We start from the raw sequence: 144,179 nt of genomic DNA, 5'->3' as shown, positions 1-144,179 counted from the left end.
AGCTTCAGATCAATCAGAGCGTTTTGCTCAAACATGTACAATATTGATTCTTAACTGTAAACATATTTAATTCTTCTAAGTCAAGGAATTGAGCCAGATACAGAACATATCTGCCTGTCTCCGAAGCAACAGGCTGTCATGCATAAAATCCCTTGTTCCATGAAGCCCTGCAAGCAGATTTTCTGTAGATTATAGCCTGTCTTACCTAGACTTTAAACTGTGAAGCTCATGGAGGTGTAGGACAGATCATTATAGATTTTCAGAAAGATAAATGAAGTACACAGGAAGAAGAGATTTTTCTAACATCACAGAGTTGCTGCATGGCAAGAAACCAAAATTTTCTGCATTGCAGCCAAGTGCCCTGCTTTGAAACCGTACTACTTAACAAGAACAGGATCTCCTTTGTTTAGACAGTTCCAGTCTTTCATCAAGTCATTTATATCCATCACAAGGCTCCTGTGGCTTTCAAGCCTTCACGGCTACTGTAAGGCCTCCCCTTGCCTATAAAATGCTCCCAGAAAAGAACTCATTTTTTTACATATATATTTAGAAAAGAAATGCAAAATGGAACCAAGAGAATTCCCTAAAGCGTTATGAGGATCACAGATGCACTTTTCTCTCCAACACATTGTGTAAACTCACACCTTTTATTTCTTGAGTATCCTTGCCCCAAACAGCCTCAAGAAAATATGTGGAAAGCATGCTAAATCCACTCTTGACATAGTTTTGCAGTCCACTGGAAGTGCACCAGGGATGACTACAACACTGGCCTTTAGTGCAATACAGTGCTTGAACTGCATTCATCCTGATAAACTTCCAATTAAATTCTAATGAATACTGGTAGAAAGTGTGTGTTTGGTTGTGGGTGTTGTTTCTCTTGTTGTTTTTTTGTTTTGTTTTTTTAATAAAAGCATTTAAAATATTCATTATCACCCATACCACCACACTATTTTCACGGAAAGAAAGAAGAAACTTCTTTGATATTTCCTATGGGCAACTATCCACAAGGCTGAACTGTCATTTAACCTAAAGTAAATTTGTACAATTAAAAATGCTGTTTCAAACAAGACATACTATGGAAAGCAACAAGCACATAGCAGTGGATTTAACTGGAATGCGGTCAAATCCAATTAAGTTATTGATGTCAGGTATCAATTAAATTATTTTTTTCTTATTCTGGAAGTTACAGGGTAGGTGAAACTTCCCCCATGGGAGACAGCATCACTTATTTGTTTTGCCATAGCAGTGTCTTGTCTCTCTGTTAGAAATCTCAACAGTTTATCCCTACAGCTGTAAAAATTCCAGGTAAAATAAGGATTGGAAAGCTGAAAGGATGACTCATCTACCTTTTTATTTTCAAAACGGAGGAAAGAGGTGGCAGAGGAGTGGGGAGGGGGAAGGGGGGGTTGGGGAGAAATGAAAAAAAACAAACCCAAACTAACATAATCAAACAAATCAACATCAATTGGCTCTCTGTGAAGCACACAGGAGAGCAACACCTTTCATCCTAGAGAACAGTCATTCACAAGGGGAGGGGGTGGGTGGTGTGGAAATTTGCAGAGATCAGTCGCTTTTGTTGCAGAAAGCCTTTGACTACAAATAGGTTCCCCAGGACCCTGATTTTAGGACACAATCTTATCCAGGCTCAGCTCTTAGTGAGACAGCTGATGTTGCCTATGTTGCAGTGCCAGGAGATTGAAATGCAGCGTGTACAGCAGGATTCGCTTAAGGAGAAACAAGGAACAGGAACAGTCCTGTACAGTTTGTGCCTTCCACTTTCTTCAGTTTGCCTCATTGTTGTTGCAAAGAAACACCAGTTTAGCTTGGAAAAATTCCTGAACAGAATAAAAATCTTTCAAATGGCAACTAGGGCGTTCTTCACACTGTCCTCACACAGGCTGGGATAACCAAATCCTGTTTAAAACTGTTGTCTGGAAATGCTAAAAAAAACACCCACAACAAAACACCCATAAAAAACACCCACCAAACAAACAAAAAAACCCAAAATGTGCAAGTTAACTCAGCATGTCTGACAGATGGCAATGGGGCTAACCCAGCTACCTGAAGGGGTATCAACACAGAGAGGAAGGTTTCCTTCCCTCTTCTTCTGCATAACTTCAATCCACCAATTCAAGCAGTTCCTTTTGCACAGCGGACAAATATGGGAACACGCAGGCAGTGAGCAAGTCTGCTCAGGACACAGACATCCATTAGAAGATCACAAGTCTGTGTCCAGCCAGGTGCTAAGCTGTTATTCCCATACCTGCTGCTTATTTTGTTCATAAGAACATGGAGGGCAGGTCACTCACCAAGAAAAGCTCCAGTTCTGGTCTTCAAGCACCAGTGAGGCTGATGGGATGGAGACCCTGCCTCCCACAGGCATCGTCCCCACTTCTTTTACAAATCTGCAAGTGATGCCAACCACAGCTTTATAGTTAGCACTCCTCAGATTGGTACAAGAGATGTGAAAAATTTTTGTCCTATTATTATTTGTTTCGTTTTTAAAACCATGTGTGCTCTGATGTAAAATACATATCCACTCCTAGCAGCTAGATCTGAAATCCCGGTCAAGCTCCCTTCCAACCCAGAATCTTAGATGCCATGCACCTAGAAATGTTATCAGGACAAGGGCAAACAGGGAGAGATCACTTCATCCTGATGGCAGGATCCTCAGTTGCAAAATCCTCCATCCTATTCAGCCAGAGCCCAGGTCAGGATGAGGCCATTGGTGCTGTTTGTGCTCATATTGAACATTCTGCATGCCTGTCCACAACCTGTGTGGCCATAATCTGTTGGGAACACTTCTTCAGCCTTGCTGCTGCTTGGACCTAGGCATGACATTTTCCTGTAGCACTTTCCAGAGCTTACAAGGTCAGTTTACCAAGACAAATACCTTCAAACACCTGTTCTTTCCTGTTATTCACTGCTCTGTCCTCCCTGAGAAGAAGTCTTACAACGTGCTTCCCCACTCCTTTGTACCTGCTTTGCTTACCAAGGGCAGAGTAGGACTCTCAGAAGGAGGGTCTACCTTCATCATCTCCCTCTGTCCCCACACAAGTGATTTATTTTTGAGAAAGCTAAGTTGTGAGTCTTGGAATTTTGCTAGGAAGTATAATTGTATGTTGAGTTTAACACTATATTTTCATAGTTTTATCAAACATCTCAGAGGCAAGGTTTACAGAAAGCAAGAGATTCTAATCACAGTCTCTACAGAGCACAGAAAGTTGTACCAGTCCTTACTCAGTGCAAGAAACCAAAACTATGATTAGTTACATCACAGGAAAACAAGTTGTAATTTAACTGTTCATTCATTAAATCACACTTATAATTAGTTACATGAAAAAAATTTGTAGCACTTAAATAAAGCACTACAAGAAAGACTTGAAAATCCTTTTTCTTCCTTTAGAAATGTATAATGACTCTGTCAAACTCTACAAAAATAGAATTGTGCTATTTACTAGTTGAAAGCAGAGTACAATTAAAAAGTCAGAGAGAATAAATCTTAAATGGAAATTATGTTGTACATGAATGCTTCTGGACCACTCTTCATTTATCACTCAGGTCTTTTCTCTCCAGTGGCCTCATCTATTGGAATATCTCATTAGGCTTCAGCTATTCCCATAAGGGGAACTTAAAGGAGCCATGAGACACCTCCAATCCCTCACTTATAACTGTACAGATAATTATTTAGAAAAAAAAAAGCATTTGTACAAGCAATTGATTCTTCTGGAAACCTGAGGTACTGCATCAAGAGGCTCTTTCCTTGGTTTATAATTTAGAATCTAACACTTTTTAGGCAAAGCCACACCCTTATGTCAACTTCAAAGGAAAAGAAACTTCCTGGACAAAACAGATTTCCAGAGTGATGACCCCTTAAAGGGATCATCTTCCTTAAAACTAAAAAGGATCACCTTCCTTAAAACTAAAATAAAACAAAACCAAACAAACAAAACAAAACAAAGACCACACCACAAAAAACACATCCTCCATTAAAAAAATAACCTATCCACAAATCCAAAAAAATCCCACAAAAAAACCCCAAAACAAACCAAACAAATAAAATCCAGTCCTACTAAACAATCCATACACTGTCCCCCCACTTCCTGGGTACATCAAACTCAGTTGGAGGACCCGGAAAAACACAGTTGACTTGTTCTTTTTAAAACTACAAGACTGAATGACTAACAGTGGAGACTTTTTCAGGAGTAAGTTTGAGGTCTTAGAGCTACCCTTTTATTTTGTCCATTGTTTCTGCGATTCATTTTCCCAAGACATCTTTTAGGAAGACTTTTGTAGGAGGAATGTGGAAAAATAACATCCTGGTAAAGCTCCCTCAGTCGCATTAGTGCAGCTGTCCACAGCTGAATATCCTAGTACAGTTCTCAGATTCCCTACCAAACCACTGTGTGAGGAAATGAAGACCACTCTCAGGTCTCTCCAAACCTTATTGTGAAGTCTACTCATTTTCTGGTAGGCTTGGATCTCAGTAGAGGTTTAGTGACCTGAGCCAGAGCAAAATCTGAGAGAAGCAGCATTTTTCAGTAGAATTAATTGTCTCTAGTAGCAATTTTTTAATATCTGTAGGGAGCAGTGGCCTGAGAACCTTAACCTCCCCCTGCCTGCCACTACCACCTTTAAATTATAGCTAGCAAAAGGCAGATAAAAATCACCCTAGTTATAGATATTATAAGAGTAATTATGAGTCAGTCACAATTCTTTCAATGCCTAACTCCAGAGTTTTTTTCAGATTTAAACATATTCTGTGTCACCTTCAGAGAGGAAGCCACATCTGATATGGTAGAAAATAGCAACATTCCGAATTGGAAGAAAAATATTTGGAAAAAAGTCTATCATACTGCTAATTTTGTAGCTGTTCATCCACATCCCACTTCACTTAGTAACTAAAACTAGCTAGACCATTCTCAGCCACTAGAAAAGCATGGTTTAAGCTAGGAACATAAGTAATTCCAATACAGAAGGAATTTAGTTTGAGCACATGAAATTTCACCAATCCTTTCCTTTACCCCCACGAGGACATTACTGAGTTAATATTTTGCAAAAGTGATAGATTTAAAGGTTACCTCTCTTTTTATGGATATGTGAAGCACACACATAATGTCACACAAAATCCTGAGCAAATGGATGTTTAAAGCCATTATAATGAAAGAAAATAAAAATAAATGTCAGCCAACAGAAAATATCTATTTTGCCTTTTAGGTGCACTTGATGCTTTGCTTCACCCTCTGCACGAATTCTGAACAAGCCATCAAAAGGCAAGGATTATTTTCTTTAATCACCAGATCTTTCCTGTTGGCAGCAGTTCCAATCTACAGGATTTTAGAGAATTTCTTTTATGTAGGCATGGATTTACTGAGTAATGTGATAGATCTGGCCCTTTCCCTCACCTCTATTCATTGGTCCTGCTTAGTGCTGTTCATGGACGTTTCTGTGTCACAGTCAAACTACAGCAATCCCCTCACCTGCCTCATTTCATTGAAAATCAAAGGTCATGCACCTTTCATAGAATAACCACTGGGGGATAACTGAGGGAAACAGAGCCTTACCTTTATATACTTAACAGTTAAATCCATCCTGGACATTAGAAGTGATAACTTAACCGATTGCCACAGAGCTCTCACATTTATCCTTACAACATGTTTGACCTCTGCTATTTGTTTAAGACCTGAGCTGCAAGAACTCCTAAATGTATTGAATCTGCCTCAGTGTCATTTAGATATGAATCACCTCCTCAATGTCTCCCCAATTCCTTATGCCCTCTTAAAAAAAAAAAAAAGGCAAAATAAAACTTCAAAAGAAAATAAAAGCTTTCTACTAAATGTTAAGGTTGTTAAGGTTGTTTAGAGAGTGGTTTTGGAAAGGTAGCTGATGTTCTAATACTTCACTGACCATGAGAAGACATTTTCCAGTTTCTATGAAAGTTTCTAGTTCAGATTAGTACCACATTTCTGATATTGTAAAACATAATTTAGGTTTACAGTTAACTTTAGTTCAGGAAAAAGGAGAATGGCAGCTTGGTTAAACTGGGCACTTTTTACAAGGAACAGAAGAAAATATAATCAACAGGCAGAGATTTGCCTTTAAGTGAGGGGGGTTTTGTTTTGGAGTTTAATTTTGGAAAAGTGACATAGGTCAATTTTCCAGGAAGCTTCATATTAGGCCTGTCATCTGCTGCATCCTGCCTGCCAATTGTTCCTCCTGCCTTCCAGAACAGCTGCTCTCAAGCAGCAGCTCCCATTTGGTCCATTGGTTGTTACTGTCACCTGTCATTTTGTCATAGCAGTAGGTGGAACTGGTATGGGCTGTGTTTTCTCTTACTGCAGGACTAGCTCAGAAGAGGTGTGGAAAGAGAGACAGTGACTGGTGCTGCATCTGCTCTTGCTATCATCTGGTAGCCACAACAGCTTTATAGGGGACAGACCCAGCACAGCCTTCCTTAAGGCTGTGAAATGAAGCACAGCCTTCCTTAAGGCAATGGGTTGTCTTCTTCAGCCATGTCAAGATTACCACTGCCTGGAGAAGACAAGCATTCAAGTGTTTTCATGCTGCTACGAACACTGGTGTCAGCAATTTATTTCCACGGAATATGGTTTATAAAAATACTGAATGAGTCAACAGTTTCAGTAAGCACACAGCTTTTCTTTTTCCACAAAGTTATTTTTTGCTCATTCTCTGAAATGGAAAAGTGTTGTATCTACTATTGCTTCAATATATCTGAAAGTTTTTGCACCTTCTTGCATAAGTGCAACTGTATCAATTAGATCTCCAATTTGCCAGCAAAAAACATTAATTTTCATTGTTATTTGATAAAAGTCAAAAGAAAACTGCAGGAAGGTAGTCTGTGACCATCTCCCAAAGACTGACAAACTCCAGAGACTGATAGTCCTGTTGAATCTGCAAGGACTGCTCCCTGCCCACCCCACCCCACCTCCAAAAAAAAAAAAGCCAGAAGGATACCTGTGTGCCTACTGGGTCTGAGGACTCTGAAACCTGGCAGCCTTTGGGCATCAGAGTTGACCCAGCAAGGGTACTATGAAACAAGGTGTGAGTGAGCTACATGAGTAGGCTTTACTTGAACAGTTAACTACTAATTATCGTCTAAGAAACAAATGCATTCTTAGTAATGGTAGTGTTCTGTGACTTGCACGCACGCACGCACACACACAGAGGAAAAAGAAGTTCACAGTGCGCACAGTTAATAAGATGTTGATACCTTTAAGGAGAAAATTTGATCAGATATTTGCCACTGATGCTATTATAAACACATTTGTAGACATATTTACCCAGAGACCTCTATTTCAGTTTAGCATATGTATTTAGTCTTCAAAAATAGTCTCTTTATGATTATTGCTAACAAACTGTATCCTAAAACCTCACTGCTTTCAAGTCCATTTCACTGTCCATTTCAAAAGCATACAGTGCTAGCTTTTGTCATTTTCTCCCTGCCTCCTTTAAGCCAGCAATGACTTTAGGCTTCCACCAAAAAAAATACCTACTAAAATTTAAAAAAAAAAAAAAGGGAAAAAATCCTAATTGAATTCTCTGAGTTTGAAAAATATCCATGTAACTGGATGCTTCCACATCTACTGTTACTTTTATATGCATTGACATCATCCTAATTTGTTTCCTACCTGCTGTCAGCACCTACATTACTTTAATAAGATTCACATTGCATCCAAGCTCCATGTCGTACATAAATGTAAGAGAAGACCGACTCACTTAGCACTTCCAATCTAACTCAATGGAAAATACAACAGGCAACCTGCTCTCCATAGCACCGTGCTGATTGGCATTAGCTGTGCTAACATTGCTGTGTGATTGCATCCCATATCAGTCTCAATAATCTCGTCTAGTGTCGGTGTCCAGGCAACCAGCCCAGCTACCGAGCTTATTTTCTCTATTTTGTTTAAGCGCTGATGAGACTTTAGTTTTTCTTCCCGCTTTCTACAATTTCTCCAACATTAAAAGACTTTTATGTAAGAGAAAAACAGAGCCAATATTAATTTTTTTAGCAGTTCTTAGTAGAATTTCTCTGTGAACACTCAGAAAAGTTTTAATAACAGTGACTCAAAGGTTTCCACATCTCTGACAAGATCTCAGTTTGATATACATTAATATGCACCTACCCTCACTCCTGAACAGTAGAAATATGAATATTACAAATACAACAAACTGGTAAACATGGTTGTGGTAGCTTGTTGTTTTACTATCTGCAGCTGTTCTTCCCATACTTTGCTCCCTGCAGTTCCTGTCCTCACAGCAGGAATTTTAAAAAACACAAAAGCAAACAAACTAACAAAAAGCCCACACCAACCAAAAAAAAATAAAAAAGCCCAGAAGCAGCACCCAGAGCACAGCTGTCACAGTTGACAGCATATTGCCTTAGTCACAGACCCGTGGTCAACATCCATTTACACTGAAGTGCAACAGTGGAGTCACAGGTTCCTCCTCTTTCACTGGAGAGGGCATGGGAATTGCTCAAGGAACACATTTAAATACTATAGCTGCTTATTTTACCAGATATTTTCAAGTGGTCTAAGTAGAGAAATAGTGCTTTGAATCTACTCCCTGCTAGAGGTGGTCAAAGAGTTTTTTGTTCCCCTTTTGCTTCCTGGCAGTTGTTATGGAAGTTGTTCTTTTTGTTCTCTTTTGTTCTTTTAGGTTTGTTTTACAGGAAACGTTGTCAGTGAAACATTTTTTTATCTCTTATAAAATTTGAAGTCTATTTTGACTTCAATGCAGCATCAAAATACTAAGAAAGAGTATAGGGTTTTGTGAGGCTTTTTGGTCCTATATTGGCTTAAGCAATTTAAACAGGAAAGTTAAAAATCCAAACTCTTACAAGAACCCAAATAACTTCATTAACACCCAACAAGCTACTTGTATAAACATTAGTTAGGGTGGGGAAGAGTATACTGAACTCATTTTGTATCTGTCTCCTCATTAAAAACAGCAATTACAAACAGATGTGCATTACTTTAGTTTAACAAGGGGCTGTTCAAGGAAGCAAAACCTATCACATGAAGAAATATAATGGCAGCACACTGAACCCCAAAAAAAGCAACTGGAATTATTCAAAGCCTTACTGAAATACTTACTGCTGATATACTCAAAGAGAAGAGGTACTTATGAAGGCAGAAATTTTGTTTTCTTACTCAAATCATTCAATACAAGTAAGAGATTGTGTAGTGCTATCAGAGATCTCATTTTGCATGCAGAATGCCATATTAACAGGTGAACTGTGTATTAAAAACCCAAACACCATTCTTCTGCCTTAGAAAAGAGCATCACTAACAAATGTGAATCACTTGCACACAATGTTAGTTTCGGCTGCATTTTCTTTTGTATAAAATTTGTGTCAGGCTGCTGAAAGCCCTGGCAAAGATTACATTTGTTTCTGCTTGTAAAAGTTATTTCTCAGTAACAGATAACACTTCATGAAAGAGAGAAAAACTAATATAAGTTAGAGACAGACCATCACAGTCTCAGTCTAATATTTTGTGATTTCTAGTGCCTGTATTCTCTTGGATGAGCAGTTGACTTTGTAGTGTTAGTTTTCCAGTGGGGCCTGGAAAACTTAGAGATGATCTTAGAGGTCTTTTCCAGCCGAAATGATTCCATGTCTACTTCTGTCCTTAGGATGCTGAACAAAGCACAAGACTTTTCAGAAACAGCTTTGAAATTATATACCTGCTCACCTTCATCCTTACAGCACATTCACAATCTTCAAAGCAAGGATGGGTACCAGTCCACATCACTGACAAGAAAAGGAACAGCTGGCAGATTGTGGCCATCACTTTACTTCCTCCAATATGCTGCAAGCTCTTCAAGGAAGCTCCCTGTTTCAATAGTTCTCTGTTAAGTTCCTAAAGCAATTTGTGTGCCATATAACTAAACAAAAAAATACTTTTGGAGCAGACAGCCTTTCTAATATTTGTTTAAAGCACTTAAATTTGTCTGTAGAAGTGCCTAAGCAAAACAGATATTAGAAAAAAAATGCAAAATGCTACTCAAAATACTTTTAACACTGCAGTACATTATTTGTTTCCCTTTCCTTTCCCCAAGAGTGAAGATTTAAATGGGTTTTGGCTAACATATTCTTGTACTTCAAATTATATACCATGGTATATGAATCATAAGGATAATTTAGTGGCTTAAATGTTGATCAAAGTAATATTCGACTGATTTTTGACCTTTGTTTTTAGGACTTATATTGTCAGTATTCCTCTTTTACTACAGAAAGATGAACAGTCCAGCAACTTGCACTCTGAGCTGTAGTTCAGAAGATTCCAGAATGAACTCCCCAGGTTGTCATCCATTATTCAATGTGACCTTACACAGGTCCCTAGGGGAATGAAGGCCTAGGAAGATTTAGGAGACAGCACCTCTGACTCCAGACTACAAGGACAGGATAAATACCTCAAGGAATGTTAAAGGTTCAGTTAGTATTTTAGTGACCATTGAAATATCCAAGATGTATGTAATGAAAAAAAGCACACCTCACAGTCCTGCTTAAGCAGTGCATTAATCAACAATACTGCTTCCCATATGTATAACCTCTTCTATTTTAGAGGAGCAATGGCTTTTGCTATCTTTTTATTCAGTAAACTTTGGTAAGTCTTATCAGAGCTAATTTTCTAAAAGACATAAGTCTCTAAGCACACTAAAGTGCTAGGGAAAAATTATGTAGTCACAGTGTTCTCTTCACAGCATCTTCATGCAGGAAATGTTTTTGAAACATAGAAGTCAGCTCCTAGGCATTGAATTGAGTACAAAGACACAGTCCAGAGGTCTAGGAGCCATTGTGCATAACTAACATCTGTAGAACCTGAAGGGAGGATACAGACAATATTCCTTGATGGGCAAGGTGCAGCAGCCTTGCCCTTAGAGCAGATTACTTTGCATGAAGCAATGCCTGCCTGTCTTTCCTGTGCACCTATGTGCAATGAAAGGGGAGTAAGCACTTTCATTCTATTCTCTTCTGCCTCATGGCACACAAAGGAAGAACTGTCAAATCACAAGTTTTACTGAAGCAGTATGACACCACATCCTCTGAAGCATTAGGAAAAAAACCCCAAACAAAACATAGTAATAGAAAAAAAAAAAAAAAAAAAGGAACAGGATTCAACAAAAAATTACAAAAAAAAAAGTTTTCTAATATTTTTCTTCTGAGTGAAAAAAAAGCTAAAAACAGAATGTGTAGCTACAGTAGTTCATTTTAGGAAGCTTGTTATAAGAACAGGTACAACATTTCAGATAGACTCTGAAATTGAGAACCAATCACATTCTTTCCTCCCCCCATCCTTTACAGGAAGGAGGTACAAAAAATAAATCCTTTATAGGTTTTTTTATTTAGAGAAGTCAATACTATTTTTTTCCTTTAGAGAGATGGAAAAATATTCCATACATGTTGATTTAAAAGATAAGGCAGTTAGTGGCATTAGCCAAAACATTTATCCTTGGTGAGAAATATTGAGTGCTATAGGACAAAATTAAAATAATTAAGGAACATTGCAGCTGGATTTCTGCAACCTCATATACAGAATGCTCTGCATTCACTTTATTCATGTGTTTACTGATTTCTCATCATTACTAGCTAAAAAGATTCTGAGCACCTTCTCTTCATTGTACATTTATTCATAACAGGTTCACTGTTTTCCTGATGTGGATGTTTTCAGCAGTTTATAAAAGCCAAGGTGGCCATTCAGGTCAAGAATTTTAGTCCATTTTTTAAGCTGAATAAGCAGTGCTCAAATCTCCTAAACATATGGGGAACAGACACTGAGCTTGTAGGTACTAAATAATGAGTTGTCATGAATCCTCCATCTCCAAGGATAGCACTTAAACTCATAAACAGCCATCGTTCCATACAGCTGAACTGCTCATCCACTGAGGACAGTAGTACTGTCTCGCTTTGCACCAAATCAAGCCATAATCACTATTTGCACCACATCTTATCATGCTTTAGATTTCAGCCAGATTTAAAGATTAGCCTTGCTTTCATCTTATTGGCAACTTCCTTAAATCCTTTAGCTTAAGACAGTTTACAACCTGTTCGTAACCAGCATCACTGCAGGCACGACCAAATTCTTGACGTGGGCAGCACTGTAGTGCAGAGGATCTGTGACCCAGAGGTTCTCACACACCTGAGGTAGGTCTCTGATAGATTACTACCAGCACTGGTTTTGCATATCAGAAACGACAGGGCCAAAAACTTCTAATTTGTTATTTGGCTCTGTCTTCCACCAACCTACACCAGTCATTCCTAAAGAGGAAATCCAAGGCAGGGGGATGCTGAAACTACACTGCATTACCTGTACTGCACTTCACTGGCAAGTTACTCCTACTGCCCAGTACTACTGGAAAGGTATCCTGCTTCACTTTGAACTGTAATCAGATACCTTTCAGGTACATACAGTAGGAATATCTACACAGGTAATTAAAGTATACTGGAAATCCATATAACCTTTGAGATCTGTATATAGTAACTGTTTTGGATGAGATGGTTGTTCTTTGCGTGGTTCTGAACATGCTATAGTAATTCACATCCACGAAAATATAAAGAGAAGACTCTATGAAATCGAGATGGCAGCATTTTGTAGTGCCATTGAGGGTGTGAGGTTGAAGAGATTAGGTGGCTGGGAGTTTCAGAAACACTGACAGTAAACAAACACATATTCTGAGGAGAATGGACAGAAATAAGTTTTGGTAAATTCTGTTTTGGTACTTTTTAAGGCAACTTCATGGGTCCCAGTGGGAAACAAGAAAAAAAGAAACACACATACCTGACCCTGAGGGCCTTTACTCCACTTGTATATCCTAATTTTAAGGATTATTTGCTGAATTGTGGGTCCCTTCCAACTCAGAATATTCTACGATTCTATGTGGGAATTTGAAAAATTTCATGGCAGATTTTATAAAAACATCACTAATTAGTCCTAGGAAATATACTATCTATATAGCATATTATACTGACCCTTTCAACTACTTCTTTAAGGCCATAAGAACTAGAAAGGATTTTGTTTAAAGAAAAAAACATCAGAAGTAAAATTCTCATTTTTCTCTCTGACTGTGGTTTGAACAAAAGCAAACAAACCACAGAGATACCACAAGAATTAACAACAATAAAAAGATCATCACATACCTCTTTTCATTCCTCCTCAGCATGAAACATCGCAACATTAGCTGGAATCCCCCCACAAAAAGGCAAAATCACCAGACCAAGGGAAAGAAGAAGCCTAGTTCTGCCCTCAAAGGTCAGTTCTCCACCTTTTTTGCCACAAACAATACCAGGAGAACAACACCTGAATAAAATCCCAACCTAAATGAGGAAAACCAAGGAGGGTGGAGAGAGTGAATCTTTTTTTCTTGTTTTCATCTTCTAATCTGAGTGTTATTTACAGTTCATACAAGCAGCTGTGACTCTTCCCAGGTTTAGGGGAAGAGTCTAAACCACCATCTCAGTGCAATTAAAGCACACATACCTGGCAGAAATAATAAAACAGATTGCAGGGAAATATGGGGGGTTTAGTGAAGAGTCAGTAAGATCAAGGTAAAGCAGCAGAAGTATGTGATAATTTCTGTTAATCAGGTTGATAGTTTTTAAAAAAGACTAGACCAAGTTTAAAAGGGACAAACTGCCAAAATACGCTAAACAAGCAGTTTTACTTTTCTTTGAGAGTTCTCATCCAGCAAAGCTGGCCCAACGCTGGTCCACTGCATCTGTTGATGCTGCTTGCTGTGTCTGGGTAGTTAAAACCTGAAGGAAGTGACATGCAGAGATCTCAACAGCAGATGTTGCTTAAAAGCATTTCAATGGAGGTGAAACAAACAGCAAAAAAAATCCAGCAGTTTTCACTGGGTTTCTGAGGTTTTCTTAATTTTTTTTTCCTTTGTTAAATTAACCACAAATTGTTTTGAAAAATAATAATTTTATCCCTCATTTTTTCAGGGGCACAGATGTCTGGCTTATTCACTTTTATTGTCTGTCAAATCACATACAAAATATACATTAAAGTATTAGACAAAGCAGACACATTTTTCACAAAGTAAGATCAATGAGGATCTCATATGCTCTATAGTTTGACCACCCCCAAGATGGAGAATCATCAGTCACTCCAGCAGCCTCTACACAAGCATGAGCTCAACTACTTAATTACTTCATTATTTCAATAACCAGTTTAAGCACAAAATTTTAACATATTTTATTCAATTTCATCATTGTGTTTTGTCCAAAAGCCACAGTAAGCAGTGGAAGAGAGGCTTTAGAATACTTTCAGAGGATGATATAAAGGACTCTGATGCAAGATATACTCAAGAAGAAGGAAAGTCTTTAGTCAGACAGTAAGTTTGTGGTTTCAGGAGAGAAAGCAAAGTCAAAGTACCAGAGTATTTGAAAGGGAAGATTTGTAAAGAGAAGCCTTCATCATGTAACTGTAGTAGGAGCTTTGGGATAGATGTCAGGAATTAAGAGTTTACAGAAAAAGGGAAGAACTAAAATTCAGCATTAATCTGGAGTTCTAAGACTACAGTCCGAGGTAAAAGCCTTGGCAGCAAAAACTCAACAGCCAAAATTGGTTAAAGGCATCATTTTGCTAGTTCCAAGAAAATAATTTCCACTTAACCTAATCAGTTACACTTAGGAAAGCATATGAAATAATTTTGAACAACCCTAAGAAAAGAGTGGGTAAGTAAATAGCCCCTAACTAAACAACTTCACTTCCTCATACAAGCCCATTCATTGAACAAAGGACGAAACACGGCTCAAGGGACTTGCACAATGGTCTGACCATGAACCATTTGTCCACAGACTAATAGGCAGTGTCAGCCTGTCAGCAACTTCTGTGTCACTATCGTCATTTTCTGCAGCACTGCCGGTGGCAAAAGCTCCAGCTAACATGGAGACTTCTTTGCAAGGGCTGCAATGTTTTGCTGTTGGATGGCACTGGAGAGGATATGCTGCTGCAAGCAAATCATGATTCTTATTCAACCCTAAGGGTAGATTCAAACTGAGTGAAAATTCTCTTAGAGTTGTATTTGCTCTTTCAGCTGAAATTTTAGAATTTTTACCAACCTTAGAGAAAATGTTAAGAAAATTAAAATATCAGGCAATCTGACAACATCAGGACTAGGACTTGTTTTTCCCCTATATTAATCAGAAATAATAACATGCAAGTGGAGAATTGAGATGCTGGCTAAATTTCTCTGTTATTAGGCAAAAGTGTCATGAAAAATTCACTTCTTTAAAAGCAGAAGTTAAATTCAGGATCCCTGTAACAAAGTTAGAGTATGAATCACTGGAAGATTATGAATAAAGTAATATCAAGACATACTGCTTACTTGTAATGTCTCCTGCCTGTGAGTGGCCGTATTTCTAGTTACTCTGTGAGGAACTTTAATGACCTTTACTTTTCAAAAATACTGATAGCCTATCCTTTGAAATACCAGACCACTTAAAAGTCATTCAAGTGGTCCTGGAAAAAAAAGAATTGAAAGCAGGTTAAATCTCCAGTACTTAAAAATAATTTTTTTAAAACTCCTGTTAAACTCAGGTTGTTTTCCTTCCCCTATCTCTATGACCTTACAGAAAGATGTCTTTTGTCTTAGAGTTTTGGTCTTCATTTGAAATAGAATTGTGTGAGATGAGGATTTGAGAGAAAAAAAATTGTATACTCTCAGGTTTTTCTTAATACAGGAACAATTTCATTGATTTTTGACTCAATTTGTTTTGGTTTCATTTTGCTTTCCTCAGAGAAAGACTGATAGGTTTTAATATAGTTCAATCTCAAGAGCTGGAAATGTGACATTCCTCAGCTCTGTTCCCCTGCTCTGCAACAGTTCCTGAGGTTCAGTATTTAGAGTGAATCTATTACTGGGTGAATTGGAGCATACTTTAAAATGAAGTTTAACATTGAGAGGATATGAGAATCAAATAGAAAACGCATTGCCAATGTTTCAGTAACAGAGTGAGTAATTCACTACAGAAAACACCATACTTAAACATTACACAGCCAAATGCTTAATTCAAAACGTTTGCTAGCAGTGACATCAGTAATAAAATATGAACAGACATTTAAAACATTTTAAAGTAATTTTTCCATCCTTTTAGACCAAAAGTACTTTACATTATCATTGCTTAACAAATAAGGACAACAAGAAAAGGAAAAAAACCACCACAATATTCTGACCTTTTGTTTGATCAAAACCCATATATTAACACTGAAGACAAAAATAATTCTCTAATGCATGCACTCACTAATGAATCTTTTTGCATACTTATTAGGTTATTGTAAATTGTTATTGCAATACTGCCATAAAATATGCAGTGGTTTTTGAGGAATATTGTTAGTATATTAAAATTTTCCTATTTTAATTATCACTGACCATGCTACATATGTCAAAACAGAAACTTAGAATTAAAGGGATAATAACTCTTCATATATAATGTCTCTTTTATAGATATTAAAGTATATATCTGTTTTATATAACTTACATTGTTGTTTGCATCAATGATAAAATGTTATATTTCTTGAAGATCTTCGAGCTATGAAAATGTTTGCTGTAGACAGCAGCTATGATAACCCTAACAGACAAAAATATTCTGAGCATTTATGTGTTGGTTTAATACTTATTGAACTTGACTGAAAATCTTCTACCTGCTTAAATCTGCATGTTGAAATCCAGTCATACAAATATTACAAAAAACCATAATTAATGACACAGATGTATAGCAGGGGAGAAAGTATGATAAGGTATTTATTTACACATCACAATAGTCCAGAATGATTGAATTCCACTTCTCTCAGAGAAGGGTAGAGGGACCACAGTGAACACTCAATATTAGATATCCCCAAATAAATGCGTCCCTCCAAGCTTAGAGTTCAACGCAGAGGAAGAGGCATCGACAGAAGTGCAAAGCATCAGCTGACGTTCTGGCTTTGGAAAAGACGGCATTAAGCAATCCCATCCCTCGGACAGCAGGTACGGCTCCCTGCAGGAGCGGCACCCTCGGCCGCGGCTCTGGAAATCCTAGAGCGGCCCCTGCCGTCGGCTTCTTGCCGCCCGCGCTGCCCGCGCACAATTGATCCTAAACTTCTAAATTTTATCTCACCGTCAAGGGTTTCTTTCCGGTCCTTTGACCGCCACCTAATAAATAAATAAATACCTTTAAATCGCGTGAGTCATTAAGAGCAAATGCTGAGCCAAAAGCGTAGTACGAAAAAAAAGGCTTTGGTTTAAAAAAAAAATAAAAAAAAAAAAAATTAGTAAATCAAACTCACAAATAAATTAATTTTAAGGAAAAGTACTCTCTTCCACGTGGTAATATAATGCACATAGACACGAAAGGCGCAAATAAGCCTAAGGACTGAGGAAGATAAATGAAGTGCTGAGTCTGGAAACATCATAGAAATATAGAATGGTTTGGGTTGGAAGGGATCTTGAAGATCATCTAGTTCCAACCCACGTGCAATGAACATAGAAATGGTCATGAACACCTTCTACTAGACCAAGTTGCTCAAAACCCCATCCAGTCTGGTCTTGATCACTTCTGGGGATGGGGCATCCACCCCTTCTCTGGGCAACCTGTCCCAGTGCCTCACCACTCTCACCATAAAGAATTTCTTCACCGTATCTAATCTAAACCTGCTCTCTTTCAGTTTAAAACTATTGCCCCTTGTCCTTTCATTCCATGCGCTTGTAAAAAGTCCCTCTCCCGCTCTCCTGTAGGTCCCCTTTAGGTACTGGAAGGCTGCTCTGATGTCTCTCTGGAGCTTTCTCTTCTCCATGCTGAACAGATCCAAAAATTCTCCTCGCGTGCCTAACTTAAAGAGGTTCTAAATCTTCCCTTAATCTTTGAGTAGTGAGAAAAATATTTGAGAAACTGAACTGCCACATTAGTGTGCATCTTTCTTTCTGCTTAAGGTGAAGAAACTTAAGAAAAGCTGGTGCTTCAATAAATTGCCTACAGTAGAAAGACGCAGAGATTTTGTGCTTAGTAACACCAACAATCCTATTTCAGAAATATATATCTCAATCATCATATTTATATTTAAAATTACATATATTCGTAAATGACGGATAAAACAATTTTACATGGTTTTATCATGACACACAATTTCAGAATATCATTACTAACTTGGAATCCTGGAATTAAGGTTGTGAATGACATCTAGAAGTTCAAACAAATGGGTTGGTTGTCAGAAATGCAAAGCGGTTTGCAGCTCTCAGTTCTGACAGGAAAATGGATTTGATGCAATACAACACATCCTCCCACTTGTATGAAACACTACAAAATATTTAGACAAGCATATTTTTTACATCACCCTACCAGCAGTCATTCAATAAAGTGTTAATTATTGATATTTCTACAGTTTCCAAGGAAATTAAATAGAATAATAAAATAGTGTACTTCTATTGAATGATTAACAACTTAGGGAAGAACAGTGATTTATTATATTTCTGTAGTCATTCAAAATAAAGAATCAGCAGTATAAATTGGTCTAGATTAGAGTGAGTGATATATATAAGACATATTGTGAGTCCTGTCAGAGTTTCTTCAATCTAACAAGACAAAGAGTAATGCTGAAATAAGGAGAAAGTCATCACTTTATTGCTTTTACTTGCCTTTTTTTAACTAAGTAGGAGACCAACAGAAAGAATCCCCCTCTACAGAAAATTCTTATGTGGTTTAATAAGGGGTATAAAGAAAAACACATTCTGAAGAAATTTCTTTGCTCCTACTCGTTTTGCTCCTTCACTCATTTCCTTCATCTTTCTCTACAAAATAATAATTTACTTACCAGGGAATGGTTCCTCCCACACTTCTTGGGATAATAAAACACTGTCTGAATGTCTTCTGCACCTCCTGTGTTAGAAATGAACACTTTCTATTTGAAAAGGACTATGCAGAAAATCTGGACTTTTTCAGTATAAGAGCTGCTGAGTAGCTAAAGTTATCAGTTAAACTTACTTCACTGTTATACATGTAATAACCCATCCACAGCCTCTAGACACTTCTAAACTCTGCTGTTTCACTACAGGAACTTATAAATGAACTTACAGTCCTAAGAAGGTTAGCTAGATATGAAACAAATACAATATATGGAATAACCACCCTGTATAAGAGCCTTTCCATAAAAGGTGCTGCATATTTCACAGTTTGGGGAGCCAGTGACACATTGTACTGGCACACTGCTGTCGTACAATCCAATACACAACTTTCCTCTCAATGTTTCAAAACATCTTTTAATAGTGCAGAATAACTTCCACTCTCTATATAGACAAGTACAATACATTTTTCTCACAAACACTTTGCTATACATCAAGAAAGAGTCAGTGCCTTTTTAGCCATTTCCCTTTAGGGAATTCCAGCTTTCTTCCAGGTAGCCTCTTTGGCAGAAATGGATGGAGTTGACTGAAAAGTCTCTTTGGACTTTTGTTCTTCTTATCAAAGAAAAACAAAGTCTTTTTGATGCAAGTTCTTCTTCTCTTCAAAAATAAAAATTGTGTCTTTTCCTATATTACTAATTTTTAACTTCCCCACTTTCTCTTATTTTTTTCTTATTGTGTTTATTCTACTTTCTTCAGTAGAATAAAGAAAAAACAAGACACTGTTTCCCTAACTCCTTTCTTTTTGTTTTTGCACTTAAAAAGGAAATAATCCACAGAAGCTGTGTAACAACATATAAAACATTAGTTTCCTTTCCTTTTATTCCAGTCCTTTCCCCCACCAGTTCTCTTACTTGTTAACCAGAGGGAGAATTTGACATGACATTTGACATCTTTCAAGCCCCAGTATCAACAAATCTTCAATTCATGCAAAGCTCTTTCCAGGATAGCATTCTGCTTCCCTAATTCTTCAGTGAAGAAGCAGTGGAAAGAGAAACAATCACCACTCATCTGAACCATGCCTACTTTTATGAACAAATGTTTGTTATGCAGAATTTTATTCAATAATCTCTCAGTTCTTTTTGTTCTCAAGTAATAAGTCAAATAATCGTGACACTGGAACATTGTTAGCACATCTCTGACCACCTGCAAACACTATTAGGCTGTGTGTTCCTACTGTGTCAATCTTGCTGGCCCTAAGTAAATTGTCTGAACAGAAAAGCTGACAAACACAATAAATGGTGGGAAATGATGCAAAAAATGAGTCAGTAACAAAGTACTAGCATTTTCTGTGACAACATACTCAGGCTACTGCTATTGTTTCCAGCAATAAAAAATAGCAAAACAACAACAAAACCAACCCAACCAAACAAGTTTTAAGAAACAACAGCTATTATTCAAGCGATAAATACTTGTCAGGATACCTAAGCTTTTAGTCCCAATCTTATCCCTCTGTTACTAGCATTGGGTTTCACGTCAAAGCAACCCAAGAGTTGAACTGTGTACTCTCTTATGCAAGGATGTATTAAATATTGATGAAGATTTAATAAGGGTTTACTGGTGGTTTAACAAGGCTTGACTGGCTCATGTAACCACCCATGTGATTAGATTAGAAGAGAAAACCAGGTCCAAGGCAGACAATTATGTACCTGCACATACACAGAGAGAGTTGCCTACTGTCTTCAATAGATGGCTGCACAGCTACAAATGCATTTAACACTTGTCCAAAATAAAATGGTAGTAATATAAGTCTTTGTTTCCCTGCCTGTAGAATAAGGACAAAAGCAGACTTGGGGAAAAAAAAAAAAAAAAAAAAAGAAAGAAAAGAAAACCAAAACTAACTCTACAACTCCATGCATCATGTTACTATTTTAACTGTAATTTAACCCAGTTCAAATGAGGTAATTGATCACTAGCTTGGTTTTTTTCCTCAGATTTTTTTGCACTGCTTTTCCATTGTAAAGAGGGTGCAAATAAGGACTTCAAAATAGATTCATACTGAGATCAGAAGTCTGGAATCCACTCACATTTGGCTTTCAGCAGGACTATACTTTGAGGGAATCATTGTATGAGTGATGTTTTGTTACCTATACAAATCCACTAAAACAAGACAACCAATAAATATAGAGGTAGCATTAGTTTACGTTCCCACTGCATCCAAACAACAGAAACAACACTGGCAGATAGCATTAGCTTTGGCCCCAGGTAAAGAGACCTGGCATTTAAGAAAACGAACAGACTGATTCTGATCTTTATTTCACAGGGTTAGCATGAGCTTTAATTTTGGCCTATTACAGATGTAAGGGATAGCTAGAGCCCTTTGTTGAATTTATGCAAAGAAAGGATTACATCTCAGTATAATAAATATCTCTCACTATCAGCTTAAAATTTGCCTTGTTACATCTTAGGCTTCATCATCCATCCAACACCTCCAAAGTTTTTTGTGAAAGAAAACACGTAGACTGTCCAGCTGTATAAACTGAACCAAGCAACCAAATTCTGTTCTCACAGGAATATGAAAACTGGAATCAAATCCACTTGACTCAGTGTATTTATAAAAGCAAAGCAGGTCATGGGGGACTAGGTCTGCTTTAAGCATACAACCATGTATTCCATGGTTGCTGCACTCAGCAGTGCCTTTCCGACTCAGTATAATTGTGCAGCTTTGCACACTTTTGAAACTACCCTGACTCTACATTTGAAATACAGCAGTCATTCCTAATACTGCTATTGAGGGAAATAAACTGATAGCACAGAGAAAGCTCCTGTCTGCCACTTTTACTGTATCTCAGAAAATGTACTGCAGGATCAGAAAAACCTCAGAGAAAAGTAACATGCCAAAAGAATACTTTGGAATAATTCCTTTGCAGGCAATAGCTAAGCAAGCAGTCCCTGGCTGAGACTTAGGAAGGAATGTCTGTATCACTGACAGTGTTCAGAAATTGATTTTTTGTTGTTTCTTTAAATAGACTGATTATCTTGCATCATATTAAGTCCTCAGAAAGAAGGTTTAAATGAAGCAAGGGAGCTATTTTTCTGTTGGATGTATCACTAAAGCTATGGAACTCCTTAACAAAAGATGTCGCAGAGGCTAGAGTGTCACGAAGTTTCAAGGGCACACTGCGGAAGTTCATTAAGATCACTGATGGAAGAAAAATACATGCTTTTCAGAAAGGTCCTTCCTTCTTTTCAACCACTTGAAGTTCAAGTGGTTGAAGCACTGGAAGATTGCCCGGAAGAAACATCAAAACTTTTGCCCCGAAGGGCTAAAACATGTTTTCTCCATAAACATGTTTTTGACCACTGTCAGATGGCACACTGGGCTAGACAGAACCTTTGCGCTGCCCTGTATAGATACTCTTTAAATTCTTATGTTCTATTGATTGCTCACAAGCAATGTAAGATGCAGACTATTACTAGAGGAAGAGAGACTTCACAAAAGCCCCATGAATAAAATCACTCAGTGGTACTCTGGCCCTCTCTTTTGTTCAGATTAGGTCTTGATTTTGCCATTTTCATTTAAATGTAGGCACTGGAATTAGTGGGCTTTGAAACATGCAGAATACATCAAATGTTTACTCTTTAGGTGTTAACAGAATTTAACATGTCATCTCCTAGGCTATAATCTCAGAACACAGCTGCACATGTACCTGGTTCCCCAGAAATATAAATTTCCACACTTGGAAGAAGGAACGTGGATCCAGGAGGCACAGGCCTCAGAGAGGCTGCACACATCTGGCAGAAATCAGCAAGCTCCTGTCTTGGCAAGTCAGAGCACAGTGAGACTGTTTTAACTACCTTTCCCCTAGCAGATTAATCCTGGTCAAAGATGCCAAAATCTTTTCTACAGTTTTGCATTATCTGTGTTGTCATCTTCAAAATTAATGTCGTATTAAAGAGTAGTAAAGAAATATAGATGCAATTGGAATACTTCACCATTCAGCACTTAGTGTTTCTCTGGCATACCTAAACCTGTACCCACCTGCTAGGAGAGCGCTCTGGACACAGAGTGAAGCCACACAGGCTGAAGCCATGAAGGCAGATGGTGCCCCGTGATAGACTGTCAAATGTAAATAACTAGTGCCCCAATGAAATACATCCTAATGGCAAACATCAACTAATTAGGCTGTATTAGTCATTCCAAAAACAGCTTACCAGCTCGTATCTGTTGGCAAAACAAAGACTTAAGTCATCTTTCTGGAAACTTTTCCACAGTACCTCCTTTTCCATTTAAACATCCATTTGACATACTCTTCTTAGCATAAAAGGTTATTAACATTCTATTTTAGTACCCAAATAATTATATACAGTTGTTTAAAAACAAACCAACCAAACAAACAAAACTGGCCACTCACTTCTAAGAATGAGTTCCAGGATCAGGAAATTTCCTTGATAAGTTAGATCACTGAAAACCAGTAATTCTTGATATTCAGGAAAAAAAAAAAAAAAGCACTGAATCTTTTTAAGACAAATATACTAAAGTAATCTAGCAATTATATCAAGGTGAGGCCTACACTTATTTGTACATACACTTCTATGGAAGACAGTGGGCTGAATCTGAATCTTCCAGCATCTCAAACAGAAATCATTGCACAGGTGAATTTTTCCATTAGAGAACTGTAATAATAATAGAATTATCGAGGCCAACATCAGCTTCACTTAGCACAAGTCACTGCCAAATAAGTCATATTAGCTGTACACTCATATTCACATTCTAATACATGAAAATATGTGCTAATAGTCTCATTCTAAATATTAAAAGGTAGAAACAAAAGGATTGGGAAACTCCAGAGAAGTAACTGTTGCTGTCACAGTGATTAAATCTTTCAGGGGTCTCCTATGAATGCTGTGATGAAAAACAAGCACCTACAAGCAGAATTTACAGCTCTGCTCCATAATTAGTCATTTAAAGCTTCAGAGAGGTAATGACTGAAAGTTAGTTCATTTCAAACCCAAACCTGAAAGGAAATCTTTAGTCTCTGGTTAGAAATACAGTGCCAAAAACTAAACCTTGATTTATCAGTTTTCCTTATTGATTTATTATTTAGAAGACTGCCCAAGAACAACGTTAATAGCATTTCATTGACATAGGAAAAGATTCTACTGAAAGTAAAGGAATGCAAGTGGGTACCTACACTAGATTCAAAAAACAAGTTACACAGAATTTCAAGCTGCTGAACAAACACAATACATCTCACATATATACATATATATACACATACAGACACACACAAATCTGGTAATTTTTTTTTTAAATTTATTTTTTCCCTAAAGTAAACTTAATTCTTTCATACAAAATTTTCTATTGAAGGAGAAAAATATATTTCTTTTTTAAAAGTAATTCTGTCTAATGCTTTTGGAAGTGTGCTACAACAAAGGCAAAGAATTCTTCCCTCCCACACTATATGAGCGGAAGAGAAGGTTTAGAGAATTTCACTGGAAGTAGTAAAATCCTGACATAATAAATTCAATAGAAATTAGCCATACATTTATCTTTCTGTCATGAGTCCACCTGGGACAGTCACAGTCTGCTTCTTGCATGCTTCCAACCACACACAGAGAGTTCCAGAAGGATGGGAAGACAAGGCTACAGCAGCACAGAAAAACATTCATTCGCAGCAGGAAAGAAGCTGCATTCATCAAGCAGCATTTCCACCACCTGCTCCCTGGAGACACCAGAAAGCAAATTTTATCTATTTGATGTAAGAGAGATACTATTAATGCCACAGTAATAAAGTACAAAAGGGTCTAGCTTGCAGATTTCACATGACAAGCTAGTAAATTACAAGCTCCTAGAACACTGGCAAAAAAAGGAATCTTAACAATCATGTGAGGAAAAGGTCACAATGAAATTTTAAGCTGGCATTACATGTGCATTTCTAGTATTTAAGGTATCAGAACCTTTACTTTCTTTGTAGAACTCAGTAACTTGACTGGCAGTGTTCTCCAAAACTTACTAAGGTATTTAAAGCACCAATAGGTGACAAAATTATATCCTTCCTGAAATCCTGAAATATGATAAGATTACATTGGGTAAGGATCTTTCTTGTAAATTAATTTGAAAGTCTAGAAGTAACATTTCTCTGTCAATAATGAATGATTTCCATTTCTTTTATACCAAGTTTAGTACTGTAGGTGAAGAGTGAACATTCCAATACACGGTTGCAGATTTTAGCACATACACCTCTAAATATCTATTCTTTTTTCTTGCTTATGAAAGCTGATTAGTACTAATAGCCATAGCTTGCATAAATGATGTGAGCCCTCTGCCACACTACTGGGCATTTATTTTTGCACTTCTTAACTCATTGGTTTTTATGAAGTCTCTTTCACAACAACACTTTAGATCCCACACCCATGGTTATGTAGTTTCTTTACTATTTCACTGTAAAGCCCTTTCTCACATGAATTTTTAAACATGTCAAGTATTTTGCCACAACCCGATCTTTGTTGTCAAGAATTATGGAATATTAGAAGTAAGGCAAAATGTCATTCTATGATAATAATCTTTAAGAGGTCTTGAATATCTGAAACATTTATCTTTAATACTTTCCAAAGTGTCTTGTTTATAAGAGAAAAAATTAATTTAAAAATGTAAATTGGAATATAACGTAAATATTCAATTTACAAACACACTGTATCCTCTTTTATTACTAGGGATATCAGTTCCTACTAACATGATAATCTATATACACATGGTGAACCCACTATTCAGAAAGACAATACACAGAAAATTCCACTCCAATAAACACACATTATTGAAAATATTTATTGTATTCAGCATCAGAATTATGTCAATTTAAATAAATGCAATGCCCAGAGACTAGAATCAGCAATGGGTTTCTGTGTGTGATTCATGTTATTATGTGCAGTATATTCCACATATTTTCTTTACAATCACAAAGTTCTTTTATCTCATGTTTCGTACACACTTGCTTCCATATTTCTTCTAACTTTTCACCTGAAACGTCCATGCCAATGTTGTGGAGCATTTGTGCAATCTACAAAAATAATACAAAATAACACAATTCATGTAGTTCTGGTCAACATTTTGTTAAACCATATTGAGTCTGACTTTTACATATATTAGTAATCTATTTGCCAAAAAATATTTTCCCACTCTTAAATAAAAACTACAGATCACATTCTGCTTCCTTAACCAAAGAAGTTCCTATTTAAGTAAATCCAAATCTTATCGTGATGAAAACTACACAAAATTGTCTGTAATTATTAAAGTAATGTTGGTGCACTACTTCAACATTGGAAAAAAAATCACACACAGAAGACTCAGGGGAAAGTAAATGTTTTTTTAAAAGCTCTAAGTCAAGTTCAGTTTATCCACTGTTTTTGCGGTTTGCAGTTATCAACACAAATCAGGTTATATATCATCTGCATTTCACAGCAAGATCATCAGCTGGTATAGATAAGCAGGTGAAGTGATTAAAATAAAATGGTTCACATTAACTTTCGGCCTTCCTATAATTTTACATCAAAGTAATTCAGCAAATTGTGGGGTTTTGCATATTTTCTCACTTGAATGCTTCCTGCTGCATGCCTCATTACACTGACCTGTTGACTCATTAGAGAAAGGTAACTTTAGAAGAATACTGACATGACTTATGTGCTTCTGTTAGTATTAGCAAACATTTGGCTTCTTCAACTGTATCATAAACGTGTGTATGCATGTGTGTTATTTTTATGCATGCTTTGATAAAGTAAGACCTTTAGTGAAGTCAAATCAACTTTGTTGATCATCTTTCTCTAAAGCTGTCTTTTGTGTAAAAACAAGCCTGATCCCCAGTACAGCAAACCTTCAGCTTCATCTTAGCCAGCAAATCTATGAGTTTATGCCATCCAAAACTGCAGGAGGAAAACAGGGACTGAATTTTGTTTCTTTAAGCAGAGGTGTCATTTCAGTTAAATCAATAATAGTAACCATGAGTAAAACAAATCAGATTTGATCCAATGTCTTCAATGAGCTAGGGACATTTAAAAGCAATATTCCATCACAGGAACACTGCAGGGACAATAAAGGACTACATGCTCCCATAATTTGGCTTCACCATATTTAAAAACAGCTCTGTCCTGACTCACCAACCCCATAAAATGATCACTGACCAAACCATGGACTGTCATGTGTGTAGAGAGGGTTAAAGTGACCCTCATCTATTATTAACATGATCGTGACAAATATAAATTACACACTGTTACTCAATTGCATAACTTATATTCTCTTCAGCAGACTGGATTACAGCGAAAAAAATAGCAAGCCCAAGAACTATTTTGTTCTTTTGTAACATGATGAGTCACCTCAGGAAACTGTTTTATAGCCAGAATTCACATTCATTTCTAAAGGTCTATACAAAACCTGGTAGTATTAAATTACTCTGGGCTTTCATCTAATAATAATATCATATGATCATAAAATAACTTCATTAACTATGATATTTTGAAAACATTAATTATACATATAAAAATAATAATAATAAAAAGCCAAAACAGTCCATTTCATAAACATGAGGTGATTTAACAGACTCAGAGGTGGTTCTCCACTGAATTCTGTATAGTCAGTATAGTCTACAATAGAGTATGACATCTCAGGACATTTATAGCTTCAAAGAAGAGCTCTATCTAGTGCTTGAAAGATGTAATTGGCCTCTCAATCAAGCATGAATTCTATTTACTGTTAGCTATATGCTCTATGCATCTATTTCCTCTTTCAGAGCTGGATTATAAAATGGTTCATGTACACAACATTCTGACAAGGTGTTTAATGGATATGCATAGGATGTGACACCATACCTTTCACGCCCAGCCACTAACTAGCAACATTTTTTTCTATAAAATACATATTCAAGTCCCAGATCCGCTTTCAAGCATGACTGAATATTTAATATAATGAGTAGTAGAGAGGGAGAGGTTGCCAAGGCTTCTTTTCTCATTTTAGATTGGAATTTCACATTTCATTGCAATTGTCTCATAAATTTTGCTTCAGCTAATGAAGTTATCTCTAATATTTTTTCACTATAAGTAGCATACAAATGTAAAAGCAAAAGAGTAAACAATACTGAAGAAGAAGAAGCAAATTTGTTTTAGTATTTATGTGAGAGAACTTCTGGTCTGTGAGAAAACAGAGAGGTAGCAGCCTGCAGAGATATCAAAAAGAAAAGTCCCTACAGTCTAATGTCCTATCTTCCTCTTCAGAAATACGAGACAGCACAGCATTGCTGTGTGACTCCCAATGTCCTCTATCACTGTACAAGCCCTTTGAAGAACTGAGCCTATGACTGTGACTCGGCAGAGCACCTAAAAGGTATATTCAAGTGGTTTCCCAAATTCGCCATTAGCAAAACCTGCCGAGTTTGTTTGAGGAGAGACACTTTGGGTAAAATTTTACACTGAACACCTCTCTGTAATAGAAATTAGTTTTATGCACCTGTAAAAATTTTCATTTGGGGTTTTTTAAGACATCTCCTGGAATATAGAATAACTTTGGTTGGAAGAGACCTCTGGAGATCATCCATACAACAACATAATTATAGAAGGGCAAACTTTGCCATTAAACCTCTTGTTGCTTGAGACCCTGCTCAGAAATTGAATTTTGGGTCTCAATAAAATTAATATCTAGTATCTTTACGAATAATTCAGAATGTGAAGAGTACATATTTTTCAGATCGTTAAATGAATATAAAGAAAGATGGTAATCTTGCAACAATTAATTTTACAACCTATTTCTTTGATAACATGACCTTCCACTCCCACATGGCTAGAGGAACAATTATCTTGGAAGAATACACCGAAGAAATTATTATACCTCTGCCTTTGGTCTCTTTTTTAAAAGCTCTCTTTCATGCACTCCGTTTTGACCGAAGACAGAAGGGAACAATAATGCAAAACTACTGCCCTGGTCACCATAATTAGTTGTGTCACTGAGGCGGCGAATTCGAGGAGCAGGAATATCTGAACGAATAGTTGGAATACCACACATTGGATAACCTGCAGAAATCAAACAACAGGCAGCATGGAAAAGCCTGTACACAAAGACAATGCCAGGGAGGATAAAATATTTTGTATAAAATAAGAAGAAATGTGATGCTTCATCTCACACAGGTTCAGTAACAAGTCCTGTAATTTTTCCCTTGTATCTTTTTTCACATTTTTAGAAATCTTGGCTTCAGCTACATCATGAAGCATGAAAACAGGGAATCCTGCAGTAATATTCTATTGCTTATCTAGTATTTCTTGCTGAAAGTATCTGAGGTGTTTCCAAGAAGTTATGGTTCTCCTAGAATTACTAGCATAATTTCTCAAAGACATCTAGATTAACTTTCATGTTTTGAATGGATTAACCATTCCAACTTCCAAGCCACAACCTTAAACAAACTTAGTTTAAAAGTATTGCTATAGGTTCTACTAAGGTACAGTAGTGAATTAATTTTTCTAAACTTTGCTCCTGATTTTGCCTTAAAGAATGCCCAGAAGTGAGAAGCATAGCCCAGTGTACTTACAGGACAGTGGGAGACCACCTACTACAGCATTATACTGAGAAGACGTTGTTTGATAACTTGAAAATACGCGTTCTGTTGGTTTTGTAGGCGGTTTTGGTGTCTTTTCTGAGCTTTCTGGTTCTTTTAACATGAGATCTTCCTGCTTTGCCTGTGGTTTGTCTTTTCTCTGTGTGTCTTTAGGAACAAGACAGGCACATAATTTTTTCCCTATAAAAAAAAGTTATGGTACAGTCAGGATATACTATCAACACATTATAGACTAAGAGGTAAAAAACATTGCTTGAAGAACTATAAAGTAGGTAATGTAATTAATCTGCATTTCTGCTAATGATTCTAAGAGATGTTTTACTTTCTCCTGATCTACAGTATTAAGGAAACTTCCCAGTGACAATCTCAACATGCAACAAAGAACTTCAGGGTTCTGAAATGCATCTGTACCTGAGGCTCTGCTGGTAGTAAGCAAGGTAAATGCTCTCTTTAAATCCTACCCTTCTGAAGGAGCACCTAGTTTACAACACAATGTCCCTTCAGCAGCTGCTCCTAAGAAAATCATCCCCCCAAGTTCCCAGTATTAAGGCATCTACCTTTTGCAATTATTTTTTCTTCAAACTCTTTAACAGCTGTTTTGTTTTTCCAGTTCAGAAAGCTTGCAAACTCCAGATAATTAATCAGACCATCTTTATCCAAATCACAACAGTCAAATAAGGAATCCAGGAGCTCATCATCTAGATTCAGATTAACCTGAAAACAGGACTTTCGTAGGTTGTCCTTGTCTATCATTCCATCACCATTCTATTATAAATAAAATAAAACAGTTGTTAAATTCTATGATTCTGTAACTGCCATTATAAAGTGACTCCGCCAAAAGGAACACATACATGTGTTCATACAGATATCTATACACAAATAGCACCAGACACATCATTTCAAGAACAGTACCACTGCTCAGAACAAAAATAAATGCTAAGTAATTTAGAAATTAGAAATCTGAATATAAAAGTGTCATAAAGTAATTTTCAATTTAATACAGTGATTTGAGAGTAAAAGTGTGATAGAGTATTATGACAACGTAACAATCTAATCATAATGTTGGGGAAAAATAAGATGCCTTTGAAAGTAAGACATCAATCATTCTGTATACACTGCAATTAATGTTACATATGAAATGTCAATCCTATTTTTTCCAGAGAGAAAGAAAAATAGATATGAAATTCTGATGGCTGGCAACTCAGTCAAAAAGTACATCTTCGAAGAAAATATGAACATAATCCCTTCAAACTCCTTTCCCTTTAGGGAAAAATGCAAAATTTTGATGTGCAAACATGCTCACATGTTCCTTGCTCACTCTAACGTGGATTGTTCAAATACTATTGTGAAATGCTCCAAAAACTATTGTGTTTAATTCAATAGCATATCACAGTCTATTAAACACGCAATAACTATGAAGTCGTCTTTGTATTCTTCACCTATATTTACCTCATTATGCTTATGTTTCTTCATGGCTGTATCTCCATAGCACAGGAGCACTAAGGTCACACATTCCTTTACATTTATACTTTTTCAGAGCACTAACCTTATCATAATGTCTGAATGCTTTTAGCAACACATCAAAATTCTCATAGTTAGCTTTCTTCAAGGCCTGCCGAACTGCAATCAAGACAGCTTTTTCTCTGTCCTTACCACGGAGGAACTCACATGGAACATGGACATGAAGAAGATCATAAACTCCTACAAAATATGAACAGTTCCTAAATTAGTTGTGCATATACTGAAAACAGACATGAAAAAAAAATGCTTAAGTTTTTAAGGAAAAAGAGAACTTCAGTTTCAAGAGGCTGATTTTCAGCACTGCTGAACATCTGATACAGCCATTTCATTACAAGATCAATGGTCCGTATAATGATTTCTCTACTCACATAGTTAATATCAAAAATTTTGAAACATCATAATGTAACTTCATGAATCTATCCACTGCTTCCAAAAGCTTCTGACAGCAGTAGGAATTACTCAAAGTCCAGATAATTGAGAAAAAAAAGAACATATATTATTAAACTACCACTTCCAGTCTGTCGTGTTCCAGATACTTACAAGACCCAATGCAAGATTTCAGATAATTATATATCACTGGTTTCTAGAAAGAAAATGTACTATTTTTATGTTACTGTTCCCATTTTCTATGTATCCTAACTTAATTAATATTTTTAAACACTTTGGCACACTGAGTTACAATCTTCATCCAAAGGCCCAGGACACCGAGGTCACTCTCTAGAGTGCAAGAAGTTCATTCAGAGTCCAGTTACAAACATGAGTAGCTCACATAATCACCTTCTCACAGTAATGTATGTACATTTTTTTCTACTTGTTAATAGTGAATTCTTTTGTTCAGTTCCTTCTGCTCTCATAGGACATCATACCTACACATTTAAAATATTTAACTTTATTCCACTACATAGTAATAAATGTATAAAAGCTTATGCACTCTTTGAACAAGCTTTCTCTAGCCTTAACTAATTTAATAACTTTGAGCCACTTAGATTTTTTGCTTCCTAATTATTGACTGTATTCCCTAGTTATTAAACACAATGTTAAAACAACACAAACCCCAAAACTGACTATTGGAGTTGACAAGCTTTCAAAATTTTGTCACAATGAAAATTCATAGTTTTTTATTTTTACTCTGCTTTCCATCTCCCTGCAACCTTCAGAAACTTATTATTCTTATTTATTGCATATTATTTTCATTCTTTTTAGAGAAGTGCTGGAAAAATCATTGAGAAGGAAGACACATCACTGATTTAAATAGTCATTTTCATTTGTCACAGTTTCCTGCCATTTCCCATTTTGTTACCTTCACATACAAAGGCTTTAAAAAAGAAACTCAACATAAGTCAAAAACTAAAGTTTTTTTTATTCATGACATTTATTTTTTCCCCACTAGCAGCTTCAATTCTCAAATTCTCCCTCCAAAAATTTACTGTCCATAAATTTTTGTACCTTGTCTCTAAGATAGATAGAAAAACCATATACTACACAACCAAAAGCAATTACTTCAGCATAGCTCATCAGTAAGGTAAGATTTTATTCTGCCCTTGAACTTACCATATTCATCTGGAGGGACTACCAATCCAAACGTATGGCCTGGAGGAACATTCATAGTTTCTGCCATGCTGTCAATAAGGATATTTCTTTGTTAACTGTCAAACAGTTTATTAATAGCCAAAATAAAACCTCTACTACTATTAAAAAAGTTATGTTATACAATTAGGGATAGCTCACATAAATACATGTGATACGCCTAAATTTTTTTTATCAGTACTTTGTTTCAAAGTTACCATTCCAGAATAGCATCCCTTTATAAAGCTAATTAGAACATTTGCTGTTTGTAATATAACACAGCCAAGTGTAACCACCAACCTTTTGAACATTTATGTGCATTAAAGGGAAAAATATTCTATGTTGGTTTTTTTTCCTAAGACACTGACAGAAAAGTCCTTATAACGTAGCCAAATAATAGGAACGTTTAGGACAAGATCTCCAACTGAAATGTCTCTGAATAAACTACTTTTGGCTAAAGCGGAAAAACTGAATCACATCTCTGCTTTTTCACATGCAATTTTATGTTTACCAAAACCAGCAACTAAATCAATATACATCTGGGAAACTTAGTCTACTATTATTTACCAGAAGTTGAAGATATTGTTGGTGACTTAAAGAAATGCTTATTTTTTAATTTGAAAAAGATGCAATGTTAATTTTATGTTTAATAATTAAATAATTAAAACTGATACATTCATCAAAAGTCTCCATCAAAATTGAAAAGATAATCAGTGCTGTTCCAGCTCTTCCAGATCGCCTCTGGTTTATGAAGCATTCTAATGAATTCAACTGAGATTGATAGGTACTGCTGGATAATAACAAAAATAGTTCCACATCCTTTTCCAAGGAAGTAATAAAGTGAGATTATAGGTGATGTAACAAAGATTACCAGAAATAGTGTCAGAGTAAGCAAAACGGTCAAATAACAGAACATTAGATGAGACATTTCAATTCTTTCAAACCTTTCTAACTTCAAAAGATGGGGCAGGGGAGAATGTCTTACAGTGCTTGTAATTTGTTTAGTATAAATTTGTTCTTGGAAGATATCTTTGCTTACTTACGGATCAAGGGCTTTTCCAAGCTGAGGCTGAAATTTTTCCTTGAAATCATCAGTTCGTTTCAATACAAGGTTAGCTGCTCTCTTCCTACAAATTATGAAAATAAGTCTTACACATATTTGTTTAAAAATATTCAAGAATTATTCAATAATATTTTAAAATATTATTATATGTTTAAAGGGAACAGCAACTCCTCTGTAATACAAACACAGACTCAGTAATTGAAAAATTTTCCTAATTAAAATCAAAGGACTTTACATAATGCTTGCGACATGCCAAGTGCTATTACACTATGGGAGAAGTGATTTGGATCAACAGTTCTGAAATCACACCTTGCATTTTCTGTTGAGTTCAACACAGCTAAGTATGGGACTGTGAGATGCCCAATTTCTTCAAATACAAAGACTCACTCTTCTTAAAACTTCACACAAGTAGTTAACTCATTGCAACTTACGATTCCAGATCAAAGACCCAATTTAAGGTCTTGGCTGTATTTCGCCCATCTTCAAAGTGAGGGGTTTCCATTCCATATACAAACGACTTGTTGAAGTGTGAGTTATACTTCCTATTGACTGTTTCCCCTGCAGAAGTAGTAAGCATGTCAACCTATATAAAACACCTCAGGAAGAAAAATATACCAAGCACCTTCACTCTTCAGACAAAACAGTGAAGAAACAAAAGCAAATAAATAATAAACCTGTTCAATTAAAGATAATTTATGTTTATGTTTATGTTTATTGAGTAGTTAGGAATAATCTCCTTGTCAAAAGTGAAGATAAAAGGCAAAATAAAAATCAGAAACTACTTCAGTGGTAGAATAGTTGGATATTCTTTTAGGTCTGATTAAAGACAATCCCAACCGAATAAATGAAACCAGGTAGCCTAAGTGGGAAGGGTCATGCAAACAAATCACTTTATGATGTGTGTACCTAAGCAGAGATGTGTTCTATTTGACTTACTGTTTGTTTTTTAAAAATGCAGAAATGGAAAAAATGTTTTTGAAGTTCCACACTTTCAGATATACTCTTGCTACATCTTTTTGTCACCAAAAAACTGTCATTCTGTTTCTTAAAGGTTTTTTCAATCACTTTTAGAAAAGAATGGCGGTTAGAATTTTCAAAAATATAATTCACTGAATGCTTCTAATAAGGGCTTAATCTGGCTGTATGGCAGTATATAATTTTTATGTTATTGTTGGGGCACATAGTTGACTTATTTTTTATCCTGTCTTTCTATTTCTGGCTTGGCCTCTTCATGATCTTGTGGATGGAAGTTACAAAGGAGATAGAAACAGGTAATGAATAACTCAACCAAAACACCCAAAAAAGGCACGGGAGAGGGAAAATAAAATTACAAGTTTGGCCAATTTATACCAATACTACTTGTAGCAGAATTTCTCAGTGAGACAATGGTACTATAATTTCACCTCTACATAACTGTCTCCACATAAAATTTACATTATTACAACTGAAAGATCTGTATTGCAGTTTGTTACATGTTTGGCCTGCACCCACAAAACTCTGGCTACTAGCACATGCAGCAACTTAATTATAATAGTAATCTTACAGAGCAGCAATTTAAGTCTTTCAGCCTAAGTGGAAATGATGGAACTGGGAAAAATAGAAGTGACTGCAGAAGTAATAGATGTACTGCATTTTAGAGTCCTATTTGTCTCTCTCTTCCTCTGCAGACCTGTGAAATAAAGGGTAACCATCCCTGAACAGATCACGTCACACAAGTACAGTCTCCAGAGGCTGAAGCACAGGCACAGTCCACTGGAAGGGCAGAGACAGAGGCTGTGAGACAGACTCAGAGGCAGGATCCTGTAGGCTGCATTCCAGAGCAACACCCAGCAGCCTGAAATTTTTGTAATTAGAGCTCGATGCTGTGCTCCTCATTAGAAAGTCTGGCTGATTTGAAATTCTGTTTGGATCCTGACAAAAGAGGCGAACTAAAGGTGAAAGTACTGGAATGGGTTGGGCCCACAGTCTGTGACTTTAGCACCAAGATTGCTTTCAGTGGCATAGACAGTGCCAAACTCAGTAGGCAACCACGGCATCTGTAAGTTTCTAGTTAATAGGAAATATTCTGCTTTTCAAACAGCACCTAAAAGAAATCAGGCTTCCAACTCCTTCATTAAGCTCTTACACCACTTAAAACACCCACCATGGACTGATCTACAGTTCTAGATCATGTTCTCTCACACACATATTTTTTCACATAATTACTTTTAAAAACAATTTCTATTGTATTAGTACAGTGGAAAATTAATAGTTTACACCTCAAAACCAGCATACAGTATGTGTTGAACACACGTAGAGGAATTTTTTATAGAATTTCTTATTAGTCTCTGAACTTACCCACATCATAAGCCTCATGTGACACAACATACAAATCATGCCCTTCTCTGGCTTCTTTATTCACTTCCTCAAAGGTTTTTGGTGGATTCACAAGCAATCCAGCTGGTATATCTGGAAAAGAAAGCATGGTTGGGGGAAATAAGGGGAGTGAGTGGGTGTTTTGTTTGGTTAGCTCTCAATTTTAAACAGTATCTTGTTACAGAAGTTGCTATAACTGTGAAAGAATGATAGTTCTTACCACATTTCTAGGCAATCTATTGTCAATCTAGAGTTAATCTAACAACAAAATGACATAGGACCAGGGAGGGAATAAAAAAAATCACAGAAACCAAGATGGACATAAGTTTTGCAAGAGAGCTTCATGGGCAACACATATGTATGATTTCCTTCAGTCCATGAAGGGAAGATGCACAGGTCAAGGAAGTTTCTTTCATTAGACCTATTAAAATTGTTGGGAAAAAGAAAGTAAGTTGACAGCTACCTAAACAGTTCTCCAGGGAAATCTATACATAGGGATCAGGAACAGAGCCCAAGGCCCCACCAGTTACCATATGTTCTTGGTTGCTTGTTTCTTCACTATAACTGCAAAACACATTTTTAGGCCTTTCAATAACTGTTATAACAATTTTTCTGTTAAAATGGAATTGTTGGAAGCACAGAGCATGTGCTGGATACTAAATTGCAGATTATCTTGTATTTACAAGAAATATGTTTTAATGGTAAATTTTCCTACCTTTGATGGTTTTTATTCCAAATGTAGTATTAATTATATCCAAGCCCTGAGGTAACATGGGAGATTGATCATGTGTTCTACCCAAACGTTCTTCACGACTACTATAGTAGATTGCTTCTTTCATGTCTTCTATCTTTTCTTGAAAAACAGTTTTAGGAATTGGACTTATCAATGAAGCTACCTAAAGACATCACAAACAACACAAGAGGCAGGAAAAACAGCAAAATTAGATCATTTACACATCAATATGACTACCCACATACATACACAAGAACAAAAGTTTGCTCATAAGTGTTCTAATGAGATCTTATATGGTTACACTGATATAATTTTATCCGCCAAGTTGCAAATCAAAACTGTAGCTTGAGAGAAGGTCACTAATGATCAGTGCTATGCTAAACCTTCAGCTAAACAAAATACCTACTGTGAGATAGAACTTTTTTTTTAATGCTAGTTTTCCAACTTGTTAATTTATGCATTTTCTGACTGAAACCTTTCTTTTCTTAGCACATGTTAGAAACTAGAGTCAAACTATAGTATGACCAAAACTTAAGTGATTTGCTTTTTCAGGCTACCCATCAAAGTAATGGGGACTCTAGAAAAGGTTTCTGATGAGACTCTCATTGAATGTTACATAAAGAAATATTGAAAAAATTAGTAGCAAATACAATTGATCCAAACCCACACTTAGCAAACTCACTAGGGTTACAATTCTTCCTCCAATTAATATACAATTAATAATGCAAAGCCTTCAACATACAGTACAGGCTAAACAAATCAATCCATTCATCATAAAACTTATGAGGGACAGCAAAACTTGATTGTCTTTCATTTTGGATATGCCTAATAAATGTCCTACTCAACACCCTCTAATGTCAGGCCCTACTTCCTTCATAAAAGTGCATTTTTACTAACACAACTGTAATTTTTAGATATGTGAACACTAACTATGTGATAAAATCACCAATGATTTCTTCAGTTGTTTGATTACAGATTACAAAAATAATCCTGAAGAATATACACAAAACAGTCTGACATGCCCAAACCATCACTTTTTAGCTATCAAAATCAGTTTCAACCCAAAGGTAAGAAAAAATACATAATAGTTACACCAAACTATCAGCACATTCTCAGCACTTTTCTTGCTAAGAGCTCAAGTGCTTTTGTCTCTGTAATCCATAAGAAGAAAGCAGCAAAATTTGTGGATAGAAGACTCTTCATTACCTTAATCGTAATACGAAATTAATAATTCAGTAGTCACTATGAAAGTTAAGTCTTTTATCAGAGATGATAAAAGTCACCAGATTTCAAGTGTTTTCCAACTTCAATGATGCTAAATAAATCCTGATTTGACCCCAGAATTCAGATAATTCACAACAGTTGTGAAATACTGCACTATAAATCATGCAGCTATGTACTCTTATCCCTGACTATGAAGAAATAAGTTGCTGTTATTAAGAACACTCTTAAGTGGTTCATTAAACAAAAGTAATAAAGTCACATTCTTACATTGGATGAGGAACGTGACTTTATGCCATGTGTCAAGTGAGTTGCAATGTCGGGATCATTCGCTGTGCCGTAGAATATTACTTTAGCACCAGGAGCTGGATCTGTTGTATTTCGAAACTTTCGAACAGTAGTCGGAGTAATGGGCTATATATAAGGCAAAGCAAAAACAATTTTACTCCAGGTATTCGCAAAACATTAATGAAAAGAAAATGTACTGCAGACATTTCAGTGTGATTCCACAGAGGTAAAAACAAAATATGAGGATGCTTTAGGGATTTAACACATGCATATGCTCCTGCAGATACTGATATTGTGAGTCTAAGGTCAACATAACCCAGCCTAAATTTTATCAAACCAGCGTTGCTAAGTTTCAACTCTTGCCATCTTTAATTTGGGTAACTGCTACTTCGCATGTTCTTTATGAAAAATAGGTGTTACACTTATCAATTGCAGAAACCTTTAACCAAATTCACAACAATTTCACCATGAATGAAACAATTTTGAAAGTCAGTTAAACCAGAGTCTGGGGTTGTTTTTTTTTAATTATCACTTAAAGGGAGAACTGTATTTATGGGATCCGTTTCTGTCTCAGTACCCTCTGACTCTTCAGGGGCATGGGAAAGGGCCAGTGGGAATCACAGTTCTGAGGGGCATCCTTGTAAAGAAGAAGGACCTCCATCAGAAGTCATAATAATTCCAACAATAATTACTACAATTGTGTTACCAGAGGAAAAAACTGTCTAAAACAATTCTATTCAGTCCTAGTAAAGTATACATGGTGACTTCTGTAAAATAGCTGGAGTGAAAAAGATCTGCCAAAAGTGTTTTCAATCCTGTCAGCTATTCTTTATGATCCCACATGACAAAAACTAACACTAAGAACAAAAAATAGTAGTTTCTAAAGAGAAGGGATGTAGAAAAAATCATCAAGGCTTCACTGATTTTTTTTTTTTCAGGGCTTGTCTCAAAGCACATTCGCTTATGGGAAATCATTACAAAAGTTTCTCAAGGCGCATTTGCAAAACCAACTCACCCTGGGCAACACCTCGGTGAGGCAACCCGCAACCGTGCCATCAGCAGGACGCAACTTTGCAGCCTAAACAATGCAATTAAAAAAAAAAAAAAGGCATAACCAAACTCACTGTAATAATGCACACAACTAGCGTGTGCCACACCCTTTTTTGGGGGGAGAGAGGCGGCTCGCAGGAAGATGCGCCTGCCCGTCCCACACGCCGCCCCTCTTCCAGCCCCTTCTGGGCGAGACCCGGCAGAGAAGGGCGGGCGGCTCCGCGGCTGCGGTGGGACCCCTGCGGCGAAGGTACTCACGTCCGGCTGCTCGGGCGTCCCGTCGGGGCCCGTCCCCTCGAGGTGCGGCCCGTCGGGGCAGGGTGGCGGCTGCTCCTCCATGGCGGCCGCTCACCCGGCCCGCTCGGCAACGGAGGCAGCCACGGGAGCGCTCGTGCGAGGCGGGCGGCGCGGCCGCCCCTCACAGCGCTCCGCCATCGCACCCCGCGCCCACCGCCCTCCTCCCTCACAGCGCTCCGCCATCGCACCCCGCGCCCACCGCCCTCCGTCTTCCCCCTCACAGCGCTCCGCCATCGCCCTCGCACCCAGCAAACACCGCACTCCTCCCTCACAGCCCTCCGCCATCGCCCTCAGAACCCACACCATCCCCCCGTGCGTGTCCCACTCCTCGGAGAAAGTCAGGAAATAAACTGCGCTTAGGCTATTTTGTAACTGCCATGAAACAAACAAACAAACAAACAAACAAAACAAACTTAATCCGCAACCACAGAGGTAACACATTTCTTAGACCAGTTATTAAGTCCTTGAAAATCTCCCGGGTTTCAGACAGGTGGGTTGAGTCTTCTTCGGGTTGAAATGAGGTCTTACACGGTCAAAAGTCAGATCAAACTTTAAATCTTTATTACTGTAATAAAAACTACAGCCCCTTTCAAAAATGTTGTCAGCTGTATAAACATATTAATAAAATATTGTATGCTGAGATTGTTCCTCTAGAGGAAACTGCAACTCCCATCCACACAGCACAGAGGTGTGTGACAGCATTACCCATGTATCAGGACATGTGAGTGCTCTTACTGTTTGTCTTAAATGAGTTAACACCTCGTATATCTAAACCACTGTGTTTGCCTTTTAGAAACAGATGTGGGTTATTTCGGAAAAGCAGCATCGGTAAGACTGAACAAGTTTCACTGCTGTTTAACAGACCTTCAGCTCCCACAATGACTTTTATTCTCAGATGACATTTAGCAAACTCTCCCCTTCCTCCCAGCAAAACATCAAAATTTAATCACATCCTGCTCCATTCTCTATAGTCCTACGATGGCAAAACCAATTTTAGATAAATATACAGACCTTAATCGTAATTAATCAACAAACATTACCAGCTGTTACCATTTTAGTCTCTGATCTAATGTTTGTTTGATAAGGATTTTAAATGAAGGATGCTAAATTAAAACTAAATTCTCAAGACCCTTACCTACAAATGGAAGATGAGAGACTCGGGAAGCAATTGCTCCCTGACGACCAGCTCCCCAGGCAGCAGGGGTGCCTGACAACCTGCTCCGGCTGTTGAAGTCATTGACAGTACACATCAGTGCTATGATCAGCTAACTTCCAGCAGGTGTGAACCTAGCTTAGTCTTCTCTGGCAAGAAGCATCATGTTAGCATCAACTGTGATCTAGCTGTGGCCATGTTGCTGACCTTTTTCAAAAGTAGATGTGTTTTTCTGCTGTAGATATGGCTGTATGATGCTCCTAATATAGAACATCTATGACCACTTGAGAACTAAAGAAGCTCTTTTAAATTCTTAATGTGTTCAGTTAATTTCTTATTGCAATCACATTTGTTGTTACTTAGAGTGGTAATGATTGGTTATGCCTTGCTTTGTGATCCATTCATCTATAAGGTGCAATTTCTATCTAGTAAAAGCTAAATAGTGATTTGAACCAAACTTCAGGTATTAGAAATTTGGGAGGAATTTGATCTCATTGAGAGAAGTAACTGGGTAAGGATAAAGCTGTCAGAAAAAGAGGAAACTATACAGAGGAAGAGCAAAGTACAGTAACGCACAAATTAGACAGTAACAATAGGGCACTTGAATTTTTTCCTTGTGTTTGCTGTATTTCTAGATGTCTCTCTATCTGTGCTCAAGATATTACCATTTTTTTGTACATTCTGTAACTTGCTGATTTATTTTTACATTGTTTTTTCCCCGGTAGGTGGCCACACTTGCTAATTGAAGGAGTCCACTCAGCCCCGATGGAGCAGGTTGTGGCAAAGGAATTAAAATAGGACCTGGCCATGTAAAAAGAATGTCTGTTGCCTGAAACAAGTAAAGCAGAAGTCCTCAGCCTTCTCTTTTTGCCTCTGTGTGGTTGTTTTCTCTTCAGCAGAAATAGAGATCCCTATAAATCAATTTGAAACCTACTACCAATACACATTCTTTCCTATAATTCTTCTCATTTTAGGAATCAATGTCATATTCATTCCTTCTTATATTGAAAGTTATTTCATCCACAGGATGAAATAATATTCATAGGGTGGGAAGGATCTGTAAAGTTTAAAGATAAGCTGAAGAATTAAAAAAAACCAGTCGAACTCAATTTTAGGGAAAAAGATCAAAACTCTTTTTATTTCAGCATGAGTTTGTCATCTCCTATGTTAAAAAAGTAGGATCTCTAGAGAAATCTGTTTGGAAAAAGTTGAACAAAATTTTCCATTCTACAGCAGCACTTTTTTCCTCAACAGTACTTGACATTTCACTATTTGCTGACATCCAATTCCCACAGTCTAATGCCTTTTTCTGTCTTGTTTAGGCTAAAACTGAGGAATGGAAACTCCCTAAAACCCTGCATTTTACTTTCTTTATGAAGCACAAATACCCCGTGTTCTGCAACACAGTTCTCACTCTGACTATGGTGCTGGCACAGACGGCAGTCTAGGCACTAAATTTGTAAATTCCTTAAGGTCTCTGAAGGTCAGAGAACTCCATGTAAAACAGTGCAAATTTTGTGAAACACCTGAAGGACATCAGCTATGCTGATGCACTCTGCTGTTGTTATCGCCTGGTTACTTTCATGGTTTTAATTCAACTCATTTACAGATAGTAAATCCCTCCTTTCTATGCACTGCACACATTTCATAAGCTATGGTGTGATAAAACTAATGTAGGTACAGAGAAGATGTACACAAGCAGTGATAGAAGACAGAAAAAAAGGATATTATAGCAGATGGACACATTAAAAAAATGGGAAGTTCAAACACACTAAAGAGATTCTGCACATCATCTAAGGTCAACTTCCATTTATAATTACACATCTAGCACCGGATTGAAACACAAAAAGGCCAAGCAAAGAACTCTGCAGACAAATGCTAAAATAGGTGGAAATCCATCTGGTGAAACCATGACCCACTAAGATAAATTCGTTAATATCATTCATCACAGTTTCACTTTTGGTATTTGCCATATGACCCATAATGCCAAGACTGTTGTGGTCAGGGAGTAAGTCAGTCAGTATGAACCTCCTGCATGTAACGCAGACTTCCTAGCAGCACACCAGTATTGTAGCTCTGCCTATATAGCTAACAGACAAAAAGCATATGAGATTTCCATTCATGCTAGCAGTTTCAGCAAAATGGCCTAGTGCAGCACTTCTGAAGTCTGCTCAAAGCATTTTGAAAAATTCTCTACTCTCTAAGAAAGTAATATGTTATTCCTTTTACATCCTTTTTGTTAGTGCAATTATATCACATGAACAGAATTCCTGCATCAAAAATTTGACTCAGCCTTGAACTTCAGAACTGACAATCTGAAAGATTATTCCAATTCTAGAAAGCGTTTATCTATTTATATTAGAAGCATAGAACGTGATCCCTACATATGGAATGTTATGGTTCTTGTTTCCTGAACATTATGGGCATCATGTTCTGTATTTTCTCTCATTCTTGTTGTGTAAACTGAATGTGGCATTTCATGTTGCACCTAACTAAAGCCTACTGGTAAACAGGAGGTTCTTGGCCCATTGTCTTCTCTGAACTCCTTTACTCTCATGTGCACCAGATCTAGAGAGCCTGAAGCCACAGCAGACATGGTTCAATTTGATGTGTTCAGACCACAAAATTATGTCTTCTGGTGAATAATTTTTGCATGATATCATTGGTTGATCCAACTCACTCTGCAGCTATACAGTATCACAACTTACTCTAGAGGTTTTAGCTTGCAGCTGGAAACAGAAATGGACTTGGATCATACTTCCATCAGCAGGTCTTCACTTGAGACTATATGAAACATCAAATGTCATGTATGACACGAGCATTTAATCTCTGAACTGAATTTAGTTCAAGTTATTCTATTAATGACTTGATATTTAAATTTTTAATATTTTAATTTTTTTTCACTGAAACCATTTTTTTCATCTGAAACAGGGTCAGGACTTTCCCTTTCTCCCCCAGAAGGTATGCTGGACAGATGGTCAAGAAACCTGGGAGTGGAATACAGCCAGGACAGCTGACCCAAATTCATGAAAAAGATATTCCATATCACATAGCATCATGCTCAGCAATAGAAATTGGAGGTAGAAGAAGATGTCTTCCAAGTTGGCTGCTGCTTGGAGACTGGTTGGACATCGGTCTGTTTATGGGAGGTAGTCAGCAATTTCTTTTGTATTGTCTTTTCCCTCCCTCTTTCCTTCATCTATTAAACTGTCGTTATCTTGACCCACAAGTTGTCTTGCTTTTGTTCCTCCTCTTCTGTTCTCTGTCCTACTGCAGGGAGGTGAGTGAGTGAGCAAGCAGCTGCCAGGTTGGCTGGATGCTGGCTGGTGCCTGAACGTATGGTCATAACGTATATGGTAAAAACCATCTGTTTATCAGGATTCTGATGTTTTGCTCACCAAATTCTGCAGTCCAGTTGAGCAGACTGAAGCCAGTCAGAGGGTTATGACAAGTAAGTGGTACATCAGGGCAGGATTACCTGATTTAATGGACAACTCTTACAAACATTTAGCAGACTCACAGCTCAGAAAACTTGCACACTTTCAAACATGTTTCTTTGGAAGTAGGCTGGCATTCTACACCGCTGGTGAACACAAGGACATTTTTACTTTGTTGAAGTCACATATTTGTTTTACAAAAAGCATTTATGTAAGTGATTAAATTCAACTAAGTAAAATAGAGTGAGGAAATTATTGCTCTGAGACCAAACTGGTACCAAAGGAAAAGTATATGGAAAAGAAGAACTGTCGAAGATGAAAAGAAAAAGAAAAATCTGTTTTTACTCCATTCATTTCAGTATGTTAAAGTATTGATACTGTTCATACTAGAGAAGGTGAAAAAAAAAAGAGACAAAAAAATTTGCTATAATATTTTACAAGCAGAAAAATATTTCTAAAGCAGTACTAAAGAATGGAGATTATTTAAAAAAAAAAAAAAGCTGTGATGTGATTAATTTAGCCCTTCTCCTTGGTAATCAGGATATTTCTAAAGTACCACCCACAACAGGAGGAGATAAACCTGCATTGGCAAGAGAACTGACTGGACAACTACAATAAAGTCATATTTTATGAATGAATGGCATAATGGAGCCTCACTTCCAGCACAACACTGACCATAGGCCTTCCATAACATAATTTTTGCTTCATTTAAATATATGTGGTTGAGCTAAAACTTGTTTTGAGAATACAGCAACACCAACTCTCAATTCAGTATCTGTCGTGATGGAGTATCTAAACAATCTTAATTAAATTGTACCAATTACTAAATACCATTATAGATAAACTTATTAAACATCTTAGCAGGGTTTTTTTTAATTTCCTTCAAAGTATTAGACCTTGTAAAATCTGCTATAGTGTGGAAACACTTTATCATTACTGTTCTGTTTCCTATACAGTCCACTTATAGTTTGTGACCAACTGATTCTTCACTCTCACAAGGTCATTCTTCACACTATGAAGCAACCAAGACATTGTTCATATCCATCTATGAAGCAATCAAGACTTTTCTGTGTTAGCAACCTGTCCTCTCAAGTTTTTAGCACTCTGCCAGTAATGAGTCAGCTTCTAAGGCTTTATCAGTGCCTGTTCAATGTTTTAAAAAGTCAGGTAAATTCCCAATTGCAGTTCAGATTTTCCTGTGTAGTTCCTCATTTGAACTGATTTGGAAAAGCTCTGGAGGAGTTCAGTGGCCTCCTCAGGCGGCACTGCCCGCGCAGTCCCCATAGGATTGGCATGGAATCACAGAATGGCCTGGGTGGGAAGGAAACTTGAAGATCATCCTGTCCCAATCCCCCTGCCATGGACAGGGACACCTCCCACTAGGTTGCTCAGAGCCCCATCCAGCCTGGCCTTGAACACTTCAGGGACTGCAGTATCCACCTCTTTGGGCAACCTGTTCCAGTGCCTCGCCACCCTCTCAGTAAATGGAAGGCGATGGGAAGATGCGCGGGTCGCTCCCAGAGAGCGACCTCTGGGTGCTGATGTAGGCAGGAGAAACGGTACGTCCCTGCGAAGGAGGGCAGGCTGGGCGCGGCCGGGCCGGGGCGCTGCGGGGAAGGCGGGGGGAGCGGGAACAAAGGGAGGAGGGAAAGGCGGGGGGAGCGGGAACAAAGGGAGGAGGGGAAGGCGGGGAAGGACGGCCAGCCGCGTGACGGCGCGGGCGGGCCGGAAGGGCGGGGCGCGTGGGGGCCGTGACGTGGCGGCGGCGGCGGAAGTGCGTGTGCGCGGGTGCGAGCGTGTTTGGGCCGGGGCGGCGGCGGCGGAAGTGGCGGCGGGGCCGGGACTGGGACCGGGACCGGGACAGCTCGGCCGCGCCCCCGCCCCTCGCCCCCAGACGGACCCGCCTCCCCTCTCCCCTCCTCCGCACACCCTGCCCGCCAGCCCCCACGGACAGTGCTGCGCCGCCGTCCCGGCTCCTCCGCCCCGGCCAGGTGAGGAGGCGGCGGCGGCGCGGGGGGCCCCGGCGGCGGGAGAGGGGCGGGGGGCGCCCGGTGTGCGGGAGCGCTCCCCGGGCCCTGCGGGGGCGCCGTGCCGCGGGGCGGGCGGCCGGGGGGGCGGCCCGGTGTGCGGCGAGGAGAGGCGGGTCGCTCCCTTCCCGGCTCAAAATGGCGCCCCCGGTTTTCCCACTTCCCCTTATTCCTGTGCCTGGAAGGAGCCGCGGGGGAGGGGAGGCGGCGGCAGGGGGCTACAGGGGCTAGGCCCGGGGGACCGGAGATCCTGCCCGGCGTGCGGGCGCTCCTGCGGGGAGGTGTCGGTGTCCGGGGCCGGCCGTGAGGGTTGTTGCCCTCGAGTTGCTTGTGAGGTACGAAAGGGGAGGTTGGGTGATGTGCCCCGCGCTTTCCCTTTCACTTGCGGCTGGAGGTGAATTAGATGGGAAGTAAAAATACTCCCGACAGCGCGTCGGTATCGGGGGAATCACGACAGGCCTTGGTGTACTGATACGTTTTATAGTACACTCAGTTGGAACTGGATGTAAAGCCAGAGTATGGTGGAGAAACAAACCCGTGCCTTTTTATCTTTTAGAGGAGAGCTAAACGGTTTAAGAGCTATCAAAATGTTCCAAACAATAGGGCCGTAAATAGCTGTTCTTTCAGCATTTTTTATTTTTTTTCCATATCTTATGCCTCTTTCAGAGCTTGGGGATAGACAAGAGAGGCTGAACAGCTAATTAAGTAGCTGAAATTAATCAGCTTCTTCCATGTAATGTTCAGGCCAAGTAAGAAGTGTGACATTTGTGTTTTCTTTTCTGGTTTCATAGTGACTTTTCAGAGTTATGGTCAGGCTAGATTGCATATATGTATTGTTCTTCTGTAAGAAATATCAGGAGAAAGGCAGATGTTGGCTGAAGTGAGGTGGCTAGAGACAATGGTATTGGTAGTCATCATTGTTACTTACATTTCCTGTATGATAAACCAGTTTATCTGAAAGCAGTTTGCACCACTCATCATTCAGATGAGCTTATGAACTTCCTATTACATTTAATGGGAAGGCTATGACTTTTTGCAGCAATTGTGTTGATTCACTTGTTTAACTTACTGTCTCATTATGTTTCAGTATAAACTGGCTTGCATGTGGCACGTGTTTTGCCAGTTGTCCATATCACTGTCCTGAACCCTGCAGTAAGGTGCCACCCTAGTTCTGCTGGACCTGGAAAGGAAAAACATAAAACTCGGTTAGTAGGAGTGTCTAATGATCAGGCTTTTTGGTTACTGCTCTTTAAAAATATTCAGGGTAGTCCAGTATAAAGAAACTTAAAGTAGACAGATAATGGTTGCAAACTCAGCATTGTATGATCTCTGTCTGTTACAGAAGTGTGAAAAAGTTTATTAGAAATTGATACAACAGCAAGTGTGTTCATGCTAAGAAACACTGTTGTTTGCTATGAAATATAAAAGTGGTGAGATGTTCCAGTTTTAAATTTAACGTGGATTTTTTTGTTGTGGCCTTTGTATTTGATAATGCACTTAATCATATTAATTGTAGGAACAGTACTTGTCTCTTAATCTCTTCAGTAGACTGGCTTTTGTCAGCAGTGTCACTTTGATACTTTTGTGCTAGTTGTGTTGTAGTTGAAAATAGGCACTGATCTGAAAGCTTCCATGACTGAATTATGGCATCAAATTGTGAATTTGTAGGTATTGGCTAGGGCTATTGCTATTTTGCACACAGATTCAAACATAATAAGATTTGTATGTGATCTGTTAAAATACTTAGGACTCTTCTCTTTCATAAATAAAACTCAGACTCTCCAGCAGCATACAGATTTCACTTCCAGAGTGATAAGAATACCAGCATCTGGTGAATTAGTTGGTAGGATTAGCAGGGGTACTTTGCTAATAACATGCTCCAAGCTTTGTGTTCTGGCATTTCAGCATGGAGCTGCTGTGCCTTGGGGATATTCAGGAGGGGTGAAAGTTCCTACTTATCAGAGGGACCTGTGTATCCGTAGTGCCCAAGACTGCAAAATGGGCTTTTTAATATATGGTGGAGTTTTTATGTTAAATGCTATAAAAGTAAGAAAATCTCCCTCGTTTCTGTTCATGTGAAGCTATCCATCTCAGAAATTTTTAGAGTATTTTCTTCAGCAGATTTTGATAATTTTTGTTGCATAACTCCCATATGTATCAGTTCTGGTTCCAGTCAAACAGTTATGTACTTCCTTTTGTGTAGGTGAATGAAAATCTCTTAGCAAGGTTTTCTTTCTTCACGTGTTTCAAATGTATTGATTACAAAGTGTGCATAATGTGCAAAATTTTGGGCGGGCGGGGGGGAAGGCATTATAGTGGGTCTTTGCCAGGAAATTTTCATCAGAGTTAAGGGTAAAAAATAGGTATGGCAGACGAGCCCTTGAGTAAGTGTTCAGAATTGTCTTGAAAGTGATCTGTCAAAAAATACTTGAATTTTCAGTGTATCTGTAGGATACTGACTGTAGTATTCACCTCTAGTTCTCAAGCCTTGTATTCTACTGATAAATTAAGAAACGTGAGAATGAAAATGACCTGAGGTTTGGAGTTTGCATGGGGTTGGTAGCATTGAAATCTACTTCTAAATCCTTGTGAGGCACTATGCTGAGCTCACAGATGTGAGAAAGAACAGGCAAAAAACATTCTGTGGTGGCAGTGTCAAACTGCAGTACTTCTTCAGTTTAAGGAAATGCGTCCCTTGCCTTTTGTGTATGTATGCTGCCATGTTGTGAACTTCAACTAAAGAGTTTCAACATCATCTGAAACATCAAAAGATGATTCTTTCAATATACACTTACAGAAGGTCTTAGTGACTTTTTTAATATATCAAAATCATCTGGATGTGCTCCATCAGGTTTTCAGTCTTGCATTTATTTTATCCTTAGCTGTTAAAAAGTGGGTGGCATGACTGTAGTAGGTTTTATTATTAATTTATTAGAAATATTGATGTGACTATCAAAGGAATGAGGTTTGCAGTATGTTTCTTAGATTTTGGTATCAGCCTTGCAGCTGGTTATTTTTGTACTTGATATGTGAGTGTCTAGAATGATTTTGGGGGAGGGATGCTGTAAGGGTGTAAACTTTGAAGGTCTCTGATAGCTACAGCTTCTGTAGCTTGGGCATCTGTGAAAACTGAAGTAGACAATTTTCTTGACAATCCCTTCCAGCTTTGTGTTCGGAAGGAGTTTTGCAAGGGGTAGTAATTACTGTTTCGTAAGTGATATACATCTGAATAACTAGAAGCTTTAAATGGCCAGTTGACACAGGTAAATAGTATGTGAGTTGAATCAGTCTTGCCTGTTCTTCCGTTGTACCTCCTTTTGCTCTCAGTGTAGGGACCATCAAGCAAAAAAGCAGTCACAGCGAGTAACCAGTGTGGTGGGTTGATTTCCTCACTGTGTGTCATCCAGAAGTCACTTGCTCCCAAGAGTACTAAGTTGCACAGTCATTGGATGTCATCCTTATGTCTTTATGAATGCTGCAGAGTCTAGAAAAACACGGGATGTGTTAAGATTTAAGGGTTTTAAATTATTTCATAGTTGTCCAAACACACTGGAATGCTACAGCAAACAGATTTTTTTTTTCATTTTAAACCAGAAATAATTGTCTTCATTCATTTTCCAAAAGAAAAGATAAACAAATGGCTAATAGTATTCTGAACTATCTGTATTTTGGCTATGCCTTACTTTCTCTATTGTAGTATAATTAGGGAGAGATTAACTGTTGTCACTGATCAATTTTTATCCAAATTGCTCCACAACTTCTGATCTATATTTCAGCACTGTGGAGGTAGCAGAGTCTTGCTGGAGAACCAGCACACAAGCAGTGCATGAATTGTTGTCTTATGGTGTAAGGATGAAAGGCCTAGTATTTTTAAAATAACTGAATCCATTCCTGTATTCTGAAATATTGCACCAAAATTAATTTAATGAGTAATAGTCTGAGTATGGAATTAATATGGTATTTAATGGTGGTGCGATATGCAAAGGGTTTTTTGCTTCATAGTAACTTTCTTTTACCGTGGTACACTTTGATGTGTTTGTAAGAATGTATCTATAAAATGTGATACTTACTAGACTTTTATACAACTAAAATTTAAAAAATATATGTATCTTTTGATTTAAGGAAGACGTAATAGTCAAATAGGACACAAAATCAGGACAGAATACGGAATTGTAATATCCTACCTGAAACAAGCTTAATTATTTTAAGAGATATGAGAAAATAAGCAATGTGAGCAAACAGGAGTGTCTTTAGGATATTAACAATGCTTTTTTAAGAACTGTGTTCAAGTTCTGTGTACACTGAGAAATAGAATACCTGTTTTTCAACTGGAATGTAATTCAGTAAGTAATGCTTAGATTTTTGTTTTCATTTATTCCATGAAAATTAGCTTTGTGAGGGAATATCTTAGAGGATGGAGTTCTGCTAGAGTGCTGAAGCACTTTACAGGAAATAAGGTTCTTCAGGACTTGGGTTGAGTTTACAAAAGGAGGGAGAGTCAGGAAGGAGAATGAAGGCTTAGTGTCTGAGCTCAGCATGTGGCAAACTGGAATGCTCAAGTGCCTGATCTATGTGCCAAAGGGTTTGAAATAGGAAGATGGCTAAAGACTACTGCTTGGTTTAAAATGTAGTTGCTTTACCACTAGGAATAAAGAAAAAGAAGTAATTTGAAAGTGTTATGCTTGCTTACCTTTTTGCAACTAAGTATTGAAGCCATTTCCTGCATTAGGAGAATGCAATCTAAACTGACTTTCTTGCATCCTGGATACTAGACAGGCTGTATCCCCACAAAGTGTGCACAATTCAAGTAAATAATCAGCTGGAGTAGGACGAAGTTATAGGCTGGTTTTGCCATGGCTTTTGTTTCATATCTGCTGTTAAGTGTGTAAAAGCATAAATATTGGGCTCAGAAGTGATACCAGCAGAGTCTAAAGGCTTCCACAGCTGTCCATATGAATAAATATTGGGGGTGAGGTCTTTTTAAGAAGTTGAAAAGGAGACAGACTAAGGAATACAGTGTTCATAGTTTTTCTTAACAAAGATCTTTGTTGTGAATATTGATCTATTAGGACATGTTAGTACTGGAAATAGAAATCTGTCATCATAATTCTCTGGTGGCTTTTACAAAGTGATCTGGAATTTTTACTGGTCAAGAAAAATCTGGTTTTCTTCATAGGGAGGGCTTTACTGTTGCTTCTCAGTACAGTTGCTAATTAGAGAATGTATCAGTGGTTTGTATGTGAAGATCTGTAAGGAAACTGGATTTGATAAAAGTGAGTTGACAACTCACACTTAAAGAGAACTTACTGTGGTGTTTGGGCTTTCCAAATTTGCTCAGTTTTTTAGCATCGTTTATTAGTGACAACTTTGGAATATTGGTTAGCAGTGGCATTATTATGGAAAAGCTATTACTTCTTGTCATTTGATATTTTACCGATAATTTCAAAGTCTGAATATGTTGTATTACACTTAAATCTTGATATCCTAAGAAATAAGAGACCAAAGTCTCGCAAGAAGTAGCATAATTGAATTTCATTGTCCTAATTTGAAGCTGTAATGGGAAGACTAGATATTGAAGAAGAGAACTGGTTCATTTGTCATAAATTCTGGCTATAGTTGACAACTTAGCAGCGATGGTAGCTATACTCTGGACTGTTCACTTTGGTAAATATTAGATCAAGTTATATGTAGTACATGTTTCATTAGTGAATGAAATTTTTCTTACTTGGTTTGTAAATCTAATACCACCCACTGTCTTTTCACAAATAGGTTGTTACTGGCAGAAGAACCACTGAGGTCTGAATCCTGGAACTTGCTTTCATAAGCTGTTGAAATAAAGGACTTCTTTCTAATTTGGACATGGCTAATCGAGGAGCAACAAGACCCAATGGGCCAAATGCTGGAAATAAAATTTGCCAGTTCAAACTAGTACTTTTAGGAGAGTCTGCAGTTGGCAAATCAAGTTTGGTGCTTCGATTTGTAAAAGGACAGTTTCATGAGTTTCAAGAAAGTACGATCGGAGGTGAGAAAATTATCCTGTTGTTTTGAACTGAGCTTATGTACTGTCCTTGCCCTTGACAGCCTTTAATATAATGGCACTTCTACAGTGGGTCATTGACAGCAAGGATTAAATCTGAGCCCTGTGTCTGTAACTTCCTAAGCTAAGCGTAGTTGGCACTAGGCTGTAGCAAACATCCATGTCAAGTGGAGGAAGTAAATGTGTTCTTGAACTGTGTAGTTTTGAAATCCAGGCTCCATGTTAGGTTTTGTTTGTGAGTGGATGTGTGGCTGTTTTAATTGTGGTGTGTGCTTAATGCATGAAATGACTGCTTAAGAGTTAAGAGCTTAGTTCCTATTAAGAAAAAAAAAATGTGCTGCAAACAGAAGCTTGTGTTTGTCATATGTGCATCCTGGCTTTGCTTTTGATTTGGGTGAACTTGCTACATTTCTGGATATACCTTTCTTTCTTAGTAATCACAGAATTTAATGTGCTGTTTTTACATTTTGTCAATGTAAAACAAATCAGGTGCTGGTTACTAGACTTAAAAAACCTGTTTAACTGTGAACAAACAGATTTTATGCCACTCTTCCCCTTGACAGATTTCTTATGTTATATTGTATTTTGAAGTTGTTTGTGCTTTGAGCTGTATTCCTCCTTGGATAAATTTAAACTTATTCTAAAACTACCAAACAGCATAAAGACTTAAAAAAATATGGATTTTTATGGATTGATAGATGTTCTCCAGTAGTTGCTGCTTGCACGGGTCAGTCTGTTCCATTGTAATATTTATGGGAAGCCCTTTCAGTGGTCTGTATGTGTCTTCACACACCAATAGTTGTTGAAAAGTAAAAACGCTACAAAGCTTACAAAAATAAATACAAGCTGAGTTTCATTGCATTCTTCTTTTGAGCTATTTCTAGCTGTTACATGTATTTATTTTGTGTATCTCTGAGCATACATGGAGAACCACATATTTTCTCCTTTAGCAATCTTACTAATGCAAACTTGGCTTTGTGCATTTTATAATGGCTTTAGAGTAGGTGTTACTGTAAAAAGTTTCTGTATTCTCTCATACAACTGTGCAGTAACACAGAGAGCATTCTCAAAGATCTATAGTGAATTAACTTTCCAATATCAATGAGATTTTCTGCTTTTAAAAAAACAGTTAAATTTAAGTGAAATTTGTTGTTCCATTTCAGTGATCTCCAATTCATTTAACCTCCTTTTAGTTTTTTCTTGTTCTAGTGTTTCTGTTTGGGATAACCCAAAATGTGTTACACTGTTTAAAATCTATACAAAAGTCAAACAAGAGCCTAAGTTTAAGTTCAGATATATAGCATTTAGTGTTATCTGTATTAACTTGGGCCTCTTCTGTATAAAATAGAAAAAACAAAATGCCATATAATACAGCTGAGAGATATTAAATGCAGCACTGTTGGGATTTGGAAAAAGTTTTCTGTAGCGAAAGCTAACTGTGTAGCTTGTAGTTGCCCAAGGCGTAATTTTCTTTGTATACAGAAGGACCTTTTAACAAAGAGGGGCTTATGTGCATTGTGAATCTGAATAAAAACATCTGAAAGGGAGTGAAGTTAAAGGCAGACATGTTGGATGGTGGTGGTGTGGTTTTGCCACTTCAGACTAGTGTAGCAATGCCTGTTAGTTGCTTAAGACAAAAGTATGGCTGTTAAGGATCATAGCCTTTCAGATAATTAACACAGTTGATTAATTGTCAATTTACTATGGCCTTGCAAGATACAGGAAGGATACCTGTTCCACAAAAATTAGCAGGTGTTTTAAGGTGGTCGAAGTGTTTCTTTTGACAAAAATGAGGATGTCATAGAATAAACATCTTGTTTTAATTCTCTTCCCAAGTATGTACCTTCATTTATGGAGTTTAAGTACATTTTTCTGTTGAGTCAATAATGTCTGTAAGAACTTCAAAATCCACTTGCTTAACATCTTATCTCTGCCTTGGACAAATATAATATTGAGCTGCTTCTGAGGAGGAAGCCCTTAGTTTAGTGTAGGATGTTTTTTTCACTCTGTTGTGGTTCTGGGCTGCTTAAGGAGATGCCAAGTGGAGCCTGTTTTACTGATACTTAGATATTTAGCATTTAAAGAGTTTTATGAGGATTTAACATTGGAACATCAAAGCCTTTACCTTCTCCTGCCTGCCTGCTCATCTGTGATGGATGGTAATACCCTTGAAGCAGGAGCACCTGACCACTTAAGGAGTCAGATTCTTGTCATGGCTTAACCCCAGCCAGCAGCTAAGTTGCAGCTGCTGGCTCTCAGCTGAAATAGGGACACTTTTGTGTGCTAGTTACAATGTCCTTTACAAAGAAAGATTGGCTTGCTTTTGGCTTCTGTAATAAGTTGAAGGTTGCAGCAGTTTTTGAATGATTCATAGGCTATGATGTCTCGAAGTATGTAGGACAGGATAACATCCCAGGTATGCAGGCTGGGCAGTGTCCCTTTAGACCTTTGATTTAAATTGTCCACAATCTGTCAGTATGCCCAGTGATGAGAGTCCCCACTTCAGCCAAGCAGTGGGCTTTCCTTAGTTTTGTAAGACTAGTTTCTGTATTGTGTGGGTATTTGGCCTCCATGTACCTTAATCTTAATGGAAAAACTTTACTAGGAGTAACTGAAGACTTACTTACCCTTTTATATAACTGGAAGAACATTATTTATGGAATGCATTTGGCTGTAGTGGCAATGGATGCAAGCTGCCCTGAAACTGCAGGCTGTCGAAATTATGCAGAAATTAACTCTTGCAAGTGATTAACTCATTAATCACTTGCAGAGTCATGCTGCTTTAATAACAAGAACTTTTGAGAAGTGCTTCTTTTTTCCATGCCTATTAGCTAAGGTGAAGTTGTCAGGAACTGAATATCAAAGCTTTAAGATACTATTCAAGTGATTTAAATGTGTAGAACTGAAAATATCTGAACTGTGGGATTATAGCATGATGGGATACTGTTACTGCTACTCTATAATACAGTGTGTTGAAGCAGGATGAAATGTATCTAGAAGGTAAGAATAATAAGAAGGCTTATGGTTACTCAGATTCACTATTACAGAAAAAAAGGGAATCCTTTCCAATTCTTCCTTTCTTATGTCTTTAACTTGAGGAAAGTCTGGTTGTTTAATTGACTGTTCTGTGCTGATCAGTTACAGTCTGTCAGCTAATGCTTGCATTAAACCTGCTATATTACAATAGTAGGCTGGAATTGTTTAAGGAAATCATATTTGCATCTCTGTGAGCATAATTTTGTATGAATATAGAGATATAAGCAGACTTCTGGTTTCAGCACCTCTGTCTTTTTTGTAGCTGCTTTTCTAACCCAGACCGTATGTCTGGATGATACAACGGTAAAATTTGAAATTTGGGATACAGCTGGGCAAGAGCGGTACCACAGTTTAGCACCCATGTACTACAGAGGAGCACAAGCAGCTATAGTGGTATACGACATTACAAATGAGGTAAGTACTATGATAGGCAGGCACAAGGGGCATTTGGAAGTTAGTCTTGTGTTGACCTTTCCTTAGTTTTTCTCACTGACCTGTGTGAATCAATTCATGCTTTCATAGAATCACAGAATGGTTTGGGTTGGAAGAAACCTTTAAAAGTCCCTGCCATGAGCAGGGATATCTTCTGCTGGACCAGGTTGCTCATTTCATATTGGACTATGTAATGTTACTTCATGTCTATAAACTATTTTCTTGTCAAAAGACCATTTCTAGAGGGTTTTCTTCTTTTTTATAAAGAATGAGAAAGAAAGTAAATTCTGTTGTAAAAATGTTTCAAACCCACCTTTAAATCAGTTCACCAAGTGTGAGCTGTTACTCTCACCACATTGCTGGTGGCAGTTTTATTTCTGATAGTGAAAGACATCTTAATATTGTATTATTGCAGATTACAGGTAAAGATTGGAAAGGTGGCACAAGCCATTGAGACTACAACTTAAGGTTATTTAATTTCTTTTTATTTGAATTTAGATAAGCTTCACTTGTTTTTAATAAAATAAGACTTAAAAACCAAAACTCTCAAAAACCCCAGAAATTCTGTACCATAATGAATAGTGCTCAGTAATTACGAAGTAATTTTGAGACCCTTTCAATATAGCTGACCATACAGTTGATTCCTCTAGAGAAATTGAAATTCCCATTTTATCTCCTAACTACTTCTCTTTCCTTACTCTGTCTACATAAAGATCTTCCTATCTTTACTTGATTTTTTTCAGCATTATCCCGACTAAGCACAGTTGAGAACTAAGGTAGGAATGTTTGTTTTAAAAGCTCAGTTGGAGATTTGGAGTGTGCCTTTGGACTAAGGTAGCAGCCTTGCATTTGGCCTTTTGTACTTGAAGTGTAGATAACAGATGGGGATAATAGGTGAGTACAAAAGGATGATAAAACTCAGTTGCATCATTTTGCAATCATTAACAGGAGTCCTTTGCCAGAGCGAAAAATTGGGTCAAAGAACTTCAGCGACAAGCAAGTCCTAACATTGTAATAGCTTTAGCAGGAAACAAAGCTGATCTAGCTAACAAAAGAGCTGTGGATTTCCAGGTATGTACGTACCTTCTATTCATAGAAATATCATTTTGTTTGAATAGATAGTAAATAAATCTAGGAGGAGCTTACATGCATAGCATAGCTAGTTGTTATGGAGGTCATGCTGTTAAATATAAACATCAGCTGAGACTAATTAAATTATACATTCTACTGAAAAACTGACTTCTGTACAAGTGATATGTAGCAATAGACTTTTTTGAATAATTAGGTTTGACTTGGAGGAATAACTAATTTATTTGAGTATCTTTAAGGCTAATTAATTATCTATTCTTTGATGTGACCTCTGTCTTCTACTGGAAATTACCAGTAACTAGAGTTTCAATTGGTGAGATGGCAGTACCTCAGTGCAAACTATTCTGACTTCTCAGCCAGAGAATTTTGATTATTATATGATACAAAGCTGATTGATTTGCCTAACTTCCTTAGGCTGTACTGTTGAAGCAGTATTCAAATTTTAATTGTGCTTTTCATGGCATTTTTTTCAGTTTAGTGATTATATCTGTGTTCTCACTGCTGTATTCTATCTTTTAGAAAGTTTAGCCAGGTCATCAGAAAGTAGCTTCCAAAATGAATAAAAAATTTACTTCTGGTAGTTCTGGTCTATTCATGATTGACTGAGTATGAATTAAGATAGTATTTATTAGTTGTTAATTCTGTTACGGTTTTTAATCTGTATTTGGTGTCACTGTGTGATATATTGCTGTGTATAGTAGTGAATCCTTTTGCAACTAGAGTAGAATTATGAAGGTTAGCAGTGAAATCAACTAGAAAACAACTCACTTTTCTAGTTTTATACTTCCATGTCAGTTGTGACATAAAGCTATGTGACAGAAGATCTTTATATTTTATGAAAAGTTGTGGTCTTTAACAAAAACTTGATACGTGATGAAGTATGAGGTTTTGCATGTAATCAAGTTTAACTACCAAAGTAGACCTACCTTTACATTTTTTGAACAATTAGAATCTTAATATTTTTCAAATTTTAGGGTTTTTGCTAATGTGGATTTTTGGGCTTCTTGCAGGCTTGACAGTCCTTTCTCATTGCAAATCACAGATTTCTAGGTATTTGTTAATGTGTTATTTCAGGTATAGTTACATCTTAGCAGATGTCACTTAATTATAGAATGCTGTAGGTTATTTTTTTCCATCATAGGTCTCTTGGAGTTTGGCTCTTTTGTAGATTTCTTACTGAATGCAAAGGCAGTTACATAATCATAGGAAGATGGGGATTCTCAGCTGAATAGAGTAATAGGAAGTGGCAAAAATAGTAAAGTTCTTTTGAGCAGTGTATGAGATGAAAATTCATGCTGAAAAGGGAGATAACATGGCAAAATACTTAATACTGCTTATTTGTTACAATTGTGAATTTCTATCAGGATAATGAAATTGTTCTGATCCATCTACCCCAGTGCTTGAAAGATTTGGGATAGATAGTTGCAAACTGCCTTCTTTCCAGATAATAATGGGCTTGCTGACATTTGATGGCACTTTCTGGAGCTCATTTGTTCTTGCTATCACAGCTAGTGTTCTGGATTGGGTTGTCCCTTTCATAAATATTTTAATTTAATTTTGCCTGATATGTTTCTATCTGGATATTTTTGTGATTAGTAAGAATTTTTAAGATTGCATTTCTAATTGTTTAGCTGCTTGATGGAATCGTAACTTCTCCATAGCTAATGAATAACACTGTCACATGAGTGTTTCAACAAAGTGTCTTTCTTTCAAAATGGTATAGAAATTGTTCCTTAGTAGCAGTAAAAGTACAATGTCTATTAATTATGTGATTTTTAATTTTTTTCATGGAGTAATTTTTTTTTATTTTAACTTGCAGGAAGCACAGGCTTATGCAGATGACAACAGTTTATTGTTCATGGAGACATCTGCCAAAACATCTATGAACGTAAATGAAATATTCATGGCAATTGGTGAGTTTATGAACAAACTAAGAACTAAAAGAGAATTTTTTTCATGAGATTCAGACCATTGCAGTGTTCCTAACACTGAGGTCTTTTTGTGTAACCTGAATTATTTCTGGCACTGAAGTTTTTCTGGGACCTTTTATTTGTTTAATTTTGTTTAGGTAGCTGTCTGAGATCCAAAAGTTGTGCCAAAGATGGCAATGTGTGCTTAAATTCGCTGTCCAAATAATAAGTAAAGGACGCTGCATGTGAAAAGTAAATTTACTAAAAATTTTTAGACCTAACATAATCTTAGGGATTTCTGTAAAGTTGCTAACATGTAATAGTAAGTATAAATTAAGAAATTTTGTGTATTCCATTGGTATAACCAAAGTTGTATTTAATTGTTGATAAACTCTTGAAAGGGGAGGAAAAAGAAAGAATACATTTTAGGCCAGTCACTAACTCACTAGCTTATTAAATAATAACCTTAATAACAGTAGGAGCTCTGCTGCTCAGTAATAATAATGTATAGCATCAAATAACCTCATTAAATCTGTTTTGTATGTTGCACCACGGTGACCTCTCCAACACGTTTCTTGTGGAAAAAATCATTGCTGTTAAAATTAAATGTTTCTAAAGAGCTCTTACCCTCTGCTTTTCAAGTCAGAAAAGCAGAAGATAATTTGTGATGCGCTTCAAACTTCCAGTAGATGCGAATTAAATTATCACTATAGCAACACTTTATAACAAGTACTTCCTTCATATTAACTATAAATACTTGGGGAGGGGGGACAGACACAAATGCATAACTATATGACAGGAAAGTATATTTTTCTCATAATTGTTCAAGATAGGCCTGCATTTTGTGATACAGAAATGCTCAATTGCACCGTTCTGGTGAAATTTCAGAATTAACGTGTTTAATGATGCAGTTTGCATCCTGTTTATAAAAAAAAAAAAGAATCACTAAATATGTTGGGGTTTGGTGTTTTTTGTTTTTTTTTTTTGTGATTTGATGTTTCAACAATAGTTCTTACATCTCCATATTTTAATGAAGTATATAAAGTAAATTTGAGGAAAACAATGCCTAACTAATAACTGGGTATTTTGTCTGCGCTGTTGGTTGCCCATGTGAATATTCTTTTGCATCAGTGGGGTGAAATTCAGCTTTGTCAGTGCATCAGAACAAGATCTGTGCAACAGTGGACTCTGAAAGGAAATCTCGGAGTCTATAAGTATTACATGGAATTTGGAAGAGCCAGCAGAACATGGTGCAGTTCTTGGGACCACGTGTAAATATGATCTTCAAAACTGGGAGAAAATAGAAAAATGAGAACCCTGACAGAACTGTGGCATGTGTGCTACAGCTGCTTGTAAATTGACTGCTTTAGAGTTCATTTAAGAACTGTCAGTTAAGGAAAATGCTAATTGAGTTTCTAGATACAGTTCTAGAATCCAAAATTAGAGTGCTCTGAAGGCATTTTTCTACTGGTGCTTTGTCCCTCTGTGCTGTCTCAGAAGCTTAGTACCATGTGAATTCTTGGGTTTTGTCGCAGAACTGTAGGACAGCACAAGTTGGAAGGGACCCCAGAAGATCCGTCTGCTCCACCCTTTTGTGGGAAAGGAAGCCTAGATTACTTAGCGCCCTGAGATTATCTAGTACCACAGCACACTGTTGATGTGTGCTCTGCTGTTTTTCTGGCTGCATTTTGTTCCTTTCAGGAAAAGCTGTTATTTAAAAAGCTGACTGAAGTAATTGCTTTGGAGTTAAAGCACACGGCCAAACTGTAGAACAGGGGTGGTTGCTGGGTCCCAGTTCATGTGCAAGAAAGGCCCATGGAAGTCCTTTTATGGACTTATATGGTTAAAATAAGCAATTTTCTGATGGAAGAAATCTAGGAGAAGCTACTGCTCAGAAAGGCAACAGTTATCGCCCTTATTTTTCATGTCAGGACTGAGGAGGTACCTTAGAGCTACAAAGGCAACAAAGAAATTTATCTGTCAATTGATTCGTAAGAGCTGGAGAGAAGAGACAGCTTGAAATAAATAAGAGAGGCTTGATCTGGTGCTGAGGGCCATTTTATATGTTGTATGCAAATACTTACTCTGGCTGGATATGTGGGAACTAGTTTGACCCATTTCTGTCTGTGTTTTGTGCCTTTTCAGTGTTTCTGTCTCTTCTCACTAACATCCTGATCTTAAAGCCTGTTCCATAGTGGGTGTATTCCCACAAGAGCTGTCATTTGCTGGCATAGCACACCTGTGCAGATACATTTTACTGCTCAAGTTACTAATGCATTTGATGCTTGGAAATCATAGATAAGGGCGTTAATCATTAAGAAGTTAAGTGTCTTAACTTCTTTCATTACTAAGGCACTGAATCAAATCCAATTATACAGTGAGTATACTGATATGCTTATAGAGTAATAATGTGTTGACTTTGTGTACTCAGGTGATTTAATCTTAGTAAAATCTATTTTAACTCTTATTTCCTGTTCATCTTACAGCAAAAAAATTGCCCAAGAATGAACCACAGAATGCAGGAGCCAGCTCTGCCAGAGGAAGAGGAGTAGACCTTACTGAACCCACACAACCACCCAAGAGTCAATGTTGTAGTAACTAAAAGATCAATTGCTTTAAACTGTTCTGAATATTCTTCTGCTTCCTAACTGTTAATAACCATGGAATTGGAGTGCTTAACCTGGTCCAGTACAGCTTCCCAGCAGCGAAGAGACTTATGATAATAGTCAAGTTCATGATACAGAGTTTTCTTTTGAGGTAAAATTTTAACATGCATGTATCCACCACTGGCTATAATGTTTCAGCAGTAGAGGAGAGATGGAAGCTGAATAAACTTCCTTCAGTTGAAAGATTTTCAAAATCAGTTGTTATTATTAGGGGTATAGAAGAACTGCTCTCTGTGGACCTAATTGGCCAGTTCCTGTAGCCTCAATACTGATTACTGTTATAATAAATAGAATTGGGTCTTTTCATAATTCTCAATTGTGCTTTAAAACCTTTTTAGAAACAGGGTCTAAAAATTACTTAAACTTATCTGAAGTATTGATGCAACCAGTTGTTTCTGCAGGTATCCACTATTTAGTTATACATTCCATAGTTTGATAATTTAATTACAAATAATACTTGCATTAACAATTTTAAGAATCCTATGCTTGCCAGACAGTGGAGTTTTAGTTGGTACACTGTATGTAAATTATATCAACCCAGTTAGTTATCTTAATGAATTAGTGATGAATCAAGTTTAACTTAATTTCTAATCTTTTCAGAGGGTACAGACCAGTAAATTCAATTCAACGACTTAGGATATGGGTTTTTTTCCCTCTACAAACTGTAAGAGCTCTTCAAGTAAAACCACAACAAACTCGGTGTCTGTGACTTTTCTTGTTTCTGATCATTGCTGGCCATTACAGTTTGTTTTTCCCCTAAGGAAAAAAATAGTGCACTAACGATTATGTACATCCAACTTGATTTTAAATTTGGATATTAATGTACTGTAAATAGGTACTCTGCATTGTAGTCTACATTTGTTTAATACTTTCTGTAATATTTAAGAGTTGCTTAAAGGTATACAGAATGTACAGTTACTTAAAGCTAACTTTTTTCCTCTCTAATCAAAGGGGGTTCTGAGTTCTTCCTTTATGGCTAGAACAGTAATAAATGATGCTCCTGTATCTGTAACATAAGTACTGCTGTCTGTCAGTAATGAACTTTGCAACTTTGTTTTCCAAAGTACATTTTATTTTGATCAGTCCAGTATATTGCACTAATTCTTTTAGTTATTTTCATTATATGAAATCTACAAGGTGTGTCAGAAGAGATGAATTAGTCTATTTAAATGTTGAACTGATAGAAACTTACTTGTGCAGATTTAAAATTTGCAGTAATCTGGGTTTAGCAAGGAAAATGACAGTTCACCAGTGTTTAGTTTTATATTGAGGTGCTCAGGTTTGAATAAAGTGGTTTAAAAAAAATTTTGATTACTGTTTCTTACTGAGAGTTTGAGATGGTTTTATTGCATTTGTACAGTTCCAGACAAGATGTCTGATTTACTGAATGGGTCCGCATTTAAGGTGGTTACAAGTAAATTCGTGACACAGCTAAATATACATCTGTCCTGTATATGCTCTGTCACTTCAGCTGTCCTATGGTAAATTTTGAGGTAATTGGGTATTTTATCATGTCCATATAGAAATACAATCAAAACAGTAATACTATCTCTTGAACCTGAAGCTAATGCAGTCTTTGCTAGTTGTTCCCTAATGTAGCTTGTTACATTGTTGTAGTGCCTCAGAGCTGACTGTGTGTCTTCCTGCAGCTGGTGATTTGCAATTGGATGGGTACACTTGTGTCTCTTTCAAATTGGCGGTGGTTTAGACCCACTGGCTATACAGACTTTAGCAGGTCTTGACCAGCATCACTTGCCGTTTGTCACAAAATGCATTGGAGCCCATTTTTTTGCTAGCTGTGGACTTGAGTCACAATTAGCTGGCATGTTTTTCTCTCTTTTGGGTTCTGCTTCATGACTTCAGACCCTCTTGCCAATACATTCTGTTGCAGATGTTTAGGGCTATGAGTCGGACCTGTTGCACAGAAGGCAACAGTTTCTTCTTGCTCTGAAGCCTGTCACAGTGGACAGGCTCAGTTCTTCAGAACCACCTTGTGTGCTAGAATCTTGGAGATTATTAATAGCATTTAAGTCATTTGTGTTGTCTTCAGTGAGGGACATTGAATATTGACACTTAGATGGAGAAGTCCTGTTTCGTTGAACACCATTCATGCATTCTCAAATGAGTAGATGTTGTTAGAGTTGGTGCCAGTACTTCATTGTAATCCAAAACCCCTTTAGAAGCCAGAATAAGAATCTGATATGGACAGATACAAGTTACAGGTATAACAGATGTCCTTTTTATTGCATCTCTGTGATGTCCAAGAGCTCTTGTAATTCTCAGGTACCCCTCTACTAATCCATCTGGTGTATTAGTGCTGGTGTTTCCACCGTTCTGAAGTGTTTTCTCTCATGAGTGCTGTGCTCTTTTGAGAGGCAGTGACTCTTTCCATTTTCATATAAGACTGCATATACATCATCTAAAACAAATATTTTTAATATAGCCTATACATATACGTCATCTAAAACTGAAATATTTTTAATATAGCCTATAGTTGGGTTTACTTAAGATGCTGCTGTTACAGTAACAGTCTCTTGTTAAGGACTGGGAAAAAAACTGAGATCATAGTTGAATAATCTACTTCCACAGGCAACAGTATGTCCATCAGTGAATTTGTTTCTATTTTACAGCAAAGTTTTCTGTGTTTTTTTCCATTCCATTATTAGAACACTGTTTCAGAATCTTATTTTCCTGACTGCAGATAAACTTTTATGAGGAGTCTTAAGCGATATTTTATTCAGCTTAAAGTGCAGTCTGATAAAAAAGTTGCACCTTGACTGGTTTTTAAGCAAGAGGGTGTATTTTTTTCAAACATTTTGCTTTTGCTCCTATGAGAATGTGTGCTTTCAAAATATTATGGCCAGATGAACTCATCAAGAAGCTTCAGGTTCAGACTGTTTCTAGCAGCATATAATTTTTAGTACTGAAAAATTAATTGGACATGGTGTAGAATTTAGTTTACTAACATGATTCCTTACATCTCTTCTTTGGTTAAAGCACCCAAGGGACTAAGAGTTCTTAGAGTCATCATGGGAAGTTGAGGACTAACTTCTTTCCTTTAGCAGGCATAGGTATTTTACGTTTCCCTCAACACTCCTGAAATCCAAGAGTTGAAAGTGTTAGGAATTGCAACACTGCAGGGGGCTGGTCTTGTCAGACTTGAACGAAGAGCATAAAGGAAAGAGCTCCAAACTAAAGTGCTGTATTATTTGAGATGCTCTATGGCTGCCCTGGGAGACTATTTTTTGTGTCAGAGGAGGTCATTGGTCTGCTCCCGTGTGTTGGCATAAGGCCAAAAGTGATGTCTTACAGAAGGAACTTGAGTGAGATATGTGGTATCTTTCTAGACATGAAGGTGGCTGCAGTGTGTTCATTTATATTGTACTTTTAATATTTGCCTAGACTAGGGGCACAGACCTCTGAAAAGTGTGTATAAGTAGGCATTGCTTATACAGTAGTAGTGTTTCTTGGGCAGTATTGGCAGTCTAGCATAGGAGACAGCTAAGTGTAGTCTGTACGAAGGCAGATTTCTCTTGAAGGTGATTCAGAATATCAAACTGAAGGACACACCTTTAATTAATTATACAGTGTAGATACCTTGTGTGCTCTATGAATGTTTTCTTGTGCTTGCTCTCCTTCCTTTGATTTCTGTGGAGAGCTCGAAGAATGTGTAAAATATCCTTTGAACCCTTGGAGTAAGACCACCAGCTGTAAGCCTAACAAAGGGCATAATATAACCTATGTGGAACAATTTGACTGCAAGGAGTAAAATCCAGTTGCTTTTGGGTACAAGTCTCTTGTCAGCAAACCAGAGACAGCAAAAGAATCGACAAAACCTAACTGGCCTATCAGTGTGGGACTAAATGAAGACAGGGCTGGCCAATGTCACCCTCTCCTGCTCTGTGTATCTGACCATCCTCTTCAGTCGCTTACCTGGAGCTGAAGGAACATGTCTGTACTTATTTAAGAACACACTCCTGGGGGAGAAATGAAGGTTGATGTTGTGCGAATCTTTTTCTTTGGTGTGATACATTTGGTGGAAAATTAAGTGTATTAAATTAAATAAATGTGGTTCAAAAATGTGGATTTTAATCATAAAAGGTTTCAAGTATCTCTGATCAACTTCAAGCCTTAACTCATTAGCAGATCTTGAGTTTATGGGTTTTTTAACAGCAGCCAGCAATTCTCAGGGAGGGATGGATGGAAGCAGGTAGCAAAACCAAGAAGAAATCTGGTAGAGAATTTATCCAACCCAAGTTGTTATCTTCATCAATCTCTTTGGAATATAAAGTGGTTTTCTTTCACAACAAGGTGGAAACAAATGCAGCTGAAAACAACCTTCCAACCTTTATGTGAACTAATTCTGTATTCTGTTTAAGGGCTATGACTGTGTCTCCTGAAAAAGTAGTGGAGCTAGGGCTAAACTACCAGTTTTGATACCTGTAACGGTGAAGTTCACATAGTTGCAAAAAGCTTGTTGGAGGTAAAGTTGCATGCTCGAGTTGGTTTACAGTGTTTCTCAGACTGCCAGAGGAATGCAATTACTGTTAAGCAAAAGTATCTTTTAAGATATATATATATATGGAATTAGTTTTTCCAGATGTGAAATATGATAATTTTTTTTGCCTCCTAAAAACAGCGAAGCCTTTCAAATCACTCTCCCTTTTCTTACTGATCTCTGACCCTCTTGATTAATTTCAGTCAACTTTCATATGCAGAAATAGGAGGAAGTAGTTTTACAAAGAGGAAACAGTGCCTCTGTTGATGTTAGTTGCAATATCCACTCACTCCTTACTAATGCCAGGCAGAGTGATAGAAACCTAGTACAGAGCTGGGCAAGTGCTTCAAGCACAGACTGGAAGACACTACAGAATGTAACTGTAGGCACAAATCCATTTGAAACTATTCACCCACCTGCTTTTTTACATAATTCTGCATGTGCACTCCTTTGTGGGAAAGCAGGCATCTTGCCTGTAAACTTACAGCTGTCTCATGACCACAACAGGATATAATTGGTAACAAAAATCACCAGGTGGGAAAGATACAGTGACCAGAGTTGCTAGTGTGCAAGAGCTTTGCCTAGTGTTCGCTGCAGCAGGGGTGGGTGGAGAAGCATTAGGGATGTATCAGTGTTCCTGGTTGTAATTAATAACTGATTTCCTATACTAAAGGAAGGCAAAGCAATGTCCTACTTCCCAAGGAAGCATGTCTGAATAGATCTTCCATAACAACAACAGTGAAAGCCAACCAATGCCTGTTTCAGAAACTAATAATTCAGAAGATTCCCACAAAATATGTTTTCAGTTTGCTTGTAGCAAAATGTGGTGGCACTTAGTCCAATGAAACAAATTAATAAAAAGAATATCTTAGGCATGTTTCATTGAAACAAGGAATTTATCAGATCTAAAGCAGAAGATTTGTGAATGACTGCCATAAAGTGATGACAACTTAAACCCCATGATATATAAAAAAAGCCTGTGCTATTCTTACAGAGGTCACTTGTGTAATGTGGAATGTTTCCTAACTCTTTTACATCAGTAAATTGATTTTACTGTTTTAATTCAAATATCATGCTTAGGCAACTTACCTAATAGGCTGAATACTATTGTCTGATAGCAGTATCAGTTGCAAGGGAATTTATCACGTCTGCTTAACATTGTCAGGCTAAAGGAATTGCTGCTTTTTATCTGCGGACACTGACTGCCAAGAAACATCTAGGTTAACTGTTGCTTTTTTTTATTGCATGAAGGGAAAAAAATTCCGGTTTGTTATGTATATACCTATAATAGTAAAGTACAATGGTCCAGCAATACCTTTGGCCGTCCTGCCTAATGTGTTATTTTCAGAATGTTTTCTCTCTTCTACCTCAGTACCATCTGTCTCTTTGCTGGGAACGCTTTCCACCAAACAGGTAACCACTAAACAGCCACTCCAGTGAGCTTTGGAAACCTCATTTCTTACCAGCTGTAAAAATCTCTGCATTCACCTAAAGGACTTGGCATACGCTTTGTGAATCCATTTGTAAGGACTAATCTTCTTGGTCTTGTCATTGCCTGGTTTGTCAGAATATCTTCTCTTTTTTTTCCCCATAATCTGCCTTGATTATTATGGGGGGACAAAAAAATCTAGAATTTGCACTTTGTCCTTCTTATTTTTGTAGGAGGAATCTATTTGAGAACGCTGGTCAAGAAATAAAAGTGGAAGCTCTGCTGCAACTGTTTCTGCAGCTGTCGCACTGTGACAGCCATCACGAATTTCCAGAAAACATGTATCTGACCTATTTCCATAGTTGTCTAGTGCAATAAACCTATCTTTGTGTTTCCTTGCCACGTGGGATTTTTATCTTTACAAATTAATAGGGCTTTTATCAAAGAATTATTTACTTTCTTTAAAGGACCGGTATTGTTGATATTGGCAAGATCACAATATTAAGTGGGAGTGGAATTCAAATGAATAATCAATCTTCTGCTTATCTGTGTCAGAAAATTTAGGAATCTAGAATTTAGGTACTGCAAGGACTTCATAGGGTCTAATCAGCACAAGCCTCTCCGCCCATTCTCCAGGCTGAAGCTCGTATGTTCTTCCTGTCCCTGTGCACCTCTGTTTTTTAAATTTAAGCTCTTTGCTCCAGCTCTTTCCGCTTCCTCATCAGCTCAGTCTCCTTCACCTCACTCTACATCTTTGATGCTGTCTCACCACTCCTAGGTCTGGCACCTGGCACTACAACCCCAGGAGTCAGAGCTGCAAGAGTAACTCCTAGTGAGGTGCTTCCTGATAGAGCCCAACTGGTGCAGAGGGGACTGCCCAAATTCAGCACCTGCATGCTGTCTCTACTTGGCATGGGCAAACTGTTGCTGCTTTTTAAATATTTTGTCTTGTTCTGATTTGGGTAAATTGATAAGAGTGACAAAAGAGGCACTGCTGATGCCATTTCAGCCAAATTGCCAATCTGTAGTTTAAACCCTGACAATCTTGGACATTCTCTAGAAAATAATCAGGATTTTGGTTTCATATGTGCAGAACAACATATTTTCCAAATCATATTCTCAGCAACAGCTAAACCATATTATCTAGGATTTTTTCAAATTATTCTGCTTCAGGCTTGGAATATTTTAATACGAGCTACTTCTTGCATAATATGCTCTCTCTAAATCAGCATGTGACATACATGTACAGACACCATAACAACACAAAATCCTGACACCATGTGAGTAGCTCAGCTTGCCAGCCTATATATCATCTATCTACTAAGTATGAAAACATAGTCTTTATATTCAAGTTGATTTTTTAGTATTTAGTGTTTATGTGTGTATGGATGAGAAATATCAGACAAAAATGCAGAGGTTTTTGTATTCTCTCTTCTGAGATTTCTGTTTCAGTTAATCTTTGTTAACTGATGTTAATCCATCACCAGGGCAAATAACAGTAGTTTAGCAGCAGAAATATCTCACAGCCACATTACAAGACCAGCCTTTGGTAATTTCATCCTACTTTAATCTCATCCAGTTACTGGGGTTCTCTCTTTACACTTGACACAGTCACACCTGAATAACTATTTTGCAGCTGTTGTCTCTTCCAGGATTTCAGCTAGGAAGTACAGTTTCCTCTGTCTCACTAGTTCTGTTCATTGCCTGTGTATTATAAGCATTTCTGTGGTTTGTGTTTCAACATGTGCACTCTTTCCTGTGATGACAGTTGTCTGATAAAATGTGGAACTCAAAGCCCCAGCCTCCTCCAACACCAGTTAATCCTAATACATCTTAAAGAATCAAGTGCCTCTGATCAGCGGAGGTAGATCAGTTATAACATTTAAAAAGAAAATATTTTCTGTGGAGGGTGAACAGTATTAGCAGAGCGACTTAAAACCCCCTATGACTGCAGTATACTCTATCCTTGCAGAGGTGGTTTGCTGGTGGCTACGGCTCTCGATCTGCTGTAGGACCACTTTATGGGAAAGTCCATCTCTCTACAAGAGGTGAGCATCAGCCTCCTCTAAAAGTGCTGCACCATTTCAGCAGGACAAAATAAGGAAGGACATGCTTAAACCAGCAGCAGAAGATAGGCTTGTGCAGATCTCTTTTTCCTTTATTCTGCATAGACTGAATTTGAGACTGGGAGACAGCAAAAGCCTTTTCACTGCTGTCATTATGATGATCCATTCAGGCCTGAGAAAAATTAGGACAAATATACAGAGAAAGTCTGGTAAGCTGTTTTTTTGTCAGTCTTTTAAATATGATTCCATTTTACATTTAGTGTATATAAAACCCTCTTGGATTAGAGAGAGGAAATTGAAAACTATCTTTTCAGCAAAATGATACTTTGACCTCAGTAAACTTAATTCTTAACACTCCCATACATTTTATAGATGTTTATATCTCCGTAAATGCTGTAAGTGCTAACAAATCACAAATTTCAAAGCACCAAAACAGTCTCAGTTAATTACAATGTGTAAATAACCAGGATAATATGCATAATAATTCACATAGCAAGATACGCTACAACTCTTCAGTTGTAATAAATCTGCTTATAATTATTAAAAGGGCAGCCCTGATACTTTTTTATAGTATGCATAAATTGCTTATGTTAATAGCTAAAAACCTTGTAAAAATAGAGTAAAAAATGAAACATTTCCTTTGTTGATCTTTTATGAAGTAAAAAGATTAGCCTGTGTTTCATTCTCTCCTTGCATTTCCCTCATCAGGAACAGATATAGACTCAGAGGTTTTTTGCTGTCAGGTTAAAGGATAACAGTGAGTTACTGAAAGCAGAATACACAAAGCTAAAGCATTCCAGCCTCAATGAAAGATAAAAATCAGCTTTCTAGCTCACTGCAGTTTCCCTGTGCCTATTTATGGAGCCAGAAACACTTTAATGTTCTCAGGTGAAAATAGAAGCAGATAAAAAGAAATTATATGTAGAAGAATGGGGAGCAAACCACAGTTTGAGACTGCACATATTTTCAAGGGCAAAAAGTCATATTTACTGTTTGTGTCATAACAAAGAGCCTCTTGGTCAGTACTTAATCCTGCTACTCGGAAAGGAAGGCTGCTCCTCTGTCATACATTGGCTTGTCTATGACGGGCAAAATGGAAGCAGAGCACAAGGCAGAGGATACCATTGTCCCAGTAAATCTCGTATTTCTGGAAAACCTTTCTAGCTATGACACTTGGAGCTGCTTGCTGTTAATATGGTAAGGCAAGATTATTTTCTGTTTCTGCAGTTTGGCACTACAATCTCATTTTGTAATTAGTGAAGATGGGAGATGTCCCTGAGCTTTGAGGATCCAGGATCTGATTTGTATCCAAACAGAAGAGTCCCAGATGCAGTTATCTCTCTCTGACACATGTCATTCCCATCTCCACCTAGACAGTGCTTCTTCCTCACTTACCTTTGGTGTCATCAGAACTTAACTTGCCCAATCTCTAGTCCTGAGCTCCTTCCTCTGTGAGTTTTGTGGGTTTTATTATTTGCTACATATTTGTCGTCTTAGAAAATGGTGACTATTATTGATGCTGAAACCAGCACTGGAAAGATGCCTGCCTATCTGCCTGTGGGTGACAGGAAAAGGCAGAGAAGGGCTGTGTGATGTAAAATGGAGGTCACAGTCTCCCTGAGTTTCTAATCACAATATTATCAACTAGTATGTATAAACAGGTCTCACTGCTGCGCATCCCTGCTGAACGAGCACCAGCTTCTTTGTCTGTCTTTTCCTTCTTCCCTGCTTTACTTCTTGCTCATGCCTCAGCCAGCACTTCCTTCTCAGTGCTGTTTTCCCTGTGTGCCTGTGATGCCAGGATATGGCTTCATTGCCTCCAGGTGTTCAGCCCAATTCCTCTCCTCCTGAGTGACCTCCCTTCCTTCTGCCCTGTCACACAGTTTGGTTGTGCTGTGCATGCCCGGCAGCACAGTCAGAGCCAGCCTCTGCTGTGTGGGTGCTGCCTTAGCAGGTCCCAGCTTTACATGGTCATCTTTGGCCAAAGCAGCAAAGGGCAAATATCTTATGTGAAAACCCTTATGTAGCCTTTCTTAAACTCATATAAGACCTCCCAAAAACTTCACCTGAAAAGATGAACTCACTGGCTAACTCAGCTGCCATGCCCTATACCTTTCACCACTTTTAGAAGAGCTGGCCCTCTTGTTCTCTAAAACCATCTGCAGAGGGAATGATGCAGAAGGGACAAGACATCTTCTCCCAGGTGAGTCAACTTAGATATGCACAGTGTAGCCTACTTACTGCATCCCCAGAAGCAATGATGCAGTTTCAAGGAAGTCTAGTTATGAAAGGTGTGGGAAGAGATAAAGACTAACCTGGTGAGTCACGGGAGCATGCTGGGGGCAGAGCCTGCATTCAGGACTTGGGAACACTCCTGCCTCTAGACCTGATGATAGGTAAGAAAGAAGGAAGTGATTATTACTTAAAATAATTATGGAATAAATTAAGATAATTAGTCTCCTTATTTATCTTCCTAAGTGTTGTCCAAAACTATAATCTTGGGAATCCAGGTCCACTGGTTTTGTGTCATCCTATAAAATAAGGGTCCCCATCATTAGGTCTTCTTGGACGAGAGTTATAATTTGTGACACTGTCTGCTTGGGCAGAGATGCAGCTCCTCAGCTGGGAGGAAGCATCAAACTGGGAAATGGGAGTAGCAAAACAATTGCAAACCTATTTCTGTTTACACTCCAGATATGTAGCAGCTCTTCCTGGTAGATGGGTTAGTCTTGGTGGGGCAAAGGTAACAGTTTGCAGCCCACCAAGTGCCTGGGTGAGGCAGAGAGGCAGTGAAGCATTGAGTGGGGATGACAAGCCTGATAGCCTTGGCATGGGAGGGGAGGTATATGAGGTTTTGGAGATCCTCAAAGAGAAAGCTGTGGCAGAAAGTGGAACATGGGTGAAGACAACGCAACTGTGCCTTCTGCATTCCCGGTGACATCCTGCCTCCCTCACCTCACAAGCCCACATCTGGGGTTGCTGCCATATTCCTGGGGTTCCTCTGGTTTTTTTCAGCTGTACACAGCACTATTACAGTTGATGTAAATGGAGGTTTTCAACTGTTTAATTTCTTCTGCTTGGCCAAGTGGTTAGCTGTGGTGCTTGAGGTTGTGTTCCTAGTTCCTAGGGTTTCCAGGTGCCCTCCCACACTGATATGGGGAAGGCCCATGACTGGGTTTGCACAGTCAGATGTTCTTAGGCCACTGTTAACTTCGTCTTACAGAAATAATAGGAATTTTCTATGTAGAGTTTTATTATCTAAATTGGTGTCATATTAAGGGTGCTGGCTGGCAGCTACTCAGGTGCAGGTAGCAGAAAGGAGGTCTCTTCCCTCTCATCTCTGCCTGCAGAGCCTGTGCCAGTCTCCCAGTGGTCTGTCAGACTTCCAGCAGCAAATGACCTGCCCTACACAGGGACGGGGTAGTTTGCAAAACTGTCAAAAGAGGGGCAGTCAAAGTATGCCAAGTGGGGTCCCAGAGAATTGTGGGGATCTCTACCACAAACAAAGGAGCAGGAAGAACAGAAAAATACGTTAGAGAAAGGAATCAACAAAAGAATTGGGGGGAGTCAGAAGAAAGAGAAGGTAAGGAAAAAATAGATAGTATATCCCATGTTTGTATGAAGCAATCCAGAGCTGTCAGTACCATAAAATAACACAGCCTATGTAGTGACTGGCGATGACTAAATAACTTTAACAAACAGCTGCTGAACTTGACTCACACAGTTCATATTGTGTAAAAGCACAAGTGATTGTCCTGTGTCGCATGATTCAAGCCTTCAGTTTTCTCACTTGGTTTGTGTTAAACTAAAACTCTGACTGCAGTCAAGAAGAGCATCTTCTGCATAAGAAGCATATAAAAACTGCTAAATGCTCCATTACTAACAAGAAGTTTGTGTGACTGAAACAGCCATGAGTGCTGCAATGACATTTTTTCTATTTATTTTTCTGCATCTTTTTCTTTTAAAAACTGGGTAATTGGGGTGTGAAGTTTCCTCTAACAGACAAAAGCCTAATGGGAAGGTCTGCCATCTGCATTATTAAAGTCACACCTTAGCGCCACGGGAAGCGGATGAGATGCTGGAGACAGCATAGTGAACAAAACTTTTGCACTGCTAATACTACCAGTGATTCATAAAATATCAATAGCAGTCCTGAACGCGTGGTGGCCAAGACAGAGGCCATTTCACCCATAAGGAATGCGCTAATGAAAGGACGGACACACTAGGATTTTATATTCACAGAAAGTCCATGGAGGAGCAAGAGCTACACTTTTCATATTTGCATTGAATGGCAAGAGTAAAAACATGTGGGAGCACTGGAAGAAAGACCCATCTTGAATAAAAAGAGGGAGACAAGGCTGGGTTGGGCACGCCAGACCTGACCAGGCTGAGAGGCAGGGATGAGGGGTAGAGGTGAGCTCCCAGAGCTCGGCTGCAGGCTGAGTGGTCCCTGTCAGAGAGGTAGCATTCAGCATTAGGCTGCTATTAGTTGAGTCACTTTTTTACTTATGTGAGCAAGATAGGCCCCAAAAGCCCTAAATGACAACTAGGTAATAACCAGGAGTCTGACACACCCTAAACTGCCTTTTAATTTCTCGTTTGTGACTCCAGAATGCAGCCACCTCCTTTGCTGGAATAATGATAACGCACATGCTCTTGCATTTAAGCCTGTCAGGTGTTCACAGGGAATTCGTGCAGGAGCAACAAACATGAGATGCTCCTCTGACCTCCTGGGAGCAAGGGCTCTGAGCAGGCACCTCCTCAGGGCTATCAGCAGCCTGAGAGAGACCTGAAACCCACAGGAGCTGGCACTCGTGTCTCACCCAGCTCCTGGCTTACTTAATTTGATGCAGATGACTTGTCTTCCTGAAGTCACCTGGCTACCCACCTGAGTTTGTGGGCTGAGCAATGCAGGCAGGCCGCAGGCAGCCACGGTCACCCCTCCCACCAGTACTTCCTAATGCGGGTTTCGGAGTCAGCTCGACTTGTGCAAACCCACTGATATGCCCCAAAGGACAGAAACTGAAAAAGATGGCAAGGGCTTTTCAGACAATGATCTGAGTTTTAATCTATTTTAATATCTTCATAGTGCATGTTAAATGATAAAAACTGAGCAACAAAGGGATTGTGTGGTGCTCAGATTTATGCATACATTATAATTAGAAAACCAGTGTATGCTCTACTGGTGAATTCAGCCAACAGAAAAAACCAGCTTGGATATATGCAACCAACAATGACACCTATCCATTCATATGTCAAAGCATTTTTTTTGTTTCTTTGTTTGGTTTGGGTTGTTTGTTTGTTTTTCATTGTTGTTGTTTTTCCTACTGTAGTGCAACCTGTTGTGACCTAATTGCATTCATTGGAGCCACCAGTCAACACAACCCAAGTTATAGTCCCACATTTCCATACAGCAAATGGTATTTTCACTCCTTGTTCTTGCCAAAATTGTGAATGTAACATTTTATCTTTCACTGGAGCAGTTTAAGACAAAGTCAAGTTTTTTTCTTTTTGGTTTTGAAAGTACATTTCCACAAAGTTAGAAGGTGAGCAATGATTTAAATCAGGTTTAAAGTTTAAAAAAAAAAAAAAAAAAGACTTACCTATTTGCAGCTAAAGAGTGATTTCTTTCTAAGCAGTTCCTAGCAGGCAGCAGTTCTGCATGTGTAGTGACATTAGTGTTTATAAATGTTACTATAGTAACTGTATTTGTAGTCACAGGCTGGTAGACTTACTGTTCTGGTTATCTGGTAAGCAGCAAGGTATAATGGAAAAAAAAGAGGCACGGTATTGTAAGACAGCCAAGCTCTTGGGCATTCAAGAAGAAACTGCAAGAAAAGTGGTTTTTGCCTTTATACCAACCAGTGCCTTACTGTATGAATTACAGCAGTGTTTTTCCCATTAGACCCTCATAAACACACCATGAAATGTAAAGAAACATTCAGGTATTTAAACCAAAGTCAGTATCTGCTTCCTAACAACTTTCATATTTAATTTTACTTTAATGGCAGCAATAAGTTGTCAGGCTTTTAAGGACTCTGCAGAATGAATGAGGTGAAAGAATAAGGTCATTCACCTGTGCAGCTTCAGACATAAATGCCTGCCAAGTTGCCTTAATGAACATCAGTGGAGTTACCAGTGTGAAAACAGTAAAGGTATTTTCAGCATCAAAACTTATAATTTATTATTTGCAAGTGTGCGAACTTAATGCTGGGTTAAATATAATTAATTAACTGGTTAAAGGAGAACCTGATAATCTTGGGTGGAAAAACAAACAAACAAAAAAACCGTCCAGGGAGATTTAAAGGCTACAGCAGCTCCCAGAAAAACTAGGAGTGTATGTTCAGGGGTGGGTATTAAGAGGTCCATCAGAGCCAGCGTGTTGCTACAGATGCGCTCTTTGCTCGTAACATTTGCTGCCGAGGAGGAGTCGTGGGAAAGCTGAAAGCGAAACTAAGCAGAACAGTTTCATTTTCAACTCCGAAAGTAGAAACCTAACCGGCATAAAAAATGCAAAGATCTTCTTAAGTAGCTGCTACCATACAGAGGCTATTTGTCATTTTAAAACACGATTCGGACACTTAAAAAAAATACAAAGATAATTCTTAAATTGTAGAGAAACTGTTTTGTTTGTTTTTTAAATCACGTTTAATTTGCTGTCAAGCTTGAGGCAGTTACTGCCAAGGGCAGCGGCTCCTCCACTTTAACCAGTCCGTCTTAAAGCGGCAGGGATGGCAGCAGCCATCTTACGGGTCGCTGTCACAGCTGCTGGGAAGCCCAAAGCCAGCCCCGACCTCTGCCGCGGGCTCCCCGGGATACCCCGGCTCCAAGAAGCCCGCGGTGGAGGCCGGCGAGCAGTTCCCGACTCCGACCCCCATCAACAACACTGCCGATTTTAAAACCTCAGCACAATAAAAATATAAATAAGTAAATAAAGAAAAACAACAGACTCCCCATCCCCCGCTTCATGAAATGTTATAACACTTCATTCCATTGTTTTCCATTGCTTTCCTTTCATTGTTTAATGAATGTGCAAACTCGCCGTATAACCCTATGCTGGAAAATATCCCCAGGAGCTGAGAAGAGGAAGAAGGAACGAGACCTCAGGGAAAGGGTTTTGTCACACCATAGCCCCCCTTCTCCTCCGGCCCCCCCCCCGCCCTTTAAATGCTACTGATAACTTTGTTCAAGTTTGGAGTCATCTTTGCTTGCCCCATTCAAGGTGGCAAGGGCCTGTGCCTGGGAGAGCTCTCTCTACGCTGGGATTCCCTTCCAAACTCATGCTACTTCTTTAGGTTTACACATCAAAGAGCCGTAGATTCCACGCAAACGCCCAGCCTCAATCCCAACCTTTTAAACCGCGGTGCAGTTCTACAGAATTGCCATTTGTGGTTTCTCACAGCTCAACCACGTTTTTACATACGTGCAACGGAGCAGAACTGCCTCAAACACAATGCACTTGGCTCCCGTATATGAAGTCTCTATGGCAGGATCATTTGCGTAATTTTACCTTTGAATTAAAAGGCAATCACTTTAAGGCATAAGCTGACCTGCTGTCAACACTTGTTTCCGGATACAAAGAAGAAGAATATTAAAAAAACAAATCAAGCCTCAGAACCACGACACGAAGAGCTGAGCAGAGAGTTTTTGAATTATCCGGTATTTCAAACGGACCCATATTTACGTATTGAATTAAAAATCATCAGGGGAGGGGGAAAAAAAAAAAAAAAAAGGAAAAAAGAACTCTTTAAAGGCGGCCTCAAAGTGCACAATGTGGAAACGCAGTGGTTAAGTCAAACAAAGTAGCGGCACTCCGAGGAGCCACGGAGGCTGCGGCAGCAGCACATCGGGGCTCACCGGGGCTCGGGACCGCCCGACACCGCGGGCGATGCCGCCTCTTTCTGGGGCAACTTTGCGCGCAGCCTCCCGGAGGGCCGGGATGGCTCCGTAGCGGCTCCCGCACCCAGCGGGTGCCGCCGCCGCCGCCGCCCTTCCCGTGGGGGCGCCGCCCGCCCCGCGCAGCCCCCGCGCAGCCCCCGCGCAGGGAGGCGGGCGCGCCCTTGCGGTGCGCAGCGGCGGGAGGCGAGCGCCGGCCTCCCGCCACCGCCGCCGGCGGGGCAGGAGCCGCCCGCGGAGCGCGGGTCCCTCCTCCCGCCCCCCCGGGGAGCAGCCGGCGGCGGCGAAGGGGAGGGTCTAAGGCCGGTCGCCCCGCACCGCGCCGGCTGGCCGGACGGGCGGCTGCCGCCGCGCCGCGGGCATGGCGGAGCCTGGCGGCGCCGGGGCCGGGGCGGCGGGCGGGCTGCAGCAGGGCTCCCCGGCCGCCTCGGCGGTGACCGCCGGGGGGCCGGTCCGCGGCGCCGCCGAGAGCCCCGGGGGGCCCGGCTCGGCGCGCACGGCGGGGAAAAAGGCGCAGCTGCGCGCCGCGCCGCGGGCCAAGAAGCTGGAGAAGCTGGGCGTCTACTCCGCCTGCAAGGTACCCGGCCGGGCGGCCACGGGCGCCCACCCGCCCACGGAGGGTGGGGATTGACGGGCGAGGAAGGAGGGAGGCGGCGGGGAAGGGCCGTGCCCCGCCGTGCCGGGCGCGGGAGGCGGCCCGGCTGCCGCCCGGCGCTACCCGCGGAAGTGGCAGCTCCGGCGATGCCGGCGGATCATTTTCCCACCGGAGCTTTCCGGCCGGCGGTCGCAAAAACAAACCACACGCGCACCCGACACGGGACCGTGCGGGCAGTGCCGCCTCCCTGCTGCCCGTCCCCGGCGCCCGCCGGTCTGTCCGTCCGTCCGTCCGTCCGTCCTTCCGAGGGAGGCGGTGGCGGGCGGGGCAGCTGCCGGTGCCGGCGATAAGCGCTGGGTTAATTAACAGGGCTGCCGCAGCACACCTCGCGTAAACACCTCGACGGGGAGCGGGGACATACCCGGGGGGGCCGGCCCCGGGCGGGGGCTGCTCCGGCCCCGCATCGCGGAGCTGTTGACCCCGCAGGAGCCACTGCCCCGATCCGGGGCTGGCATCATCGGCACCGCTCTGGCAGAGGAGCCGAGGGGCGCGGCCTCCGCACTTGGGAAAGTTGTGTCCCCGGCGGTCACGTAGCACCGGACCGGTGCCCGGTGTGTTGGTGCCCGGGCGGAGAGGGGGCTCCCCCGGCCACCCTCACCCTGCCCTGGCGGGGCTCTCTTCGCCGTTGTCTGCCCGGCACTCGCATTCAGGAGAGCTGTCCTGGATTTCCCTCCACAAGCACTTTCTGTCCACCTGCGATTTTCTTGGTGGGAGAAACAGGACTCGCCTGTTTATTGCAGGGCGAGGTGAGAGCTGTCTCTCCCACCTTCGGAGCTCAGTGACCGCGGGCATTGTCGCCTGTGCGCACATGCGGGGAGCAGGGAGGACCAGCGTGCTCAGAGCACGGGGCTGCACTGCTGCTGTCGGGGCAATTCGTGGATGCACAGCAGGGCTGACATGTTGAGATTGGCAGTGCTGATGTCAAATCCTCTAGTAATGCTCTCAGAGTTGAAGAATAGCTGTTTGTGAGAAATGTGCATCTTATTTTCTCTGTTCTCTAACGCGGGCAGATGTTAAGTGAAAGGCCAAACTAAAGGCTAACATACAAGAGAAAACATCATTGTATGGCTCTGTAGTCCTGTGGTGGTGTGAGGAGCTGTAACTCTATGCTGAAGGCATGCCACAATGCTGTCATAGGAGGGCAAATTACACACATTGCAATTTCTTAGCTGTTTCCAAATGTGCTGGCACCTGCACTTCAGCTTTGGCACATAGATGGGACATTGCAAGATTACACTGGTGTCAGTAAGGTTAAAGAGCAGTTTGTGTACTTGAACCTTGTGGCCCTCACTGCAGGCTCGGTCCCATGAATTGAGGCTTTCCTAGTGCTGAGTGCCCTTTGCACCTCTGTATTTTAATATTACCAAGGCTTGCTGTCAAACGTAACTGGTTGTGGAGTAGGTAAGTTTTTCATGGGCTGCTAGGGAAGTGAGTGTGTGCTTGAGTTGCTTTTTTTCTTCCTTGATTGGTGCTTTTTTTCTTCCTCCAGATGATGTTTTTGAGGATAAAAGCCTTCTCCTGTGGTGCTTTGCCCCACAGAAGTAGCTGTGCTATAAAGAAGTGCAGGCAGCCTCGTCTCCTCCCAAACCCTTTGCTTTTTTGGGGACTCACTGGTCTCACATGTGTGCTGTCACAGAACCTTGTTGTCAGGGTAACATACCATGTCAGATGGGAGGAGGGCACGCTGTGGCCTGCTGTCAGCCCCTCTTTTCCTCTCGCAGGACTCTGGTGCTGGGGTGCAGATTGGGGACCACTTGTACTGTCAGTCTTCTGCTGGGGTGTCCTTGCTGGTCTTCATCCATGACAAGTCTTAGATGCACGTCTGGTTGGCATTCCAGTGATGAATGGAACAGGACCCATGGCTGGGAGCACCCCAGGGCTTTTTCTTCGTGCCAGGATGTAGGTGCAGCTCCAGCACTAAACACTGTTTTGTATTAAGATTAGAATGCAAAGCCTATCTTTGCTATTTGACTTTTCTTCAGTAATTCGGTGGCAGGCACCTTGCTTTCAGGTCTCATAACAGAAACAAGTAGGTAGATGGGAAGCTCCTTGTAAACTAATCACGCAGTTTCCTCTGTAGGATAAAGGGTGAAGGATGGAGCAGGATGGAAGAAGGTTTTACTCTTCTTCCTGAAGACCTGGCAGGTGCTCCAGAATGACACTTCTTGGCTTGTAACATTAGTGGTTTGCCAGAAACTGTAGCAGTGCAGGTGTAACTTTGAACTTTTTCTTACTTTGAGTTGCAACTTCCATTTAATTTACCTGTCTATGTGTGAATGCAGAAGAGTGAGAGAAGGCAAAGGCTTATGCCATCTCCACGGGGGACATCTGTGGTCATTCAAGTAGTGACCATATGTGGATCTTGTACAAGCTGGAGTGCTAAAATATGTAATGGCATCCTTAGCTTCAGTAACCTTCTCCCACATAAATTTCGTTGCAAGATTCAGGACGCAGAATTTATTAGGAACTTAACCTCAGAGAAGTTGAGAGTAACAGAGTCAGGGAGCATCTGTTCACTAGGGATGAAGGTGGAGAGGTCAGAGACCATGCAGAGGGTGAGTCTCACTGGAGGTAGCAGAAATACCAAGCAGAAGAGAGTGAAAAGCACTTCTCTGGAGCAGGATGCTTGGTCTCCAAGTGAGGGACCTCCTTCTTCAAGAGGGATCCTTCTTCAAGCTACTCCTTTTCTTCATGGGAAACATGGACAAAGCCTGCTGGGAAAGATATGTCCAGCATGCATGTATCCTGAGCAAAACAAAACTGAAGTTTAGAGAGGTGTTACCAAAGCTAGACAAATGCGGGGTTTGCTTCATTTTCTTGATGAAAGAACTGCAGAGGAGAGTTGTAGCTTTTGGGCTGCTCCACTTGACTTGTTCCCCTGTGAGAGAAGGTCTGGGTGGAAGTGACAGGACAGATTTTTTTGAGTAGAAAGAAACCTTCTTAAAAGGCCCAAGTTTGAAGGAGGAGGGTGACATTCTAAACGAGATATTAGAAGCTGGCATGGTTTTCATGACTTTTGGAGGTGCACAGTAGCACTGTGTGCTGTGAGGGGGTTTGTATTTGGCACTTGCAATATCTGTGCGTGTATGAATGGCTGCATACATCGTTTTGGTTTTGTTCAGTGTGAAATTTAGCATTAGGCATGCGAGCTTGCAGCACTTTATATAAAAGCAGCACTGTGTGACTTACACACATTTAATGAAGATGTAGAAAGAAAACTCCTCTGCAGGTTTTTTCCCTATTGCTTTACAGTATGTGAAAATACAACTCTCTCTCCAGTCTCCCTGGGAGTTTTTCTTATAAACAAGGTGAAATATGTACTATTTTAGTACACTAAGTTTTCTGTAAAATTGTTTGTTTCTCATTGTATGCATCTCACAGTAATGCTTAGGTGTTTATAAATATAATTAGAACCCAGTAGCCTAAGGCATTTGCACAAATAACAGGTAATAATACCTCCATTAAGAAAGACTTTGTGCTTTAGATAAGCAAAGTAGACAGAGTGAGAAGGGTTGTGATGAGATGACATGGCCAAAGACCTGCAGCAGGTGAGCAACAGATCTGAGTAAACTCTGGGTCCCAGGCTCCAGACCATCTGCTGACCCTTGCTAGAAGCTCTGCTTCCCACTTACCATCCTTGAGTGACCTCTATAGAATTTTCCCACACATAAGAGTTCATAAGGTAAACTTGTACCACCTTTTATTGAGGAAAGTGTTTTTTCCTGATTTTTACAGGGTAGATTAAGATGAGACTTGACTGTGTTACTTCTGGGCTCTGTACAGAGCTCCTTGAAGCTGAGCTTGAAAGGTACTAAGGTTATTTTCTGCAGAAGTGCATAGGAGACATACGAGACATCTAAAGCTTTCTTGTGATCATTTTTGTAGTGGGGCGAATCTGTTTTACAGGGTCTTACAGGCCAAATTAAAACATCTTCCATTAAATTAAATAGGAAGTCTACCATTAAGTTTACAAGGTAGAAACGGGATGCCTATTATTAATAAAGGCTTTATACGGTAGCCTAATTTTCTTCTGTAAGTGAAACTGGAAAATACATGGAGTGAAATAATTAGATTGATCAGTAAATGAAGAACATGTCCTTAGAGCTGCCCATTGAACTGATTATTTTGTATTGTTAAAGATAAATGGGTCAGCTAATTTCCTGATATGTAAAAGTGGCTCTCCAAGCAGTGTCTAGCTGTCTGGTTGCTGGGTACTGAACACTTGAGAAGGAAAAAAATGTATTTTAAATTCATCAATGTATTTGTTATCATTTGTGTGGAGTTCTTTGAAATCATCCATTTGAGCTTGTTGCTTGCAGGAAAAAGCTTAAAGGGTATTTTACATGGCTTTTGTGTTGGGAGGATGAGTATTTTTTCTAGAGTAATTATACTTACTGGAAATAAAAAAGATATGTAATGTTGTGTGTGTATAATGTATTGAGTCTGCTTAGCATTTCAGTTACCAAGCAGGGCAACCTGTATGATTTTGAGTTGGAAAGAAAAGTCCAGTACAACGGCTATTTGAAACTCAGTTTTACAACTGTTGAGTATTTTACTTTATAATTAAGTTAGCTTGAAGTTTCCATGTTCTTAGGCTCATTTCACTGTCTGAAAAGGGGAGGAATGTTTAAGTTCCTAAGTTAATGTAACATTCTTCATTTATTCATTATTATTTGGACACCTGGAATCCACTTAAAAGGGGCTGAGATGTGCAATGTTGTAATGTTCATGTGTTTCCTTCCTAAATAAAAATACTAGCAAGTGTAAAATATGCTGTATTTTTTCACATTCCATTTTTATTCAATATTTATCAATATATTCAGTATTCTAAAGGAAATGGTAACTTTAGTTTGCCCAGTCTTGTAGTTTTCCTGCCCAGGGCTACTGGACAGTTTGATTTCCCACAGTGTAACACTCAACTGAATATGGAAGGAGTTAAAAAAAAACCACACACAACAAAACACGATTGAAATTATATTTCATTTATATTTCAGTTATATTACATTTGCAGTGCAAAATGTACATAATTGCTGCACGTTTGTTTGTTTTTATAGTTGTTGTTTTTGTGGGTTTTTTTTTGAGGGGGAGTGCAGGCAACAGTTGTGTAGTTGTTGTGTTTTATTATATTGCACTCATCCAATTTTATTAAAAACCACCAATGAAGGTGCAGTGTTCATGATCCCTGGGCCTACAAAGATGACAGTCATTACGCTGCAGCCCTTCGTAAGGCAGAAGTCCCCAGCTTTCTCCAGTGGATTTATCAAAGCTCTGCAAGTGTCCCAGAAGAAAAGGCTTCAAGGACTAGATATGCTAGTTCAAGTGCTTTTTTCCTTCTTCCCCTCAAAACTGTTTTGATCTTAAATTTAGTTTTCGAGGAGGTGAAGTCATACTTTATTTTCTAATGAAAAGCAGATGAGTGACATTAAAAAAAAAAAAGGCAATAAAGGAAAAAGCTGAAGATAGTCAAAGCAAGGACTGAATAAACAAAATACTGTGGAAGATTTAAAAGAACTCAGCAGTTTAAGCCATCGAGGACTGCACATTGCATATTCACTGCAAAATACTTGCACTGTCAACATCTTCACTGAAAGCTAAGTTTTAAAGAGGACCTTTTTGGGTTCTGTTTCCCCTTGGTTAACAGCACATTTATGCTGATTCCATGCTTTATAGAGAGATTAACAAAAAAACCCACCGTAGTGGTTGTTTGAGAAAGGTCTCTGAAATAATTTGAACAATACAAATTAACAGCTGCTGCAAAAAGATCTGGCGAGGAAATACCAACGAGGGCAGAAAAAAATTGCCGTTGAACACGCTGTTTTTATTCTTCTGTGGGTGGGTTGATATTTATTTTTGGCAGTTTAACTGAGCTGTTATCACAATTCATGTATCTGTTTGCAGCTTTGCTGCTAATTATTGTGTGACACTAAAGTTTGTGTAGTTACTTGCTGTTTATAGTCTTTTGCCTTGATAGTAAACATTGTTTGGTGAGCTTCTGTGAAATACTACCTCCACTCAGAGAAAAAAATTCTCAAAAAGCTTGTGCCTTGTTTGAGGACATGTTTCATTGTGGTATGATTTAAGACAATTAATAATAAGCATTGTATTATGTCACTAATTTAGAGTGTTGAACATTTGTCTGGACAGCTGCATGGGAAGGATCAAATCTTACTTCTCTAAAATAATATTCAATCATTTTTTGTTTGACAGCTCCTTCACAGTTGTATCTTGCATTTTCTTTGGCAATAATCTCATTTTCAGACTTTTTTTTTGTTTTTCAACAGTTTCTCTATCGTTGTTTTAAATGCAAAAACTTTCATGGCAATGTTGCCTTTCCCACAAAACAAATCTGTATTGTTTATTTGGCCTCAGTTTTGTCCAGCTTGAGGCGCCAATTGAAAGTGGTGTTTCAAGTCATCTCACAGATGTCCAAAGTTCTTGCACCAGGGCAATCTGTGGTACACAGGTATCACTCAATCACTGATCTCTCTAGTCATTAAATTTTAAGAGGTCATGTAGGGCTGGATGACAAACAAAAGTAAAACTGACTCAATGCCTGTGAAACTGTAAGAGATGGTTTCTCCTCTAAAATAACACTGGACTGCTTTCAGTTCTCTGCCAATCATATTACTCATAGAAAACATGAGAGAAAAAGAACATAAACTTCACCCAAGTCTTTTCAGATTGCATTTTATGAGACTTAAAAAAAATTGTTTTAATCTTCCCCTCATTTCGTTCTGAAACCTCTCTGATTTAACATTATAAATACATGGGATGGCAGGTGGTCTGCACACATATAGTGAGTTTGGAGAGCCAAGAGGTTCAGGCAATGCAGATTGTCTTTTATTTCAAGGGAAATATATGGAAGTGGTTTTGCTGGGCACTTGCAGGTGAATTTCTGAGTCATCCTGGTGGCTCTGGCTGCTGAAAATGCCACTCATGGCCCTTGTTACCTGCCAGACTGCCCTTGGTGCAGGCATAAGCCATGGCACCCAGGGCCAAGAGCCCAGCTGGATAAATGCTTAAGTGTTAGAGATGGTAAAAATATCATGTGGTGCTCAGTGAACTGCAGGCAGCAGTTTTCTTGGTGCTCAGGTTGCTGAATATTAAAATTAGTTTAGAAGAACAATTTACCAACTATCTACAAAGCTGTCAGTGTTAGGAGCTGTCAAGCTGTGATCCTTTCTGCTTCTCCTGGGTGCTTCTTCCTTAGGTAGGATGGGATTTGGAAACTTAAAAGGAAAATGAAATAGGTTCCTGAAATAGATTGCATTAAATCTATGCAGAATCGGTTTTGAAAAATGACACGAGTGCTGGATATATTAACATCACAATTTTTCCTACTAAGATTGTTTCAACCATAAATATTATGCAGCACTTGGCATACTTTCCTCACTGAGGTCTGTGGCAGTGCAATTTCCTGAGTATCTTTTTACAACCCAGTGCACAGATATCTCTGAACAGTAGAAAAGCAACTTTCCTTCCAATTAGGCCTTCAAATAGGAGTATGAATGATGTTAGAAGTACTTTACCATCAAAATAACTAAGATCTTTTGGATATGCAGAGGAAATTCCCTCTTCTAAAGCTGCTCTTTAGAAACTGGAGTCAGAGCTCTGAACTTCTGAGTCATTTGAGACATGATTAGCAAAGTCACAACCTCTCCCTTCATGGTCTTCCCTTTTAGCTGCAGTCTATTGCTGGTGTTTCACGCTCAGCGAGTGTAAACAAACTTTTCAGGGAAAGCAGCAGGTTGCAGTGGTAGTGCCTTTGACATCTTTCCCCTTCGTGGCCAAGCCTTGCCTTAGACAGCATTCTTCAGTAGTGCAGTTATTGTTTGGTTATTTCAGCACTGGTTAACCCTTGCTTGGGTTGTCATGGGCTTCATTTCAGTTGCATGATTCCTTGTTGCCGGTGTAGTTGATGAGGCAGTGATAAATGTGTTTCCTGTTAGGTAACTTGTTTGTGTTTAAATCGTCAAAACTGTCTCAGTGGCAGGATCTGGACATGTGGATATACCAGTAAATGTTTGAAAACTTCTTTCATTTGAGTGAGGGCTTTCTGTAAAGGAATTAGTCAGGGTTTGTGTGTGTATTTTGCTTACCATAACTGTATTAATGTCTCTGTTTGGGGTACTATTCTGTTTCTGACTATTTCTAGAAAAGAAAGGCTAGTAGTGTGGTCGATAAAAATGCAAACCCAGGCAAAACAACAGCAAAACACCCCAAGTCCCCCTCCCCTCAACATCAATCCCTTCCCCACCCCCCCAAAAAAAGTGACTTGTAACTAAAAAAAAACAAACCAGCAGCTTGTATTTCTTTTTATGGCTTTTGAAATAACACGGTATCATCAATTTGTTGATCGATACCCCTTTTGCTTTGATTTCAGGCCGAGGAATCCTGTAAATGCAATGGCTGGAAGAACCCCAACCCGCCTCCCACACCTCCCCGGGCCGAGCTGCAGCAGGCGGCTGTCAGCCTGGCTGAGCCCTGCCGCAGCTGCAGCCACACGCTGGGTAAGCCTCTCCCTTTCTCCCGCAGTCCGTGCACACCCCAGAATCTCTGCTTTTGGGAGATGAAAGTCGAGATGCCGTGCCAAGACCTAGGAACGGGGATTGCGGTCAGATGTAAATGTCAGTAACTTAGATTAAAATATGTTTGATATTTCAAAAGCATGTTTAATATGGAAATATCAAAAAAAATTAGTTTTGAATAAATTCAACTATGGTATAACTTCTAACAACACAGACGTTCAAAGCTGTTAAAATGCAAGAGCACTGTTAAGCTACCCATAGCAGTTTTAATGCTTTGTGTTACATATGCTTTAACCTCACATAGATTAACCTCAGCTGCCTTAGATACCACATGAATGACTCTGGTAAGCTGTATTAGGTGCTTTTTTTAATAATTAAGTATAAAATATTCTTGAAAGCAGATACTCCTATGTAGTAAAAGAACTGTGCCTTTTCTGTGTCACAGAAAATAATACCTAGGTTGTATATCTAAGCATTGTCTAAGTTCTGTGCTGACAGCTCGCATATCTTGGAAACAACTGCTCAAAATCCACTGTTAAATGCTCTTGTGGTTTAGGGGATTTTGTTTTTCAGATTTAGACTAAATAACAATTTATTACTCACATAGCCTGAAAAATAGTAGTGAATCGCTGTAGCATTATTTCAAGAATTTGTATACTTATCCAAATTAAAAGCTGATGACTTTTTCTGTATGTGTTGCAGTCATAGAATAGTTTGAGTTTGGGGGGATGTTTTAATGTTCCAGCCCTCCTGCACTAAGCAGGTGCACCTTCTACTACATCAGGTTGCTCAGAGCCCCGTCTGACCTGAACTTGAATTCCAGCGAAGGGGCATCCACTACCTCTTTGGGTATCCTGTTCCAATTTTCTACCACAGTCATTGTACAACACCTTCTTTCTTATATATAATCTAAACCTAGTCTCTTTCAGTTTAAAGCCATCGTCCCTTGTCCTATGTGTCCTTGTAAGAAGTCCCTCTCTGTCTCTCTTGAAGGCCCCTATAGGTGCTAGAGGGCTGCTTAGGGATGTCCCTGGAACCTTCTCTTCTCCATACTCCCAACTCTTAAGAGAGGTGCTCCAGCCCTCTGATCACCTTTGTCGCTCTCCTCTACTAGACTTGTTCCAACTGGTACATGCCCTTTTTAGCAAATATAGAATAAAAATTGAGCTAAAAGAAAATTCAGAACTAACTGAAAAGGAACAGTTGCTATTTAACTTTTGTTGCTGTCCAAAACTTAGGACAGTGAAATAAGAAAAAGGAAATGTAAAACCTTCACAATAGATCATTTATTTTTTTTAGTTTTGAAAAATAATATTGTGGGTTTTATGGAATACTTTCTTGATTTTATTGGGATTTATTTCCATTTCTTCTCTATTCTTTTTATGCTCTCATTACATGCAGTTTATTTATAGGCTTTTGAGCAGTTGTTTCCTTTCTTGATACTCCCAAGCTCTGGGTTTGCTTTGCAGGAGATTAAGAAATGCATGGTATCACAGAAAATTTAGTCACTTTAGCCAAGTCAGTTCCGACTTTCCATCACATGCCTTCTCCGTGCTGCTTCTGTTTATGCAGTTGGGGTGGCTTGTGTTACCCATCCCTTTAATTCCTGGCCTTTGAAGAAAGAGCTTATTCTTTTTTTTTTTTTTTTTTTTTTTCCTAATTTTCTTTTAAACTAGCAAGATGTACCTATCAGTTTTCTGTTCTTCAGCTGAATTTGTGGATGTTATGTATTTGTGTAAAAAACCTGGCTTTTCTAAAGGCTGATGCTGGTTTTGGTCTTCACTCCTTAGCTAGGGAATAAGGGAAAACCAGTAGTGTAAAACCAGTAAAAGTACTTTATGGAAGAAACTTTATTATTATTTACTACTCTTTTTAGAAAAGTTAAGGTTTCTTGTCTTTCTGACCACAGCTAATGAGGAAGATGTTTCATTTGAAATAATAGAAATGAGGTGCTGTGTGCTTACTCATACTACTGGCAAAACCATGTCTTTCGGTGGTGTTTTCCAAGATAATTTTCCTATTCATCTCCTCTAAATGAGTGTGTTCCTGCTGAACACCTTTAAAACCAAATTTACCACAAGGTGTGCAGGCTTCAGATTATCTGTCCTGAATTTTCTCCTCCTTGGAAAGCCTTTGAAATAGCGATGTAGAAATTTCTGTACATGTTAAAGCTGATGTATCTGATGTAAAATGTAGGATGTTCTTTTTTTTTTTTCCTTTTTAAGATTAATTATTTTCTTTCAAAGGTAATCCTAGATACTTGTCTTGCTTGAGATGTTTCTTTTTGGGAGTGTGGTTTGATCTTCAAGCCAGTGCAGGTTTTGGTGCATAAATCTATTTAATGGTGTGTATTAATTTACAGTCTACTTACCTACAACTTGTATTCATCTATTTGGTGCTCAGCCCCATGGCTTGGCTCAAAATGGTTGTTTTGATGAATATTTCTTTTATTTGGGTGATATATTGTGTCGCTGTGAAGTGATGACTGAATTGGGTGCTGGGAGAACTCATTTTCTTCCAGCCACAAGGCCAGGTGTTGTGTAGTCAGAGGCTCTTTTCTCTTTTATATTTTATGTTTGATTGGTTTTTCCTAGTTTATTAATATGCTAATACTTGGTATATGCATTCAGTCCCTTTTTTTTCCCTAGTACTGCCTTCAGTTCCTGCTATGCACCTTCACGAGCATGTCTGGGTATTTCTTGGTTTGTCTGTCCAATACACATTGCTAGTGCTTTTATGTACACACTGATTTTGATATAGACTTTGGACACGTTCCTCTTTTTTCACTGTTCCTAATACATACATTGCAGTGCTTGCTTATTGAATTTGCAGGTCTTCATATCAGTGCAGACTTGCTATTTCTACTTGCTCTGTTCTGCATGCTGTAGCAATCTATACATGTGATACTGGAATTTTTTTTCAGGCATAACAGCAGCTGGGAAAGGGTGTGCCAGTTGGGCAGTGCATGTGACTGGGACTGTGTAACTCTAGTCATAGTAATGCAGTATTTGATGACGGTGTTCTAAAGCTTTGACTTTAACAGAAGGTTTACTAAGGGCCACAGAATCTGGGAATGGGCTGTGAACATCTGAAAAACAATAGTTTGTTGGGCTGATGTAAAAACATCGGTGTTTCTATGGGAAATGGTAACAGGTAGTTAATACATGCTGTTAATACACTTATTGTACTTTTAAATTTACAATAGGGTAATAATTGTCTAGTTTAATAAAATGTTTAAACATGGCCACTAAGTAGCCAAGGTTCAGTATTGTTATGGATACTGCATAGAAATGGCTTCTTGTGGTGATGTTTTATTCATTTGTTAGTTGAATGCAAAGTTTCTTTAGAATGTTATCAGTTTCTAATGCAAAGCTCATCTAGGAGGCTAGTCATTACTTTTAAAAGATCAGGACAGACAGCTTGGAATGTTAGCCCTTCACACCTTTCTCAAGGGCAGAGAGCATTTTATTCTGAATGCTGAACATTTGTCCTTAAAGGAAGCTCATGATGGCCATCCCCCAAAGATACTGCATTATAAATGTTCACTGAACTGGAAACAATTGCTGGTATCTTTTTCGTGTTCTGAGCTATAGTGTCCTTTTTACTTGAAGCTGAACAAATTTATTGAATTTAAATGTTTTGGTGTCATACTAAACTTCTCAAAACAAACCATCTTTTCTGGGTGGCCAATAAATATGATTGTTTTCAAGTCAGGTGTTATTTTTCCTCATTGCCTCCCCAACTGAGGTGTCTGATTTCTGTTGAAAAGATATAATGTTCATCTTAAAAAGTAAATATTGATAAAATTCGTTAAAATATAGAAACGCTAGTATGCCCAAACTTTAAAGTAATTTCCCCCTTCTTTGTAACGATATTTTGTTGTCCTTTCAGAAGAAAAGATATGCATACCATCTACACTGGCCTGGAGTCATCGAAGATCTTGTTTCTTTTTGTAATGCAAATATCTTCTTTCTGGGAATTGACCTCTTGTTTTACATTGCCTTCTCTCTTCCTGGGGCCAGTTGTTCAAACCAGCTTGAAGTGAATGCCCTGTTTTACATGTAGAAACCTCAAGCTTTTGAAAATTACAGATGAGGAACTGGATTTGCCTTTGGAGATGATAAAATGGAGTTTGTCACTTGGAAATGGCAATAAGTGTAAAGATGCTTTTTTGTGAACTTCTAAACAAATGAGCATGTCCAGTCTGCATAATCTGTGTTCATATACTGTGCACAAAGCATAGTTTGATCTTACATCATATGAAAGTAAGAGACTTAGCCAATAGTTTTGTTTTCCAGGCTGATTTTCGGTGCTGATTTTTTTTCACTCTTCACAGAATAAGGTGCTCTTGCACCTCTATTACCTAATTTATGGGAATTATGGATTTATTTTCTTTAGTCAAGAAACCTTGTCTCAAATGGACAAAAATGTATGTAGGTATATAGTGCAACAAATCAATACTGTTTAAATAGGTTATTACAGGATCAGTGCCTTTACAGTTACGGCTTTTGTTTGAGATCTCCTGGCAAATATTTGTGTTTTGGTTCTCTCAGTAGGCTCTTTACAAGTCTGAATTTTTGTTTTGTTTAGCTGCTCATGTTTCTCACCTGGAGAATGTGTCTGAAGAAGAAATGAATAGGCTTCTGGGCATTGTATTGGATGTGGAGTATTTGTTCACCTGTGTCCACAAAGAAGAAGATGCAGACACCAAGCAAGTTTATTTCTACCTGTTCAAAGTAAGCTGAACTTGTGAAGTGTCTTCTTAGGTTTTTCAGTCTCTCACACATAAGCCAATTTTGCTGCCACTCATGCATGGATTGACTGTATCTGATGGGACATTTTTTCACTAGGTTGATGCTCTGAGTAGAGCAGTGTGGGCTGGACATTCTGGTACTCGAGGTGTACTGATTCTTATTCCGTAAGTCATCCAGATGATTGAGGAACTGACCCTGAGTCCCATCTATAAACTGCACAACTTTCTTTACTTACATAAAATAAAGTCAGTTGATATCAAAGCTAACTTAGTTGCCTACATTTCCTCAGAGAAACTTCTTGTATGCATTTCAAATAAGGTGGAAGTTTAATAATTACAAATTCAGATGACTAAACAAGCAGGTTTATAGCCAGGAGATTTACAACACTGCTTACAGTATGTTGTGCATTTGTGACTTCCATTGACTCTGTGTATGCAAATAGACCAATTTTTAAAAAATTTCTATGTTTTTAACAGCTCTTGAGGAAGTGCATTTTACAAATGGGAAAACCTGTAGTAGAAGGATCTTTGGAAAGTCCTCCATTTGAGAAACCTAGCATTGAACAGGTAAAGAGTCAAGATGTGGGTTTGGTTCATGTGGTGGTCTTTTTTCTGGTTTTGGGGTTGTTTTATTTCTTTTTGTTTCTTTATGAATTTTTTATTTCCTTATTGTTATTTGGTGGGGGGTTGGGATTTTGGGGATTTTTTTAGTGGGTTTTTCTTTTTTTTTTTTTTTGGTAAATGGATGCACTGGTTTTGAGAACAGGGCATTTTAGGCACTTTCAGAAGTTTCTTTGTATTGCTTAAGACAAAATACGGGACTATAGGAGACCTCTGCTGATTCTCCTTTAGTATTGGCACAATAGTTAACATTATTTGGCTTCTCTCATCACTCATCTTATGCTTTAATAAAACTGACTTTTTTGTGGGTTCAGAGAATCAACTTGAAATGCTACTTTTATGTGGGCACTTCTAATCTTTCTTTGTTTCAAGTGATGAAAAATGCTGTTGAAGTTTTGAAATCCAATATTAAAATGACACTTGCCTTCTGTAAATCAAGGAAAATGTTGCAATCCAATTCAGTGAGATCATAGCCTTCTCTTTCAAAGGGTACACAACAAAAAAACAAAGCCAAAACCAAAGAATAACTGAGGCTTTTGTAACTCACAATGGATAAAGAACATATGACAAATTCAGTTTTTCGTGAAGTGAGCTCCCAAGAATGCACTTTTGGCAGACAAGTGGGCCCATTAGCTCCAGTGAGACTCTGCAGAGGCTCACATACCTCGCTGAAACAGGAGCTCAATGTTTTCCCATCAGTGAATGAATGGATGCTCTATTGTTAAACAGGGTATTTTAGATGTGAGGACTGTTATGTGTAGTAATTACTTCTTGCAGCTGTCGCTTATAATTTAGAAAATCAGACCACTTTATTGCTGAATTTCTGAGAAGTCTTCACCTGAAGTTCTCCTTTAGTTGGAGTATAAAAAAAAGTGAGTGTATGTAATCTCCATATACTCCTAGTCCTTAAAATACACTAATATAATAAATAAATAAAAATAAATAAAATATAAATAAAAATTATGCAATATAATTTTTGTCACATTCTTTTCACTGTTTGCTCAATTTGCCTAAGAAAATAAAGCACAGAGATAAAAGAGTAATTCTTCTTACAGTTTATTTTGAAATAATTTTAGCTTTAAAATGACCAATATTTTCGATTCTGTTTTCAGCAGCTCAGCAACTCAATCAAACAAAATTATTTGCTAAGCACAAGTGTTATAATTGATTTATAAGAAATATATATTGCAGCACTTTGAGTCACATATTTTAGCTATATTCAGTGGATTTTTCCTTTAAGTGGTCAGTATCCAAAGTGCAATGAGGAGTCATGCTTCTGAAGTAGTGACACTTCTTGAAGAAATAATATGATGTGTAGACACAAACTTAAGCAGAAGTCCACAAGCCCTACTCTGTTCAAAAGTAGGTAGAGAGTTTTGTAGGTGATACTTGGTTTAGAGAGCATAAAGAAAAAAACCTACTAGAACTTTCTCTGTTCCCTGACTTTGAGAAGCAAGATAAAATAAAGAATTTTTCTCTTCTGCCCTTACGTCAGCTGCTGGTGGTGGATTACATAAAAATATCTGGATGTACCTGCTGTTGTGTACACAGGAGCCATCCTGTGGCAGCTACATAAGTAGCTGAGCGAGGAGTTCATGGTCTCCAATATTTTTCTGTCCCATGTAATGCAAGTTCAGGGTTAATAAACACAAAGTGAGGAATATTTGAGGATGCTCTTACAAAAATTATGGCTAAATAGCTAAACAGGATTTCTTCCTTCTTAAGGGTGTGAATAATTTCGTGCAGTACAAATTTAGCCACTTGCCATCGAAGGAAAGACAAACAATAGTGGAACTGGCTAAAATGTTTCTGAACCGCATTAACTACTGGCACCTGGAGACACCTTCTCAGCGAAGATTACGGTCACCCAATGATGACATTGCGGGCTATAAAGTGAATTATACCAGGTAACACTGCTTTTACTTGTTACAGGTCTTCCTTGCAAATAGGGCATGTACAGACTTCAGGAATATACCAGTACCTTTGCGCCATGGATGTACCTTGAGAATTTTTTGCAGTCGTGGAGTTTACGTGAAAACCTGAGGATTTTAGTGAGAGTACATCAGTTTCACGTGCAACCTTGTGTTTTGAGAGGTGTGCTTTATCAGCCAGCAACAAGGAGCAGAGTCCATGAACATCTGTATCTAACAATGCTTTTGCACATTCTGTGGTTGCAAAGTGCTCTTGGTCTACATAAGATGTGAGCCTTATCTAAGATCCCTATTTGTTATTAAAAAGAAAAAGAAGATAACATTAAGCATTGTAAAGCATCACTGTTTGAAACCAAATCACAGAGGAGCTGAAAAATCAAAATAATTTTGCAAGTGCTAGAATGCTAATTAGGGAATGAATATTATTAGGTTCCTTAAAGTAGTAGTTCTTGTTATGACCTTTTAATACGTTGTTAGAATTCAAAGCAATAACTTAGTTGCTGGGGGAACAAGAGCTAGGATAGAAAGCCATGTCTCTTTTAATTTTCTTTTCCTCACAACGGTAGTGCAATGCCTTTTTCAGTTAGCATAGTGACAGCAGCTAAGTGCTGGCAGCACACAGCTAACCTCTGTCAGCACCCTGGTTACCAGGAACTACTGGGGACTCTTTTCCTGGCTGAGGGTGAGCACCACCTTCTGGCTGCTTTCCTGGTGGCCTGTCTTCTGACACACCTCAGCTGCATGAAGGCAAACAGCAAACCCTGGTGTGAGTTGAGACTGTGGCTGGTGATACAGCAGGCTGTGTTATGTCTGTGTCCAACTGGGATGTTCTCATGACTTGTCCCCTTAAATAACTGCCTGACATAAAGGACAGTTATAATCCATAGGGCTCCTGAGACCATGTTTGGTGGGTGTTTGACCTCTATTTGTTTGTGATAACAGATATCAGCCAGGGTTGGTAGGAGCTAATTTTTGTTGGGAAACAACAACTAATTGGCTCTGGTCGGTGGCTTTTGTTGTTAATGATTTTGTCACTTGTCATTTCTCAAACCCACCTGCCCACTCCGACCCAAAGTGCCATCCCTTTCCATCATATCTAACCTGTCATTGTAAGCTTCTTTCCTCTGTGCTGCTTGAAGAGTCGCTCAGGGTGCTGCTGTGCTCCATGGGCATATCTTCTGAATTTTTGCAGTCACAGACTTCACTGGAAAACCTGAGGATAGGAATGAAACCATATCAGTTTCACATGCATCCTTATGTTTTGAGAGGTGTTCTTTATCAGCCAAGAACAGGGAGTAGAGGTCTGTTAACAACTCTATCTCACAACTCTTTTGCAACTCATGTTTGCAAAGATTAAGGAGCAAGAGTTTGGGAGACCATTTTGAGACAGGTTGTACTTTGGGTCTAGGTGAGGAAACCCATGTAGGATCCAACACAGTCTGTTTGCATCCAATTCTTAACATTTTCTTGTCATTGCTGGAGCTTTCATCATGGTTATGGTCTGATTCTGCTACAGCTCTAGATACCAGTGACTGTTCGCTTACACACAGATATTGAAATCTCATTTATAAGATTAACAGATATTGTGACCTACATAGGTGGTGTGCTCCTGAATTGTCTCTTCAGTACCATCGTCCCTTCTCCAAGAAGAAAAACATGACATGTTATAATTTTCATATGTTCTTCTTAAAGCAAAACTTGTTATGGAGGGAGATACTGGTAATGAAAGAATAACAAGTCAGGGTGTGATGGGAAGAATACAACTGGTGGGAAACCTGGACAGGAGTCCAGTCAGTTTAGGAGGGAGCTAGTTTTAAGTGTCACCCCTTTTGCCTCTGTGTGGGAAATGTAGAAGTTTGAGGAGGGGAAAACAGGTCGTACTAAGAGTCTTTGGAATCAGAGGCAGGAGATGTGGAAGGCTGAATGAATAAGCTGTGGAGAGAATCCCTGACATCAACATGAATTTTCTGTAATCTGTGATTATTTCTGGAACAAGAGCACTTTGTAGAAACTAGACTGCAGAGAAAAAGAATGTATGGAGACTTAAAACTACTTGTCTGTCATTTATTTAAAATGCTGGGCAATATACATACTGCTTAACTCTGTCCAGCCATGTTGTAGAACTGATTGATACGGTTATATAGCTCTCAGCTGAGTTACAAATGAGGTAGGTAGCAGCTTTGTTGCACTAAGTCATATGTTAGATGGTGATAATTATCTGTCTTTTTTTCATCTTTACAGGTGGCTTTGTTATTGCAATGTCCCTCAGTTCTGTGACAGTCTGCCTAGGTATGAAACCACCCAGGTTTTTGGTAGGACATTGCTTCGCTCTGTTTTCACCGTAATGAGGCGGCAACTGCTGGAGCAGGCCAGGCAAGAGAAAGACAAGCTTCCTCAAGAAAAACGAACACTAATCCTCACTCATTTTCCAAAGTAAGGGGTCACAGTGTGTCTGCATTCAAAGTTAATCGGTAACTTTGTTGTGGAAAGCAGGAAATTACCTGCAGCTTAAAATAATTTCTCTTTTTATTCAGTTACAAGTAGATGCTGCAGCTTTATTTACTGCCATAGCTTGAACTACTGTATTTTCTGTACAGAAACTGCTTGCTTTGCTTTGGGAACTTCAGGGTTTACTTTATGAAAGGGATTATTCATCGTGCTGGGGGATTGTGCTTTTTAGCTATTAAGCAGGTATTGTTGGTCCATTACTTTCTTTTTGTGTAGTCTTTGGAAACAACGTAGGTCCAGATCTCCAAAAACATATGCTCACTTCTGCTTTGGTGATGGAGCAGTAAAAAAGAGAGTGTTGTACAGGAGTTTATATACACCTAAGAATTTCAGTTTATTTCAGCATTGTAATAGGGAACAAAGTAGTCACTCTATGCCCAGAAGAGATGAGTTTATTTGGCAAAGAAGAGAGGAGTCAGTACAAAACTGCACCAGTGAATCCTAAACTCATAAATTTTGTATTGACTACCTGATCCACTGCTGGAATGTTGACGACTATCTCTCACAATTAAACAACAATTATTACGTATTGGGGAATGTGGGATAATGACTTTCTTGAAACATGCTCAACATTGACAGTCCTTAATTTCAAACATTTTACTGGTCATAAAGAGGGGAGGTAGTGGTGACAGGATCATTCATTATAATCTTCCAGTTAAAATACTGTATCCTTATATCCTTATTTCGTGGGCGTGGCTTGGCTCTCTAGGTCATACTTGAAAAACCTGTCCCTCCTAAGAACAAACAATCTGAACCTCAGGAGACCTGATGGCACTGATGCTATGCAAGCTACTGTGTTGGACTACGAGTTGGGTTAGTGCTCAGGGGAATGAAAAACAATATGAGCTTTCCAAAGCTGAGTAGAGCCAGGATTTGTTGCTTCTACTGTTATTAATAGCATATTTTACCACTTTGAAAGATGTACCCTGTCTCTGGAGTAGACTGTTATGGATGCAGGAATGTTTGTATGTATCTAGGAAAAGGATCCTGACCTGACCCTGAAATAGGTATAAAGAAGGATTTAACATGACACTGATGCAAGGAACAGATTTGTGGAGGATGTAGGTGTGCATATGCCCCTGTTTTCACTGCCTTTTACAGCAATAAATAATGAAAAGCATTATTATTCACTGCAGTTCCTTTTGATATTCTGCTGGGGGAAAAAAGGACAAGCACTGTTTGCAGATGATCTGTGGGAAATATGAATAACATTTTAAATCTTTTATGGGCTGTACTTGTCTGAAGCATTTGTCTCTCTGCTGGCGTTATGCTGAGTGAACCCTGCAGAGGAGCTGAGTCTCAGAGCATGGAACCTGGCATTGGCACAGGGTTCCTATCTGCCTCCAACTCTCCTTTCTGGGCAAATGGAGCACCCACTGGTTATGTCTGTGTGCCTCAGAGTTAGTCACTAACAGGGCTGAAGGCAGAGCCTCTGTACTGCCTGTAAATGTACCTTTGGATAAAGTTTAATTTGTCCTTCTGCTCTGTCACAGATGGCGAGGTCACTGTGACAAACCTTTTTAGCCCTTATCAGCTGTATAGACAGCAGCAAACACAGCACATTGCCTAGGTATAGCTGTCCTATATATACGATACAAGAGCCTGACTTGATCCTGAAAATCCTTATCCTGTTCAAGAAAGTCTTACTCAACAGTTCTTTTGGTTTCAACTAGATAGTTTCTATACATATAGATAACTCTAGGGAGTAAAAACATGCCGTGTCAGCTTCTGCTCTGAAAACTCTTTTTTTGGAACATAGAATAAGCAGCTGCCTTGCTCCTGAGAGGGAATTGGTGTATCCCTGAGAAGGCGAGTGTGCTGGATCATCTGACCTGTGGAATTTCTCTCATATAGTGATGCTGAGAGAGATTTAAAAATCACGCTGTTTCTGTGACTGTACCAAAGTAAGGTTAAAAATACTGTTGTGCAAGCACAAACATGCAATTGAATGTTACAGTAGGACACTTAAAGGATTGAAAATATCTTCCTAAGAGCATTGTTAATAGCAAAACCTGGGATTTTATAAATCTGTAAGAGGCAGAAAGCAAGTGTATCTGCAAAACACTGGTTTATCCAAACATATTTTGTCGTCATTGTATAACATCAGTCAGCTTATAGCTTTCTTATTAGTGCAGTTTTATTCTGTAAAAGTAGTTTGTAACTGTTTCTTTCTGCATTTGCAAATTAGGTAAATATTGCTTACAATCAAAGATAAATTCTTGTAAGTGAAAGCACTCTACTGAATTAAAATACTTAATGTCTACTCTGGCTTGTGATTCTCTGTGTGTGTTCCTTTTTTAAAAGAATTGACCAATAGCATTTTCTTACTGACTCGGTAAATATTTTTAATTTAAAAGTGTTGCAACTTCTTATTTTGAGAAAAAACCTGTTTTGATTTATCTTATATTTCACCTGGTTTTGTGCCTAGGTTTCTATCTATGCTGGAAGAAGAAGTGTACAGCCAGAATTCTCCCATCTGGGATCAGGATTTCATGGTGTCTAGTTCCCGAACTGGCCAGCTAGGAATCCAGACAGGTAATTTGCATTTAGTGGTGGGTAACACAAATGAAATTCAGCTAATTTCAGATTAGTGTGTTGTGGTTTTTGTGGTTGGTTTTTGTGTGGTTTTTTTGTTTGGTTGGTGTTTTTTGTTTTGTTTTTTGTTTTGTTTGTTTGTTTGGTTTTTTGGGGTTTTTTTTATTATTATTATTATTTTTTAATTTAATTTTTGGTGGTAGTGTTTTTTTTGGAGGGGTGTTTTTTTGTTGTGTTTTTTTTGTGGAGGTTTTGTTTGTTTGTTGCTTTTGTTTTATTTTTTTTATTTTCTAATGTTAGAGAGAGAGAGAGATGTTAGTCAGTGACCTTTTAAAATAATAGTTTCATCCTCTTAACTGATGAAACAAGTCCCTTTATTGAGTGTGATTTGTCCAACCAGTCTTTGAACGCTGTTAAAGTGGACAGCTGAAGCTGAATGATGAGATTTTGCTTTTCAATAGACCCCTACAAAAAGCCTTTTCATGAAATTAAATGCCAGCAGGCTTGGCAGGTATGTGAAGGAAGTTTGTTTTCTTAGCTTCTGCTCAGCACTGCAAAATAATAAAGCCCGATGTTTGCAATCTCTGTTATCCAGCAGTCCCTCATTAGATAAAGTTAATTTAGAAAAACACGTTGAGATGAAGCTTTAACGTCTCTGCTTGTGGCATCACTCTGTTGCACAATGTTAGCTGTTACTTTTCAAGTGAAAGTGGGTCCAACTTCGTGATAATCCTTCAGTCAGCACCACAATGGGTTCCATGTCCTGAATTTTTTGTGTTTGTCTTTTATGTCATTGCAGTTATCAGTCCACCTCCTGTTGCAAGATCTGTTGCATACAGTGCAAGTCCTTCATCACTGGAGCAACCCAACAGTGGGAATATGAGTCCAGCTTGCAAAGTTTCTTCTGCCCTTGACCCAAACTTAGGTAATGGACAGGGAGACTTGCTTTTTTTGGCTTCTGTTGATATTATCAGTAGTTGCAGTGTATGGTAACCTTTGCCTTCACTCTGCAATAGCAAACCTGAGATGTTTTTGATGAAAGATGTGCACACACGTACTTTTTCTCCAGTATGGTAATGTTCAACTAGCAGAAAAGGCAACTGTATTTGGAAAAAAGAAATTTGTTTAAATTAAATTAAAGTGGGGAAAGATCTGCCGATTTTAGAGGTTTTTGAAAAAGACTTTACTTGGAGTACATCTATTATACTGGGAAAAGGTTTCATTTAAATAAGGGCAGAGTAGAAGGGACCATCACATTTGGTTTTTTTATTCTTTCAAGATACTTAAAGTGCCTACATTCGAGCAGTAAAGAAAAGCATAAACACAGCAGCATGGTTAAATTTAAAACCTGAATGAGGTCAGGTTAAAAAGAAAAAAAAAGGCTTGGAAGAAAAAAAGTTGGTGAATGCATAAATTCTCCTAATAAATCCTTTTTCAAACACCTCAGAATTAATGAGCCTGTCAAGAGAGTTTGTAGGTCAGAGAGATGATCCTAAGCTTATGTAAAGCGAGTCCTCAAGGAAGTGGAAAAACCTAAATTAATTCTCACCCTGTGCTCAGTCCAGAGGAACTTAAGGCATCTCCTAAACTGCAGCTTTCTTTAAAGCATTTCTCAAGTTTTCCCTCAGAAGTCGGAATGAGTAGCATAATGAGTGGGGTAATCCTAAGACTAGCAGCTGGCTCTCTCTGCTCTGTACCTCTGTTAGTGCTTCATGGACTTTTCTTTCATGAATTTAACTTTAGTTGCTTTTGCTATAGTACATATTTCTCTGCAGTTAATAATTAACATTACATATTTTGATTTGGAAACTTAATATGGATTTTTTAAGTCAAATATCTACAATGCATCAGAGTGTACATGCTGCTTGGTTTACAAAATGGCTGAAAGAATTATATAATGGATACTTAGTTCCCTTGAATCCTAAAATGGGGATTTCATGTTATGCCAAAATGTGCACTACAATTTGGGCGTTGAGCACTGGCCTTCCAAGACAGCAGCACAGAGGTTCCATGAAGAGGATTTTGAAGCAAAAAGAAAAAGCAAATAGTTTCACTGTGAATTTACAGAGGTATAGGAGAGGGAGAGGTGCTTTCATCCTGCTTCATGCTAATACTCCAGTGCAAAGCCAAAATTGAGCAGTGATAAATACTGTTCAGATTTTATTTATTTCTCTTTCTCCCTTTCTATGGGGATTAAAGTAAAAGAAACCAAATCCAAAACTTGTCATACAAAGTAAAAAATATAACAGAAGTGCTAGACTTCATAGTGCTAGTCTGTGACAGTTTGGTCATTACTAATTTGTCCTAGTTTTGTTTTATAGGGGAAAAGAGAAAAAATAATGAACCCTATTCTCTGGAGGATTCCAAAAGACCAAGGGTTGTAGGAGATATTCCTATTGAATTAATTAATGAAGTAATGTCAACAATTACAGATCCTGCAGCAATGCTTGGACCAGAGGTAAGAAATATATAGACTTGGTGTTGAAAACGGTCTGTTTGTAAATGGTTTGTTTTTGGTAAATGTTCCACGTGGATAGAGTATGATAATCTGCAAGTCCTGTCAAGAAAAACAGACTTTGAAAAACTATGATTAGGTGAACAAAAAATATTTGTGAAATACATCATTAACGTGAAGAATAGTTCTACAATTTTTTTATGGATTGTGTATGGCTAGCAAAGAGGCTTGGAAACTAATGATAGTAAAAAGGTAGACTCTAGGTTATCTTGCAAGGTATTTTTATTACAGAGTGGGTCCAGAATATGCTTTTGATTGTTAATAACACATATAGCTCATAAGACAAGGTTAAATGGGGTTCAAATATTGCAGCAGAATGAAAGATCCAAAGTAAAACCTCTAGTTAAAACCCCTAGTTAACTAGTGCAGAAACTGATCTAAACAGTTATTTGCTCTGTCTTCCCCAGTTGCTCTTTTCTCTGCTGGAACAGAAAAACAAACAGAATTACAGAATTGTGCCATGGTACAGAATTGCACACTTTTTTTTTCTTGGCTGGCTTTTCCTCCTTCTGTTCCCTCTGCCAGGCTATGTTTTGCCAGCAGCTCATTTGCCAAGGTTTAGCTAGAAACTGCTGAAGATTTGGAACCACCTACATTTCTTATTCAAACTATGCACCGTGACTGATGGCTCTGCATATTATAAATGCTGTGCCAGCCTGGCTGTTGAGGCTGACAGTGACTAGAAACCCAGCAGCCAAACTTTACTTTAAAAAGTAAACAGTATGTGCATGTAGAGATGTTTTGGCATTGTAAAATGATCTTGAAAAAAATAAGTAAAATAAATTTTCTGTATTAATTTAATCTATATTCAAATATATGGATGCAATTGCTAGATGTAACAACAAATTCTGTAGGAATTAAAATGTTCTTTTTAGGCTTTTACAGTAGTGGTAGAGATAGTGGAAAGCACTACTAAATGAAAATAATATGAGTTTTCCTGCAGCAACATTAAAATATGTGATTTGCAGTATGCGTAGGCAGATACAGTACTCTTGCCCAAGCTGGCTAAGTCTAAAGAAAATATGACTTAATGGCATAGGCTTTAACTGGATGAGTGCTATCCCTCAAGGGCTTTGGAAGTTGTTGAGTCCTAACCATTGCAGTTGTTACCTGACCTTTACCAGTATAAGTTCAAATAGGCCTTTATACACTGTAGTGTAGACTTACATCTGGCTTATTTGATGGTGGCACTTATGCAAAGGTGCATTCCAAAGGCAATCATTGGTAACTCTGTTGGAAAAAAAGAGTGGGTTTTATTTGTTTGTTCATTAAGGCTGTTCTGTCAGAGGATGTGAAATCTCAAAATTTTCATTTTGTTCCTCTTTTGCGCGGCACAGACCAACTTCCTCTCAGCACACTCAGCCCGGGACGAGGCGGCGAGGCTGGAGGAGCGCAGGGGGGTGATTGAATTCCATGTGGTCGGCAACTCCCTGAACCAGAAGCCCAACAAGAAGATCATGATGTGGCTGGTTGGTTTGCAGAATGTGTTCTCCCATCAGCTGCCTCGAATGCCGAAGGAGTACATCACGCGCTTGGTGTTTGATCCGTGAGTATCCTTGGAGAGGGGTTTGGTGGGTGAGGCACAGAGAGCCTGGTGCTCTTTGCAGGCAGGGGTGTAGGAAGGGGCCAGCAGAGGTGGCATGGAGGCAGCTCTGCTAGTGCTACACTTTTCAGTCTTTTCAAGAGCTCATAGCTTCTCATCAGCCTAGTTGGGTTGTACCCAAATACTATCTTGATGGCTATATTAATGGCAAATGGTTTCTTTCTCATGGGGCTGTAGTGGGTTGACCCTGGCTGGATGCCAGATGCCCACCAAATCTGCTCTATCACTCCCCTCCTTAGCTGGACAGGGCTACTCATTCTTCCACAGGGAGGACTCCTCACACTCCTTCTCTGCTCCAGCATGGGCTCCTTCCCATGACAGACAGTCCTCCATGAACTTTTCCAACACAGGTCCTTCCCAGAGGCTGCAGTTCTTCATGAACTGCTGTAGCAGTTTCACCTTCCATGGTGAAAACCACTGTCCCCCTGCAGGCCATAGAGCATGTGGAGCATGTGGATGTCCCAGAAGAAGGCTGGGACCCTGTGGGAAGCCCACACTGGAGCAGGTTCTAGGCAGGTCCTGTGGCCCTGTGGAGAGAGGTGCCCACACTAGAGCAGGTTTGCTAATGGGAACTCGTGACCCCTTGGAAAAGGACCCATGCTAGGATGGTTCATGAAGAACTGTAGCCTGGGGGGAGCCCACACCGGAGCAGGGCAAGAACTCCTCTCCCCAAGGAGGAAGCAGTTCATCAACACGTGATGAACTGACTGTAACCTGCACTCCCCATGCCCCTGTGCCACTGAGGGGATGGAGTTGGAGAATCGGGAAAGAGGAGGGGTGGGGGGAAGACTCTTTTAGAATTTGCTTTACTTCTCACGATCCTGCTCTGATTTTGATTGGTAATAAATTCAGCTTATTTCCTGAAGTCAAGTCTGCTTGGCCTGTGATGGTAATTGGTGAGTGATCTCTCCCTGCCCTGATCTCAACTCATGAGCCTTTCACTATATTTTCTCTCCTCTGTGCAGTTTAGGGGAGTGATAGAGAGGCTTTGACCTGTCATCCAGCCAGGGTCAAAACAAAAGCTGTTGCTACTACATTGCTGCTGTCATTCCACAAGTAAAAAGCACTAAAATAAGTACAGGAAGAAGAATAATATATAATATGTATAAACCTCCTTCAATCGTGCCACATGCATTCTTCAAACTAACTTTTTTGACAGGAGCTTGCTGTTGGCACTAGCTTTCCCCAAAAAAAATCTTCTGTAAATTTACTGTATTGTTTGTACAATTTATATGATGCTATGTCTTGAATAATCTAAAGAAAGATGCAGTGTAAATCTTTTCACACCTTGAAGATTACACTAAAATTCTTTATCCTTGACACAAGAGGTGAGACTGCACCTCATTACAACTTTCCTGGCAGTGCAACAGAAAAGGATATTTGTTCTTGTCTTGATTCTGCTGGCAGTGGGTGATTAGAAATTAGAAATGTCATCTCTTGCTTCATCAGCTGCATTTGAAACTGATAGCTTAGGTATACAGAATGCATGCAAGGAAACAGGAATCTCCTAGAAAGGACTCGCTGTCCTGTAACTCCATTAATTTCTAATTTACTCAGGGTAAAATCATCCTGAGAACTGCACAGTGGCATAACTGTCATCAGTGGATTCAATAAAAGCAAAACAACTTTTATATATTGGATATTACCCTATTATCTCAGAGTACTTGGCAAGGCCGGGACCTTGCTGCATGATGACGACCTTTATGGTAAATTCAAAGCATGATGTTAAAATAACAACTCTTCTGTAGATACAGGCGGCTAACTTGAGGCATATGCAATTGCATTAGCATCGTGAAAAGAAGTGAATCAAATTTCCAAGAAGAGGTAGGTAATGGCACTTTATGTACTATGTACTTGAGTTAAAGTGATTGTTGTTTTTGTCTGCTCAGGAAACACAAAACTCTTGCATTAATAAAAGATGGTCGTGTTATCGGTGGTATCTGCTTCCGGATGTTCCCTTCCCAAGGATTTACGGAGATTGTTTTCTGTGCTGTGACTTCCAATGAGCAAGTCAAGGTAAAAATAATTCCCTATTTGAGTTTATTAAATGCATTCCCTACTGCATGTGTTCCTCATTTGTTAGTCATGTTGAATATACTGTTGAGTTCCCAGAGAGAACAAAAACTAAACAAATGTGCAGATTTAGAATCATCATCATAATAGTAGGAGTAGCTGTAATTAATTAATTAAATAACAGCTTTCTCAACACAGCAGTAGGTTGTCGGTTGTCTCCCATTCTTGGACTGTTCACTCCTCTGTCTCCAGTAGTTGTGTCTCTGTGTAGTGTAACACCTCATGGTTTACTGAAATAGGTATTGCTTGTATGTGACATTGTCATGTTCAATCACTTTGTGATATTAAATGACTTCAATCAAAATGAGATGTATTATAAAAAAAAAAAAGGTATAGTTTTGCATCTCAAAATAAGCACAGGGTCCCTTCTATGCACACTTTTTTGAGTTAATTTTACAAAATGTTCTCAGAATGTTGACAATTAGCATCTCTGTTGGAAAAATACAGAGCACTGTGAATACATGTTCCTATGGAGATTCCTCCAGCTTTTTGAGTGACTACAGGTCGATCAATCAACTATGACCATTTGGTTCAGTATTTTGCCTTTAGATGGTGCTGTAGCTTCATGATTTTCAGTAGAAGCAGTGAAAGCTGAGATGTGAGTTCAGAGTTTGTAGAAGTTAACATGCAGAAATTGTACACCCTGATGTGAAAGAGTAACACAGTGGGATTGAAAGCCTGTGACAACTGTTAGTATTCGGGTTATATTTGGTTTTGTTCCACTCTGGTGTTAAAGAGGAGCATTCCCCTACACTTAGCAGTGGCCTGTCATAAAGTATCCGAAGTGTTTTAGCAAATGCAAACCTTAATAATATATGCTTAAGTTATGTTTAAGCATATATTATATGCTGCCAAAGGTATGTTGTGATTTTCTGGGAATAATCTTTCAAAATAAAAGAGCAGGTAATTCTGACCCACTTGACTGCCCCCAAGGTTGCATAATGCACAATTTATTCTTTTCCCTCTGGGTGCCTCACTGTATCAATTGACTGTTTCTGAAAATGTGCCTTCCCAACTTTCTGTCTGAGTAAGGTGACCTCTGTCAGCAGGTAACTGAGAAAAAAAAAAATGGTCAAACATGGGTGACCTGCCTAGTCTTGGGAAAATTAAATTCCTATTTTAATTCAATTTGAGGCTGGCGCAAGAAATATAGGAACTGTTTTCCCATATAAGTTGAATTGTTTTCATGATAGTTTGATCCTATGTTGCAAAATTATTTTAAATTTTACTGTACATGGCTTCGTTTCCTTTTAGGATTGTTTTATCAGGCTATTACCATGTTTGGGCATACTAAATTGTAAATTAAATCAGAAGTTTGTATTTTCTGATTTGTTTTTCTGGCTTATGTACATAAATAAAAATTTCCCCAGTTTCCAAGAGCAGAATACCACAATCCATGTATATTTCTTTAAGCATCCAGTTAGTCTCCATGATAATAAAATTGGAACCTATTCAGGAACAAAACACTATTATGGGCTTTCCTGTCTATTTTATGTTTCTTCATTTTACAACAGAAGGGGAAGGCTATAGCTTGCTAAGTAATGTGAATAAATGGAACCTTTTGTTTACTTTGGGGTTGAATGAAAATGGAAATCATGCTTGTGTGCAGTCAGAAGGCATACCTATTTATTTGATTGTAGACTCAATAATTTTCTTCTGCTTATTATGGTAATTGTTTCACTGTTCCCTTTTATGCCTTATGATAAGTTTGTATTATAAATCCTTTCAGGCAGAGGTTGTTTCTGCTACAGATGGAATAATTTCACTATTGCTGTTGCTTTGCAGTTTTGAAGTGATATGGCTAAGAAAGAATGCCCTATTGTTACAGTATATGTAGTTTTGTTATTGGTGAAATATGTGACTATTAATAGTTGATATTAAATTTAAAAGAGAAAAAAAAAGGGTGGGCACCTTGAATTACAGTTTCCAGGAAAATGTACTTCTTTACCCCTCAAAAGAGTCTAGGTTTTGGTCTCCTTTAGATTAAAAGTGAATCAGACACCAGAAACAGGTATTTTTTGTTCCATGCTGGGTCACAAAGATACACTTACAAGGCTGAAAAACAGTTTGCTCTTGAGAATGCCTCACCAAGTTAGTTATGAGAAAATCTTTAAAACAGGATCTAGAGGAAAGACTGCATTTTACAAAATGGTCTGTAATAACTCTCACTCCACAGTTTCTAATATGTGCAGTCCCCAAAGGCTCTGTAATGTTTTTGCTCATATGTTTCACACAGGGTTATGGGACTCACCTAATGAACCATCTGAAGGAGTACCACATCAAACACAACATTCTCAATTTTCTCACGTATGCAGATGAATATGCTATTGGCTACTTCAAAAAACAAGTAAGTCAATGTAAGCAATTACTTGGTGCAAGAGTTTTAATATCTGCCAGTGATGTACTAAACAACTCAACATGGCAAAGTAGTTGGATAAAATGTATAGTGCAATTTTAAGGTTGGTTGTGGGTTTTTTTTAATCTATAAAATGTGCTCTGTGTAGTATTATTGGCTTCTAACGCATTTTAGTTTGATAGAATTGTCTGAATACAGGTATATGGTATAGCCTGTACTTCCTCAAATCTAAAAAGTAGTCAAATATTGTTTGGCTGCTTCTTCATTCATTCAATTCCTTCACTGATTCTATAAGAAATATAAAGAAAGACTAGATATACCTGGGGGAGAATAGAACTTTCCTGACCTACACTCACAGTTCCTACTGATTTGAAGCATGAATTTCAAGTTCAGGAAAGATTTCAATGTCTTATCTGTCAAATAGCTTTGATGAACAGGTGTCAACTATCTGGTCAGATGATAGAGAAGAAATGGTGTCAGATTATTCTCAGAGGTGTACAGCATTTAGGACTAAAGGCAACAGACATGAGTTGGATAGTGGGAAATTGCAACTAGATAGAAGGAAAATGTTTTTGGTTTGGTTTTTTTCTTCTTTTCCTAAGGGTGGTGAAATACCGAAAAACGTTGCCCAGGGAGATGGTAGAATCTCTTGTTCTCTACAGTCTTCAAGACTGGTCAGGGCCTTGAGCAATCGGATGTGGTGAGACTCACTCTGAGTGGGGAGGAGGCTACATGGCCTCCCTAAATTCCCTCTAACCTCAACTGTTCCATGATTCTGTGTATAAAACTGATACAATTTACTCTTCACACATTCAAAATAAATAAAAAGTTGGGCTCGTGATACACCTATTGGATCTGTGCAGACAGACCCTTCTCATGTCTGCAATATCCCTTCCCCAGTTTGGAAGTGCTCAGCCTCCATCTAAGTCTGAAGTCTCTGATGGTAGATTGTGAGGCAGAAGTCCTATTTGGGTTTCTGCTTATTACTGAGGTTTCATAGGTACCACTGTAACATAAAAATAAAATGCAGCCCAAATGAGAGTCCTCCAGTGCTTTTTATTGTCTTGGTTAATTCTTTTGTGGGTTTGTTTTTCAATTAACTTTTGAACTGTCACTTTTTTTTTTTCTCAATTAATTTTTGAACTTTTTTTTTAACTTTGGAACTTTAAATAGGATTTGTTAACTTATTTTTTCACTTGAAATATACTATTTGAAGTAAAAAAAAAATAAAATGTTCCAGCTGAAAAATTGCTATCATGTCATCAACTTCAACAGCAACTTTCCTTGACCTATGGCTACAGGATTGGCATTCTTTAATATTAAATAGCAAATTTTTAGAAAAATCTAAGAAATTTGTCCACAGAAAAAATATTTTCTGTGATCTATTTACCTCTCCTGTCTCCATTCTTAACAATTCTTGTATCTTGTATCTTAGCAATTCACGTGCCTCCTGTAAGAAAGTATTTGCAACACTGAACCATGCCCTGTAACTCACTCCACTGTCTTGTTTATATATGAATGTCATGATGAATTTGTTTCTAAATCCTCGTAGCATTTCAGTTAAAACAAATGCAAAAGGCAAATGGCATTATGACAATGTAAGTTTTTTTGTTCTTTGTCAGGGTTTCTCCAAAGATATTAAAGTACCAAAAGCAAAATATGTTGGCTACATCAAGGATTATGAGGGTGCCACATTAATGGGATGTGAATTAAATCCAAGGATCCCTTACACAGAATTTTCTGTCATCATCAAAAAGCAAAAAGAGGTAAAGGCCGAAATGAAATGCTTAACATTATCATCTATTCAGATATGTAGAAACAATTCAGTCAGTGCCAGGTTAGCTCTCTTCTCTGCTTTGGTGCTTAAAACATTTGAATGTATACTTTTATTAGTTAGAATAATCCTTTCATTCAAGTCCCAGTGCCATAATTTTGCAGTTGAAGCATTAAATTCTACCTTATTGACTTAATGATAACAAAAGTGTTAAAGTACTGATATTTTGAGGAGTAATTCACAGCTAAATTTTGTCGAAGTTGATAACTAAGCAAAATCTCGTGAGACTGGTTTATTTTATGGCTTTGTCAATTCTCCCCCTGCCCATAACAGTAGGGTTCATTAGAGTGACATTTGCATGGAGTGTTTGTACTGCAAATTTATAAGAAGGGTCTAAGTTGAATTTAGCAATTAGTTGGAAAGTATTTTGATATTATACTGGAATCTGGCCATGGTGCTGTAGTATACATGTTGTATACATGTATTTCTCTTAACATTTCTAAGTTCTATTGAAGGCCTAGTTTTATCTTTTCCTCTAGAGAGTAAATACTATGTGTGAGGGAGTGAAGGTCCTTAAAAACAAAAATATGTTCATCTCTATTATTTCCAAAGAAAACAGTCTGTCAAACCATGGTGGTCTGAATGTTTTCTCTGCTGCTTTATTACAGATCATTAAAAAGCTTATTGAAAGGAAACAAGCTCAAATTCGAAAAGTTTATCCTGGCCTTTCTTGCTTCAAAGATGGAGTACGGCAGATTCCTATAGAAAGCATTCCTGGAATTAGTATGTATCAACCTCTTTTAATGTAGAACAGAAGCAGAACAGCCGAAGAAATGGCTAGGACTAGAAATACTAATGTAGTTACATATTTCTTTTTGGTTAGAGTTCAATTGTTTTGGTTTGCTAATTTAATTTCTGTGAAGATTGTTGTGTTTCCATTTCAATTGCTGTCTTGAGATTTCCCCAAGGTATCCCAGGCTGATCCTCTTTTATGTACATGTGTGCAATTTTATTTACATGTGATCCCTCTTTGATTTGCATCAGTGTAGGCAGCAGTTTCCCTTTGGCACCATTGTTAATGCACTGCACTTCTGAACAATGATGATTTCTGTGCTAGGCGTAAACTTTCAGGACAAAATAGAATTAAAAAAATTAAGTATCTTTTGTGAGATTTTTTTTCAGCTGTGCTTTTCTTCAATTTATTTTCTGTCCCTAGGGAATCAAATTGGATAGCTTTGTCATTATTATTCTTTACAGGGGTTGTGGTAAAATATGTATTGAATTATTGAAAAAAATGTGTGTTTCATATAGAAATATTTTAGAATCTTTTCAGCAATCTGGAAGAAGAGCATGTAGGAAATTGAATGGGGCTGTAGGCTGTGTTATTTATGAGGAGTAGCTTTTATTAAAACAAACCCGTTTTACTGCAGCAGTGCTGAAATGGCTTTTCTTTCTAGAGTTGCAATAACTCAGTTAATATTATGACCTACTGTAGTTCCCATGTAATATCTCATGTTGTTGGTGTACAGGAGAGACTGGCTGGAAACCAAGTGGAAAAGAAAGAGGGTAAGTGCTGCACAAAGTGAAATGATGAAGCAGTTGGGATATTCCTTTCAGGAAACTCTATAAACAATGTAATGTGATATTTCCTTACATCCATTGGAAAACAGATAAATAATCTGCAAGGGATGGGTTCTTAAATGGTTTTGTTTGGGTTTTTTGTGGGCAGGTGCAGTTTGGGTGGTGGTGTTCTCTTTTGAGGGTTTGTGTTTGTCTCTTTGCTTGTTTTACATTTTATTTCTTCTGTAAAATGCTTGAAACTTCGGAGTTGCTTTTAGGTAAGATGCAAATTGTAGGAATGAAGAAAAGGGATTCAAGCTAATCTTTTTGTATTCATGTTTTCCTTCAAGTAAGGAGTCCAAGGATCCAGATCAACTTTACAGCACATTAAAAACCATCCTACAGCAGGTGAAGGTGAGTGCAAGTTCTATTTTGCCTTTTGTAAAGATTTTTAAATTATTTCCAATATAGAGTTTCCATATTAGATACCTTACTCTTTTCTTTACCAAAGAGCCATCAAAGCGCTTGGCCCTTCATGGAACCTGTGAAGAGAACAGAAGCTCCTGGATATTATGAAGTTATAAGGTTTCCCATGGGTAATGCCATTAACATTTTTTAAGTATAGAGTTTAACAATCATTATAGCTGGAGACATAGCAGATAAATTTTAACCTGATTGTTTTGTGGTGGAAGATATATGTTACTTGCAGCTGAATACGTTGCAGCTCTGAAGTGCCAAGAGCATGATGCTGTAATTTGAATTGATGACTGCTCCGTGACCTTTGTGAAACATCTACAGTGTATACATCTGAAATCTTAGCATGCCCTAGAGAGCTCTAACAAGCTCTTAAATGGTGCAGTCAGCTAGAAACTTTCAGGACTGAGCTGGTATTGGGTGAGTTGTAGGAATATGTTCTTGTGTGTGGTAACTGGTCTTTGCAGATCCTACTGATCTGTTAATTAATCTCTCGAGGCAAACTTTTCAGGAACACGTGAGCATTTGCATTGCTTTGAAATACAGACTTAAGCTTTGTAAATCACATAGGAAAAAAACCTTTTCAAACGGATCAGCGTTTTCTAATTAAGTCAACAGTTTGCTCCAATTTAAGTTTAGGAAAATGCTTCATGTAAGCTGATTTTAAGCTAACTTTTATCTTTGTGTTTTAGATCTGCCACAGTTGTCTGAGGTGGTTTATTTATTTATTTTTATGTATAAGTCATACATCTGTTGGCTATGTAGGATTACTTGCAAAGGGAGGTACAGAATTACTAATAATGTTTTTCTTTTGACTGCTTTCCTTATGACCCAGCTTCTTATTGCTGGTTTCAATGGTAATTCAGTGATGCTCTAAACAGGTGCTTGTTTTGATTTGTACTGAAGCAGTTTTAAAAATTGTTCCTACTAGTCCTTCCTTATTTATGCAATACTTGCCTCTATCTTTCTGATTACAGTTTCTGAACCTTTTAATATTGTTAGAGAATGAAATACACGTTCATGGCAGGCTACTAGCAATCCATTTCTCAGAGAATGGAACTATTTGTTTATATTGCTTTGCATAGGCTCCAAGCCCATATATATATATCAGTTTAGTTTAGTGATTATTTTTTATGTTCAACTTATTTCCAAATGGCAAATGGACATATACTTTATAAACCAGTAGCTGGCTTCCTGTGTTCCTGACACAAATGTATTTTATAGCGGTGAATGTTGACTCCCTCCTGTGGCAGTGCTCCTCATCTGCTTTCCTGAGCAGAGGCTGGGTCGAGGTGGCTGTTTAGTCTGAACAGTGGTTACAAAGAACTTACAGCCTGAGCTGGCACACCTAAAGTAGGAATGTTGTCTGTGCTTTCCTTGTTTGGGTATATTACACTGGGGGGGAAGGTGGGAAGCAGCTCTCCCTTGAGAGGACTAAGATGAGGTCTTTGGTTTAGTTTTGCTTTGTTTTTTCAGCTAAAGAACCCAATGTCTTGATTCATGATCAACTTCAGATTTCTTTCTGCTCTCCCTGCCAGCATGCTGATACTGTAAAAAGTTGCTCAGACAAGATATAACAGTTGCCTTTATGTTTGCGTACAGACTAAATTGTACAGTATTTGAGAGGTATGGCTGTAGAGTTTTTGTCTACCTCCTAAGGTCAGTTCTCATGTATAAATTCTTTTTTACCCCTGTTTTAAGTGCTCTTCGGGTGCTCTTTCAAGCAATACTTTGGGGTTTTCTTTCTTTTCATCTGCCATACAAAAGTTGTATGGCTGAGTGACAGATGAAACCAAACTTTCATTGTAGTTAGAAGAGAACATCTTACTTAAATCACCAGCTAGGCAACGTTTGCTTTAGGGTGAGCTGAACAGTCTTCTCAGCTGGGTAGTGTAATTAGACTCTGGATATCCAATTTAGGTGTAGGCACCTGAATTTCAGACTTAATGGGAGCTGAATGAGCCTTTACTTTTGCAAAATATTGTGTAAAACTATTGAATGGCAAGTTGTGTATCATTGGAAAAGGTATTTGAGAGCATCCATCAAACTTTTCTTAAATAATCCCATCTTGTCAATTTGATGGGTTTTCCTCTCCTTTAACAAATTCAAATTTCCCTTAAAAACAATCCAAAAACTACCACCGAAGCCCCCCAAAATATACCAAAAAAAACACCAATATTTTTAAATCCAATGATAAAAAGTTTGATTCCTTTGCATTGGAAGTCTTTGGTCTCTGCTGTCCTTGCAATACTTGTTGACCCATTTCAGCTGCTTCTGTTACAGTTTCACAAAGGTGCTGCTGAAGCCTGGCTCAAGCATTGCTAAATAAAATAGTTGTTAGAGAACCTGAGGTGAGAAAAGCCAAGGCATCCAGCACACCTCCCACTACTTCTATTCCTGTACTCACTCCTAGAACACTTGTAATGTAGACAGAATTTTTAAATGCCTGATGAGAATGCCTGGTAAAGCAACTGTATGGAGAACACTGAGATGATTTACATATTTTATGGATGACTGATTTTCGTATAAAGGAGAACACTTAAACAATGTTCTGTAAGTAAATGTTTTGCATGATGCTCTGAAAACAGAAGAGATTGGTTCTCACATGACTCATGAAAAGAATACATAACTATAAACTCTTAAGAGGTAAAAATATATGTAGAGTGTAGAACAAACAATCTTTTTTTTTCAAAGCTGCAAGTACTGCTTGTACTATAAACCAATGTCTCTGCTGTGATTGCACAGCAGCGAGGACTTTAGGTTAACATATGTGTTTTGTGATGTTGTAATTCTTTGCCTATGTTCCTGAGGCCTCCTCCAGCAGAGCTGCCAACAGTTTGCCTCACAGAGCAGTTAGAAGAGCATCAGGGACACCTAATACCCATGGAAAACTCAGAGCTCTGAGAACAGAAAAAAAAATGCTTTAATGTTTTAAAGAAGAAAAAATAAAGTCTACATAAATTCATCCTTACAGTGAAATATTGCTTAGTTCCAGTGGCTCAGCTGCTTTTGAAACTAAAAAATGGACCATGCCTTAGATGAAGGCAATTTCCATTCCAAATCCTAGCTTTGCCAGTTCATGTAAAATGGCAAATCAGTCTAAAGGGATATTGCATACAAAAAGTATTTGAATCAAACACTGTTAATCTGTTTTTGTTCTGTACAGATCTCAAAACAATGAGTGAGCGACTCAAGAACAGGTACTACGTGTCTAAGAAATTATTCATGGCAGACTTGCAGCGAGTCTTTACAAACTGCAGAGAGTACAACCCCCCCGAGAGTGAATACTACAAATGTGCCAATATACTGGAGAAATTCTTCTACACAAAAATTAAAGAAGCTGGATTAATTGACAAATGACACTGTCTTTTTTACAACCAAATAGTGTGCCTACGTTATGGGCAGGGGAAGCCGTTCTATATATGAGTTGTGGGACTTTCAAGAAACTTCTGTTTAATACTTAGCACTTTTAAAAACCCTTTTAGTTTTGAAAACATGTATTATACTGAAGTTACAGAAATTATTTTATTAAAATGCTTTATAATGTATTTAATTACGGAAAATTTCTTTTGTGTGCCGATTACCGTGTGTTCCTAATACGTTTATCAGCTACAGCCTCAGAAACCCCACAAACATGGGGGAAGTTGCACATGTTTGGGAAGATGAAGAAAATTCCCAGACAACAGATGTTATAGCTTACCTAATGCAGTACCTATTTGATATAGTTTTATTATTTTTTTCCAGTAAAAAAGAAAATTGTAAGGGAAAACAACAGTTGGGGGGGGTCTGAAACACTTGTTTCTTTGTAGAATCTTTTTATAAGATATTATTTTTTAAAAGAAACAGCTGGTTGAAAAGCTGTGAGAGAACAGTCAGTTCTGAGAAAAGACTGCCTGTAACCTTTGATAGATGCAAGTTTTTCTATTAGTTTTCAGTTTTGATAAATATTTTACCTGCAAATTGTAATCTCATAACCACTCTTTTAAAAACAACCCAATCTGGCTAGATGTCTAATGTCATAGTGACCTGGCTTATGCAGGACATAAGTACCCAAAATAACTTTAAAGACTACTTCTCATCTACTAGACAATTTCAGTTGGTTTAGTAGAGTTAAGGTTTTGATGCACTTCGTTATCCACCCTACTTACTACTCTTCACTCTTAAATTCTTTAGATTATTCAGCAGAGATAAGACTATTGTACACAAAAGAAGTCAACATAGGACAGCTTTGAGCTTAGATACTTGGCTCCATGATAAACTGGATTTTCTACCAAGCTTTATTGTAAATGCTTATTAACTGTACTTATTTAGACCCAGGAACATACTAGCATTTTACAACTCATGTTAGTATATCTTCAAATAGAGTACACATATATATATATGTATATATATATGTATTTTGCTGCTTACACTACGTTTAAGGGGTACACCTAACTCCTTAATGGAGATCAGTACAGGTCAAAAACCTGTCCCTTACATTTTCTAATTGGAGTTTGTAACTGTAAATTAGAATTGCTTTTGTGAAAAACAGATTTAACTTCCATTCTTGATGTTTTATATTTACAGATGTTACACTGGTAAAATTCAATAGTTAAAAGACTGAAAAATCCTGTGCTGTGTCAAAGAGTCTATTCCTGCAAAAAGCCTGTGCAGTGTTAGATCACAAGTCAATTCAGCAAGTAGTTGTCAGGAACTACCTGGTAGTAGTAAATGTGGTACCCAAGGTATTCAAAATGTTAACGCTGGACTTGCCATTCTGTTTTGTATGACATTAGTCTGACCTACATTGAGCTCTATAATGAAGGTACAGTGAGTACTTTTTTTTTTAATAGCCAGAACAGGACACTATAAACCTGTTTTGTAGATTGGGCCTACAGATGCACCTGTTAAGCTTGTTATCCTGTGAATTTTTTTTATTTTCAGAGTAGATTTTCTTATTGTCTCTCAATCAGATTGTCTCTTCTATATTGAAACATGTGTTTTCTAATTTAAGAATTAATATTTTCTTAGATACTGTGCAATAAAGTTATGGTAGAATATGTGGTTTTGCAAATGCTTTAACAGCTGCTGAACTTTACATTTGTCAAATTAATATATTGTACTGGTACAAAATAGTTTTAAATTATATATGTACAAAACCCTACTTATTTTGGTCTCTTTTTTTCATTAACGAGTACTTGTGGTACAAATGTACACAGTGAAGCAATTTCACAAGGGAGCAATTTCACAATGGATCTGTAAGAGTGCTGTCAGGATAAATGGAGCTGTGACCAGGCCAAGAACCATTCCCAGCTCCATGTTGTTATTCCCATCTCCTCAACACTTCCAACACTTCCTTGACTTAGCTGTTCCAAAGTTTTGATTTTTTTTCACCTCAGACCATGCTTATACCATTTGCTTATAACTGCCTATGAGAGCCCTTTACTCAGAAGACACAATATATGTAGCTTAAGCTTTTACTGTCACCATGATGTTACTGGGATGGTCACTAACTTTGCATGCCATAAATAAACCTTGCACCTGTCTGATAACTGACAGGTTATTAGAGAATAGGAAGAGGTTTTTTAGTTTCCCATCCACTCAAACTTTGGTCCTGTGTCACATGATGTAAAAGTGCACTGTTCAGAGGGTGGTCAAAAGAGACTCATCTGTTTTCCTGAACACTTCTAGAGAAAGCAGTTGAGATTAGGTAATCTGGACTGATTCCTTCCCCACAGTTTCATCCCTTCAACTCTTCAAACTCACTCAGTCCAATTTAAAAAACAAACAAACAAAACCAACCCAGATCCACTACACCTGCCTCAGTCTGCTCTACAGTCATGCTGGTTTTCTACTGTCCCTGGTAAAGAGCTGTTACAGATTTGTTTGCAGAAAGAGCACCTGAAGTTCAATCATTCTATTTAAGTTCCTCTAGTATTAGAATTCCAGACAGAAGATGGTAGGGCCCAGGGCAAGAACTTTAGGATACAAAGGTAAAGTTTCAGTACCAACATCCAAAGGCTATGTTCTGAACAACTGTTTTCAAACACTCAGTAGCTGCAGCTAGTATTACTACTGTTGAGAGAAGCATGTAAGAAGTTACAAGTAAAACAGTAATTAACACTATTGATTTTTATTACAGAAAGGGAGAGATCTTGGTTTAGGTGGGACAGGTGAGACAGACACTTGCAAGGTAAATGAAGAGCCTGTATTTCTGTCCTTTCCCATTATTTATTTAGAATGTAGCTTTCATTAGGGAATTCATGTATCAGTTAAGTGTTAAATGTTTCTCAAGTAGATGAAGAGCAGTTTGTGTGCTGGACAGTTGATAACAGTGTGCTCACATGCAACCTGTTGTGGCACCAAATAGCACCAGCTCGTATGGGGTGGCTCTTCTTCTGCAAAAGGCACTTGGCAAAGCAGGGACAAAATTATTACAAATTATTAAATTATTATGATAGTCCCAGAACAGCTGAGACTAATAGTTTGCTTTACATTCCACCAAAGCAGAGCCCTCTTCACCAACCTTCATGGAGAAATTTGCTTTGTTTCTGTCTGGTTGATTCTAGCTTGCGCTCAGAGCAGGACCCAACCAAGCCTAAATTGCTGCTTTTGAAAGCTGCAGCTACAGAATCAAACTACAGCTGACAATGTCTCCAACGCCCATTGCTGACATTACTGCCCTTGGAGCACATACGGAAACTGCAAAAGAAAACACCAACCCCCTGTGAGCTGCTTCCAAACACTAAGACGTTTATTATGAGATTGAATATGAAACTACAACCACTACATAGACAACATCTGTACAAAAACTGTTATTAAAAAGACTCCCTGCCCAAAACATCTCAAGTGCCTAAAGTTCAACCTTACTGACTACAGGTCATAAAATGACATTCAGCGTCTTATCCATCAGATTTTTCATATACTCCCAGATCCAGTCAAAAGGAGCTTGAATGTAATAATTTCAGTTATACAAGTAATCAATCCGCATCATTAAAAACAAGTCACCATATCAAACTGATACCCCCTTAATCTGATACCCTTAATATTAGATACACAAATATTCACATACTTAAATGAGGTATTGCGCAACAGCAATTTGGATTTAAGATTTCTTTTCTTCATGGCATGAGCATGGTTTTGCTGAAAATCTCAATGACAGGTAACCAATTTCTCAGAGAAATTGTCTTTTTTCAGAGATTCATTCTTAGGAGAACATCATTTAGCATCTTTTCTTCATCTTGAAAACTGGAGATGTCAGGAACTTTGTATCTGTAAATGGATCGCCTCTCCTGAGCTTCCTGCTTAGGACATAGGAAAAAAACGAAAAAAACACAAAGGCAAAAGCTGAGTTCTGTTCCCTACATCACTTAAAGCAATAACTTTTAGCTAGTACATTCCCTTCCACATGAACTAGGCTGTATTATTAAGTCCAGATCTCTTTGAATATGCTCTTTTGTTAAGGACTTGTTTTCAAGATTTAAATAAGCCTCTCAAATCCTCCAGTGGATGCAATATTATGAACTTTATTTTAAACTGGAAAGTAAAGACACCTACCCTGCAATACTTGGTTCTTTATAGCTCACGATAGTAGTACAGCTTCGCTTGCATTTTGGAGACCGTGGCCCTTCCCCTTCTGGGACAGGTGCTGGATCCCCAGTGCTGGGGAGCAATGCAGTGGTATTGGTAACATCACAGAGATGCCCACGAGGTGGCTCAGAAGGCTGCCCTGTGAAGAGATTAGGCACACTCCAGATCATTCAGGCAAGTCAGCTTAAAAGAAAATGTCAGTGAACGTACAAGATGTGAGCTAACTCTCAGCTGTAACTATCATCTCCGTTTTTGCACTTTAAAATCCCTAAGCGGATATAATATTCAGGATTTTAATTTAGAAAAATAGCTAACACTGAGCAGGGCCTGGCAAAGTGTCATGTGTTATTCCACTTCTCTCTCAATTTATATCTTGCTTACTTTTTTTTCCAGCTTTAATGTATCAATAAGATAGTTATAGCGCAATATTAATTTACTGGCCAATTTTCTTAAAAACATACTTTAATTCTAATATCTGCCAAGTGAAAATAAAAGGCAGACAGAAGACCAAATCTCACCATTGTTGTAACATTATTCTGATTTTTGTTATTGAATAAACACCCTAAAATATAAAAGCCTTAACCCCTTAAACAATGTTATCTTCCAGGGAAACAGAGCCAATTCCAGAACACTTGCTGCACTTACCAATAGACTTGTCACTTGATTTGTTGTTTTCAGTCTCTTCTTCATGACAGAGTTTCTGCTCACGCTGTGCCCAACATCTTTTAGACCTTGGCCTTGGACGGATTGGCGATGTAGCATCATCGTCTACTGAACTTAGCGTTTTCTTCGATTTACTCTTGTAAGGCTCATAGAGACTGTCATCTAAATCATCTTCAGTATCGCTCAACTCGATGGAATCAGTTTTCTCTGAGCCTTGTGTGTCATCCACAGCAGTATCTTTGTCATTCACCTTGTTTTGTCGAAAAGGTGTAACGTGGACACTCTCTTCCAAATGGAAGTCATAAGCATCACTGATGCCGCCCAAGAAATTCAGCTTTTTTTTGGAAGCCTCTTTATCCCGTTTTCCTGGTCCTTTTTTGGAAGTATTTTTAGGCTGTTTCAATACTCCCTTCTGGCACTTCTTTTTCCTTCCTTGAGAGTTTTCTCTGCTTTTACACTCAGGTTGTTTAAAAACAAAATTATGTTTTAAGTTGAACTGTGCAGTTTCAGACTTTCTCGGTCTCAACACCTGTTCTGAATCTACCTTGCCTTCATTCAAGTGAGAAATAGCTGCATTTACATTTTCTGTAGCACACTCCTGTAGACTTTCAGCATTTACATTTTCTGTAGCACACTCCTGTAGACTTTCAGCATTTGCATTTTCTGTAGCACACTCCTGTAGACTTTCGGCATTTGCATTTTCTGTAGCACACTCCTGTAGACTTTCAGCATTTGCATTTTCTGTAGCACACTCCTGTAGACTTTCGGCATTTGCATTTTCTGTAGCACACTCCTGTAGACTTTCGGCATTTGCATTTTCTGTAGCACACTCCTGTAGACTTTCGGCATTTGCATTTTCTGTAGCACACTCCTGTAGACTTTCAGCATTTGCATTTTCTGTAGCACACTCCTCTAGACTTTCCTCAAGCCTAATTTCTTTCTCTTCAGAAAGTTCTTCTATTGAATCAGGTGCTTCTGAGTGGTCCAAGACACCAGTGCAAACTACATTGAGGTTTTTCATCTTTGAAAAGCAACGCCTGGTGGACACATTTTTTGGTAACACTTTACCAAGTCCAGCCTTTTCACCTGAAGAAATGTTTTCCAGTTCTGACTCCATGTTGTCCAGATGAATATCAAAAGTCCGTCCTTATAATCAAAGAGAAAATATCACATTAAAACTAAACAGTAACACCATGTTAAGGTTTTGTGCAAGAAATTTCAAAACTGTCAAAAATTCAGACTATTCTTTGGGTTTTCTCCAAAGATTTGTATAGACTAGGATTTGGAAATCAAGTTTTATATAGCTGCCACGCAGAAAGAAATTAGGTATGCAACATTAGTATTTTCCTCTAAACTGTTCCTTTTGAAAAGGTTATCTACAGATCATTTTTTCCCCAAGTATTTTGCTTTTTTAACAAGTTTTTATTGATTTCATAAATGCTAATGCATATCTAAAAGTGATTTTATTTGGTTGAACTGTTTGGTAGTTAATGAAACTGGACTGCAGATATAGAGAAGAGAAAAGAGTTTCAAATTCCTCTCGATTTTGCTGAGCATCTTCATTCAAACATTTTACCAGTTGCCAGCAATAATATCTCCCCCTTATGACAGTAAGTAGAAAGTTACCTGTCAGTTCCTTCAAAAACAGCACGTTTTTTTCCTAATTACTCACATGTTTTTTTCCTAATTCAGAACAGAGCAGTGTTTGATACTTTGATTTAGTTACCTTTGTTTGGAATTATTTTTGTTAAGGAAATGTCATTGTCAGATTCCACACACATCTTTGACCAAGAATTTCTATCACTGCAGTCTTCTGTCCTACTCGGAAGTACAGGATCACCTCCATGAGCACGCTGCAGAGGCCCTCTAGAGAAAATACCAAATGCAGTATTTACTGAACAGCAATATACTTTATGACAAGGAGCAATATAATTACATTGGGTTTCTTCCCTTTTTCCAGTCAGAAAATTAAACTTACTGTAACAGAGTTTTCAAACATAAACATAGCATTGATAAAAGATACTTACCTTGAACCTGTGATGCTGCAACTGTTTCCAGGACCTGAAGAAAGCACTCTTTGATTCTGTCAACAAAATAAATCTTACTGTGACTAAATAACTAAAACAAGCTTGCACCATTTACAGGTTTTAGACAACAACCAAGTTACCCTAGGAAGGACCAAAGAGGCCCTTGGATCTTTCTTTTTCTGGCTGGTTAACACCAAGTGGTGTGGGATCTCACCTACTGAGCTTCTGCACGTCAGCACACACGTCACCAGCCCAATCCTACAGAGAGTGGACACGAAACCCCAGAAAATCAGGGTGCCCCAACCACCTCCTAGCAGAGCCTCAGTCCCACAGACAGTGTAATGACACACCCCCAAAGTATGCACCCTGTGGCATACTGGGAACTGTAGGACTAGTCCTTCCTCTAAACTAAGGCTTGAATCTCAAAACTGTGTGCATCTACGGTGGAAGGAGTGAGTGGAATAATTAACAGAAGTACTGCACCTCAAGAGGAAAAGGTACTTACTATGTCTATGGAACACAAATTCTTTGCTGGGCCCAGGAGATCAGCTGAGTCCAGTAAATTCTGCAAGACTTTGGAAATTATCTCATTCAAGGCTGACAGTCGATTCTAGTGGACAAAAGAAGGACAGTAAGTGTTACTGTCATACTCTAGTATCAACTACAAACTTCTTATTGGCATTACAAGGTAACTAAAAGAAGAATCCTTTTGTCAGGTGCCTTCACATGTGATAAAAAACCCCGTAACTTTCACATAAGATAGATTTTAAGTAAATAAGAAAGAGTAGCAAAAAAAGAAAAAACCAAAGTTAATTACCAGGTGTCATGGTGTCCAAACCAGCACACCTTTAAAAAAAACTTAAAAAAAACTTGTTGCATATACTGAGTCATATATCTGTCAGTGGACTGGTTCAGATTCTGATGCTTAACTTCACCAACTCAAATACCTCCACAAGTCCTTGTTCTTGCTGGAACCTATGAATTCTCTGCAAGTCAACCATCTGAGCCCTCAAATTGTGATAATCTTTCCTTAACTGAAGAATGGTAGCTTCGGCTTCCCTCAGTTTGAGCTTTTCTTCTTGCAAAGACAGAGCTAGATCTCTGTTGTTTGCTTGAATGATCTTCATTTTGGAGGAGCTGTTGGCTGCAACAGAATAGTGAGCTTTTTAACTGGTTTTAAAAGAAAACAAATAAATTACAAATATTAAGATATTTAAGCATCTTACTTGCTCGTTTGGCCTTTACGGTGGAGAACTGGGTAGTTTTACCCAGCTTTGCCCATTTCTGATTTCTTTTCTCATTCATACGGTGTTTTATGTCTCTCAGGCTGTCTTTGAAGGACTTCCTCGAGTATTCTGTCATCTTCTACCTTTAAAAACAGAAAGGGTGAAGAACCCATGAAGCTGGGGTGGCACGCAACGCAGAAAGGGACGGGACGGAAACACACGAGTAAAGCTTGCGGCAGTTTTAAGCGGAGGTACACACATGTACACACTCACACACAGCAGAGACACGCAGCTAGGGAGAGACCCGCAGCTGGGCCCACTTTCACCGCGATTTCTGCAGGGCGGCCGCTGCACTGTCCGAACTGCAAAACGCTCTGTGCCCGCGAACAGGGCCGCGCCCAGGGCTTTTAAACACCGGCATCGCGAGGAACCCCGAGCCACGGGCGTTTCTCCCAGCCACCCGCTCCCCTTAACCCCGCGGGCAGAGCGCCCCGACACCCCCGAGCCGTACCTGCTCGGGGAGGCGGGGGTCGCTCCGCGCACCGACCGCCCGAGCCCACGGTCGGCGGCGGCAGGGCGCGCACAAGGCCCCGCAGCCGCGCCCCGCTCTCGGTGTCCCCGCACCGCTCGGCCCGGCCCGGCTCGGCCCGGCTCGGCTCGGCCCGGCTCGGCTCGGCTCGGCCCGGCTCGGCTCGGCCCGGCTCGGCTCGGCTCGGCTCGGCTCGGCCCGGCTCGGCTCGGCCCGGTTCGGCCCGGCTCGGTCCCGCAGGCCGGGAAGGGGGGGTGGGTTCGGTCCGGGGGGCCCCGCAGCGGCGCCACCAACCGCGCGCGCCGTTCAAACGCCGCCGCCGCCGCCTCCCATTGGCGCGTCCCCAGCCTGGCGTCACAGCGCGCGCGCCGTGCCTGGCCCCGCCCCGCCCGTTCCCAGCGGCGCCTGAGGAGGCGCCGTGCGATTAAAGGCGCAGCGGCGGCCGAAGGGGCTGTTCGCTGAACATCGAGACTAGGGGGATGAAAATCTCGAATCTTGCATGTTTTGTTTCCGGCAGCTGTTTGTTGTTGCAGCAGTGGCAGGACGAGCCTTTCTCGCACTCCCTGGAGCGTGCTTCTCGTGGAGTGCTCCTGACTCCGGCTGTTGCAGCTTGAAATGAAAATACTGTAAAAGCCGCGGCGTTACACTTGCTTTCGAGCACTTAGTGCGTGAAAAAAGACCTGTTCCAAGATCCCGTGGATGAGGGCAGCTGGTGCTCTGTGGCCGTGAACGGAGGAGCGGCGTGGCTGAGCTCAGCCGGAGCACTGAGGGATGCTGGATCTTCCATGTGCCGGTGTCTCCACACTGAGCACTAAGCGATACCTAATGAACGATAAAATAAATGGTATTCTCAATCCTGATAAATCAGCGTTTCATGTCTGCTGCGCTTCTTTCTTACAGCTACTCCTGACTTCTTGATTTTATTCGTTACAGCTTGGATGTGGTGTGGCAAGCTGATTTCGAACTTGGGAAATTCTCTTGGATCATGACAGAAACTGTGGTCTGTGATGTAAATGCATATATCCTTTCACACTCCTTGGGACATTATGTAACTCTTGTTTCTCAGAACAGCTGGCCTCATCTGTACAGTTTTGTCAGTAGTGTAAATAAATATCATTTAAGTTACTCTCTTATTCCGTCAATAGACATTCTTATAAGTTGTGGTTGCGTTCCTCTCAGCAAATAAGTTGCCCTGCAAACACAGCTCTTGATGCAGCGTGACAAGCCCCTTTTGAGGCACGAGATCATGTAAAAAAAGAAATTAGTATTTTCTTTAGGATTCAGCATTAAAGTTATGAAAGCAAGTTAAACACAATGGACCCTCTTATTTAGCAGTGTCACACAAAGCCAGAGCAACACACAATTTTAGTTTCTCATTACATATTTTTGCTTCTGTCCTTTTGTTTAGTCTTACAAACACCTACCAACCCTTCCTTCCAGTCCCCAAACAATTATCCCAAAACCAAAAAAAAAAAAAAAAAAAAAGCCCACGGACCTGGGGGAAATAAAAAAAGAAAATTACAAAAAAACCACCAAAACAAACAAACCCACATACTCTCTAAGAATGCTGTTTTAAAGGCAATAATTGGGCACACTCCTCCACTCAGCAACAGCATCACCTGGACCCTTGCAAACAGCTCTCTCTAAACATTATGTGATACAATCTTGTTGAACTCCTTTTCTGAGGTCTTATTAGATTGTTTTTCTCAGCCTTTATTTTTTTTTTTCAGCTACAACATCAGCTATTCTAAACCCAAAGCAATAACTTTCCCTACAAACCTTGTCTCAGTTAAAGTTACCGGGTGTTTTGCATTTGGCCAAGTAGCAGTTGGTAGTTCCCAGCGATGCTGGTAAGGTCTTTTGTCCATTAGTCATTCATTACCTTGACATAAATACACTGATTGTGATTAAATTGATGCATCAGAATTTTTAGGATTTTTAGCTTTTTGTAGGTTTTAAAGTAGCTGTGTAGTAAATACAGGTTTTTAGTATAATTGTGTAGTCTCTCACACTTTAGAACAGTAGTTAACGCTTACCAAACCCTATGCCCCCATTTTGTATCGAATTTTCTAAATTCTTTAGGCTCCTCCTTTAGGCTCCTTTCAAGGCAGTACTATAGTAAATACATTCTGTTTAAGAACATTTGCACTCCAAGCCTGAACAATGAGGTACCATCATAGTCAAAGCAACCTTCAAGCCTGGCTCCAAAGACAGTACCTGTGGTGAAGAAGGTGAAGATGAGGAAGAAAGGGGTCTTGGGATCTCCGACTCAGTTCTGGGGAGGTGTGCTGGGGGGAAGATAATTCTGGGATTGGATGGTTAGTACTGAAAAATTGTAGAACCACTGGACATGGCGCGTGCACCTTTTATACTCCTTGTGCCACAAGGCCTTCATTAAAGACCTGCTCTCTACCTTATCTATACTAAATTTGTCTGGAGTTTTTTTCTCCCTGGTCTTTAGGCAACAAAATGAACCACGTTTTGATTAAAAAATAATGCTTTCCTAATCACTGTCTAGGTGCTACTCTTAATTACTTTCTTTGTTATCCTGAGTATACCTGTATCAAGATAAGAAATCCTCTCTTCACATTTTTTATTTCTATTACTTCCATCAGTTTTGTTACATCTCTTTCAGAAACACTTTGTGATGTTTCTGCAGATTACCTTTGTGGTTTTAATGTTGAATTTCTATATCCACATTTTCACCGTTACCAAGGTGTGCTCATTTCCACATTATTCTTATCTCAAGACAGTTATGTTTCTATTAGATTATTTGTGGGTTACATCTTCCATATAATTTTATTTATTTATAGTGTAGGATTCCAAGTAGTGAATTTTTCTAGCTTGACTGACTTTTTGCTGTAAGCAATTTCATGTTTTCCTCCATAAAGATTGATGCTGTCATTGGTGCCAGAGTTTATTTCTAGCGGGTCTACTCACGTGACAAAACAGCTGCTGCTGCTGCGACTGGAGTTGGAGTATGAAAAGATTTGCTCTCATCTTAAATTTACTGACTTGCATTACAAGGGAAGAGTTGCTTCATATAATTACAGCAAATTACAGGAATCAGAGCTGTGATTCTGGGAGCATTCCAGATACTTCTCATCAGAGTTTACGTCTGAGTGTGGTGTTACATGCCGATGTCCAACACATTCTTAGCTAATGGTCTATGTAAAGGGCTCAAAGTTAGAAAGTTGTGGGTTTTTTTCTGACTAAGCAAGCAATCAGATATGAAATATCCTTTGCAATATCAATTAGTTACTTGTGTTGCTACCAACATAACAGTCTTCAAATAAATCAAATTTTAACTTTTTTAGTGGATGCTTGTGAGAGGTATTGATAATCAAGTCCTTGATGAATAATATTTTTAAAACTTCTACTGGCTTCAGTAACAGATAAGATGTATGGCTATATAAGAACAGATGTTTAGACTTTATCTATTTTTCACTCATTTTTGGTGATCACCAGTAGGTGCCATGATATTGTGACCAATGGCAAGCTTTTGTTGATGTGGGCAGCTGGATAACCTCCAGATACCCAACTTAAATGCCTCATTCATTTTTCAGCTGCTCCATGTCCAGCCCTGTATCAGGCTACCACAGTGATGATGTTTATACTGTCTGTTAACCATCAGAGTAGCTCAGTTAGGGCAGTAGATATGACTCATATTTTACTACCTCTACCAAAAATGATGCAGAGGTGGAAACTACAATGTATGGAATGCAGTGCATAGTGTGACAACAAACTAAAAAGTATATACAATGTACTATTTTGTGTAATACCAAATTAATGAATCCTGCAAAATTTTCTCTGTTAGAGGACATCCTTAGAAGTGGCTCTTAAACACTACCAGTATTTCCTTCCTTTAGTTAGAGAGAGAGAAACTGGTTAGTGGCACACAGCACTGTCTTGCCTTCCATTATCTTTGGGGTTTGGAAAGGTCATTTATGGCTTGCTGAGTCAGCTTTGTTCTCATTTCTTGTGACTTGCACACTGATGCTGCCTTGCAGTGCTTTTCTCCTTGACTATCAGATGGCTTCTTTGTGAACTGCCCTCAAACTGTTCAGTTCTAATCAATTTTGAGTAGGTTGTTTGTAGCTATCATCATCTTGGAAATGTCATGTCAGGAGTCTAAGAATACTTGGTATGTGAGAGCTGTGGGGATTGCAAGATGCTGATGCACTCATTTCGTCTCTGAAAACAGAAAAGCAGCAAACTTTTTTAATGAGCTGGCACAGATGTATCTGAGCAAAAAGGTCTTGTACTAACTTGACCAAGTTTGGCTGAAAATCCTGTAGAAATAATGAGCTGAAAAGATTTGGACAACCAGACAATTGATACATGTCCTTCATCAAGATTAAAAAGAAACGTGAGCATTGTTTGGGTGTCATTATTTTTTATGTATGTCCATATGTGCTATTTCTTTCACATTTCAGAAAGATTTATCAAATTAGAACCATAAGCTGCCAAAGTTCAGACCACTTTTTTTTTTTGGAATGTGTTATTAGTATTATATTCTTTATTCTGTTATCCATAACCACTTTCTAATTACAATTTCAATATTTTTCTTTCTCAAAAATAATGATATTCTACTTACAATAGAACCACAGATGTAAGAGGAAAAGAAGCCTGAAGCATGAGACGTGTTTAATTAAGCTAAAATTAATAAGCTATAAATCATCATACCTACATTAGTGATGTCATTGTCTTTTTGATGTGCATATGCTAAATAGTTCTAAATTTATATATATGCATAATTCTATATATTCTAAATAATTCTAAAATATTTTCAATTATTAATCAGTTTAATGTAAGGAGGTGAAAGATTAATAACTATCTTTATCTATTCATGAGGAAGATTCTAGAGACAAAAATATATGCAATGATTGTTATATGGGTGAGACACAGCCATCTCTTCCCCTACAGACACTGTGATAGATAAACAGTCTGAGCTGCCACAAAATCTTTCCTTTCAGTGCCAGAAAATACAGAATCCCAGAAGAGTGTCTTAATCCATAGCACTATCACAACAATATAAGTACCAATCTGAGATCTTGAAATACACGGGTCTAATGAACAAAGAAGGAATCATGAGTTAATAAAGTATATATTACCATTTAACATTTTCTCAGTGTTTCCATTGAGTACCTATCTTAATTTCATTATACCATCTGTCAGTTGAGTAGAACCCTGGCTTTCTCCTTATGCAGAAGTTATGGAGTGTGAGGTCAGAAGCAGCATCCTCCTGCTTGAATTTTCTACCCTCAAATCTCATACCAACCTCTGTCTCACATTACTGAAGTGAGGCTTATTATTGGTTCTAGGTTTTCAGGTAGCTTTAAGTAAGTAAACATTTTTCTTTTTAAGCTTTAAAGTTTTTTTAACTATTGAATGGAATATTTACTGACAAAAATAAGTTTTTTCCATCTAATGTTTGTATAAATATATGGCTTTCTGCTAATCATTACCATTTTTTCCTGACGAATAAATAGCTCAATAGTAGAATATGTCACTAGTAGAATAGTGGCATAAAGAGACAAAGGCAAAAATTACCTGCATAGTAGATCTTTGATGATGATGATGAAATCAGACATAATGGGATGAAACTCTTCATGGATACAAGACATATTTTAGTGTAGGGGTTTTTTTTTAATGCTACGTAGTCTGAGTGGGGAATATTAAGCATATGATAATAAGTGCAGAAATTCTGGATCCTGATGGAACAGAGTGCCACCATCTTCCCACTCTTATTTACCTTCTCTCTATAGGTATTGTGATGCCAGTGGAGAGGGTCTTGGTTTATGTGGGTAAACCTGAGGTTAGAATTGATCTCTTTGCTTTTACCTTTCTCTTTAAACAGAACTACTCTGTATGTACACATTATATACAAGTATTTATTTGAGGCTTTATAGCAGTAGGTACTAAAGGCTCCTAAAGCCACTGGTAAAATGGGTTGAAAGACAGAAGACTGAAGAAATTAATAGCAGCATTTGGCATGCACATTGACTAGAGCACGCTGGCACTGGGCAGGGAGAAACATGTCTTGACAACCATCTCTGCCTCTAGATCAGAATATTCAGTTGAGGAGGATTTTTATGAAGTGTGGAAAAGCAATTTTCCTTCCTTCTGGGGTTGTACTGCTGCAGTCAGCTCTCAGAGGTTTGGGGCATGGGTGAATGACTTTCAAAGAGCTAATCATCGTTCATAGGTAGAAGAGATAGATATAGATCGACACCTTTTTCTGTCACAAGAGGTTCTGCGCAAACACTCTTTAATGATTTCAGTCCACCACAGAGAGCAATGTGGGGAAGATAGGGCAGAATTTATAACCAAGAATATACAAAGAAGCAAACATCATTACCCTGTAGTGGTCTGCTTGATTCTACTCTGGGTACATTGCCCTTAAAGGCTTTGTAGAAAATGCTGTGGGTCATATCAGACAGAAGATGGGTGAAAACAGAGTGGTCAGTTCTATAATAAAGCAGTACACTGCAATCATCATTTGGTGCTTCTGTTGATAATATATGTACTCATACTAAGGCTGCTGTTTTTTAGGACATGAGGGGCTTGAATGACCAGCATTCATGAGGATCAACAGAAATAATAACCATATGGCCGAAATCACATTATAACATTTGAAGTTAAAATGACTTATAAGGTTTGAGGTTGTTTTGTTTCTCTAGCTTGGCCCGCCACTAACATCCTGATGTTTATTTTAACAGTTGAAGCAAATCTGTCACCAGCGAAAGCTGTAAGTGGCATGACAGTGGTAAAGAAACATGGAAAGACAACTGAACTGCAGCAGATGTGAATTTCAAACATGACAAGATTTTTGACTGACAAAAGTGGAACAGAGGCCAAATTCTCCAAGCTTTTTATCTTTGCACTTTTCTCAACTTGTGCTTCTCTGTATCTTGCTACCTTTTATCATTCTATTAATCCTACTTTGCAGCTGTATTGTAGTGTTCAGTGTTACAGCTTTTCACTCCCATGATTTCATCTGGTTTTCTGTCCTTTCAGAATATTTTCTCTCAGTTTTATTGAAGAAATCATAATAAAAGATACCAATATTGGTATTTTATATTCATATGCAGATACAATTGGTACAGTAAGAACTAGAGATTGTATTAAGAAAGAGGAAGCACAAAAGTAGTATGCTGCAAAAGTCTGTGTTTTAATGGATGTTCCATGGTTCTTTTAGTTTATTTTGTGTGATTCAACTATTAAAAAATTTAAGAACATTTGAAAAATGAGATACTGTGACCCAATTTCATTCAATCTTAACTATTGAAATCAATAGAAATATATCATAACATTTTTCAGTATAAAATAATTGTAAAAGGCTTGATTATCACTGTAAAAAGTAATTAAGCAATTATATCACAAATTTTAATGCAAACAATATGTTTGCAGAAATATTTTTGCTTTAGTTAAGCCAACAATTTCTAAAATAAAAGGTTGTGAGGAGACCTAAGAGAAAACTCTCAAAATGCTTTAGCACAAAGCACTTTTATAGAAATTTCATTAAATAAATTAGACTGAAGTAGTTGTTTGCCAAGAAATAAGCACAAATATGAATAGAGTTGCTCAAATGACAGCTTTCTGTGCATATGATGTGGGGAAAATGAAACTGCAGACACAGAGCCCACTCAACATGCAATCACCTTCCTACACGTCTCCTGCCATTTTTATGTTGGAAAGAGTAGATGCAGACTGCCACAAGAGAGTCTCTCTTAGTTCCTGTTTTGTACATTTAGATAAAACTTTTTTCTGCTTTTCCTAGTTTCATTCCTACAGATACTATCACACCTCTATCAGGTATGGTGGCTGCTGCCCCAGTCAGCCAAGAAAATAAAAAGACACACATACACACACACTCTCCTGGATGACTTAGGCCAGCAAAAAAATGATAGCAAATCTGGGACTTTTTTTTGGTAAAATTTGTCTAGGAACACAGATGTCCTAGAAATAGGAGGAAGACACTGCTATGCATAGAGTAGAAGCTCAAAGTGCACACTGTATTTTATCTGATTGCCTGTAAGCTGAACAACCACATATTACCCAGTTGCCAACCCATTTTAGTTCTGTTATTTTTATTTAATTTATCAGACTATGAATTACTTGATAGTACAGAGGCTCAGTCTTAGTGTGTGGTCTTCTCTAGTCAAGTAGAAAGTATTTACTAGTGAGGAAGCAATGAGGAAGTCTGCATTTGCCATAATCCTTTTGCTAAAAATGATGCTTTCATGTGTATTCCTTGGTACTGATTTATTTCAGTATATCTGTTGCCTCATGAAAACTCACTATGGCTTTTTTTTTTTTTTTAATCCTGAAATCTTGCATCAAAGTACAATTTAAATGCAAAATTAGCAGACATTTCAACAGAGTATTTATTTCCTGCAGTACAGCCTTCAGCACAGACTTTCCCAGGATATACACTTTTTTCTTTCAATTTGTGCTGTATTCTACTTAACTATTTCTCTCTGTTTTCTGATTAAGATGCTATTTGCTGGACAGTCAGTTTGCAGTTTGGGATAAATACGATTTTAACGGCTAGTGTGGGTGTCTTCTTATGGGCCAGTGGAATCTGGATATTGCTAGTGTTTGTTAGAGACAATAACACTAACACTAATTGTTCAGGATTCCTTTTCCCACTAATTGATACTCAAGTTACACAGTATATATATGTAAAGCAATAAAGTCCCAGAATGCTAAAGGCAGAACCCTGATCAAAAACTAGAAAAAAGCCAGCAAGATTTTTATTTTCCCCTGATCTTTAGCAAGGAGAGTGTAATTTCTTCCCCCCCCCCCTTTATGTGTAGTGTCAGATTAACAAAGAATCTAAGCAGAAATCTGGCTTTAAGAAGCACCTCAATATGTTCTTCAGAAGGAATCAGTTTAGATCCAGAGGTGATTTTCCTTGTTATCTTCTTCACAAGCCCCTGTCTGTTCCCTCCTGTGACAAGATGCAGAGTGGAGTACAGCTTTGATGTGGAAATGCCTTAGGCTTTCATCTTAAAATGAGCTCCCCCAAAAGATCCCAAAAAATCCAAACTAAAAAGAAGCTACACTTAATTTAAATAAAAGGTTGCCTTTCTACTTTTTTATATAAATGAAAGTTAAGGCAACTTGAGGCAACAGAACAGAAATAAGATTAAGGCACTGTTCTCTTCTTGTCCACTATCACATTGCATAAAGAGTTAAGTTCAGCTGCTGGATGCTCACAATTTCTGTGTAGTCCTGTTTGGGAAGTTCTTTCCAGTCTTTCTGGAGCAGGCTGTTCTTTGTTGTGAATATCCTGTCTACTCCTTCTTGTGGTCCACTCTGACTTTCCCTTGGGCATGCTGAGTTATCTCCTGTTATCTGGAGTGGGCTTCCTCCTCATCCAGTCTTTTCAAAGGAACAGAACTTGTAACTGAGAACACACAAATGAAACAAATACTGTGTTCCTATATAGCTAGGGACAATGACAGATAGAACTATAATGCCAAAAATATTAATTTCTATTAATCTGTATGCCCTCCATGTGTGTGCACATGCTTATCTGTGCGCATGGCTTTATGATCCTGTCCAATAGCTACTGACCTCTTTTATTGGTTTCTCTGCTAATAATTAATCAAAGTAGAACTCTGAGGTAATGAAAGACAGCTTGCTCAGCCTTTCCATAGTCTTCCTCACCAAAAGTAACAAAACTGCAAGTAGCAATGATGATAAAGGAGATCCTGCTGTTTATGGTAAAATTTACAACTGACTAACAATGATGTTTTGAACATACCAACTGTGTTATGGTAGTTTCAGGTTTCAGGAGATCTACTTTTACGTGCCTGTGTGAGCTTGCAAAAACTAAGCCCAGGACCTTTGGGTGAGTTCACAGAGCAAATGCAGGCAGCATCTAATTCAGCTTCGGTCTCACTATCTGACTTTCCTTGGTAGCTCCCTGGCCTTCAGTCTCCTCGGTCTGGACTGCTTTAAAAATCTTTCCTTTCAGATCATGCCGTCATTCAAAAATAATATTGCAGAATACATTTTTAATAACCTTCCTTACACCTGTGATTTGTATCCACTTTGTTTTGAACCTTCCAAAGCATGTTATTTTAGACCTTACATGAAAGACAGCATAGAAAGTTCATTCACACACATTCCTCATATGCCAGCAGACCTTCTGTAGTTGTGGAGGGAATCTGGAGAAAAGAATTTGCTCTCCTGCCTCCCTCCTACCTTACTACAATTATTTTCATAGGTGTTATTGTTGGAGTTACTAGTAATATGGGTACTTCTGTAATCAAAATTTCATCATCATCCAGTGGGGCAAATAACTTCCCTGCACTGCCACAATGCTTTCACGTGCCATCTACACTACAAGGTAATCTATTTAAAATTATTAAAAGTATGAATTACTGAAGTTCAAAGCTTTCCAACAAAATCCCAATGGTACCAAATTAGTTTACTATCTAGTACCCATTTGTGTTGTCTTTGGTCCAGGTGTAGATGAGCAATCATAGCAACCGTCACTTGGTGGAGCCAGATCACTCTGCAAATGAATATGCTTTACAAATAGCTTGCAGAAAAGCTTTTGAAGGCAGGATTTATAAATAGTACTTTGGAGAAAGATAATAAAAGAAATGGTGGGATTTCAATAAACCCTTGGAGGAATTAGAAGTTTTATATCTTTGCTTTTAATTACTCTAGCACAGGAGAAGGAAAGGACTTGCTGGCTGAAGCAAAAGCTATCTCCTTTGCTGGAATAAAATGGGAATATGGTGTAGGTATATTTGGCAATGTACATGCAAACCTGTGAGTATGAATAACTGTCAACTTTTGCACAATTTTTAGACATTCAGGTTGCTAATGCAAAGCTTACTAGCAGTTTATACATTTTTTATTATTATTTTTCCTGTTAATATATTAAATTTATGTCATTCTTTTATCTATCTTTTGAATATTCTTCATGAAATCCAGAAGAGCACCTAATTTATTTCTGTTGTAGGGAATAGATCATACTTAGAGGAAGAAAAGGAGAGGATACTAAACTGTAAACACCTTCTGTATACTCTGTGAAGTGTAGAGAACTCTCAGCAACTCTTCCTTAAAATTTGTTTCCTTTCTATCCATATGCATGGAACACTGTTTAAAGAAGTGTCAACAGTAGAAGTCACAACTCATTCTTATTCTGCATTTTATGTACTGTGCACACTGTAATAAAGATCTTGGGGAATTTGTGGCTCTCTCTGCCATTGTGATACTCAGTGATCAGAGGTTACTACTGGGAGTGTGTGCATATTCTGGCATTTTTGTGTTGGTTTTTTATTAGTGTTTGTGTGCATTGAATTCCTCTGAGACAGATGGATAAGGATAGATACTTTTGAGGAGTAGTTCTGACTAGCGTGTGAGTTAAGTCTTAAACTTTCAATATATTCTTTAGACTTGTCAGATCTCATTTACTCTGTCATTTGAGCCCCAGCTTCATATTTTATCTCATAATGTATCGAGCACATGGCTCTTTCCCGCTTTGTGACCCCCTGTGCCAAAAGAAGCTGGTTGTCCCAATCAGCCATCTGTTGACAGATATATCTGGCAACTGGGGGTATGGAACAGGAGAGAAGCCACAACACTGGAGGAGTGGAGCTTAAGATTAGCCAGGTAGAGGGATCTGTGCTTTGAAAACCAAGTTAAAAGACAAAATTCCCAGTGCCATAATGGCACCACAGTCCCACACATTGTACGTCTTCACTCGCAGTTCTCTTGTGTGTATTTAGAAGTACATCTGCTTCTCTGACCCACTGAGTCAGATGACGAGATTGTCAAGCCTTTGAGATACTGGCAAACCTGGCACAGAATCTTCTTATAACTTTTCCTATCCTAGTAGGAAAAAGTGAGAAAGTATGTGAAAATCTGGTGTTACAGCTTCCTAGACTCTTCATACACAATCATACTGGGGATATTTTTCAGAACTACTGAGATTTTCTAAGTAATTACATTTCCTCAATTATTTTTGCATAGAACCTATTCTTTTCCAGTGAATGAAAACATTCATCATGAAAACAAACCATATTTCTAGAGTATCTTAATTTATAACTGTGGGCAGCAACAAGACATACCTTATGGAGAATTAAAAATTACCATATTTCTCCCCACAAGAGAAAAAAAAAAAGAAAAAAAAGAGTAGAGTATATTAAACATGCATGTAAAGAACAGATCATAGTTTATGGAAAGATAGCAATGAAATTACTGGTGAAAAAGACCAAAGATCAAACAGAAGAAAATACATGAAATACAGAAGTTGACCTTCCCACCTACAAAAGGGCAGGATGTGCTCTGTTTATGCTGGATAGTGGAATTGGGGGCACATGAATGTGGAGCGTTGGTTTTGCAAATCCAGAACAGTTGGGAAGAGCCCTTGTGGTGGCCTCTTTCTGGGTGATCATCCAGAAACTTCCATTCAGGCAAAATTATGACAAACATTAAGTTTTGCAGTGTTTTTCCATATACTGAAGGCTGTGGAGGTGTGGAAGATTTTTTGTTTGTTTGTTTTTGTTTTGTTTCTAACAGGATAGTTTTATTGCTCTTTTATACTTTTGATGGCACCCTGGCAATTTGCATTTGGTTTCATCCTTTTTCCTTAGCATAAGCAGTACTTATGCCAGGTTATAAGGGATGTTTGACTTGCTTGAGCAGGGAAGACAATATTTTTAGTTTCTTTCTTTTTCTGATCTTCTGCCTTTCCTCTGTGATACCATTTGAACAGCTGTATCTAACTCTGCCAACAAGGGAGAGAGGTTCTCAGCTGAAGGGTTTTAAAAGTTCATTAAATTAATTTATTCTGCCTCTCCAAAAGAGATTTGCATTGTCATTGGAATAATAGCTCTTATTTGTTTGTTGGGGTTTTTTTCCCCCTTCTTCCTCCCTTCCTGGTTGAATTGGAGATTTACAAACAAACCCCTGATTTAGTGCATTTTCCAACTGGTATGCCTACTTTCATTCATTTCATATAAGCAACTTGATTTTATGTGCTCTTATTTTCATTCAGTTTAATGCTCTTCTCTTCTTGACTATTCTCCCTGTGGTTTTGTATCGTCAGGAAATTTCACTTCTTACTGAATGCATCTTCATCCAGGTTAAAAGGGAGAGACAGTCAATCAGTCAGTAAATCCCTACTCTCCAAAAACACAGTCAGCACCAGCTGTAGCTCAATTAAACTCAACACTTGAATAGTTCACAAGAGAACCCACACTTGTACACACACATTAATCAAATAAATCCATTTTAATCTGTAGTTGTATTCCAAATTTTCGGTTAATAGCTTGGACAGTAAAGTGTGGGCTGGAGATATGTGATGGAAGTAGCAGATAATTAAACCTTCTCAGCATAATGCTTAAACTTACAGTGTCCTGGCATGCACACTAAAGAAGGTATGCTGAAGGAGCCTAAAATATATGGGGTTTACATGCTTAAATGTTGATGAACACTTCTGCTGAGTAATACAAGCAACTCAGCTGTTCAGAACTGCTTTATGTGTTTCTACTTTGAAAACAGAGAAAAATATTTTAGTTTTTACTTTTTTTTCTTAAGATAGTGAATGGAACAGTTTGTAGAAAGAAGGCAATTTCTGTACATATTCCAAAGTCAGCTTTAAAAACATTGTAAGTAAAGTTATATTTACACTATTGAGATTAAAGCCCCACAGAATGTTTGCTTGCATTTCTTAATGCTGCACATATTAAAAATAATTTCCACTGATCAATGATTTCATAATCAATATTTAAGACAACTTCTATATAACAATATGTGCTTAAGTCCCACTGACTTTATGTTAATGACAAAATTAAGTGCTTCCCTGACCATGAGACTGTACTATCTGGGCATCAGACCCCTACTAAAGAGAACTCGAGCTAAAACAGAACAGTCTGTGGAGAATACAGGCCATGTCAGGCTCTATTCTAGCTTTCTAGTCATGTTAATTGAATCTATTCTGAACAGATTTCAGACAAGGTCAGGCTGGCCATGCTGACTGCTGTTTAGAATGTGTTCCAAAAGGACCATTACTGCCACTAGTTGGGAATATTTTACTGAAATTATTTTTGTCATAAAATGACTAGTTGTCAAACTGAAGTATATTTAGCTTAGTTTGGGACAGCTATCTTGACCCTGTGCTGGCTAAAGATAAAGATGGACAAGCAGATGTAGTCCCAAACCACAACAATCAAGTTCACAGACTGCTGGGATCAAGTCCTGGCTGCAATAAAATGTTTGAGTGTTTATAAATGGCATGTATATGCAACAGTGTGACTGGCAGGGAATAAAATCCACCCCAAGATAGGCTGGTGCTCGTGATATGTTAGAAAAAGGCTTAAAATTACATCCCTCATTCAGACCAGGTTGTACAACACATTGAACTTGATCTGGGAGTGTCAGGAAAGCATGCTTTCTCTTTGTGTAAACCTTCAAGAAGTTTTGGGTTCATACCAACGTGGAGTGAAAAATGTTCGAAATGCAGAACTACATGAGAAAATACTTCTTTCACAGCTGTAGTTGAAATACCTTTTTTTTTGTAGTGATGGGGAACATTTTTTGGTGATAGGCTGGTAGACACTGCCATGACGATGTTTCGCTTGTCACAGGCCATCAGCGATGATCCTCCCTCGGGCTGACAGCAATGATACACACACATCACTTCCCACACCCTCTGCAGTAATTGAGTTGGATTGCTTGAAAATGAAATCGTGCTCTCCGGCTGGCTGTTTCACCTTGCACCCAAACATTCTCAGTCCCAAGTAGAAAAGGTCCGAACTTGGGAACCTGGGACGTTATTAGAGACACCTTTGGCCACCTTCCCTTCTTTTGCCTTGTGACCTGAATGTACTGGTACTAAGAGAGACACAGAAGTTTGCTCCAGAGCTACTTAAGTCAGTGAGATCCTTTAGACTGACTTTAATGTCTGTGGATCAAGTCCCAGCAGAACTCTGAAAATAAAACTTTAGCACTTTATGAAATATTATTAATTTAGTGATGAAAATATTTGCTAGATGATTGGCAAATCACAGGAAATTTTCCAACGCTATTTTAAAATCTTCACCTCACTGAACTTTGCGATGTGCTTATTCTAGCTCCAAAATAGTTTTAATAGATCATTATAGTAGTGCTTCAGGTTCTGAAATCACAAGTGTATTCTTTCAGGTCCTCCTATGTGTCTGCTTGCATTTGAAAGACATAGACAATTCTGAACTCTGATCAAGGCATGATTTATGATATGAAAAGCTTGAACATCCTTTGGTATAAGGGAAAAACTTGATAAAATCTGCCTTCAAAAGCTGTAGCCCCAGTTCTGAATCTTTAATAGATAGATTACCCTTTTTTATTCTATCTTCCAAATAGAAGCACTGAAAACAGTGTCATAGGCTACAGAGTGGCACTGCTTTAAGGTGGCAAGTGAAATAACTTGTGGATATTTAGAAATGCTCAATAAGGCATAAATTACAACAAGGATGGGAAGACAGGAAAAACTCAGATGCCTACAAATAACTGAATGTTTCCCTAGGGCATAAACATTAATGACTTTAATTAGATTATAATTGCTCATGGAAGCATAGTCTTGCACAAGATAAAAATACCTGACATTGCATTTGCAACTAGGCAACTGCATCAGAAGCACAAGGAGGTTTAATGTTAAACAGAAGTTATTTACTAAATATGAGGTGTCTGGATGCAGAGTATATGCTCTGTTCCCAGGACATACTCACATTCTTGTAAGATGGTAGCACTGCTTCATATATTTGGTACTGAGTTGTAGTTTTTGGAGTTGAGGGTTGAACTAACTGAAAGGATAACAGATGGCAACAGTGTGTGTTTAACTGAGGGTCTTCAGGGCCTTATGTTTGTTTTTTATTTTCACCTGTACACTTGTGAAAAGACACCTCAGTGACAATGCTTAAAATACCCTATCCTTGAGTTGAGTGAAGATCTAGATATTCATCCAATATTTATAGCTCCACATATTTAAGTCCTGGTTTCATGAACTGCATTTCAGCTAAAACTGTCCTGTCACATTCCAGGAGGTTTGATACAGTAGGTTATCAGGCATGCATACTACATGACCACATGATGAGTATGTCCTTTCGCCCATTCTGGAAGCCTACTGGTGGTCAGCTTGTAAAAGTCACAGTGGAGAAGTAAAGGGGATTAAAAAAAGGTGTCTTTATTCTCAATATGGGAACTGAGAAGCTTTAACCCTCAGCAACAGTCTTGCTGAAACATTGCCTCCAATGGAATCTTTGCTCTCTTGGTTATGCAATAACACAACCACACCAAGAAAGTGCAGAGCATTTCCTGCCCCTTCAACTTATAGTCAAATGATTAAGTTTCCTGGCAAAATAAATTTTAAACCTCTGAGGTAAAGGAAAAATGAGTTCTCCTCTCTTTCATGCTGTTTAAGCTTACTGGCCACTAAGCAATTACTGGTAGAAGAATAGGGCCATAACAAAACCTCTTAAACTGAAAAGACACAGCTGCTGTATATTGGTTCAAGGTCCTGTGCAAATTGGAGAATCCCTGCTATCTTCCCATGGGGAAGATATATGTCAGGTGTCCTATTCCTAGTTTCTCATGTAGCAGATGGATTGTTGGTCCAGTAAAGTCTGCTCTGTTAGAGGTGGAAGGATCCACCATTACTGGCATCTGTTCACGCTATTAATGAGATGAAAAAAATTTTTTGGTATTGATTTTCATGGGAAGTAGTTACATAATGACTTCAAAATTATGGAGAATTATGAAAAAATAAAAATTGTTAAAATATATAAATGTCTCTGCTATGTGTTTATATTGGTGTTAAAAACTTGCAGGAAAAGAGTGAAAATGTAAGAAAAATATATAATGCATAAAAAGCCTAATACTGGATCTGATTTAACTTTTCTGAAACACAGCCTGAGGCAGGAAGCATTTTCTCATTGAGGAATATTTCATGATTGACTAACATCAAGGTATTAGCTCTGCAGCACACAGACTCAATTCACAATTGAGATCAGCTATTACATGGATTGTTTCAAAAGCATTTGGACACTGGGGGAGAGAGCCTATGCTGGGGTCAGATCCAGCACACCTGTGAACAGATCTGTAGGGATAGGTTCCTGAGTATTGCCTACAATATAAACATGGAGCAATGAAACACTCGGATATTTAGCATAGTTGAACACATGCAACTCTACTAAACAAAGAAAATATAAAGGAATTAATGTAGGTGATAATGCACCATGGGAGGTACTGATCCCATGGTGCTAATTCTAAAGTGACTTAATAGTTATTTAAAAGTTATTACTTATATTAGAATATTATTGTAGGGTGATTGTTTTGTTTCGTGGGTTTTCTTTGGGTTTTTTGGTTTGGTTTGGTTTGGTTTTGGTTTGGTTTGGTTTTTTCTTTTTAAAGTTCTCATCTTTAAAAACAAGATTATTTCTCTGAAAAGATCATTAGTTTCATGTGATTGCTTCCCAGATTAGGTTAGTGACATTGACCATCAGGTCTCAGGAGTAGCTGCAGGTGTTTTCAACTAGGACAAACAGTGCTACAATTAATTTACTTCTGCAAGACTTTGACCTTGTTCCTATAGCAAATAAAGTGTTTCAAACAATTTTAAGAACATTAGTGAGAACACTGTTGACTGTGATTACACAGATGCTTTACCTTTTTAACATAAAGCTGTAACTTGTTAGTGATGATGTGAAAAATAGATCAGGTGAAAATACTAGAGGCCAAATTCTAAGATCCTTCTTTCATTCTTATACATTTTTTTTCTCCTTTTAATTCTAGATGGATAAAGCTTTCAGCAGAGAGATCAGTTAGGAAATTGGGAGAAAAAAATAGTCTTTAGCTCAATATTCTCCACTGATTTGCATTTTAGGTAGTGGTATTTCCTTAAAGGATTGTAGGCCTTTTAATCTTCTCAAGTGCTCTGCACCATAGCTCTTCTGATTTTCTTCATCTTAATGTTTCTACCCTACTTTCTTTTTTTTTTCTTCAACTGTTTTAACCCTATACCTGCATAATTCCTGATTTTACCTCCCCAGCAGTCAAATAAAATACATCCAAGAGGACAGGCATTGTAAAAAATACTACATCAAGACTCACACAAGTGCAGGACAGTCAGTGTAAGCACTGAGTGTGTTGAATAAGGTAGAGTTGATACTGGAGGAAGAACATGTTTCCAGGGATATCTTAGAATCACAGATCTTGGTTCATTATTTTTGTGTCCGTGCTATTTATTGTATCTGTTTTTATGAACAAGTACTTAAAAATGTGATAGAGCCACACTTTTATTGTATGCTAAAATGGACTTCACCAAGGAGCATTACTGGTAATTGACTAGCTTTAAACTTGAGCAGCATTAACTCATCCCTTATTTCGGGGAAAATTTAAACAAATGTGTGACTTTAAGTGCACGTAAGTTTACAATTACTGAACCATTTTTCATTAGCCATGAATAATTTCCCTTCCTCTGTGAGGATTTATGAAACAACCTGGAATGACGTGTGGAGAATTAGCCATTTTTAAGATTTCCATGCTTGAAAATTTCAATCAGGACATATGGCGAAAGCGCAGTTTATTTTTCATGCTGGCTTAACTCAAGTGACTGAATTGATTTTACTCATACTTTCCAAAATAATTCATCACTGGACTGAGAACAGGCACAGACATTTTTGGCTTGACAGAATTTGCATGAGAAAGTTAGGAGGCACTGATGAAGAGGAGGGCCAAGCAGTTGTTGCAATTCCACTTTGATGGCAGTGGTCACTATGAGCTGGATCCTGAAGAAGCTTAGGCTGCACACTCAAGTGAGCAATAATGGAGGATTCCAGTGCAAAATTAATAGACTGACAAATACTTTTTGTGCTTGATGAACTGTATGAACAAATGCTAATGGTAAAACATAGCCTAACAAAAAAAGATTTATGCCATGGTTATCGGGATCGTTATTTGACCGTCTTCTCAAAGGAGCATTCATAACTGGGAGAAAAAACCTCCATCAATCCCTACCAAAAAAAAAGTAAAAAGAATGAAAAACTAACACTGCTCATGTTCCTTTTGCTCCAAACTATAAACAGAAAATTACAATTAATAAAATAAAGTAAAACATTGGGAATTTTATTTTTGAACAGAATGCAGTCATGGAACTCTGCCTTGAAACAGTGCACAATCCAGTCCTCAGTACCTTGGCTTATCTGTGTTTAATATCTGCTCCCATTCTGTCATTTACACAGTTTCACAGAGGTCTGATGTTCCTCCTGATGGATCAGTTAGCCAAATGAGACTTTTGGCGAGCTCTACGGAAACTACGTCATACAAAAGGAAACTAGGGACAAGCTGGCAGATCCCAGAAACAGCCAGAACAAAATGGTCCGTTGCAGCACAGCAGTGTGCAGAGTCGTGATCCCAAAGGCAGTGTCAGTGCTAGCTTGAGGCTGCTCATTGTCATAGACTAAATTTATTTTGTCACTTGAAGGCCGAGCATAAGGCTGAGTTGCTTTTGCTGCAGAAATGCCAGCTAGAGGAGGGAAAGGCAGAGGAACAGCTATGCTGATTTGACTTACTGGCTCAACCAGTAGTCTACATGTCCCTAACTTTCCCTCAAAAAAAGTAGTCAGCTTGGTGCTCCAGATACCTGGCATAAAGAGACTAGGTAGAGGATCATGCCTGTTTTGCAGCCCTCAGTACCTGCCTACTCTGCCAGTGATCAGAGCCTGTCTTGGGCAGCACGGGTGTGTTAACTGAATCCCGGGGCTAATGAAAGGTGTTTCTCAGCAGGGCTAATTGCAGCAGCTGTAATACCACTACGCTGCTTGTGGTCAGCTCTTGCCAAGGTAATGATTTCTGTATTTCAGAGAACCTGGTGTTCTAATTTAGTAAAACAAACAACAGGTGGAGGCAAAGCTTCTTGGTCCACATACACCACAAAGAAGAGAAGAAGAAGAAAAAAAGGATGAGAATGGTAAGTGCTCACCTTGATATAAAGGGAAATAAGTAAAATCTGTCTACAAGAAAGAGTAGCCTTAGACTTTACAAAGGCTTATAACTATTGTTATATGCAGGTTTTAGGACAGAGTGTTTATGATGGTGGGGTAAACAAAACTGCAAATGCCCTGAAGTGGAGCTCCTTAGATCTAAAAGAAAATACTTGTATGATGCTCTCACTCAGTCTTCATCACTGTGTGGGTGTAACCCAAACTGTGTATTCTACACCCTCTATGTCATTTCCCAGAAACTGTTAACAATAGACCATTTGCAGCAGCTGCCCAGAGCACACCTGACCCCTCAGGCTATAAGCTGGGTGTTAAGAGGCCTGTGAGATAGGAGAATGTTCCTGTCCTCACATCCACAACTCACAATCACCCACTGTGGAACCCCTGCCCTGGGGAAGGTGCTGGGCATTCCTGCCTGAACCTGAGTGTGTATAATCTTGGGATTTTGGGACTTCTGATGCCACTCGTGGCATCCAGGAGGAGGACCAGAACCTCGACCAGACTGCAACCACCTCTCTCAACCGGACTGCAACCATCACTTTCACCAACAGGTTCTTCCTCTCCTTTTATTTTTGAACTCAGGGGGCCCACGAGGGGCTCAGCACGAGGGCCAATGAACACCATTCTGTTCGTGCCCCAGGGTGCCGGGTTATATATCTGGGTTTTGTGGGTTAAAACCAATTGTTCACCTGTATAATTGTATTTATTGTATTATTTTTATTAAATTGTAATTCTGATTTGTAATCTCTTTTGAATTGGGTTAATTTCTCCTACTGGTTTTCCTTTAAACCAGCACAGTTTTAAGGATCTAGTCTGGAAAACCTCCCTAAATTTTTGTAATATTTCTCTAGGAGCAGATGAGGTGTTCAATTGTGATTCAGACAATTGTTGTTGCTTTCTATTCCCCACAGCTTTTCTCTAGCTGATAGATATTCAGAGCCTTGCTTAGTTCTTTCCTTTCTTCTTGAAAAGCAATTAATTTAGTTTCATACCTTCTGCTTGTTTGTGCAGGAAATAAAGCAAAACTCTTGCTGGTTTGCACTGCAAAAAAGTCTTGAATTT

At 38.6% G+C, this 144,179-nt stretch overlaps 5 protein-coding genes across 9 annotated transcripts; 2 read left to right on the top strand and 3 right to left on the bottom strand.

Moving 5' to 3' along the window:
- Nucleotides 1-25,729: 25,729 nt before the first annotated feature.
- Nucleotides 25,730-39,577, bottom strand: EFHB (EF-hand domain family member B). The gene is made up of 13 exons (XM_050317831.1): nucleotides 39,497-39,577; nucleotides 39,204-39,266; nucleotides 38,171-38,314; nucleotides 36,662-36,842; nucleotides 35,929-36,039; nucleotides 34,023-34,149; nucleotides 33,572-33,655; nucleotides 32,514-32,581; nucleotides 30,988-31,142; nucleotides 29,999-30,206; nucleotides 29,415-29,621; nucleotides 28,721-28,902; nucleotides 25,730-25,907 (listed from the first exon to the last, which is right to left on the bottom strand). The coding sequence occupies exons 1-13, from the start codon at nucleotides 39,575-39,577 to the stop codon at nucleotides 25,761-25,763; spliced, it is 1,758 nt and encodes a 585-aa protein (XP_050173788.1). The 3' UTR covers nucleotides 25,730-25,760.
- A 6,382-nt stretch (nucleotides 39,578-45,959) lies between these two features.
- RAB5A (RAB5A, member RAS oncogene family) lies at nucleotides 45,960-65,422 on the top strand. 2 transcript variants are annotated; one of them, XM_050312327.1, is made up of 7 exons: nucleotides 45,970-46,116; nucleotides 47,240-47,357; nucleotides 51,922-52,174; nucleotides 55,488-55,639; nucleotides 56,606-56,728; nucleotides 58,566-58,659; nucleotides 61,143-65,422. In XM_050312327.1, the coding sequence occupies exons 3-7, from the start codon at nucleotides 52,012-52,014 to the stop codon at nucleotides 61,256-61,258; spliced, it is 648 nt and encodes a 215-aa protein (XP_050168284.1). In that variant the 5' UTR covers nucleotides 45,970-46,116; nucleotides 47,240-47,357; nucleotides 51,922-52,011; the 3' UTR covers nucleotides 61,259-65,422. The 2 variants fall into 2 exon arrangements, with proteins under 2 accessions (XP_050168275.1, XP_050168284.1); XM_050312318.1 differs by lacking the exon at nucleotides 47,240-47,357 and having other exon boundaries at nucleotides 45,960-46,116.
- PP2D1 (protein phosphatase 2C like domain containing 1) lies at nucleotides 62,666-76,193 on the bottom strand. The gene is given in 12 exon segments (XM_050332825.1): nucleotides 62,666-62,939; nucleotides 62,941-63,000; nucleotides 63,002-63,039; nucleotides 63,284-63,427; nucleotides 63,429-63,664; nucleotides 63,667-63,741; nucleotides 67,103-67,639; nucleotides 67,642-67,763; nucleotides 67,765-67,817; nucleotides 71,631-71,701; nucleotides 74,204-74,337; nucleotides 76,066-76,193. Coding segments are annotated over 12 exon segments (1,872 nt in total).
- A 1,364-nt stretch (nucleotides 76,194-77,557) lies between these two features.
- KAT2B (lysine acetyltransferase 2B) lies at nucleotides 77,558-116,240 on the top strand. Of its 4 annotated transcripts, none has more exons than XR_007628719.1 (18): nucleotides 77,558-77,788; nucleotides 86,250-86,376; nucleotides 90,985-91,130; nucleotides 91,625-91,714; nucleotides 93,494-93,675; nucleotides 95,941-96,132; nucleotides 98,636-98,742; nucleotides 99,542-99,667; nucleotides 101,064-101,200; nucleotides 102,595-102,803; nucleotides 104,750-104,876; nucleotides 107,170-107,280; nucleotides 108,912-109,055; nucleotides 109,732-109,846; nucleotides 110,593-110,629; nucleotides 110,978-111,037; nucleotides 111,135-111,219; nucleotides 114,264-114,327. XR_007628719.1 is itself a non-coding variant. In XM_050313195.1 (18 exons), the coding sequence occupies exons 1-18, from the start codon at nucleotides 77,573-77,575 to the stop codon at nucleotides 114,455-114,457; spliced, it is 2,409 nt and encodes an 802-aa protein (XP_050169152.1). In that variant the 5' UTR covers nucleotides 77,558-77,572; the 3' UTR covers nucleotides 114,458-116,240. The 4 variants fall into 4 exon arrangements, 3 of the variants coding, with proteins under 3 accessions (XP_050169152.1, XP_050169160.1, XP_050169173.1); XM_050313195.1 differs by having other exon boundaries at nucleotides 110,974-111,037; nucleotides 114,264-116,240; XM_050313203.1 differs by lacking the exon at nucleotides 111,135-111,219 and having other exon boundaries at nucleotides 110,974-111,037; nucleotides 114,264-116,240.
- A 1,580-nt stretch (nucleotides 116,241-117,820) lies between these two features.
- On the bottom strand, nucleotides 117,821-123,118 carry SGO1 (shugoshin 1). The gene is made up of 9 exons (XM_050313683.1): nucleotides 123,094-123,118; nucleotides 122,583-122,725; nucleotides 122,304-122,500; nucleotides 121,862-121,966; nucleotides 121,357-121,412; nucleotides 121,056-121,195; nucleotides 119,312-120,475; nucleotides 118,634-118,805; nucleotides 117,821-118,377 (listed from the first exon to the last, which is right to left on the bottom strand). Exons 2-9 carry the CDS (start codon nucleotides 122,716-122,718, stop codon nucleotides 118,299-118,301), a joined length of 2,049 nt encoding a protein of 682 aa, XP_050169640.1. The 5' UTR covers nucleotides 122,719-122,725; nucleotides 123,094-123,118; the 3' UTR covers nucleotides 117,821-118,298.
- Between the last annotated feature and the right edge of the window lie 21,061 nt (nucleotides 123,119-144,179).

The sequence above is a fragment of the Myiozetetes cayanensis genome, unplaced genomic scaffold (genome assembly GCF_022539395.1).
Source record: "Myiozetetes cayanensis isolate MyiCay16 unplaced genomic scaffold, myiCay2020 scf1, whole genome shotgun sequence".
NCBI lineage: Eukaryota > Metazoa > Chordata > Aves > Passeriformes > Tyrannidae > Myiozetetes > Myiozetetes cayanensis.
Note: the sequence above shows the minus strand (reverse complement) of the source record. Positions and strands in the feature narration are given on the sequence as shown.

Excerpts from the sequence above, each read along its gene's own strand:
- RAB5A (XM_050312318.1), top strand. The coding sequence starts at position 52,012 with ATGGCTAATCGAGGAGCAACAAGACCCAATGGGCCAAATGCTGGAAAT. Across the intron at positions 56,729-58,565 it reads AAAGAGCTGTGGATTTCCAG|GAAGCACAGGCTTATGCAGA; the intron begins GTATGTACGTAC and ends TTTAACTTGCAG. Across the intron at positions 58,660-61,142 it reads TGAAATATTCATGGCAATTG|CAAAAAAATTGCCCAAGAAT; the intron begins GTGAGTTTATGA and ends TTCATCTTACAG.
- KAT2B (XM_050313195.1), top strand. The coding sequence starts at position 77,573 with ATGGCGGAGCCTGGCGGCGCCGGGGCCGGGGCGGCGGGCGGGCTGCAG. Across the intron at positions 96,133-98,635 it reads ATCCTCACTCATTTTCCAAA|GTTTCTATCTATGCTGGAAG; the intron begins GTAAGGGGTCAC and ends TTTTGTGCCTAG. Across the intron at positions 109,847-110,592 it reads AGAAAGCATTCCTGGAATTA|GAGAGACTGGCTGGAAACCA; the intron begins GTATGTATCAAC and ends GTTGGTGTACAG.
- EFHB (XM_050317831.1), bottom strand. The coding sequence starts at position 39,577 with ATGGAGGAGCAGCCGCCACCCTGCCCCGACGGGCCGCACCTCGAGGGG. Across the intron at positions 34,150-35,928 it reads ACATGAGGCTTATGATGTGG|GGGAAACAGTCAATAGGAAG; the intron begins GTAAGTTCAGAG and ends CTACTTCTGCAG. Across the intron at positions 33,656-34,022 it reads TGGGTCTTTGATCTGGAATC|GAAGAGAGCAGCTAACCTTG; the intron begins GTAAGTTGCAAT and ends CATAATTTGTAG.
- SGO1 (XM_050313683.1), bottom strand. The coding sequence starts at position 122,718 with ATGACAGAATACTCGAGGAAGTCCTTCAAAGACAGCCTGAGAGACATA. Across the intron at positions 121,413-121,861 it reads ATTTGTGTTCCATAGACATA|AATCAAAGAGTGCTTTCTTC; the intron begins GTAAGTACCTTT and ends TTTTGTTGACAG. Across the intron at positions 120,476-121,055 it reads AAAAATAATTCCAAACAAAG|GACGGACTTTTGATATTCAT; the intron begins GTAACTAAATCA and ends TTTGATTATAAG.